Source organism: Hydra viridissima, unplaced genomic scaffold (genome assembly GCF_058129835.1).
Source record: "Hydra viridissima isolate aposymbiotic clone 2 unplaced genomic scaffold, HvirCarnegie_v1 scaffold_11, whole genome shotgun sequence".
Lineage (NCBI taxonomy): Eukaryota > Metazoa > Cnidaria > Hydrozoa > Anthoathecata > Hydridae > Hydra > Hydra viridissima.
Window position 1 is genome coordinate 8,139,389 of NW_028324310.1, and position 144,179 is coordinate 8,283,567.

Sequence of the window (144,179 nt, forward strand, 5' to 3'; positions counted from 1 at the left end):
ATTGTCCATACCTTTAGATGATAGTAGACACAAGAAACAAAGTTGGTATCATTAGCATTAAATAATTTTTAAAAACTTCTATAATCTCTCATGTAATTTTTCATATAGTTCTTGCTCTTGCTTTCTGCCATATTTAACTCAAATTTTGTATTATTGATCACATGAAACAATCACCATTAAATGTGTACTGATTCATCTCTGACAAAATCTTATCTAAATGTTTGAATTTTATGTATTCGCAGCAATTGAGTGGTGAGTGAGTGGCAATTGTCAATTCGCAGCAATTAAGTGGTGACTGAGTAGTGATTGTCACTCAATTACTGAGTAGTACTAAATCACAAGTAATATGCATATAGGAAACATGCATACATGCATTATAGTTTATTTCAGGAATTTTCTTCAATTAATTCCACTATTTAAAGTAGTAAGTCAATTAAGTAGTTTTAAAAGAAACCTTTGTTTAAGAATCAGTAATCATTGAAAACCATAATTTCAGTTTTTGTTATAATCTTTACCATGGCATAATGAATATTTTCAGGTCTTAAGCAAAGTATGTTTTAAATGTTCTGCTTCATAATACATATCACATTGTTAAATAGGAGAATTTTTAGTCAAATGATAGTGGAAAAAAAGACTAAGAGGGTCATGCAGCTAAGATGATGTCTTTACTTTAAACCATGCTAGTGCATAAACCTGAACAATAAGAGACCTATTTTGATTCAAGATTGGTTTGGTTAATTACCTCTTGTAACATGAGAATGCAAAAATTTAGCCATCTTGCATAGTTGAGTCAGCCAGTTTTACAAACAGTCTATTTATCAGTGACTTTACCAGACCCTATTTGTTTGCAATATTTGTTAAAAATACAATGAAGTAAAGTGATAGGTAGAAATGATAACATTATTGCTGTTTGTTTGATGTGGTCAAAAGTGATTTCAGGTTTGGAGAGAAACTACATATTTATACTTTGTTTGAAGCTATTGTGGAGATCATCTACCATAATTGTCAAGATAAAGTAGTAAGGTGTGATGGATTATATTACCCTTGAGTAATCACTAAACAAAAATTAATAAAAATTGATCCAGAAGATGTCTCAAATGGTTTTCCATCTTCAATCATGACTTTTAGCACTGCACAATCATTAATTCTTTTAATAGCTGCATCAATTGGAGTTTGAATAAAATTTGTGGTTAATGTAGAAGCTGATGTTTTTCTCTAGGTTTTATTAGTGCTTTAGATCTCTTTTTTACTTCTATATTTAATTATTTAAGATCCAGAAATGAGATGAAGTTCCAGTTTTCTGAACAGAATATTTTTTAATGCAATTTTTCATAAAAGTTTGCATTTTGAAGTTGTTTTTTTTTTCTTAAAATATTCCCTAACTATTAATTCTTTAGAGAACATTCATAATAGGGAGTGATTAGTATGAAGTAATAAAATATGGATGATGTAATATGGAGTGATGTAATTTGGAGTGATGTAGTATGGAGTGAAACCATTGCGTACCTTATAATGTCCTATTCACCATGTGGATGATGTCAAAAATTTACTGGATTAAGTAGAGAGAGGCGAACATTTTTTATTTCCATATTCTGATACTTGTGAAGTGTTGAAGGTTTTGCTAAAGATTTAATCAAAATTTTTAAGTGTTTAATAATATTTACAATAAACATGGGTCATAAAAATGCTGTGTCACAAATTGCAATAGAATTTATGATAAATGTTCCAAAGAAAAAACTTTTCATGTTCCTTGACTGCCATACCAAGAGACAAAAATACCAGATAAGAAAGACACTGTTGTTTGTAAAAGGTACTGGCCTGTTGAATATGTGCCAACAAAAGAAAGACCTTATAATCCCCCATCTGTGCTTATGTGTGTAAAACCAAGTTTAAATCCTAAGCTATCTTCTTTTCCCAGAACTACTTCAAGAACTCATTCAGAAAATAAAAATTTTCAACCTGATGAGTTAATCTTCAACCTGATCTGAAAATAAATACAGGAAACTTCAACTTTAATGGAGTTGATGTACTATTTAATACTAAAACTGAGAATCAAATATTGATTCAGTCATTAGAGTTCTTTCATAACTCAGGTATGGCATTGTTTTTCTGAAAGTAAATAATAATTTTCATAATAAATCATTTGATTGAGTTAATTGTATAATAAAGAGTTAATTGTATAATAAAAACTTTCTCACAAATCAAACCTACCGTATTGAATTGATGGTCCCATATTGCAGATGCATGATTTCAAAATACTTATGAGATAAATGCACATTTGAGTTTTTTACAATGTCATGTACTACATGTAGTGAAGACTTTGACTCAGACCCAGAGAAGACTTTGAACTTCCTACCATTATGAGATTAACAAGGCTAACATCAAAAGTCAAATCTATTCTTGAGGATATTTATCTACAAAAGGTTTTTTCATGCTTAACAAACAGTAGACATTAAAACTGTATTCTTTTATTAGATGGAGTTTATGTTATGACTATGTTACGGTACCATGTACTATCTTGCAGTAGCATGTCATCCAGAGTTTAAAGATGTTGATGATACTATTTCTTTTCAATAATAATTGATTTTTGAAGAATTATTATTGTTTTTCTATCCTTATGCAGATATTATTGTTCTTCTATCCTTATGTATGTATATGTGATGCAAAGTGAGCTACTATTTTCTCTTCTGGTGATTTTTATCTTCAAAAGTTGTCAGAGTTTGGAAGCATGGCTAAACAAATGTGCTCTTCTCAAGAAGTTCGCTTTAAATATTTCTTAAAAGATACTTTTAAAAGTCTTTATCATACTTGTAATAGTCAATGGTGGTGTTTTCAAAGTTCCTCTTGTCTACAAATCATAAATATGTTTTGCTTGGAACATTCACAATTGATCCTTTAGAGAAGGGTTAAGCTTTTACCATTTTTTTACCATTTTTTTACCATTTTACCGGTAAATTTTTTTTACCAATTTACCGGTAAGAAAGTGTTAGTATTTCTTTTTTTTTTCATTTTTTATTCAATTTTATTAAATTATTTTTATTCAATACTATTATTTATTAAGTCAAGTAGTACTTTAGTCAGTCAACTGACACACATAAAATAATTACAGTTTTAATAAAAAAATGTCTGGAGTCTGGAAACATGAAAAAGATCGTTCTGAAAGTGTTTGCAAGATATGTGGGAACAAAACTCAGTTTACAGGATCTACAACAGGAATGTGGTACCATCTTGGTCAAAAACATGGGATAAAAAAGCCCCAGGACAAGAAAGAAACAAGAAAACCTGCAGCCAAAACAGCCCCCAAAATCTCAACATTTTTTCAGAAGGAATCAATTGATGAAGTTCTTTCAAAACTGGCAGCCTTAGATGGATTTAGTTTTAATGCTTTAACTAAAAGCACATTCATTCGGTCGGCAATGACAGAAAAAGGCTACGATTTCCCAAAAAACCACAAACAAGCCATTCAGCTAGTGAAAAACTATTCTGCCAGTGTTAAAGCTAAGTTGAAAAATCAACTAAACTAATTGTTGTTGACCGGAGAACGTTTTTTCATCACTCTGGATGAATACACATCCCTGAAAAACCGAAGATTTCTCAACATCAACATTCACCAGAAGAACAAACACTGGAACCTTGGACTCACACGTGTTTCCGGATCTTTCCCTGCAGAAAAAGCAGCAGAAATTGTCTCAGAGAGAGTGGAAGAATTTAGACTGAACTTGGCTGATTGCATTGTTTGTTCTGTCACTGACGGGGCTTCAATGATGGTCAAGTTAGGGAAAATTGTTCCTACAGAACATCAAACTTGCTACACTCACGGGTTTCATCTGGCCGTTCAGGAAGTTTTGTACGAAAAAAATCAGAGCAACTATTTGGACGAGGAAAAAGTTGAGAGCGACAATGACGAGGAGGAATATTCAAATTCGGACAACGAAGAAAATTCCAGATTCATTGATGACAAAATCAATGAAAGCATTTCTCTCCCAAAGGTCAAAGTTCATTTCCAGTCTGTCATCATCAAATTTCGGAAGATTGTCAAGTTGTTCAGGTAATCTCCAGTCAAAAATGATGTGCTCCAAGAAGAAGTTAAAAAAAACCACGACCGAGAAGTTGCTCTTATTTTGGACTGTCGAACAAGATGGAACAGCCTCTTGGCAATGGTTTAACAGTTTCTAAAAATCAATGAACAAATTGGAGTTGTTCTTGCAGATATTTCTCCAAGTCTCATTTGCACAGAGCAAGAGTTAGACATCTTGACCGACATTGTTGATGCCCTTGAACCAGTCAAATTGGCAGCTGAAGCTCTTTGCAGGAAAAATGCCACCCTGTTGACAGCAGAGGGAATCTTCTAGTTTCTGATCAATAAATTGAATCAGAAAAAATCCAGCCTTTGCATTTGAATGAAAGATGCTGTCTTAAGGCGATTTACAAAGAGTAGACAAAGCAACTTGGTCAGTCTATACAAATATTTGTCCAACCCAGACTGCCTTCACGAAATTGAAGAGCATAAAATTTTCAACATGCCTTCTAAGACTGTTCTTCAGAAAACTGCAAGGTCGTTGCTTTCAAGGCTTTTCCCCACAAAAGACATCGAAATACTGGATCAAGTAGAGAGAGGCAAAGGACGAAAAGAAGCTGAAGAACAACTTTCTCTCCAGGAAGAGTTGGAAGAAGCCATCGAGCATTCAGCCAAAAAGCAGAGACATAACTCAAATGACGAGTTTAAGACCGTTTCAAAAGAAATGATGGTCTTTGAAGCCACCAACAAAAGAACTTCAAATCTTGAGCTGTTATTCAATGCTCTGGAAACTATCTCTCCCACAAGTGTTGAATCGGAGAGAGCATTTTCTGCTGCTTGACTATTTGTCACAAAAATTCTATCCAGAATGAGTGATGACCTACTTGACACTTTGTGCTTCCTTAAAGCCCATTTTTTGTTGAAAAATACATCCTAAAAGTTGCAGTTTTTGTGTTTCATTCATAGCTATTTCTAAATTATGTTAAGGAGTCAAAAAAGCATGTTATTTCATAAGAATTTCTATTTTTTAAAATTTACCATTTTTTTACCATTTACCGGTAAATTCCTTTATTTTTACCAATTTACCGGTAAATTTAAAACCCGGTAAAAGCTCAACCCTACTTTAGAGAAGCAGTTTGGAAAACTCAGACAATGATCAGGTGGTACATATTTTATTACTGTACAACAAATACTTGAGAAAGTTGGTATTATAAAAACAATGATGGTGTTAGTCATGATTTTACTACAACAGGGGATTCTTGTGATGTGGTTTTTACTTGAATGAAGAAAAATGTTTGATATTTAACAACTTACCAGAATTAGAAAGTGTATTATCTATAGATGTTAAAATGGCTCTGATTTACATAGCCGGTATTTTGTTCGAAATGATAAAGATTCAGATGATTCGTATTTTTATTATAAGAAAATCAGAGGTTTTACACAGGAAATCAACTGTGGGGAATTAAATGTGCCTGGTCATTTTGAATGTCAATGGGTAATATTTTACTATTTTTCTTTATATTTTGTAAAGAAGCAAGTTTACACGAGCATTTCCTTATTTGTGATATCTAATGATGTTTATTTTTGAATGTAAACAGAAACCATGGGGCTTTATTTTCAAAAATATTCTTAAAAAAAAAAAGAACAAAAAAATTAATTTTTGAGTATTTAATATAATAACTCAGTATTATTTTTTTAACTCAGTATTATTTTTTTAACTCAGTATTTATTAACACAGGCAAATAAAAAAAAAAATCTTTTTTTCTGGGGCCTGGGATATTTAAATTGTTTATTATATTTGATTGCTTATCATATTATAAAAAAAAGTATTTCTTAATTTTTTTCTGTTCAAAAAAACTCGCCTCTAGTTTAATGCGTCATCCGATCAGTGAAAAGGCCTGTTATAAAGTACGCCATCAGTAAAACAAATAACACAGTAATATACTTACATTTTAATTTACAGCCATTAAATAGTTTAAATTATTATTCTCACAAAAAGCTGTGCGACTTTTCTTGCGCTGTTTCCATGTGTGTGTTTCCATGTGTGTGTTTCCATGTGTGTGTTTCCATGTGTGTGTTTCCATGTGTGTGTTTCCATGTGTGTGTTTCCATGTGTTTTTTTTGTTCAACTTTAGCTCAACTTTTTCTTTTGTTTTCATTTTGCACTTTTTTATTGGCTTTTAAAAAGTTGTTGTATTTGACGGCTATAAACCTTGTGATTCATCACCTTAAGGTTTTTTTTTCTTCAAAAAACAACAGTTTCAATAACAATTTTTGATGTTTTGAATCTGCTAAAATTACAGATACTGAATAATAAAGAGAAACGAAAAATTATTGGGTTGGTTTTAAAGATATTTCCAGCACCGTAGTTTTCAAAGGAGTATTTTTATTTTACTTTTGAATTGCTTACATTTTTAGTTGTTTCAACAAGCATAGTTTCCATTCCTGTTGCAACAAGTTCTACAATAGCAATACCACCGCTAAATATCGTCTCAATTTCTTTGCTATCGCCAACTAAAAGTTCCACGCTTCCAAATTCCACTGTAACGAAATCAACCACAATAGCAATTAAATATACAGTATTAACTGCTTCATCATCTGAGATTTATTCTGATCCAGCCTTGTCATCATTTGCTAAATCAATAGAGACAACATCATCTTTATTGTTCACAAAAGTTTTAGCAGCCAATTCATCACTACTACTTCCGAATGAAGATGCAATCACGACGTCATTGATATTTGAAACTTCACGTTTAACTGAAACGTCTTTAGTAACTAAAAATAACTCTACGATGACCTCATCAATTGCTAGTTCAATAGACGTTATTTCAACTTGGAGTTGGTCACCATCATCGCAAACTAAAAAATCCACATTGTCAAATCCATCAGGACCAACTATTCAAAACCAATATACAACTGACAAAGAAACTACATCATCGAATCTGACTGAGAGTTTAACATTTGTGCCACCCGAGCAAATCGTGCGTTCAAGTTTATCGCCAGGGATTGTAATAGGAATTGTTATTGCAATTTGTCTTGGGTTATTGCTAATCACTGTACCCATTGTTATTTATATACGGCATAAGAAAAATCAGTTGCAATAATGTCGGCCTGCGTTAAGTTACATGAGGTTAAATTTTAAATTTTATATATAGATTTTTGTTAAAAGTTGTATTTAAAAAAAGTAAAAGTTTTTACTACTTATATATATATATAGGGGGTTTCGATATCGTGCAGTAACTTAATGCCTCGAATCTTAAATGCCTCAGTTTTTTATATAACTGTATTTTAATATGATTTTTGGGACAAGTTTTTTTGTGTGTTGCTATTTTCTTTTAGAAAAATTCAGTATTAAATTTACGTGATTTAAAGTAAAAACCATACGGCGCAAAATTTAGATTTTTGCTTCCTGCAGTCAAGAGATTGTTTATTGAGAATGTAGTTTTCCTGCTACAATTCGTTAAATTTATCGAACTTATTTTACTTAAAGAGGTGTGAACAGGGTCGCAGAGAGTTTTATTAATGCCCCGGTCCGAAAATTTAATGGATGCCCTCTTTTACTCCAAGCCTTTTGCAAATAAAAAGCGAACAATCATTTTACGCCTAATTTATTTCCTTTATTTTTATAGAAAAACACAATTCAAGTCTATTTAACCTTAACTCGTAAAAAAAAAATCGTATTAACGTTATATCAGAAGTGAAACACACACTTTGGGGAAAATTGAATGCACCAAAAACTTGGCTTAGAAATTTGTGCGAAAAGAAAATGACTTTAAAATTAAGTTCCGTAATGCGCAAAAAAAAAAACAAAAAAAAACTCGAGTAGTTTAGAAACATATCCCACAAATCCCCTGAAAAGATGTTTAGGTTGTTTGTCACCACTAGGGAAAGGCTTACCTAATAAATGCAAATCCACTTCTTTGAATTTAAACCTTAGAGAAATTTCAACAGAAAACAAAAAAGTTTTTGAACAGATAGCCTCTGCAACTATCAATGGTCAAGAATCATCACCAGGTAGGACAGTTAAGTTATCAGTGACTGAGGGAGGTCGTCCATTACCACTTACCCTAGGTAACTTAAATTTTGTACCTTTCCTGTTTTAATGATCCTATTTTGTCTGTTCTAAGATTACATTTCATAACAAGGTATATCAAAATTTGTCTTAAGGAGCATCATGTTCAAAATCAACAACTACAGAAAAGTATAAGTAAAGTGCCCAAGACCTGGTGCAAGTTCAGCAAACTACAGGCATGTCTAATATTGGAGTCAAAAACCTTGCAACAACACAAAATTTGGTTTCCAAATCGCCTCTTTTTGAGCCAAACTATTAAGCAAATTTTCGTAAAGCAGGGTTGCAACTTGCAAATTTTTTTACAAAAACCACACTTGCATCATCAGGCAAAAAAATGTCATACAAAGAGTACACAGCTGTTCACTGCTCTCTGACTTTCCGGCAGAAATTTCACTTAAGAGACAACTTCAAGCAGGTTATCTTATAAAGGTTGGGATTGATGGAGGTCGAGGCTTCTTAAAGCTTACAATATGTCTTCAAAGAATGAATGATGAAGAAGATTAAAGCAGTTCACCTTCAAAAAAGTTGTCACCTCTCAAGCTATAAAAGACAGCGGAGTTAAAAAGCAATTTCTAATTGCAGTTGCAGAGGATCTACATGACAATTACGGCAACATCAAAAACTTTATTGAGCTTGTTAAACCTAGACTTTGTGGTCTCTTGCGACTTGAAAGTTGCTAACATTTTATGTAGTTTGAAATGTCACTCTAGCTCACATCCATGCCTATACTGTGATAGTGAAGCAAAGAACTCAGCTGAAAAAGGTGTGCTCAGGACGCTGTCTGATCTTCAAAATTGTTACACAGACTTTCTTTCAAAAGGTGGTGACATTAGGAGGGCAAAGTTTTTCAACAATGTTGTCCATGAACCACTTCTAAAATCTGATCCAAGCAAATTCATTTTCGAACTAATTCCACCAATGGAACTTCATCTGCTTCTTGGGATAGTAAATCACTTTTTCAAAGCACTAAAAGAAGCATTGCCAGAAGCAGATGAGTAGCCAAAGAGGCTCAACATCATTGAATTTTGATGTTGAGTCTTTTTGGCTACTCATCTGCTTCTGGCAATGCTTCTTTTTCTAGTAAGTCATCTTTTTCAATCTGAAGCCATTACAATCAAAGACGAGCTACTTTTGATTGGACAGCTGCTGGAAAATCTTAAACGGATTAGGAGCTCTTGATCGCAGTTTTTCAAGAGGCTGTAGCTGTAGGATTCGAAACTGAACTCGGTACTAAAAGAAAGCGTAAACCGAAGTGCTTTCACGTTGAGGGATCAAACGCAGCCCATTTCCATGACAATAAAAGAAAGAACTCGAATTTAACATTTTTAATATTGGTTTGGATAGTCTGATTCAGCAGATTAATTCAAGATTTATGGCGAGTAGGATGGTTGGCAATATATTTTCATTCATCTGGTTGGATAATGATGATCTTTCCATTCAAGAAATCAAAGCTCGCGAGCTTGCACGGTTTTATCCGAGAGATGTGAACGAAGAGGATCTCATTGAAGAAGTTCGCTGCTTTAACACTGCCCAAAAAAAAGATTTCAGGCAAGAAAATCCAATGCAGCTGCTCAACCAAATCTTCGAGAAGAAGCTTGAACGCCTTTTTCGTACTTTTGCATCATGCTCCGAATTTTCAACACTATTCATGTGACAGTTGCTGAAGATGAACGATCGTTCAGTTGAAGATTGTAAAAAACTCTCTTCGTTCGACCATTTCGATTGAAGAAGATTTGGTGAAAGAGGTGAGCTACGACAATGTCATCAATAATTGGGTGGCCAGAAAAGCTCGAAAAATTCATCTTTAAGCACCTTATTCACCTTTTCGTTGATTGTCCTTTCATTTATTGGTTTAAAACTAATATGTTGATTCAAATATCAGTTTTGATTAGAGGTTGCGATTTCCCGGACTTTATTTATTCCCGGGATAGCGGGAATTATTCACATTGTTCCCGGGATCCCGGGAAAATCTTCATCAGGGAAAATAAAAATAGCTAAATTCACTCTTTTATTTTTCTATTTATTTTTTGTAACTGTTTACGATTTTAAAGTGACTACTGAGAAAAACCAGTGCATAGAGATGGCTGTCTGTCAATCTAGTTCTATAGTTGGTAAAAAAAATCCAGTTGAACTAAACACCCTTTCAGCCTCTACACTGGAAGGACGAATTGTTAAAAGCGCATTATAAAGCATATCTAAGTTATGCGATCTTTTATTAGTAGCTTCTAACAGATTGAATTCTTGATGCATAGTTGATTTATTGCACTTGACTTCAAAAGTATCTTCTTTTTTTTTTACAAATTTTTCTAATCTGGCAGCCATAGATTCAAATAACTGATTTATATTAACAATACTTTTGCTAAGTTTTCTACCGCTATCTTCTTCTTTTGCTATTTTTTCAATTATGGGAAAAGTCCACCAGTTATTTCAATCGCTAAATTTATCATAACTGCTTTAGATGGTATGCTAAATAAGTCATCATCGATAACACTTTTTAAAGATTGTGGGTTATCTAAAAATCTTAGTAAACCAACAAGATCTTTTTTTCTTCTTTGACATATTCTTTAAATTAAAGTATTTTAAAGATTTTTTGCTAGGCAATCTTGAACATCAAGTTCTTTAACCATAAATTTTAACTACTAGAAAAGGAGAGTTCTGGGACAAAACCATTTTTGATGCCCGTTTTGAGTTTTTTGCTGATTGAGGGGTGTGAAAATGTTTTGATGCCCGTTTTGAGTTTTTTGCTGATTGAGGGGTGTGAAAATGTTTTGGTGCCCGTTTTGAGTTTTTTTTTGCGAATTTAGGGGTGTGAAAATGTTTTGGGTGTGTGAGTGTTTGTAAAAGGTTTTTTCATGAGAAAAGGATCCATGAAAAAATTAATGGGTGTAAAGGTGTTGAAATCGTTCGCGAAGTTATGCGTAATAATAGGCTTGACCGAGAAGAAGGTAAAAGCTTCCGGATTGTCCGACTTGCGCGTCGCCGGAGTTGAGAGTGACGACGAGTCTTCTTCCGGATGCGACGCTTGGCATGGAATCTGCTTCTCCGAAATTTCTGTAAAAGGAAATGGTGGTGGTGGAACCGATGGATGCAGTGGATTGATACAGCAGCCCCGTCGATGTGTTGTTAAACGAGGATATGTTTGATCCGTTCCACGACGACAAGTAAAAATCTTCCAGTCCTGAAGAGGAAAAGAAGCATGTGCTGTCACCGTCGTAACCAGGAAAGTAGGTGTAATTGTTGGTGTTGTATGGAGTCCAAGGAGTGAGAACGGTTCCGTTTCCGGGAGGGAAATTTCCGTCGTACATTCTGACTCTGGATTCCCACCAGTTTCCAGAAGCGCCGATGATGTGCACTCTGATGTATTTGAGAAAGACTCCGTTTCCTTTCCCGTTGGTGTTCATCAAAACATATTCGCTGCCATACGTTGTGTTCAAATATCGAAACGATTTGCAGTAAAGTTTGAAAAGAGGGATGGAGGCAGGAATGGAAGCAAGAGTGGAAATGAATGGTTGAATCCAGTAAGTGATGGCTGTGGCATTTCTGTTGACCAGTTGAATGGAGACGTCGTTTCTGAAAGGCATTTCCAACGTGAAATATCCTCCCAAGGAAGTGGTGTTAAACATGTTGCATCCCTGCAAAGAATTAGTGTAAAACGATCCTCCGAGAGGGGAAAAAAGCAAATTGGTGGCAAGACCGGTCGCGTCCACTCCAATTCCTTCCGTTGTTTCTTCATAATTCCCCACATTGATTTCTCCGTCTGTAAAGATTCGAATGAAAACTTGACCAGGAATATTGGTTCCAGAGGTGCTGTATAAAGCCAGCCACAGCCTTCTCAACACTCCAGATTTTCCGGAAAACGCGAACACAGGAGAAGTGGTTAGCGCCGCTACCGTCTGAGACTTAAACCCCAAACTGGTGAAACTGGATCCTGGAACGACACTGGTCAAGCTCGATTTTTGCAACAACAAGTCGACGTAACTTTTTGTCGCTCCATCTTGCGCGTTTGACGGATCGAGCATATTGATCAGTTTGTGCGAATTCAAATCCAAGTCCGCGGTTCCCACAGTAGTCCCTCCACCTGATGCATGCGTGTCCACGTAATTTTTGGTGGCTGAATCCGAAGCAGAAACGGGTTCCGACAGATTGGTCAATTTGTGTTGCGTCATGTTGACGTCTGTGTATAAAATATTGGAATAAGCCACTTTGGTGTCGACGTACCCTTTTGTCGCGGCATCGTGAGAAGTGGTTGGATCTTTCACATTGAGTAATTTGTGGTTGTTTAAATCCATGTCAGCAGTGATGGTGCTGGATCCGTCCGTTTTGATGAGCATGCTTGAGCTGACGTCGACGTAATTTTTTGTGGCGGCGTCGTGAAGATTGGTTGGTTCGTTCAAGTTGATGGCTTTGTGAAAATTCAAATCCAAGTCTGCAGCTCCAATCACCGTTCCTCCTCCTCCTCCTGTTGAATGCGTGTCGACGTAATTTTTTGAGGCGGCGTCGTGAGAGTTGGTTGGTTCTGCCAGGTTGATGATTTTTTGAGAGTTAAAATCAATGTCAGCAGTGATGGTGCTGGATCCGTCCGTTTTGTTATAAACGTTGCTTGCAGAGTCTGTTGCAAGATTGTCGAGATAAACGCTGAACTCGTTTCTGTTGAATTTGTCAATCATTTTTTTAAAGGGTGAAAATTTTTTTCAGATCCTTCGGATCCGTGATCACCAAAGGGTGTTAACAACGTCTTGAAAGCTGTTTCCCTCTTCACATTTTTTCAAGACGTAAAGACACAAGTGGCCACAATAAGACGTGTTTCCAAATTGGACCCTTTCGCTGTTGTGAAAGACAGGGCTTTTCAGATATTGAACCAATTCAACGAGAGGGGGTTGAGCGTAAGAGTCAAAGCTGAACTTTTCGTCTCCGTCTTTGAACCAGCACACCCAATGAAACCCTCCGGTGCTCGAATCCCCCGTGTTGATGATCCTGCATTCTTTTTCTCTCGGTTTTTTCGGCAGTATGTCTCTGACAAAAACTCCCCGGAAGCTTTTTATTTTCAGTTTTTTTGCTGCTTCCATCAATTAAAAGTCGGACAAAGCCTTGTTCGGCAAAACAATTCCTTCGACATCGATCATTTTTAATTTGTTCATTTTTTTTCCTCATTTTTGTCTTTTGGTCTCCTCGATTATTCCTCTGCACTCTGAGATCAACATTTTTGACCTATTCGAGAGTTCTTTGTGCTCTGCGATTATCCTTCTGCACTCTGCGATCAACCTTTTTGCCTCTGGCTCTTGCTCTGGCTCTGACTCTTGCTCTTGCTCTGACTCTTGCTCTGGCTCTGACTCTTGATCTGGCTCTGACTCTTGCTCTGGCTCTGGCTCTGACTCTGGCTCTGACTCTGGCTCTGGCTCTTATTCTTGCTCTTGCTCTTGCTCTGGCTCTTGCTCTGGCTTTGGTCTTTTTTTGTAATGCCCATAAGCCAACGTGTGAATCCCATCATCCAAAATGATTCTTTTGTCGTCGTCGGAGCTGAGAGAGCTTTTGTTGATTTCCTCCGTGTAAACGTCATGCAAATGGGATCGGATGACATTCATTTTGTTTATTTTTTCTTTTTTGGTTTCGAGACATTTTTTGTAATCGTCGTGTGTGATGTATTTTTGGACGACATATTTTTTGACTCCTTTGCATTTTTTGTGCTCTTCTTGATGTATTTTGTAAGAGTACAATTTTGACCTGAGACCGACAAACTCTTCAATCTGTTTTCCTCCGGTTTCGTCTTTGAACATCCCAATGACCTTTTTGTTTAAACCAACTTTGAACCCGACGCTTTGAATGGCTGGATGGCTTTTGACGAAATCGCTCGTGTCGAATTTTTTTTTCACATCGTCGGCAATGTCCTTGTAAAAATCGTCCGTTTTTATTTCATAAACCAGTGAGTCCGTGTCTGTCATCAACAGCTTTGCGTCACCAGGATATTTTTTTTTGATGAAATCATAATGGAAGTTGAACATCAAGGTTTTGCTCAAATCGAGGATGCTCATTCCCAAGTAAACAGGTTTGTTGTAAAGAATTGATGTCCTTTTCATGTGAACGGCAATCAAGTTTTCGTCGAAAATCGTGTGCCGGTCATAATTTGGTTTGGCCGACAACTTGATTGCCTTTTCCTTTTCTGTCACCAGTCTCACGTCCACTCGCTTTTCAATGTTCTCCATGGTTTTTCCAAACACCGAATTGTTCATAAGCTTGAAAAATTCCTTCTCAAATTCGCTGGTTGCTTTTGTTCTCAATTCTGTGTTGAGGTCAATGTAAGGTTTCAACCAATCCCGTTGCTCAAATTTTATTCCTCGATGCACCTTTGAAATTTTCATTCCCAATCGTTCATACAATGTCAGGTTTTCACAGTGAAGGACATATTTTTTTTTGTCGTTTAAATTGGGAACGAGCTTATCCACTTTTCCGATTTTCATTCTCTCGGGGGCCAACGGATAATCGTTGTGTTCATCGTGAAGGCTTTCCGGATAATCCAAATCAACCTCCAAAACGCACGGAACCGTTCTCCAATCGGACAGTTCGTCTTCTGTCATCCATTCGAATCCTCCAACGGGAAGAGGTTTGCACATGGCCCATCCGTACAGGTTGTTGGCGTCCAAGTATTGAATGAATTTTGATGGTTGGCTTGGATCGAACGAGTCGCCCATGTATTTGTTGTTCGATTTTCCATGTCGATTGGAGATCATGCTGATCCCTCCGCGGGTTCCTTTTTGGATCATTCGAAGCATGTCAGGGTCGCTCAACAATTCCAATTTTATTTTTGTCAGTTTCAAACAAGCGTCCCATGCCAACCCGGGAGATGTGAAATACCAAGCGGGATCGAGCCTGTAATGTTTCATGCAAACGTCCCTGAAATTTTCGAAGACGTCGGCCAGAATCAAAACGTCCGACACGTTGTACAAATCGTGATAATCTCTGAACGTTTCGCATTGAAACACGTTCCAAACCGTTTGCGCATGCGCGTAATCTTCGTCGCTTATTTGATTGTGGTTGAGTTCTGAGAAAAACGCTTCTTTTGGAGGCAATTGCGTTTCTTGAAATTTTTCGAATCCATCCACCCAACCGTAAGGGTAAACGCCTTTTTTTCGAAGCAAATCGAATTTTTCTCCTTCAAAATATTTCGAGAGGTTTTTGAACTCTTCCGGCTTTAAATTTTTCGATAAAGTGTCCAAACTGGAGGCCATGAATTTAAAACTGTCGATGAACCTCAATTCAATTTTTTTTTCTTTGGGTTTTCCGTTTTTCCCAGTGTACTCTCCCACTTTGATTTTTTTCGAGAAGCTGATGTATTTTTCCTCGTTGCATGGGATGCAGGTTATTTCTCCACACAATTTTTTGATGAACAAATGGCTGTCGTAACCTGACAGATTGTGAAAAACGACAGGAATGAATTTTGGGACTTTGCATTTTAAATTGCATTCGTTGTGTGCCGCTCCCCGATATTTTCCAGTAAAATGACAGTGATCGCGCACCTTTTCTGCATCGAGAATTTTTTCTTCGCAAATGTGACAAACCGTCGCTGATTTGAAATCATTTTCATCCTCCTTTGTGAAGACCATATTTTTTTTCAAGTTTTTTCCGAAAATTTATTTTATTTCTTTTTCCAAACTTTCGACAAAAAATTGAGCCACGTCTTGGTTTTCGTTTGACGATTCGGAAATGGATGGTTCACCATCATAAACGGTTTCGTCAAAACATTTGATGTGAAAGGCAAAGGAGCTCGGAATGTGACTTTGAAACTTTTTGGTGTAAGACTGGTCTGGGTTTTGTTCACACGAGTCCATCGGTTTGACAAAGCTTTCAAAATCCGCGTAAACGATGAATGGAACCCTCATCGACCTTTCCATGTGTCCAAATTTCATGAACGAATTTTCTGGAGGAAGATCCATTCGTGTCGCGCTGTGCTCTCTGCAATAGGTCGAATGTTTTGAAAGATCCTCCTCGCTTTTCATCCCCTGCAAGCAATTTCTGCAAAAATATTTTCTCCCGTTTCTGTTGGATGCTTGCGATGAAATGAGTCGACTCAGATTTTTGATCAGACAATAATGATTTGTTTTTTCGTCTGAAATAAGCAGCAAATCGATTTCATTTTTTCTGTTCAAACATTTCGATATTCGCAAAGGGTGAATGGATTTTTTTTCATAACCGAAAACGTTGACGCTGATGTCTGGATTGTTTTTTTCGAATTTTTTGATTTGATCGAGTTTGACGGGAAATTCAATCCCTTCCCAATTCAACGTTTTTGATTGTTCAATCAAGTCTTTGTCAATTCTTTCTCCATGTTTTTCTTTCATGTTCAACGCCCTGGTGACGCTCCACTTGAAGCATTCATTGTCTTCGTTCACCATGTTGATGATTGCTTTTTTGCTCGACAGAAAATCGTCGAGAGGGATGTACGACCGACCACCGATGGGTCTGTAGTCAATTAAACTGATGTCCATTTTCAAGATGGCGGACACTGTGCAATTCGATCCCATTTTGTTGTATTTTTCCATGTTTTCCAGGATCTCCTCTTTTGCTTTTTCATAAAACTCTCCCAAATCCGTCGACTCCAAAATGATTCCCGCTTTTGACAAAAAAGGAACGATTCGATGCTCCTCCTCTCCAGTTGTAAGGTTGACGCTCTCCATATCGATTGTCAAAACGAGGCTCGCTTTTTTGTTTTTATTCTCTTGAAGAATCTTGATCGCTCCGTCTTTCGCCAAATTCAAAAAGGCAGAAGCATCCTTTTGGTTTCCTTTGACCTGATGCGAAAATTGTTTGGCAACACGACTCAGCGCGTGATCAGTCAATTGAAAATGAATGAGGGGTTTGTAAACTGCATTGCGCACAACTGATTTGAGGACTGTTGTTTTGAGAGAGTCGACTTTTTTTTTCACTTCGTTCCCCACATTGCTCAATGTTCTTTTCACCGCCTCTGGAACGTAAGGATCGACAAGCACAAGCAAGCTGTTGAAACTGTCGACGACTGCATTTGTCACAGACGTTGTAAGCCTTGAAAAAACTCCAGGAACCATCACAGGAGACGAATCCGGAACAGGAGCGTCAAGCAAATATTGCGATGACGGTTTTTGAGGAAGAGCTGGTTTCGGAGCGATGACAGGTTTTTGAGGAAGAGCTGGTTTCGGAGCGATGACAGTCTTTTGAGGAAGAGCTGGTTTCGGAGCGATGACAGGCTTTTGAGGAAGAGCTGGTTTCGGAGCAGTCCTCACATCTGCCGTTCGTCTGTGAGGATGACCAATGACAGGTCTTGTTGTTTTTATGGCTTCAACGAGTTGTTCCCTCGTCATTTTTGAAAATCCTTTTATCGCTCTGTCTCGAGCTTGATTTTTCAATGCCGCCATCGAAACTTTTTTTCTTTGGCGATTTTGCTTTCCATTTTTTTATTGCCAAGAAAATTATTTAACTCAAATTCAATTTTTTTGGTTTTTCCGATTTTTCGCATTTTGCTTTCCATTTTTATTATGCCAAGAAAATTTTTTTTCGGTTTTTTTCAATTCTTTTTTTCCGAGAATTGAAAATTTTTTTTCGGACTTTTCATTTTTTCGGACTTTTTCATTTTTTCGGACTTGGAGTTTTTTTTCTGTTTTCGAGTTTTTCAGAATTGAAGATCTCAATCTTGATTCCATTATCCACTTTTCCGTCACGACGCTCCAAATATCTCCAGCCATGACCCGTCTTTTTCATCGCTTCGTAAAGGGATCCGTATTCAACCACATCCCCTGTTTCGATGTTGGTCGTTTTCACAGACACAGGTTTTTTTCGAATCGAACCAAGCCTCTCGTATTTTGGGTCGATCGGTTTTTTCACATTTTCCGTTTTCACATTTTCTTTTTTCGGTCGACCCACATGTCTGCATTCTTTCGCACCTTCCAAAAGCGACTCTTTGCTTACGAGATTGTTCTCAACCGCAATCATCATCAAAGTCAACAAATTGTTTGAGGTTTTTGTGACACCATTTTCTCTCAGCAAATTTTTCAGATAATTTTTCGTCAGTCTCATGTTTTATTTTTGAAAAGAAAAAATTTTTTTTTAAATCAATTTTTTTGTTAAGAATCCTCAATAAACAGCATTCATGTTGTTTCCGTCTGAAGAAAATTGGATCAATTTGTCGGAAATAATCACTGCGAAAATAACGGTGTTGTCTGGCACAGCCGTTCTGAATTTCAGGTTGACAACCAATTCAGCCGTTTTAGAAACAACTCTTTCCTTTTGCTTGCTGATGTCGACAAAAAACAACGGAAACAAATTTTTGTATTCAAGCAGAGTCAAACCTGATTGACAAACAAGCTCGTTTGTGCCATAATATTTTTCGTCAAAAGTGAACGCATCGGAATGAGCCATGACCATTTTCTTTTCTCCAAAATTCAAGTCGTAATTGTAGTTCGGATATTTGATCCCATTGACGGTCACGAAAAAATTGTTGACGTCACAATGATCGAACACGGCTGAATTTGCGGTTTGACTGGAACCTCTGTTTGTCTGAAGACCAAACACGATAAATCTCGGAACGCTTTTGTCTGTGATCCTTCCAAGGGTCCAAGTGAATTCTGTGAGACCCGCTGGAATGGCTTGCCTTTCGACTTTGTTTGCTTTGTAAGCAACAGGAACGGTGATTTTCTTTGACATCAGGTTCAAAAATTCGGATTTTTTCAAAACATCAAGCTCAATCCTTGGCATGAAAAGTCGGAATTTTTTGATGTCGATCATTCCTGCAGCAACAGTTCCGGCTCTGTAAATGGCGTCATCGTATTCTTTTTTTGTAAAGGTGATCGTGTGTCTGAATCCGTAAACGACTTTGTCGTAAGTTTCGCAAAAACCAAAACTGTGCTTTAAAGGGATCCTGAACGAAAATGCGCCAATGGATGTGGTGTCTGCAAACAAGTGGTCTCGCCTGACGTTGAATCCTGTGGTTCCAGTTGCGTTTGAAGTATCTTTGTACCACATTTGCTTCAAACCATCGGCAAGCTGAAAACCGAAAGGATATTTCAACAATCCAAGCATGGTTGTTCCCTGACCTGGATACATGACTCTTTCCACTTGCTGTCCCGATAAGTCGTAAGTGACGTCACTGAACAAATACATGATGGCGTTGTTCACCAAAGCAATGTTGTCTGCTGCTGCGTAAGCTGTCCCGTCTTGTTTTTTCAGAACCCCTTCGACGAGGATGTAAGCCTCAGACGGAAGTGTCTGCACAGACTGGCAATCAATCTCAAAAACGATTGATCCTGAAGAATTCAAATCGAGATTCGTCGGAAGGTACTCGAAAAAATCGACTTTTTCAATGCCTGTGTCGTAGACAGGCTTTTCGTCAATTATTAATCTGTCGGTGTTGATCATTTTTTTAAAATGAGAAAAAAAAAATCACGCAATCAAAAGACCACTCCCCATTTTGACCAGATCTTGGATTCTTACTGCGTTCTTTTTTGTCATTTTCTTTTTAATGGACGAACCAAACATTTTTTTGTGCAGCTCTTCCATCGGATTAACAGACTCATATTGCTTTGCCGCCTCGTTCAAAATCATGCTTGGGTTTGGCGTTCCTGTCTTGGCGTAAACTTTTTCAATCGCTTTTTTTCCTTTGTCGATGGCAACGTCTCTGGCGGTGGATATGGCCGAAGAGGCTAATTCTTTTCCGGCAGATCTGGCGGCTGTGATCGCTTCTCTTCCAATTTCGCTTGCTGCTGCTTTCCTCAATAAATGAAGAGACGACTTTGATGCGTTTGAAGCGATCATTCTCCTCAAAAAGTTTTTAAACGTGTCAACGATCCCTCCTCCTCCGATGACGTTCTTTTTTAAATATCTTCTGTTGTTCACAATGAGCTTTTTTTTTTAAAGAAATTTTTTTTTTCGTGTTTCACGACGAAATGTATTTTTGGATCGATCGATATTCCTCTTTGTTGATTTCCCCCTGCCTCAAAAGCTCATCACAAATGGCAACAGCTTCGTTTCTCGATGCGATATTTCCAGCATGACCAGCGGCGATGCTCAAACTGAGTCGTTGAACAAGAGCATTTGGATCGCTCGGAAGAATGATCACTCCATAACCTTTTTTTCCCCTCGTTTTTTTGTAATTTTTTTCCCAAATTTTCGAAAGAATCTTTTCCCACTTTTTGCTTCTCGAAGCTTTTGGTACGGTCGGTCTCCCTTCTCTCTCCATTGCATGCGTTTCAACCAGTATTTTTTCATAATTTTTCAAGTCCTCGTCTGTCACCTTTGTCATATCAGGTCTCGATCTTGTGATCAACTCCCAAAAACCTAAAGTCCCCTCGAACTTTTCTCCGTCAATAATGACGTCGTTTTCATCGATGGTGATTTCTTTGTTCCCAATAAACATTTTTCCTCGTTCTTTTGCGTGAATTCCAAAAACTCTGTCTACAGAAAATTTATTGGTGGCGTATTTTGACAAATATTCCAATGCTATGTTTCCAACATTCATTTTTCCAAACGTTTTTTCGGCACTGTTTGAACTTTCAAAAGACCTCTCGCTTTCTGGAAAAGTCAAAGCCAGTGGACTTCTGTCAAACTCTTTGTATGCGATGCTTTTCATCTCGTTTTTCACTTTTTCGTTGCTCTCGATCAACGGTTGAAAAAACTTTGACAGATCAGTCTGATAATTCGCATCTGAAACGTTCCGGTTGATGCTCTCATTTAAAAGCTTCTCCCTGTTGGCCATGTAATTTTTCACAACCTCATCTCTCTTTTTCGGGTCTTGAATTTTGAAGAATTCCATTTTTGAAATGCGCAGAAAAAAACTTAAACACAGACGAGTTTGCGTTTGCGTTTTGCGTTCATTTTCCCTTTTTGAAAATGTTGTTAAACGCTTGAATGGCTTCTTCTCTTCCTTTTTGGATCAACGTCTCTTTGGTCAATTCGTCAATGCTGCTTTTTGCTTTTGTTCGGATTTCTTCGGCCATGACCTTAAATTTTTGAAGCTCGCTGAGAACTAATTCGTACTCGGAATCGCTCACAAATCCGTCCATGAGCGATTTTGAAATGTGATCGCCAATCGTGTTCAATTTTGACTCGGAAAGAACCTTTAATTTTTCGTGCTTTTCAGCCTTCAACATCATTTTTTTGTTTTGATGGTTTCCGAAAATGGACAAAGCACCCATCCCAACCGCAATCCCCTCGCACGCAATCGAAACTGGGGTGGCAACGACGGTTGACAAAAGGGCAATACCAGTAATCCCCAAAGCAATGCACACCGTTTGCAGACCATCGTCAGCGAAACGAATGATTTTCGAAACTCGATGGTACTTTTTGCTCAAAGCCATTCTCTTCACTTTTTCATCCTCCATTTCTTTTTGGATCTCGCTTATTTTTTGAAGCCTGTAAATGTGACCTCCATCCGTCGGAGCTGTTGGAAGAGTCGGATAAATTTTTTCGGTGTTTTTGATTATCTCCATCTTTTTAACAAAGACAGATTTTTTTTAATTCGAATCGATGTGATTTATTTTGCAAAGCTTTTCGCCTTTTTTGACAATGACGTCATTGCCGCTGTTGTTGGTTATGTCCAAAATGACGTCATCCACAGACTCAGAAAAAATGACATCGTTTTTGTTGAAGTTTAATTTGTCGCTTATTTTGTTCATCAAAGTGACGACTGCGATTCCTCTGTCAAAACTCAACCCAACGGACAACGATATTGACGTGTGAGCAAGAGCAGCAAATTTAATGTCTTTCTGAGCAAAAATCTCATGATGACCGTTTATGTTGAAACAGTTTGGGTGAACCAAATCTTTTTTTGTCACAATAATATCTTGAGATGTCTTTTTTTGCAGGTTTTTGATTGTCTCCACCAGGTTTTCAAGCTCTTTGATCCTTTCCACCAAATTTTCCAAATTTTTTGTCCGGTCCGACTCTTTGAATCGCTCCAACTCTTTGATCCTGCCATCCATGTGCTCCAAATACATTTTCGAGATGTCCAGGTTCGAGTCAACGTGCTTCTCTGCTGAGGCGGCATTCTTGTACATCTTGTGAGGGGCATGCATTTTTAATATGAAAAGAAAATGTTTTAACTCATTTTTTTTTCTTTTTTTTTTCGTGTTTTCACATTTCTTCGTGTTTTCACATTTCTTCGTCAGATTCCATTTCCCCCAAATCCAAATCAACGCCCATGATGCTTTGAACTGAAGACGCATTTTTTGCAATGACCACTTCTGGAACTTTAACCTGAATGGACTCGATCTGCGCTCCAACAAAAACACCTTCAATTCTCAAAGAGGCAACGACGTTGCACTTTTTCCGAACATATTCCAAAGGACTCACCTTAACCAGCTCTTTCTTTTTGAAAAACAAAGAAGACACTTCAATTCCTTTCTCGTTTTTCTTTGTGAGCAATTTTCCGAAAAAAATGGGCGATGCATTCGGATTATCGGATTTCTTTTTGAAAATGGACAAGTCCTCTGTCATTATTTTCTTTGTTCTCCCTCCCTTTTTCAAAGTGGGAGTCATTTCCTTGACTTTTTCGCGAAGAAATTTTGATACCTTTTCGGTCACCTCGATAAACTTTTTTTCTTTTTCGCTCATTCCTTTTTTCTCGTCGAAACCGAGAAAGGACATCGAATATCCCTCCAGCTCTTTCGTTCCAAAATTGCGGTTCTCAAACACACCCAGAGAAAACAAAACGGGTGTCCTCAAAATGAAAGGTGCTTTCCCAAAGGGGTACTCATAAAAGAGCGGAATCTTTTGGTATTGAACGGGCCTGGTTGCGGAACAAATCTCTCCAACTGACAATTTGCTGTCATCAAAATTCTCAATCGTCACGAAATTCATCATCTTTTTTATATGAAAAGAAAATTTTTTTAACTCATTTTTTTTTCCGACGGATCAATTCATTATTCTCAACCCATGAGTTGAACGAGTCTGGATATCCTTTCCATTTGACCAGTGATTTGCTTTTTGTTCTGCGAACGATTTTTTCAATCCTGAATATTTCTTGATGCGTCTTTTGCATCTCCTGCTCATAAAAAGTGCCTTGAATGTCTTCACCGTTGGCGTCTGTGACTTTGTACGTGGGCGGATCCGTTCGCTGAACTTTGGACACTGTGAAAACCTCCTCGGTCCATCTCGGCGTGTATCCTTTTTCAAAATGAGGCTTCTTTTTTGTGATCCTCACTTTGTCTCCCATTAAAAATTTCGGCTCTGGTCTTTCTTTTGGCATCTTTCCATTCAGGTTCATCCAGACCATATTTTTGTTCTTTTCCTCGCTGGCTTCAATTGGTGTCATTTTGATGGACGAGTGCTTTGTGCTGTTGTAATTTTTCACCATTTCGTCCAAAACGTCAATGTATCGATTGGTGCTGTTGGCTGAAAAATATTTGAACATTTTTTCTTTCATCGTTCTGTTCCATCGCTCGACGACACAGCTTTTTTCCTCGTTTTCAGTGGAATATAATTGAACACCCAACGATCTCACGTGCTTGTTGTGAAATTCTTTTCCTTTGTCCACCCACATTTTGACACATTTTCTCTCATCAAAAATCTTTTTCAACGCTTCAGACACTTCAAGTCCGGTTTTGCTTTTCAACGGAACGATCCATCCATACTTTGAAAACACGTCGATCAACATGAGCAAATATTTGACCCCATTGTTGAACTTTGAAAACGATTTCATGTCAACCAAATCGGCAGCCCATATTTCGTCGATGTCGTTCACAAACACTTTTCTTTTTTTAAAATGACGAATGACCGGTTTGTGAAGCTCCTCTGCAAGCTGATCCGTCCATTTCAGGGGAATTTTTTTTTTTTTTTTGCAGAGACACCCAATCCGAATTTGGCTTTGGCTTTGATGATGGGCGCGATAAGCTTTCTTTCGTTTATTTCTTTTTGAGTGGGGTTTGGAATGGAGTTCATTTCTTCAAGCATCATTTGATCCGCCAAATTTCTGCTTTGAACGTCAGTCAAATATTTATATGCCAAATCGTGATGATATGCCGCATTGTCCACTCTGTCCACCGGTTTGCTCCACTCCCTATACATGTCGGTGGATGTGAGCCTTTTGTCCAGTTTTGTGCCAGGCCCTGCAAAATTCATTCCTGGAACATGCATCTCTCCTGGAAAATTTGCCCACGGAAGCTTTATTTTTTTTGAAAAATTGTTGATCGATTCGACCAAGTCACCCCCTTTTGCCGTCGAAGAAACAAACTGGCATTTGGTCGTTCCACAAGAATCACATGTTCCTTTGATCATGTTTCTGTTGTTTTTTGAGACCTCGTTTCTCAAATGGATCGTTTCTGTTTTCCTTTTGCATTTGACACAATACATTTTTTTTTTCAAACAAAAAAAAAAATGGAAGTGACCGATTTGTCATGGAATATTGGGAAAAGCAAAAGAGACAACAACCCGCTTTTGCCGAGAAGCATTCGAGGAATCATCGTTGGAAAGTCCGGTTGCGGAAAAACAACGCTGCTTCTCAATTTGCTGCTCAAACCTGAATGGTTGGATTATAACCACTTGCAGGTCTTTGGGAAATCTCTTTTCCAGCCCGAGTACAAAATACTCAAAAGCTCGTTCGAAAAAAATTTGCCAAAAAAGATCATCCTCGATTTGTTCAAGGTGCAAAACGAAATGGAAAAATTGAATTTAAACCCAGAATGCGTCATCAACGACCTTTCAAAAAATTTTTCCGAAACCGAGGACATGAATTGCCAATTTTTCGAAACGGCTGACGATGTTCCTGAACCTGAAGATCTTGATTCGTCCAAAAACAATTTGATGATCTTTGACGACCTTCAATTGACCAAACAAAACAAGTGCGAAAAATATTACATCCGAGGAAGACACTCCAACGTCGACTGCTTCTACCTCGCTCAAAATTATTTCATGCTCCCACGACAAACGATCAGAGAAAACACCAACTTTATTTGCCTCTTTCCTCAAGACTCAAAAAACGTTGATCACATTTATCGAGACCACGTTTCGAGCGACATGAAAAAAGATGAGTTTAAAAAGTTTTGCAGACATTGCTGGTCTGAACCTCACGGATTTGCGGTGATTGATTTGTCGTCAAAAAAGCACAATGGAAAATATCGAAGCGGATTTGACAATTTTTGTTTTCCAAAAGAAGCCATATGAAAAATTTTTTCGCCCATTAAAAAAATGTCAGGCATCATCATCGATGTGGATGGAACATCCAACATAATTCAAACAGAATTTTTGGACAAAATCGTCTTTGAAAAAGAAAAAAAATATGAGATGGCTTTTCTCGGTCTTGAGACGTACAACAGCTTTCCAAACATCACCAGCAAAAACAATTCTTTCAGGTACAGCATGACCAACGGTGCCCATTGGGAAAACGTCGTCATTCCAGAAGGAAGCTACGACATCATCGACATCAACAATTATTTGCAAAAAACCGTCTCAAACACAATCAAAAATTATGCGTCTCAGAGCTCAAGTTACGTCACCACAAACAAAATCAGTTACTCCCCCGAAAACATCAAAATCGGATCCAATTCAAACACTTTGAAATCAACCGTCAAACTCGGAGTAAATTATTTGATGGACCTGAACGTCGAAAACAGCATCGCCTCTCTTTTGGGCTTCACAAAAAGACAATTGGACTCCAATTCCGAATACGAGTCCGACGACATTGTCAGAATCACAAACGTCAACACGATCAGAATCGTCAACAACGTCATCGGGTCAGCATACATCAATGGCTCACAACTCAATTGCATTTACTCCTTTTACCCCTCTGTTGGTCCTGGATTCAAAATCATCGAAAGACCCACCCATTTGGTCTACCTCCCTGTCAAAGTACCAGAAATTTCCACGATGATCACACGCGTTGTCGATCAAGACGGAAATCTAATCGACTTTCGCGGAGAGGACATCACGATCCGTTATCACATTCGAGAAGTGAAATAATTTTTTCCGGCATTAAAAAATGAGCAATTACATTCGCGTCAGATTAAATGTGTCTCAGGGACAGATCGACAAAATAAAAAAATCAGTCATTGAAGGAAAACCCGCGAGCATCCGCATTTTAAATGAAAATCTTCACGGAAACGACATTTTGCTTTTAACAGAAAGACAACACCAAAAAATTTTTGACGCTCTCAATCGAGGAGTTGGAGTCACCATAAAAATGAGCAAAACTCAATTGGAACACAACGCAAAAGTTGAAGGAGGATTTCTTGGTGCTCTTTTGCCTTTATTGGGAAGGGTTGCAGCCAAAGCCGTCCCAGTTTTTGGAAAGGCCGCTTTGGGCGGTGTCGCCTCTTCTCTCGGTTCCAATATGATCGACAAAATTTTGGGAAGTGGAATAAAATCAGAAGGAGGGTTTCTTCCTTTTCTTTTGCCTTTATTGGGAGCTCTTGCGTCCACTTTGGTCGAAAAAATTGTCGGAAATGGTATTGGTTACCTCAAAAGCAATGGAAAAGGAATGAAAATTGCCACATACAAAGGAGACGGACTGTTTTTAACACCCTGGGTCACAGGAAGCTCAATCAAAGATGGATTATACTTCAAAAGAGACAGAAAATATGTGCCCATCTTATCTTAATTTCTTCCAGACCCATTCTCAAAAATCATTCAAAAAAATTTTTTTTTTTCTTGACATAATAAAATGAACGGAAAAACGAGAATCTTGAGACATGACGACGGAAAAATCAGAAGCATAAAAACACTTGACCCCATTGAACACTTAAGGAGCAAAGGAGTTGGATGGCGCGAAATTGAAATTTGCAGATCAATTCTCGAAGAAAAACAAGAACAAGAGCATGAACAAAGAAAAAAAGAAATTTTTCGCGAACGATTTCAACACCTTTACACCCATTAATTTTTTCATGGATCCTTTTCTCATGAAAAAACCTTTTACAAACACTCACACACCCAAAACATTTTCACACCCCTAAATTCGCAAAAAAAAACTCAAAACGGGCACCAAAACATTTTCACACCCCTCAATCAGCAAAAAACTCAAAACGGGCATCAAAACATTTTCACACCCCTCAATCAGCAAAAAACTCAAAACGGGCATCAAAAATGGTTTTGTCCCAGAACTCTCCTTTTCTAGTAGTATTTTAATGTGTCGTCAGCTGTTAATAAAATTTCTTCCCTTCTGCAAATCATTTCAGAACCTAAAATAATAGGTTCCAGACTTTTTGCTAAATTTTCAATTACTGTAAGTTCATCATCAGACAACATTAGGTTTTCTAACCTGAAATCCACCAGAGATCTAAAAACTGATTTTTGAACTTTAATAAATCTTTAAACCAAAATCCCGGGATCTCGGAAAAAATTTCCCGGCATTCGCATAACTAAATTTTGAGATTTCTTGGCTTGAAAAAGGGCGCCATTCTCCACTTTTGACCCGGGTGCCTTTAACGCTCTCGAAGGCCCTGGTTAGAGTCTTGTTTGGAAACGTCCTTGACAAGGAATATGAAAAAAAAACTGAAGAATTTTGTACATCTTTTTTAAGTCTAGGATTTGTAAGTGTGACCCCAAAAGTTAACATCGTTTTTTTTTTATATTGATGATTTTATCTGAATGAAGAAAAAATCCCTTGGTCCTTTCAATGAAAAATCTTTGGAAGCATCACGATTTTCATCACAATTTTTCTGTTCAGTGGCAAAAATACAATCATTCAAAATCAACAATATGGAACTTGGCTTGAAAGATGTGTGGTTGAATACAATAGCAAGCACATATAGGTGAAATATGCCTGTTGCATCTTTAATGAACATTGAAACCTTGCTACTTTAGAATAAGTGTTTGTGACAAAAAAAATTAACCGAGAAAATACCTATGGATTTATTTAAACTGATTCAAAAATTTATTTATTAGATAATATCTTTTAAATATTTATTTATTTAACCTGTGTGTAATCGTAATTTGTAAAAAACCAACAGTGAATAAAACCTATAAAATATTTAGAATTTTGAAACAGCCTTTGCCAAAGCTTATATATAGACACTAATTTAATAGTTTTTTTTTATTTCGCAACAGTGTTTTAAGTTTAGAAATGATTCAAATTAAAAAAAAAATGGTGGTTAAAGAAATGTTTTCCAGGAGAAGTAAGGTCAAAATGACAAGTTCAAAGTAACAAAGATTTCCTACACATTGACAGATGGCTTAATTTTTAAAGCCTCTCTATATATAGACGATGCATATCAATAATAGTGATATCACTTATTATTTATTTCTTATTTTTGAGTGTGTCTTTTGGGGTTTGAGGCTCTCCTGGCGATAATGCAAGGAGACAAAAAAATCAAAGTCATTTTTTTTCCTTGGATGTAGGCAGATGATTTCAATTTTTTTATTTTTTGAAACATGGATGTATGGGCTACCAAACCCAATTGGTTTTATTTTTTGAGCATGACTTTTATGTATTGAAGCTCTCCAGACAGGAGTAATATTATAAAAAAATAAATGTATAAAGATATAAAATTTTTATTCACCATTACTGCATTTCTAATGCATTCAATAACTAAATAAATTTAAAATTAACAAAAATTTCAGCGGCAAGTATAAAAATAAATTAATATATATATTTATATACATAAACAAATTATTTCTCCTAACAACACATAAAAAAAGTCAATTATGTTTTTACGACATTTCAACGTCGTCATCAGGATTGTTTATGATTCCTTTACCGGATTTTGATCTTTTGTACAAATATGCGCCAACTGCAACGAGAACACCAACTATAATGATTATTCCCATACTAAAAGCTGCTTTTTGAGGGCGAGTCCATCCAGACTTTGTAAAATCCGAGTCTCCCACATTAAAGGTTGAATTGTAAGAGTAATTTTGCGGTAAAGTGAAATTTGTTGTAAAAATTGTTGTATTGATTGAAACTAATAGAGATAAAAAGAATAGAAATAAAAACCAGTGAGGAAATTTCAGTTGTTAGACACAGAAAGAATTTCTTGTTATAACAAAAAAAAAAAAAAAATCCTCATGCAAACTTACATCCTGTGATTATTTTAACAAACTTACATCCTGTGATTATTTTAACAAACTTACCATTTAACAAACATCCTGTGATTATTTTAACAAACTTACATCCTGTGATTATTTTAACAAACTTACATCCTGTGATTATTTTAACAAACTTACCATTTAACAAACATCCTGTGATTATTTTAACATACTTACATCCTGTGATTATTTTAACAAACTTACATCCTGTGATTATTTTAACAAACTTACATCCTGTGGTCGTCAAGTTCAATAGGATGGACCATTTACTGTATCCAGAAAGATTCCTTGAACGCACTCGGAAAGAATAAAATGTCGCAGAACTTAAGTTGTTGAACGAAACAAGAATGGGTGGATAATACGCTTTCAACTCTTGGTAGACAGTTTTAACGTCATTGTTAACTAGATTCTCCACTTCGTACGACAAGACTCTTTCTTGCGGTTGAATGATTGCGTCAAACTGAACTGTAACAGAACTATCGTTTTTCTCACTCATTTTGAAGCCAGTTATTTCAGAAGGAAGACCTATATAAAAAAATAATATAATAAAATATAAAAACCTAATGCCTCTTTAAACTTTTCTACAAATTCTTTGAGCCAATGTGAGTTGGCATTAAAATCGGTGACACGCGGGTTTGTTGCGACATTCTGCGCTGTACTTGACACGTAAAAATATAACATTTTAAAAACATTTCAGCGCAAAACGTAAAGTAGAAGGTTTCCTCACTGCAGTTGGCGTCGATTTTCTCGTCGCTACCGTCCACACAATCTACAATGTTGTTGCAGCAAAGACTTAACAGGACACACCCAGGAGAAGAAGTGCAGGCAAAATATTGAGGGGGACAGGAGTCTAAAAAGAATTTCGAAACGATGAGCTTACACTTTATGCAAATCAAACGATGTCTGACGACGTGCAGTTACAAACAAATACCTTTTTGCAATGTTTTGAATGCAGAAGAGGAAGCCAGAGAAGCGTTTGTTTCATCGTTTTCGTTGTATACGAAAATGGTGTACTGATACAAAAAATTGGGCGTCAGCCCACTAAAGCTAATATTAGCGTTCGTTGTTCTCGAAGAAAGGTTTTCACACGGAATGTTCAAGCTGCAAAGGAGCACACGATAGTATACCGCTTTGTTCCTCCCAAGGTTCAAAGGTGGTTTCCAAAACACCATGAAGCTGGTCGACTCCATATACTCCACCGGCTTTGCACTGTATTCTTGCACTGGACCAATTAACTCCACATCTAAAGGAGAATTCGAAGCAATTTTACAGCTCATTTGTAAATTCACATTGAGGTCATGTAACAGACAATAAATACCAATTATTATTCAAATTAACATTGTTTTCATGTAACATACAATAAATATCAACAGCATCAGTAAACAACTTCTTGCAGCATTTTTTTCATACTAACTAAACATTTTTCTTGTTAACAAAATTTTGTATTTTGGCTCACAAAAAACTTGTTGATACTTTTACAGTATAAAACAATCCAAGGAAAAATTTATCTTTCATCTGCAAAAAAAAAAAAAAAAAAAAAAAAACTCACCAACTCTAACTGTTGTAATATTCAAAGAGTCTGACCATGGCCCAAATCCTGACGGGTTAATAGCTCTTACTCTGACAAAAAACATTTGGTTAGGACTAACACCAATGAATGTTGCATTAAGACTTTTGGTTGATGGAGCAAGCTGAGAAACATTAATAGCTTGGCTGCTAAAGCCAACAATTTCAACTTCATAACTCTGTATGCGCTCTTTTGGTGACTCAATGAGATTCCAAGTAACTTTTAATACCAAAGGAGTCTCTTCAACAAATGTTCCAATGGAAGGCTTGGAAACAGGAAGAGCTAAATCAATAAGCATAAAGTTTCTAACATATTGGCTCTTAGTTTCAAACCAATTTAACAGATTGATTGGTTAACTTACAGCACATAGCAGAACTAGTTTCATCTGATTCATCTTCACAATCAAATACACCATCACACAAACTAGCTTTTAACACACACCCTTTGTCTTTAACACAAGTAAAGTAAAGATCAGAATTGCATGTATCTAAACAAGTAACAAGACATACAAAAATTACATCATTTTGCATCCTCTTCTTAAATCTCATTAGATTGTAAAGTTTTCTCTGACCAATGTAGGAAAAATATTGTATAAATAATAAAAGTAAATCTCTTACTTTTTAGAAGAGTCTTAAAAGTGTCATTATTAGCATCACCAGAAATCATCTTGGAATCAAAAGGAGTGATGGTGTACATATATGAGGTGTTGGGTAACAAATTTTCAACAACAGCAAAAAGATCTCTAGTTAAGGTTGTATTTTTACAAGTTTGTGGTAAATTAAGTTCACAATATGTAACCAGGTACTTGAAATCCAATACATTATCCCCGTTGTCATTGATCGGAGCTTTCCAACTGAATTTGACAGACGAGCTTTCAAAATAGAGAACTGGTACAGCAGTCATGCTACTAACCACACCAATATGTGCTATACAAATTTAAATTTAAATTCTGAATCATTTTATTATTTTAAATTGTTTTAAACATATTTCTGCTGCTGCTGCTTTGTCAGCCCATTCAAAAATATCAATATCCAAAAAACATTTATTAAATAACTTAGAAAAATTTAAAACAAAATAATACAATGTTAAAAGACATTATACCAGCTTTTATTGTTTTTCCAAAATACAAAGATGACCAAGGACCTGGCCCTGATGGATTTTGAACTCTTACTCTGAACAAATATACTCTGTTTGATAATAAACCATTAAAAATAAACTTTAAAGAAGAGGAGTTTTGTATTGGGGAATCATTTTCAATTTTTAATGACGTGTTCACATTTTCAACAATATAAAAATTGATTCTTTGAGATGTATCATTAATAACATTTACAACTACAGAAAGACTTTCTTCATCAATAGCATTTACAGATGCAATCATAGCATTTACAGTTGGCAAAGCTAAAAAGTAAAACAACTCATTAAAACCAAAGATTAAGGCTTTTGTCATATTTCAGCAGTCCAAAAAAAACAAATCATATCTTTAGTAAGCAGTAGATTTTAAATCTTACGGCACATTGCAGCTGCTGTTTCATCAGATTGATCAATACAATCAAAATTGCCATCACACAATTTCTCTTTAAGAACGCATCCTCTATCTTGAACACATGTGAACTGTATTTGAGAATTACAAATAGCTGAAATAAAGCAGTAACAACATAAACAGATTTAGCATAACAGTTCAAACTCTTAAAAGTAACAAACAAGTGAAAGCAGCATTTTCATTGAAGAAAAAAAAAACAAAAAAAAAAAACAAACCTCTTAAAGCTGTCTTAAAATTTCCTGCACTAATTTTTCCAACTTTCATTGTTGTAACTGCTACAGGTGTTAACGAATATGTGTAAGTAGTATCTGGCATTAAACCAGACAACTCAGTCTTTAATGTACTGCTGTTTGTGGAAATATTTTTGCAGGTATTTTCCCTGATTTGCTCACAATATGTCACTAAATAAAATAGGTTGCTAGTTTCATACCCCACTAGCTCTTGAGGAGAATTCCATTCCATAAGAACAGCAGAGTCTTCAAAGTAAGGTTTTAGTGTTAAAGCAACATTAGTAACTATGCCAATTGTACCTAAAAAGAAAATAAATAAATGACAACAAAGAAAACTTTTAAGGAGAACAAAAGATAAAAAGGTAAAAATTCCACAAAATGTAAATATGCCTGATAAAATGGAATTAAACAAATGGTTCATTAAACAATTTTCAAAATGTACCTGAATTTGTGTAAGCAACAATATTACTTGACCATGTTCCAGAACCGCTTGGGTTAACTGCCCTTACTCGGAATGTATAAAAGGAATCAGGCAAAAGACCAAAGAACTGAATACTAACAGTACCATTTACAGCTAAATTTTGAGCAACATTCTGCAAAAACCCTGACTCTAACAACTGACATTGATAACCAGTGATTCGTTCTTTTAAAAAGTCTTTAACAACATCCCACCCCATAACTATATAATTAAGTGTAGCACCCTTTGAATGCAGATTAGATGGAACTGATGAAGGTACAGCTAAAAACATAAAAAAGCTAATGAACAAAAATAGAAAACAAAAGGAAAAAACAACAACAACAAAAACAACAATATATATATATATATATATATATATATATATATATATATATATATATATATATATATATATATATATATATATATATATATATATATATATATATATATAGATATATAGAGAGAGAGAGAGAGAGAGAGAGAGAGTAAAAAACATGAATAGAAGAATGTAAAAAAAATAAATAGAACAATTCATTAAAAACAAAAAAATTTGAAAAAAACTGAGAAAACAAATAAACAAAAAAAAACAAAAATTCCGTAAGAGATCTTACAACAACCAGCGACCAGTTTTTCATCTGAATAATCTGCACAATCTTGAATTAAGTTACAAGTTCGGTTTTTTAAAATACATTGGCCATTTGATACACAGGCAAAGAAACCTTCTAAACAGGTATCTATAATTCAAATAAAAAGAAAGATAATTATAAAGACTAAAAATGAAATAAGAAAAGAAAAATTAAATAATTAAAAACAAAAAAACGAAGTAACAAAGAAAAGAGATTTGATAATAAACAACTAAAGATTAACAAACCCCGATCAGCCGTTTTAAAAACATATGTATTGTATTGTCCAAAAACCATTTGAGAAGAAAAAACATACACAGAGAACTGGTAAAAACTCGAACTTTTCAAACCAGAAATTACAACAAAGAGCCCTGATAAAGAAGAGGTGTTCAAACAACTTGCATATACGTTTAACTCACAATAAGACACAAGATAATGGAGGGTGGAGGGATCCTCACCACCTGTTGATTGTGGAAGCGACCAAGATATTTTAACTGAATTGCTTTCCGAGTACTTTGTCACAACATATGTCACATTAAAAACAGCACCTATTGAGCCTAAGTATAAACAATTCAAAAAAATTGAAACTCAATGGTTTCAACAAAACGCAGTCTAAAATACACAAGCCAGAATATAAAAAGTAACGTAAAGCAAGAGAAGCTAGCAAAACACGCTCCCAAGACAAAATAAGCAAAGCTATGGAAAATAGCGAAAAACAAAAGCCCATAAACAACACCGAAATAAATGTCTTGAAAAAAGATGACAAAAGAGAAGATGTTAAAAACAGGCAGGAGAGCTACATAAAAAATTAACAAATGTTAAGATTTCATCATAAAAAGAAGTCAAACAATAACTAAGCAGAGGAATGAGACAAAGAAGACGCAAGTAGCTAAACAAAGAAAGCATTTTGTCACTTTCTGGAACTGGCGCTCGCCGTTTTGCTAACGCGCACCAGTCAAAAGAGAAAGCTTTCTCCTATGCAGCCGCTAGCTGAAAAAGCCAAACTTAGCGATTACACTGTTTAAACAGAACTTAGGGGAAAAAAAAACAAACCTTGAGAAGCTGTCCTAAACACGCCGTCTTTCAATGTACCCAACTTCGACGTTGACGAGGCAACAGCTCGCAATGAATACTGGTACAAACTGTTTGCCTTCAAGCCTGACAGCCGGACTCGCAGCACGCTGCTGTTCGTTGTTAGATTTAGGCAAGTAGTGAGAACGTTCAATTCGCAATACGTCACAACGTATGCCAAACTGCTTGCATTGTAACCAACAAGTGCACTAGGAGGGCCCCATTGCAGCAACACTGATGTTTGCTCAGAGTAAAGCGTTGGCGTAACTACTACATCGGATACCTCTCCTACGACACCTAAAGAGTCAAGCGAAATACAGCTGAGTACCGCCTTCGACTATGTAATGTCCTCGACTTCAAGAAATAATCAGACACAGAACAATGAGACGACGTGCGTCTAACTGCGCACTTTTAAGCAGCCAAAAACCTATAAAAGCATTAAACAAACAGCATTCAGAAATACCTGCGCTTGTGTTCACTGTCACATTACTCGACCATGGTCCGGCGCCGCTAGGATTTACTGCTCTTACTCTGAACACGTACACGGAATCCGGGCTAAGTCCCCCGAAAATAACACTTTTAGGCCCATTTTGGCCAACGTCTTGATTAACCCTTAGAATAACCTCCGTCCCCACCAGTTGACACTCGTAGCTAGTTAGCCTATCTTGCGGAACGCCATTGATTGCGTCCCATCCCATTGTTATGCTCGTCGCAGTGACATTTGTTACGCGCAGACCTGATGGAGTACTTACAGGAACAGCTAAACAAAACAATCACTACAAACATTCAAAATGTTCAAAGCGGCACCCCTAGTTTGAATTAACCCTCAGAGTCAGCCAATAGATCGGCGAAGATAGATGAAGAAAACGCATCAATTAAACAACGACTCCTTTGATAGAATAAGATCTACATACAAAAAAATGCAAGTCGTTATTACCGCAACCGGCTGCTGCCAGCTCATCTGAGTTATCTGAGCAGTCTCGAGCCAAATCGCAAGTTCTGTTTTTTGAGATGCACTGACCGCTTTCAACACATGTAAAGTCACTATCTTGACAAGTAACTAAAAAGAAAGAAACGTAAAAATAGAAAAAGAGCATTACAAAGGCTACACTGCACAGTTTGCAAATCAATCCAGGCTCAATTGAGCAGTTTCTGTGTGCACTGTCAGCTCGGGGCGACACCAACATTGCAGTAGGGCTTTAGAGGCGCATCTCTGACTGCGAAACCAAAAAGAAAACGGGGACTTTATGAAAACGTGAAAAGCTGCGTCAGAATTCGGTGCCTCTGCAGACTCTTCTGCCGTGTAAAATGAATGGTCTTTACCACTCATTTTACACGGCATGCAAAAGCAGCGCCTGCGCAGGTCGTAGCAACGCTTTAAACCTGCAGCGCTGAAGGTAAAGACTTCTGCTTGCAATGTAACAAAATGCATTGACGCTCTGAAACTCACCCCTATCCGCTGTTCTGAACACGTTTGTGATTAGCTGTCCCAAAGTCATTTGAGAATCATAAACATAGACGGTGTATCGGTAAGAAGTGGCGGCCTTCAAGTTTGTAAGAGTTACAGACAGCTCTGATGACAAAGTAGAATTCACACAACTTGTGAGCCCATCCAGATCGCAATAAGATACAATGTATTGGAAAGTGGATGGCTCCTCGCCATCTGTAGGTGGTGGAGGCGACCAAGATATTCTAACTGAAGTGGTTTCAAAGTACTTTACCGGAACGATTGTCACATTGCGAACAGCGCCGATCGAGCCTAGAAACAAACGTTTTAAAAAGAAATCAAACTCATCGCTCTCTACAAAACGCGCCCTTTGCTTGGCGCTATCCCTGACAAGCGAAAAGAACTTGTCTACGCTCAACCTAGCTTTTTAAAAAAGACCAACTTGCAACGCATGCTTGCGACACGCTGCCAAGTGTTGATTAGCAACGCTTAGTAAAATACAAAGGACGCTTAGTAAAATACAAAGGACGTTGGCAGCCTTATTCATATGTAAACAAGCGTCTGGACAGGTTTTCTGTTACTGACAAAAGAGCAGTTATTAAAACCTTGGGTGGTTCGAGAAGTTCATAGCAGCGCTTTGCTGCAAAACAACGAACCACCTCCGTGCAGGTGAGCTACGTCTCATGCTGCATTACGTTAGCAATGCATCACGAAATGTAGCTCACCTATGCTTAAACGTTAGGAGATGTTAACTCCTCTTCAAGCCACGGCCATTCCAGAACTGCTCGAAGTCGTTATTAATGAAGCATCTAGCAAAAAAAAAACTCATTCAACAATTTGCGGCACTTCACGAAACATCCGCCCCAGAACAAAACAACATAGCATAAACACCTGAAGTCTGCAGCATTACACCGTAAGAACCGCTGTAAGGACCATCTCCTGACGGGTTGACCGCTTTTCCTTTGAAAAAGTAAAAGACACCAGTAGACAAACCCGTAAAGTTAACACTCAGTGTACTGACAGAAGGCTGTAAATTTATGTTGTCCACCCTTTGCTCAACGCTGGTGTTCGTGTTGATAAACGAGTAGTACTGCACTCTCTCCGACGGATCCTTTATCACTGAGAAGAAAATGGCAATGGAGCTGGAGTCTAAAGCTACTATCGAATCAATTAACGGTGCTGACGTGGGCAACGCTAAAGAAAACAAGCAACAGCACATCAGATTATTGCCTGCAAATGCATCACCGCTTAATCAACGAGATCTTGCAGAAACTTAAACACTTAAATTTCAACTTACAGCAAGACGCTGAAAGCGTTTCGTCTGACTTATCCGCACAATCAAATATTCCGTTGCACAACCGTTCGTTCATCACGCAACTCTTGTCTTGAACACAAGTGAACTGTGTAGCCGGATCGCAAGTAGCTAAACAAAGAAAGCATTTTGTCACTTTCTGGAACTGGCGCTCGCCGTTTTGCTAACGCGCACCAGTCAAAAGAGAAAGCTTTCTCCTATGCAGCCGCTAGCTGAAAAAGCCAAACTTAGCGATTACACTGTTTAAACAGAACTTAGGGGAAAAAAAAACAAACCTTGAGAAGCTGTCCTAAACACGCCGTCTTTCAATGTACCCAACTTCGACGTTGACGAGGCAACAGCTCGCAATGAATACTGGTACAAACTGTTTGCCTTCAAGCCTGACAGCCGGACTCGCAGCACGCTGCTGTTCGTTGTTAGATTTAGGCAAGTAGTGAGAACGTTCAATTCGCAATACGTCACAACGTATGCCAAACTGCTTGCATTGTAACCAACAAGTGCACTAGGAGGGCCCCATTGCAGCAACACTGATGTTTGCTCAGAGTAAAGCGTTGGCGTAACTACTACATCGGATACCTCTCCTACGACACCTAAAGAGTCAAGCGAAATACAGCTGAGTACCGCCTTCGACTATGTAATGTCCTCGACTTCAAGAAATAATCAGACACAGAACAATGAGACGACGTGCGTCTAACTGCGCACTTTTAAGCAGCCAAAAACCTATAAAAGCATTAAACAAACAGCATTCAGAAATACCTGCGCTTGTGTTCACTGTCACATTACTCGACCATGGTCCGGCGCCGCTAGGATTTACTGCTCTTACTCTGAACACGTACACGGAATCCGGGCTAAGTCCCCCGAAAATAACACTTTTAGGCCCATTTTGGCCAACGTCTTGATTAACCCTTAGAATAACCTCCGTCCCCACCAGTTGACACTCGTAGCTAGTTAGCCTATCTTGCGGAACGCCATTGATTGCGTCCCATCCCATTGTTATGCTCGTCGCAGTGACATTTGTTACGCGCAGACCTGATGGAGTACTTACAGGAACAGCTAAACAAAACAATCACTACAAACATTCAAAATGTTCAAAGCGGCACCCCTAGTTTGAATTAACCCTCAGAGTCAGCCAATAGATCGGCGAAGATAGATGAAGAAAACGCATCAATTAAACAACGACTCCTTTGATAGAATAAGATCTACATACAAAAAAATGCAAGTCGTTATTACCGCAACCGGCTGCTGCCAGCTCATCTGAGTTATCTGAGCAGTCTCGAGCCAAATCGCAAGTTCTGTTTTTTGAGATGCACTGACCGCTTTCAACACATGTAAAGTCACTATCTTGACAAGTAACTAAAAAGAAAGAAACGTAAAAATAGAAAAAGAGCATTACAAAGGCTACACTGCACAGTTTGCAAATCAATCCAGGCTCAATTGAGCAGTTTCTGTGTGCACTGTCAGCTCGGGGCGACACCAACATTGCAGTAGGGCTTTAGAGGCGCATCTCTGACTGCGAAACCAAAAAGAAAACGGGGACTTTATGAAAACGTGAAAAGCTGCGTCAGAATTCGGTGCCTCTGCAGACTCTTCTGCCGTGTAAAATGAATGGTCTTTACCACTCATTTTACACGGCATGCAAAAGCAGCGCCTGCGCAGGTCGTAGCAACGCTTTAAACCTGCAGCGCTGAAGGTAAAGACTTCTGCTTGCAATGTAACAAAATGCATTGACGCTCTGAAACTCACCCCTATCCGCTGTTCTGAACACGTTTGTGATTAGCTGTCCCAAAGTCATTTGAGAATCATAAACATAGACGGTGTATCGGTAAGAAGTGGCGGCCTTCAAGTTTGTAAGAGTTACAGACAGCTCTGATGACAAAGTAGAATTCACACAACTTGTGAGCCCATCCAGATCGCAATAAGATACAATGTATTGGAAAGTGGATGGCTCCTCGCCATCTGTAGGTGGTGGAGGCGACCAAGATATTCTAACTGAAGTGGTTTCAAAGTACTTTACCGGAACGATTGTCACATTGCGAACAGCGCCGATCGAGCCTAGAAACAAACGTTTTAAAAAGAAATCAAACTCATCGCTCTCTACAAAACGCGCCCTTTGCTTGGCGCTATCCCTGACAAGCGAAAAGAACTTGTCTACGCTCAACCTAGCTTTTTAAAAAAGACCAACTTGCAACGCATGCTTGCGACACGCTGCCAAGTGTTGATTAGCAACGCTTAGTAAAATACAAAGGACGCTTAGTAAAATACAAAGGACGTTGGCAGCCTTATTCATATGTAAACAAGCGTCTGGACAGGTTTTCTGTTACTGACAAAAGAGCAGTTATTAAAACCTTGGGTGGTTCGAGAAGTTCATAGCAGCGCTTTGCTGCAAAACAACGAACCACCTCCGTGCAGGTGAGCTACGTCTCATGCTGCATTACGTTAGCAATGCATCACGAAATGTAGCTCACCTATGCTTAAACGTTAGGAGATGTTAACTCCTCTTCAAGCCACGGCCATTCCAGAACTGCTCGAAGTCGTTATTAATGAAGCATCTAGCAAAAAAAAAACTCATTCAACAATTTGCGGCACTTCACGAAACATCCGCCCCAGAACAAAACAACATAGCATAAACACCTGAAGTCTGCAGCATTACACCGTAAGAACCGCTGTAAGGACCATCTCCTGACGGGTTGACCGCTTTTCCTTTGAAAAAGTAAAAGACACCAGTAGACAAACCCGTAAAGTTAACACTCAGTGTACTGACAGAAGGCTGTAAATTTATGTTGTCCACCCTTTGCTCAACGCTGGTGTTCGTGTTGATAAACGAGTAGTACTGCACTCTCTCCGACGGATCCTTTATCACTGAGAAGAAAATGGCAATGGAGCTGGAGTCTAAAGCTACTATCGAATCAATTAACGGTGCTGACGTGGGCAACGCTAAAGAAAACAAGCAACAGCACATCAGATTATTGCCTGCAAATGCATCACCGCTTAATCAACGAGATCTTGCAGAAACTTAAACACTTAAATTTCAACTTACAGCAAGACGCTGAAAGCGTTTCGTCTGACTTATCCGCACAATCAAATATTCCGTTGCACAACCGTTCGTTCATCACGCAACTCTTGTCTTGAACACAAGTGAACTGTGTAGCCGGATCGCAAGTAGCTAAACAAAGAAAGCATTTTGTCACTTTCTGGAACTGGCGCTCGCCGTTTTGCTAACGCGCACCAGTCAAAAGAGAAAGCTTTCTCCTATGCAGCCGCTAGCTGAAAAAGCCAAACTTAGCGATTACACTGTTTAAACAGAACTTAGGGGAAAAAAAAACAAACCTTGAGAAGCTGTCCTAAACACGCCGTCTTTCAATGTACCCAACTTCGACGTTGACGAGGCAACAGCTCGCAATGAATACTGGTACAAACTGTTTGCCTTCAAGCCTGACAGCCGGACTCGCAGCACGCTGCTGTTCGTTGTTAGATTTAGGCAAGTAGTGAGAACGTTCAATTCGCAATACGTCACAACGTATGCCAAACTGCTTGCATTGTAACCAACAAGTGCACTAGGAGGGCCCCATTGCAGCAACACTGATGTTTGCTCAGAGTAAAGCGTTGGCGTAACTACTACATCGGATACCTCTCCTACGACACCTAAAGAGTCAAGCGAAATACAGCTGAGTACCGCCTTCGACTATGTAATGTCCTCGACTTCAAGAAATAATCAGACACAGAACAATGAGACGACGTGCGTCTAACTGCGCACTTTTAAGCAGCCAAAAACCTATAAAAGCATTAAACAAACAGCATTCAGAAATACCTGCGCTTGTGTTCACTGTCACATTACTCGACCATGGTCCGGCGCCGCTAGGATTTACTGCTCTTACTCTGAACACGTACACGGAATCCGGGCTAAGTCCCCCGAAAATAACACTTTTAGGCCCATTTTGGCCAACGTCTTGATTAACCCTTAGAATAACCTCCGTCCCCACCAGTTGACACTCGTAGCTAGTTAGCCTATCTTGCGGAACGCCATTGATTGCGTCCCATCCCATTGTTATGCTCGTCGCAGTGACATTTGTTACGCGCAGACCTGATGGAGTACTTACAGGAACAGCTAAACAAAACAATCACTACAAACATTCAAAATGTTCAAAGCGGCACCCCTAGTTTGAATTAACCCTCAGAGTCAGCCAATAGATCGGCGAAGATAGATGAAGAAAACGCATCAATTAAACAACGACTCCTTTGATAGAATAAGATCTACATACAAAAAAATGCAAGTCGTTATTACCGCAACCGGCTGCTGCCAGCTCATCTGAGTTATCTGAGCAGTCTCGAGCCAAATCGCAAGTTCTGTTTTTTGAGATGCACTGACCGCTTTCAACACATGTAAAGTCACTATCTTGACAAGTAACTAAAAAGAAAGAAACGTAAAAATAGAAAAAGAGCATTACAAAGGCTACACTGCACAGTTTGCAAATCAATCCAGGCTCAATTGAGCAGTTTCTGTGTGCACTGTCAGCTCGGGGCGACACCAACATTGCAGTAGGGCTTTAGAGGCGCATCTCTGACTGCGAAACCAAAAAGAAAACGGGGACTTTATGAAAACGTGAAAAGCTGCGTCAGAATTCGGTGCCTCTGCAGACTCTTCTGCCGTGTAAAATGAATGGTCTTTACCACTCATTTTACACGGCATGCAAAAGCAGCGCCTGCGCAGGTCGTAGCAACGCTTTAAACCTGCAGCGCTGAAGGTAAAGACTTCTGCTTGCAATGTAACAAAATGCATTGACGCTCTGAAACTCACCCCTATCCGCTGTTCTGAACACGTTTGTGATTAGCTGTCCCAAAGTCATTTGAGAATCATAAACATAGACGGTGTATCGGTAAGAAGTGGCGGCCTTCAAGTTTGTAAGAGTTACAGACAGCTCTGATGACAAAGTAGAATTCACACAACTTGTGAGCCCATCCAGATCGCAATAAGATACAATGTATTGGAAAGTGGATGGCTCCTCGCCATCTGTAGGTGGTGGAGGCGACCAAGATATTCTAACTGAAGTGGTTTCAAAGTACTTTACCGGAACGATTGTCACATTGCGAACAGCGCCGATCGAGCCTAGAAACAAACGTTTTAAAAAGAAATCAAACTCATCGCTCTCTACAAAACGCGCCCTTTGCTTGGCGCTATCCCTGACAAGCGAAAAGAACTTGTCTACGCTCAACCTAGCTTTTTAAAAAAGACCAACTTGCAACGCATGCTTGCGACACGCTGCCAAGTGTTGATTAGCAACGCTTAGTAAAATACAAAGGACGCTTAGTAAAATACAAAGGACGTTGGCAGCCTTATTCATATGTAAACAAGCGTCTGGACAGGTTTTCTGTTACTGACAAAAGAGCAGTTATTAAAACCTTGGGTGGTTCGAGAAGTTCATAGCAGCGCTTTGCTGCAAAACAACGAACCACCTCCGTGCAGGTGAGCTACGTCTCATGCTGCATTACGTTAGCAATGCATCACGAAATGTAGCTCACCTATGCTTAAACGTTAGGAGATGTTAACTCCTCTTCAAGCCACGGCCATTCCAGAACTGCTCGAAGTCGTTATTAATGAAGCATCTAGCAAAAAAAAAACTCATTCAACAATTTGCGGCACTTCACGAAACATCCGCCCCAGAACAAAACAACATAGCATAAACACCTGAAGTCTGCAGCATTACACCGTAAGAACCGCTGTAAGGACCATCTCCTGACGGGTTGACCGCTTTTCCTTTGAAAAAGTAAAAGACACCAGTAGACAAACCCGTAAAGTTAACACTCAGTGTACTGACAGAAGGCTGTAAATTTATGTTGTCCACCCTTTGCTCAACGCTGGTGTTCGTGTTGATAAACGAGTAGTACTGCACTCTCTCCGACGGATCCTTTATCACTGAGAAGAAAATGGCAATGGAGCTGGAGTCTAAAGCTACTATCGAATCAATTAACGGTGCTGACGTGGGCAACGCTAAAGAAAACAAGCAACAGCACATCAGATTATTGCCTGCAAATGCATCACCGCTTAATCAACGAGATCTTGCAGAAACTTAAACACTTAAATTTCAACTTACAGCAAGACGCTGAAAGCGTTTCGTCTGACTTATCCGCACAATCAAATATTCCGTTGCACAACCGTTCGTTCATCACGCAACTCTTGTCTTGAACACAAGTGAACTGTGTAGCCGGATCGCAAGTAGCTAAACAAAGAAAGCATTTTGTCACTTTCTGGAACTGGCGCTCGCCGTTTTGCTAACGCGCACCAGTCAAAAGAGAAAGCTTTCTCCTATGCAGCCGCTAGCTGAAAAAGCCAAACTTAGCGATTACACTGTTTAAACAGAACTTAGGGGAAAAAAAAACAAACCTTGAGAAGCTGTCCTAAACACGCCGTCTTTCAATGTACCCAACTTCGACGTTGACGAGGCAACAGCTCGCAATGAATACTGGTACAAACTGTTTGCCTTCAAGCCTGACAGCCGGACTCGCAGCACGCTGCTGTTCGTTGTTAGATTTAGGCAAGTAGTGAGAACGTTCAATTCGCAATACGTCACAACGTATGCCAAACTGCTTGCATTGTAACCAACAAGTGCACTAGGAGGGCCCCATTGCAGCAACACTGATGTTTGCTCAGAGTAAAGCGTTGGCGTAACTACTACATCGGATACCTCTCCTACGACACCTAAAGAGTCAAGCGAAATACAGCTGAGTACCGCCTTCGACTATGTAATGTCCTCGACTTCAAGAAATAATCAGACACAGAACAATGAGACGACGTGCGTCTAACTGCGCACTTTTAAGCAGCCAAAAACCTATAAAAGCATTAAACAAACAGCATTCAGAAATACCTGCGCTTGTGTTCACTGTCACATTACTCGACCATGGTCCGGCGCCGCTAGGATTTACTGCTCTTACTCTGAACACGTACACGGAATCCGGGCTAAGTCCCCCGAAAATAACACTTTTAGGCCCATTTTGGCCAACGTCTTGATTAACCCTTAGAATAACCTCCGTCCCCACCAGTTGACACTCGTAGCTAGTTAGCCTATCTTGCGGAACGCCATTGATTGCGTCCCATCCCATTGTTATGCTCGTCGCAGTGACATTTGTTACGCGCAGACCTGATGGAGTACTTACAGGAACAGCTAAACAAAACAATCACTACAAACATTCAAAATGTTCAAAGCGGCACCCCTAGTTTGAATTAACCCTCAGAGTCAGCCAATAGATCGGCGAAGATAGATGAAGAAAACGCATCAATTAAACAACGACTCCTTTGATAGAATAAGATCTACATACAAAAAAATGCAAGTCGTTATTACCGCAACCGGCTGCTGCCAGCTCATCTGAGTTATCTGAGCAGTCTCGAGCCAAATCGCAAGTTCTGTTTTTTGAGATGCACTGACCGCTTTCAACACATGTAAAGTCACTATCTTGACAAGTAACTAAAAAGAAAGAAACGTAAAAATAGAAAAAGAGCATTACAAAGGCTACACTGCACAGTTTGCAAATCAATCCAGGCTCAATTGAGCAGTTTCTGTGTGCACTGTCAGCTCGGGGCGACACCAACATTGCAGTAGGGCTTTAGAGGCGCATCTCTGACTGCGAAACCAAAAAGAAAACGGGGACTTTATGAAAACGTGAAAAGCTGCGTCAGAATTCGGTGCCTCTGCAGACTCTTCTGCCGTGTAAAATGAATGGTCTTTACCACTCATTTTACACGGCATGCAAAAGCAGCGCCTGCGCAGGTCGTAGCAACGCTTTAAACCTGCAGCGCTGAAGGTAAAGACTTCTGCTTGCAATGTAACAAAATGCATTGACGCTCTGAAACTCACCCCTATCCGCTGTTCTGAACACGTTTGTGATTAGCTGTCCCAAAGTCATTTGAGAATCATAAACATAGACGGTGTATCGGTAAGAAGTGGCGGCCTTCAAGTTTGTAAGAGTTACAGACAGCTCTGATGACAAAGTAGAATTCACACAACTTGTGAGCCCATCCAGATCGCAATAAGATACAATGTATTGGAAAGTGGATGGCTCCTCGCCATCTGTAGGTGGTGGAGGCGACCAAGATATTCTAACTGAAGTGGTTTCAAAGTACTTTACCGGAACGATTGTCACATTGCGAACAGCGCCGATCGAGCCTAGAAACAAACGTTTTAAAAAGAAATCAAACTCATCGCTCTCTACAAAACGCGCCCTTTGCTTGGCGCTATCCCTGACAAGCGAAAAGAACTTGTCTACGCTCAACCTAGCTTTTTAAAAAAGACCAACTTGCAACGCATGCTTGCGACACGCTGCCAAGTGTTGATTAGCAACGCTTAGTAAAATACAAAGGACGCTTAGTAAAATACAAAGGACGTTGGCAGCCTTATTCATATGTAAACAAGCGTCTGGACAGGTTTTCTGTTACTGACAAAAGAGCAGTTATTAAAACCTTGGGTGGTTCGAGAAGTTCATAGCAGCGCTTTGCTGCAAAACAACGAACCACCTCCGTGCAGGTGAGCTACGTCTCATGCTGCATTACGTTAGCAATGCATCACGAAATGTAGCTCACCTATGCTTAAACGTTAGGAGATGTTAACTCCTCTTCAAGCCACGGCCATTCCAGAACTGCTCGAAGTCGTTATTAATGAAGCATCTAGCAAAAAAAAAACTCATTCAACAATTTGCGGCACTTCACGAAACATCCGCCCCAGAACAAAACAACATAGCATAAACACCTGAAGTCTGCAGCATTACACCGTAAGAACCGCTGTAAGGACCATCTCCTGACGGGTTGACCGCTTTTCCTTTGAAAAAGTAAAAGACACCAGTAGACAAACCCGTAAAGTTAACACTCAGTGTACTGACAGAAGGCTGTAAATTTATGTTGTCCACCCTTTGCTCAACGCTGGTGTTCGTGTTGATAAACGAGTAGTACTGCACTCTCTCCGACGGATCCTTTATCACTGAGAAGAAAATGGCAATGGAGCTGGAGTCTAAAGCTACTATCGAATCAATTAACGGTGCTGACGTGGGCAACGCTAAAGAAAACAAGCAACAGCACATCAGATTATTGCCTGCAAATGCATCACCGCTTAATCAACGAGATCTTGCAGAAACTTAAACACTTAAATTTCAACTTACAGCAAGACGCTGAAAGCGTTTCGTCTGACTTATCCGCACAATCAAATATTCCGTTGCACAACCGTTCGTTCATCACGCAACTCTTGTCTTGAACACAAGTGAACTGTGTAGCCGGATCGCAAGTAGCTAAACAAAGAAAGCATTTTGTCACTTTCTGGAACTGGCGCTCGCCGTTTTGCTAACGCGCACCAGTCAAAAGAGAAAGCTTTCTCCTATGCAGCCGCTAGCTGAAAAAGCCAAACTTAGCGATTACACTGTTTAAACAGAACTTAGGGGAAAAAAAAACAAACCTTGAGAAGCTGTCCTAAACACGCCGTCTTTCAATGTACCCAACTTCGACGTTGACGAGGCAACAGCTCGCAATGAATACTGGTACAAACTGTTTGCCTTCAAGCCTGACAGCCGGACTCGCAGCACGCTGCTGTTCGTTGTTAGATTTAGGCAAGTAGTGAGAACGTTCAATTCGCAATACGTCACAACGTATGCCAAACTGCTTGCATTGTAACCAACAAGTGCACTAGGAGGGCCCCATTGCAGCAACACTGATGTTTGCTCAGAGTAAAGCGTTGGCGTAACTACTACATCGGATACCTCTCCTACGACACCTAAAGAGTCAAGCGAAATACAGCTGAGTACCGCCTTCGACTATGTAATGTCCTCGACTTCAAGAAATAATCAGACACAGAACAATGAGACGACGTGCGTCTAACTGCGCACTTTTAAGCAGCCAAAAACCTATAAAAGCATTAAACAAACAGCATTCAGAAATACCTGCGCTTGTGTTCACTGTCACATTACTCGACCATGGTCCGGCGCCGCTAGGATTTACTGCTCTTACTCTGAACACGTACACGGAATCCGGGCTAAGTCCCCCGAAAATAACACTTTTAGGCCCATTTTGGCCAACGTCTTGATTAACCCTTAGAATAACCTCCGTCCCCACCAGTTGACACTCGTAGCTAGTTAGCCTATCTTGCGGAACGCCATTGATTGCGTCCCATCCCATTGTTATGCTCGTCGCAGTGACATTTGTTACGCGCAGACCTGATGGAGTACTTACAGGAACAGCTAAACAAAACAATCACTACAAACATTCAAAATGTTCAAAGCGGCACCCCTAGTTTGAATTAACCCTCAGAGTCAGCCAATAGATCGGCGAAGATAGATGAAGAAAACGCATCAATTAAACAACGACTCCTTTGATAGAATAAGATCTACATACAAAAAAATGCAAGTCGTTATTACCGCAACCGGCTGCTGCCAGCTCATCTGAGTTATCTGAGCAGTCTCGAGCCAAATCGCAAGTTCTGTTTTTTGAGATGCACTGACCGCTTTCAACACATGTAAAGTCACTATCTTGACAAGTAACTAAAAAGAAAGAAACGTAAAAATAGAAAAAGAGCATTACAAAGGCTACACTGCACAGTTTGCAAATCAATCCAGGCTCAATTGAGCAGTTTCTGTGTGCACTGTCAGCTCGGGGCGACACCAACATTGCAGTAGGGCTTTAGAGGCGCATCTCTGACTGCGAAACCAAAAAGAAAACGGGGACTTTATGAAAACGTGAAAAGCTGCGTCAGAATTCGGTGCCTCTGCAGACTCTTCTGCCGTGTAAAATGAATGGTCTTTACCACTCATTTTACACGGCATGCAAAAGCAGCGCCTGCGCAGGTCGTAGCAACGCTTTAAACCTGCAGCGCTGAAGGTAAAGACTTCTGCTTGCAATGTAACAAAATGCATTGACGCTCTGAAACTCACCCCTATCCGCTGTTCTGAACACGTTTGTGATTAGCTGTCCCAAAGTCATTTGAGAATCATAAACATAGACGGTGTATCGGTAAGAAGTGGCGGCCTTCAAGTTTGTAAGAGTTACAGACAGCTCTGATGACAAAGTAGAATTCACACAACTTGTGAGCCCATCCAGATCGCAATAAGATACAATGTATTGGAAAGTGGATGGCTCCTCGCCATCTGTAGGTGGTGGAGGCGACCAAGATATTCTAACTGAAGTGGTTTCAAAGTACTTTACCGGAACGATTGTCACATTGCGAACAGCGCCGATCGAGCCTAGAAACAAACGTTTTAAAAAGAAATCAAACTCATCGCTCTCTACAAAACGCGCCCTTTGCTTGGCGCTATCCCTGACAAGCGAAAAGAACTTGTCTACGCTCAACCTAGCTTTTTAAAAAAGACCAACTTGCAACGCATGCTTGCGACACGCTGCCAAGTGTTGATTAGCAACGCTTAGTAAAATACAAAGGACGCTTAGTAAAATACAAAGGACGTTGGCAGCCTTATTCATATGTAAACAAGCGTCTGGACAGGTTTTCTGTTACTGACAAAAGAGCAGTTATTAAAACCTTGGGTGGTTCGAGAAGTTCATAGCAGCGCTTTGCTGCAAAACAACGAACCACCTCCGTGCAGGTGAGCTACGTCTCATGCTGCATTACGTTAGCAATGCATCACGAAATGTAGCTCACCTATGCTTAAACGTTAGGAGATGTTAACTCCTCTTCAAGCCACGGCCATTCCAGAACTGCTCGAAGTCGTTATTAATGAAGCATCTAGCAAAAAAAAAACTCATTCAACAATTTGCGGCACTTCACGAAACATCCGCCCCAGAACAAAACAACATAGCATAAACACCTGAAGTCTGCAGCATTACACCGTAAGAACCGCTGTAAGGACCATCTCCTGACGGGTTGACCGCTTTTCCTTTGAAAAAGTAAAAGACACCAGTAGACAAACCCGTAAAGTTAACACTCAGTGTACTGACAGAAGGCTGTAAATTTATGTTGTCCACCCTTTGCTCAACGCTGGTGTTCGTGTTGATAAACGAGTAGTACTGCACTCTCTCCGACGGATCCTTTATCACTGAGAAGAAAATGGCAATGGAGCTGGAGTCTAAAGCTACTATCGAATCAATTAACGGTGCTGACGTGGGCAACGCTAAAGAAAACAAGCAACAGCACATCAGATTATTGCCTGCAAATGCATCACCGCTTAATCAACGAGATCTTGCAGAAACTTAAACACTTAAATTTCAACTTACAGCAAGACGCTGAAAGCGTTTCGTCTGACTTATCCGCACAATCAAATATTCCGTTGCACAACCGTTCGTTCATCACGCAACTCTTGTCTTGAACACAAGTGAACTGTGTAGCCGGATCGCAAGTAGCTAAACAAAGAAAGCATTTTGTCACTTTCTGGAACTGGCGCTCGCCGTTTTGCTAACGCGCACCAGTCAAAAGAGAAAGCTTTCTCCTATGCAGCCGCTAGCTGAAAAAGCCAAACTTAGCGATTACACTGTTTAAACAGAACTTAGGGGAAAAAAAAACAAACCTTGAGAAGCTGTCCTAAACACGCCGTCTTTCAATGTACCCAACTTCGACGTTGACGAGGCAACAGCTCGCAATGAATACTGGTACAAACTGTTTGCCTTCAAGCCTGACAGCCGGACTCGCAGCACGCTGCTGTTCGTTGTTAGATTTAGGCAAGTAGTGAGAACGTTCAATTCGCAATACGTCACAACGTATGCCAAACTGCTTGCATTGTAACCAACAAGTGCACTAGGAGGGCCCCATTGCAGCAACACTGATGTTTGCTCAGAGTAAAGCGTTGGCGTAACTACTACATCGGATACCTCTCCTACGACACCTAAAGAGTCAAGCGAAATACAGCTGAGTACCGCCTTCGACTATGTAATGTCCTCGACTTCAAGAAATAATCAGACACAGAACAATGAGACGACGTGCGTCTAACTGCGCACTTTTAAGCAGCCAAAAACCTATAAAAGCATTAAACAAACAGCATTCAGAAATACCTGCGCTTGTGTTCACTGTCACATTACTCGACCATGGTCCGGCGCCGCTAGGATTTACTGCTCTTACTCTGAACACGTACACGGAATCCGGGCTAAGTCCCCCGAAAATAACACTTTTAGGCCCATTTTGGCCAACGTCTTGATTAACCCTTAGAATAACCTCCGTCCCCACCAGTTGACACTCGTAGCTAGTTAGCCTATCTTGCGGAACGCCATTGATTGCGTCCCATCCCATTGTTATGCTCGTCGCAGTGACATTTGTTACGCGCAGACCTGATGGAGTACTTACAGGAACAGCTAAACAAAACAATCACTACAAACATTCAAAATGTTCAAAGCGGCACCCCTAGTTTGAATTAACCCTCAGAGTCAGCCAATAGATCGGCGAAGATAGATGAAGAAAACGCATCAATTAAACAACGACTCCTTTGATAGAATAAGATCTACATACAAAAAAATGCAAGTCGTTATTACCGCAACCGGCTGCTGCCAGCTCATCTGAGTTATCTGAGCAGTCTCGAGCCAAATCGCAAGTTCTGTTTTTTGAGATGCACTGACCGCTTTCAACACATGTAAAGTCACTATCTTGACAAGTAACTAAAAAGAAAGAAACGTAAAAATAGAAAAAGAGCATTACAAAGGCTACACTGCACAGTTTGCAAATCAATCCAGGCTCAATTGAGCAGTTTCTGTGTGCACTGTCAGCTCGGGGCGACACCAACATTGCAGTAGGGCTTTAGAGGCGCATCTCTGACTGCGAAACCAAAAAGAAAACGGGGACTTTATGAAAACGTGAAAAGCTGCGTCAGAATTCGGTGCCTCTGCAGACTCTTCTGCCGTGTAAAATGAATGGTCTTTACCACTCATTTTACACGGCATGCAAAAGCAGCGCCTGCGCAGGTCGTAGCAACGCTTTAAACCTGCAGCGCTGAAGGTAAAGACTTCTGCTTGCAATGTAACAAAATGCATTGACGCTCTGAAACTCACCCCTATCCGCTGTTCTGAACACGTTTGTGATTAGCTGTCCCAAAGTCATTTGAGAATCATAAACATAGACGGTGTATCGGTAAGAAGTGGCGGCCTTCAAGTTTGTAAGAGTTACAGACAGCTCTGATGACAAAGTAGAATTCACACAACTTGTGAGCCCATCCAGATCGCAATAAGATACAATGTATTGGAAAGTGGATGGCTCCTCGCCATCTGTAGGTGGTGGAGGCGACCAAGATATTCTAACTGAAGTGGTTTCAAAGTACTTTACCGGAACGATTGTCACATTGCGAACAGCGCCGATCGAGCCTAGAAACAAACGTTTTAAAAAGAAATCAAACTCATCGCTCTCTACAAAACGCGCCCTTTGCTTGGCGCTATCCCTGACAAGCGAAAAGAACTTGTCTACGCTCAACCTAGCTTTTTAAAAAAGACCAACTTGCAACGCATGCTTGCGACACGCTGCCAAGTGTTGATTAGCAACGCTTAGTAAAATACAAAGGACGCTTAGTAAAATACAAAGGACGTTGGCAGCCTTATTCATATGTAAACAAGCGTCTGGACAGGTTTTCTGTTACTGACAAAAGAGCAGTTATTAAAACCTTGGGTGGTTCGAGAAGTTCATAGCAGCGCTTTGCTGCAAAACAACGAACCACCTCCGTGCAGGTGAGCTACGTCTCATGCTGCATTACGTTAGCAATGCATCACGAAATGTAGCTCACCTATGCTTAAACGTTAGGAGATGTTAACTCCTCTTCAAGCCACGGCCATTCCAGAACTGCTCGAAGTCGTTATTAATGAAGCATCTAGCAAAAAAAAAACTCATTCAACAATTTGCGGCACTTCACGAAACATCCGCCCCAGAACAAAACAACATAGCATAAACACCTGAAGTCTGCAGCATTACACCGTAAGAACCGCTGTAAGGACCATCTCCTGACGGGTTGACCGCTTTTCCTTTGAAAAAGTAAAAGACACCAGTAGACAAACCCGTAAAGTTAACACTCAGTGTACTGACAGAAGGCTGTAAATTTATGTTGTCCACCCTTTGCTCAACGCTGGTGTTCGTGTTGATAAACGAGTAGTACTGCACTCTCTCCGACGGATCCTTTATCACTGAGAAGAAAATGGCAATGGAGCTGGAGTCTAAAGCTACTATCGAATCAATTAACGGTGCTGACGTGGGCAACGCTAAAGAAAACAAGCAACAGCACATCAGATTATTGCCTGCAAATGCATCACCGCTTAATCAACGAGATCTTGCAGAAACTTAAACACTTAAATTTCAACTTACAGCAAGACGCTGAAAGCGTTTCGTCTGACTTATCCGCACAATCAAATATTCCGTTGCACAACCGTTCGTTCATCACGCAACTCTTGTCTTGAACACAAGTGAACTGTGTAGCCGGATCGCAAGTAGCTAAACAAAGAAAGCATTTTGTCACTTTCTGGAACTGGCGCTCGCCGTTTTGCTAACGCGCACCAGTCAAAAGAGAAAGCTTTCTCCTATGCAGCCGCTAGCTGAAAAAGCCAAACTTAGCGATTACACTGTTTAAACAGAACTTAGGGGAAAAAAAAACAAACCTTGAGAAGCTGTCCTAAACACGCCGTCTTTCAATGTACCCAACTTCGACGTTGACGAGGCAACAGCTCGCAATGAATACTGGTACAAACTGTTTGCCTTCAAGCCTGACAGCCGGACTCGCAGCACGCTGCTGTTCGTTGTTAGATTTAGGCAAGTAGTGAGAACGTTCAATTCGCAATACGTCACAACGTATGCCAAACTGCTTGCATTGTAACCAACAAGTGCACTAGGAGGGCCCCATTGCAGCAACACTGATGTTTGCTCAGAGTAAAGCGTTGGCGTAACTACTACATCGGATACCTCTCCTACGACACCTAAAGAGTCAAGCGAAATACAGCTGAGTACCGCCTTCGACTATGTAATGTCCTCGACTTCAAGAAATAATCAGACACAGAACAATGAGACGACGTGCGTCTAACTGCGCACTTTTAAGCAGCCAAAAACCTATAAAAGCATTAAACAAACAGCATTCAGAAATACCTGCGCTTGTGTTCACTGTCACATTACTCGACCATGGTCCGGCGCCGCTAGGATTTACTGCTCTTACTCTGAACACGTACACGGAATCCGGGCTAAGTCCCCCGAAAATAACACTTTTAGGCCCATTTTGGCCAACGTCTTGATTAACCCTTAGAATAACCTCCGTCCCCACCAGTTGACACTCGTAGCTAGTTAGCCTATCTTGCGGAACGCCATTGATTGCGTCCCATCCCATTGTTATGCTCGTCGCAGTGACATTTGTTACGCGCAGACCTGATGGAGTACTTACAGGAACAGCTAAACAAAACAATCACTACAAACATTCAAAATGTTCAAAGCGGCACCCCTAGTTTGAATTAACCCTCAGAGTCAGCCAATAGATCGGCGAAGATAGATGAAGAAAACGCATCAATTAAACAACGACTCCTTTGATAGAATAAGATCTACATACAAAAAAATGCAAGTCGTTATTACCGCAACCGGCTGCTGCCAGCTCATCTGAGTTATCTGAGCAGTCTCGAGCCAAATCGCAAGTTCTGTTTTTTGAGATGCACTGACCGCTTTCAACACATGTAAAGTCACTATCTTGACAAGTAACTAAAAAGAAAGAAACGTAAAAATAGAAAAAGAGCATTACAAAGGCTACACTGCACAGTTTGCAAATCAATCCAGGCTCAATTGAGCAGTTTCTGTGTGCACTGTCAGCTCGGGGCGACACCAACATTGCAGTAGGGCTTTAGAGGCGCATCTCTGACTGCGAAACCAAAAAGAAAACGGGGACTTTATGAAAACGTGAAAAGCTGCGTCAGAATTCGGTGCCTCTGCAGACTCTTCTGCCGTGTAAAATGAATGGTCTTTACCACTCATTTTACACGGCATGCAAAAGCAGCGCCTGCGCAGGTCGTAGCAACGCTTTAAACCTGCAGCGCTGAAGGTAAAGACTTCTGCTTGCAATGTAACAAAATGCATTGACGCTCTGAAACTCACCCCTATCCGCTGTTCTGAACACGTTTGTGATTAGCTGTCCCAAAGTCATTTGAGAATCATAAACATAGACGGTGTATCGGTAAGAAGTGGCGGCCTTCAAGTTTGTAAGAGTTACAGACAGCTCTGATGACAAAGTAGAATTCACACAACTTGTGAGCCCATCCAGATCGCAATAAGATACAATGTATTGGAAAGTGGATGGCTCCTCGCCATCTGTAGGTGGTGGAGGCGACCAAGATATTCTAACTGAAGTGGTTTCAAAGTACTTTACCGGAACGATTGTCACATTGCGAACAGCGCCGATCGAGCCTAGAAACAAACGTTTTAAAAAGAAATCAAACTCATCGCTCTCTACAAAACGCGCCCTTTGCTTGGCGCTATCCCTGACAAGCGAAAAGAACTTGTCTACGCTCAACCTAGCTTTTTAAAAAAGACCAACTTGCAACGCATGCTTGCGACACGCTGCCAAGTGTTGATTAGCAACGCTTAGTAAAATACAAAGGACGCTTAGTAAAATACAAAGGACGTTGGCAGCCTTATTCATATGTAAACAAGCGTCTGGACAGGTTTTCTGTTACTGACAAAAGAGCAGTTATTAAAACCTTGGGTGGTTCGAGAAGTTCATAGCAGCGCTTTGCTGCAAAACAACGAACCACCTCCGTGCAGGTGAGCTACGTCTCATGCTGCATTACGTTAGCAATGCATCACGAAATGTAGCTCACCTATGCTTAAACGTTAGGAGATGTTAACTCCTCTTCAAGCCACGGCCATTCCAGAACTGCTCGAAGTCGTTATTAATGAAGCATCTAGCAAAAAAAAAACTCATTCAACAATTTGCGGCACTTCACGAAACATCCGCCCCAGAACAAAACAACATAGCATAAACACCTGAAGTCTGCAGCATTACACCGTAAGAACCGCTGTAAGGACCATCTCCTGACGGGTTGACCGCTTTTCCTTTGAAAAAGTAAAAGACACCAGTAGACAAACCCGTAAAGTTAACACTCAGTGTACTGACAGAAGGCTGTAAATTTATGTTGTCCACCCTTTGCTCAACGCTGGTGTTCGTGTTGATAAACGAGTAGTACTGCACTCTCTCCGACGGATCCTTTATCACTGAGAAGAAAATGGCAATGGAGCTGGAGTCTAAAGCTACTATCGAATCAATTAACGGTGCTGACGTGGGCAACGCTAAAGAAAACAAGCAACAGCACATCAGATTATTGCCTGCAAATGCATCACCGCTTAATCAACGAGATCTTGCAGAAACTTAAACACTTAAATTTCAACTTACAGCAAGACGCTGAAAGCGTTTCGTCTGACTTATCCGCACAATCAAATATTCCGTTGCACAACCGTTCGTTCATCACGCAACTCTTGTCTTGAACACAAGTGAACTGTGTAGCCGGATCGCAAGTAGCTAAACAAAGAAAGCATTTTGTCACTTTCTGGAACTGGCGCTCGCCGTTTTGCTAACGCGCACCAGTCAAAAGAGAAAGCTTTCTCCTATGCAGCCGCTAGCTGAAAAAGCCAAACTTAGCGATTACACTGTTTAAACAGAACTTAGGGGAAAAAAAAACAAACCTTGAGAAGCTGTCCTAAACACGCCGTCTTTCAATGTACCCAACTTCGACGTTGACGAGGCAACAGCTCGCAATGAATACTGGTACAAACTGTTTGCCTTCAAGCCTGACAGCCGGACTCGCAGCACGCTGCTGTTCGTTGTTAGATTTAGGCAAGTAGTGAGAACGTTCAATTCGCAATACGTCACAACGTATGCCAAACTGCTTGCATTGTAACCAACAAGTGCACTAGGAGGGCCCCATTGCAGCAACACTGATGTTTGCTCAGAGTAAAGCGTTGGCGTAACTACTACATCGGATACCTCTCCTACGACACCTAAAGAGTCAAGCGAAATACAGCTGAGTACCGCCTTCGACTATGTAATGTCCTCGACTTCAAGAAATAATCAGACACAGAACAATGAGACGACGTGCGTCTAACTGCGCACTTTTAAGCAGCCAAAAACCTATAAAAGCATTAAACAAACAGCATTCAGAAATACCTGCGCTTGTGTTCACTGTCACATTACTCGACCATGGTCCGGCGCCGCTAGGATTTACTGCTCTTACTCTGAACACGTACACGGAATCCGGGCTAAGTCCCCCGAAAATAACACTTTTAGGCCCATTTTGGCCAACGTCTTGATTAACCCTTAGAATAACCTCCGTCCCCACCAGTTGACACTCGTAGCTAGTTAGCCTATCTTGCGGAACGCCATTGATTGCGTCCCATCCCATTGTTATGCTCGTCGCAGTGACATTTGTTACGCGCAGACCTGATGGAGTACTTACAGGAACAGCTAAACAAAACAATCACTACAAACATTCAAAATGTTCAAAGCGGCACCCCTAGTTTGAATTAACCCTCAGAGTCAGCCAATAGATCGGCGAAGATAGATGAAGAAAACGCATCAATTAAACAACGACTCCTTTGATAGAATAAGATCTACATACAAAAAAATGCAAGTCGTTATTACCGCAACCGGCTGCTGCCAGCTCATCTGAGTTATCTGAGCAGTCTCGAGCCAAATCGCAAGTTCTGTTTTTTGAGATGCACTGACCGCTTTCAACACATGTAAAGTCACTATCTTGACAAGTAACTAAAAAGAAAGAAACGTAAAAATAGAAAAAGAGCATTACAAAGGCTACACTGCACAGTTTGCAAATCAATCCAGGCTCAATTGAGCAGTTTCTGTGTGCACTGTCAGCTCGGGGCGACACCAACATTGCAGTAGGGCTTTAGAGGCGCATCTCTGACTGCGAAACCAAAAAGAAAACGGGGACTTTATGAAAACGTGAAAAGCTGCGTCAGAATTCGGTGCCTCTGCAGACTCTTCTGCCGTGTAAAATGAATGGTCTTTACCACTCATTTTACACGGCATGCAAAAGCAGCGCCTGCGCAGGTCGTAGCAACGCTTTAAACCTGCAGCGCTGAAGGTAAAGACTTCTGCTTGCAATGTAACAAAATGCATTGACGCTCTGAAACTCACCCCTATCCGCTGTTCTGAACACGTTTGTGATTAGCTGTCCCAAAGTCATTTGAGAATCATAAACATAGACGGTGTATCGGTAAGAAGTGGCGGCCTTCAAGTTTGTAAGAGTTACAGACAGCTCTGATGACAAAGTAGAATTCACACAACTTGTGAGCCCATCCAGATCGCAATAAGATACAATGTATTGGAAAGTGGATGGCTCCTCGCCATCTGTAGGTGGTGGAGGCGACCAAGATATTCTAACTGAAGTGGTTTCAAAGTACTTTACCGGAACGATTGTCACATTGCGAACAGCGCCGATCGAGCCTAGAAACAAACGTTTTAAAAAGAAATCAAACTCATCGCTCTCTACAAAACGCGCCCTTTGCTTGGCGCTATCCCTGACAAGCGAAAAGAACTTGTCTACGCTCAACCTAGCTTTTTAAAAAAGACCAACTTGCAACGCATGCTTGCGACACGCTGCCAAGTGTTGATTAGCAACGCTTAGTAAAATACAAAGGACGCTTAGTAAAATACAAAGGACGTTGGCAGCCTTATTCATATGTAAACAAGCGTCTGGACAGGTTTTCTGTTACTGACAAAAGAGCAGTTATTAAAACCTTGGGTGGTTCGAGAAGTTCATAGCAGCGCTTTGCTGCAAAACAACGAACCACCTCCGTGCAGGTGAGCTACGTCTCATGCTGCATTACGTTAGCAATGCATCACGAAATGTAGCTCACCTATGCTTAAACGTTAGGAGATGTTAACTCCTCTTCAAGCCACGGCCATTCCAGAACTGCTCGAAGTCGTTATTAATGAAGCATCTAGCAAAAAAAAAACTCATTCAACAATTTGCGGCACTTCACGAAACATCCGCCCCAGAACAAAACAACATAGCATAAACACCTGAAGTCTGCAGCATTACACCGTAAGAACCGCTGTAAGGACCATCTCCTGACGGGTTGACCGCTTTTCCTTTGAAAAAGTAAAAGACACCAGTAGACAAACCCGTAAAGTTAACACTCAGTGTACTGACAGAAGGCTGTAAATTTATGTTGTCCACCCTTTGCTCAACGCTGGTGTTCGTGTTGATAAACGAGTAGTACTGCACTCTCTCCGACGGATCCTTTATCACTGAGAAGAAAATGGCAATGGAGCTGGAGTCTAAAGCTACTATCGAATCAATTAACGGTGCTGACGTGGGCAACGCTAAAGAAAACAAGCAACAGCACATCAGATTATTGCCTGCAAATGCATCACCGCTTAATCAACGAGATCTTGCAGAAACTTAAACACTTAAATTTCAACTTACAGCAAGACGCTGAAAGCGTTTCGTCTGACTTATCCGCACAATCAAATATTCCGTTGCACAACCGTTCGTTCATCACGCAACTCTTGTCTTGAACACAAGTGAACTGTGTAGCCGGATCGCAAGTAGCTAAACAAAGAAAGCATTTTGTCACTTTCTGGAACTGGCGCTCGCCGTTTTGCTAACGCGCACCAGTCAAAAGAGAAAGCTTTCTCCTATGCAGCCGCTAGCTGAAAAAGCCAAACTTAGCGATTACACTGTTTAAACAGAACTTAGGGGAAAAAAAAACAAACCTTGAGAAGCTGTCCTAAACACGCCGTCTTTCAATGTACCCAACTTCGACGTTGACGAGGCAACAGCTCGCAATGAATACTGGTACAAACTGTTTGCCTTCAAGCCTGACAGCCGGACTCGCAGCACGCTGCTGTTCGTTGTTAGATTTAGGCAAGTAGTGAGAACGTTCAATTCGCAATACGTCACAACGTATGCCAAACTGCTTGCATTGTAACCAACAAGTGCACTAGGAGGGCCCCATTGCAGCAACACTGATGTTTGCTCAGAGTAAAGCGTTGGCGTAACTACTACATCGGATACCTCTCCTACGACACCTAAAGAGTCAAGCGAAATACAGCTGAGTACCGCCTTCGACTATGTAATGTCCTCGACTTCAAGAAATAATCAGACACAGAACAATGAGACGACGTGCGTCTAACTGCGCACTTTTAAGCAGCCAAAAACCTATAAAAGCATTAAACAAACAGCATTCAGAAATACCTGCGCTTGTGTTCACTGTCACATTACTCGACCATGGTCCGGCGCCGCTAGGATTTACTGCTCTTACTCTGAACACGTACACGGAATCCGGGCTAAGTCCCCCGAAAATAACACTTTTAGGCCCATTTTGGCCAACGTCTTGATTAACCCTTAGAATAACCTCCGTCCCCACCAGTTGACACTCGTAGCTAGTTAGCCTATCTTGCGGAACGCCATTGATTGCGTCCCATCCCATTGTTATGCTCGTCGCAGTGACATTTGTTACGCGCAGACCTGATGGAGTACTTACAGGAACAGCTAAACAAAACAATCACTACAAACATTCAAAATGTTCAAAGCGGCACCCCTAGTTTGAATTAACCCTCAGAGTCAGCCAATAGATCGGCGAAGATAGATGAAGAAAACGCATCAATTAAACAACGACTCCTTTGATAGAATAAGATCTACATACAAAAAAATGCAAGTCGTTATTACCGCAACCGGCTGCTGCCAGCTCATCTGAGTTATCTGAGCAGTCTCGAGCCAAATCGCAAGTTCTGTTTTTTGAGATGCACTGACCGCTTTCAACACATGTAAAGTCACTATCTTGACAAGTAACTAAAAAGAAAGAAACGTAAAAATAGAAAAAGAGCATTACAAAGGCTACACTGCACAGTTTGCAAATCAATCCAGGCTCAATTGAGCAGTTTCTGTGTGCACTGTCAGCTCGGGGCGACACCAACATTGCAGTAGGGCTTTAGAGGCGCATCTCTGACTGCGAAACCAAAAAGAAAACGGGGACTTTATGAAAACGTGAAAAGCTGCGTCAGAATTCGGTGCCTCTGCAGACTCTTCTGCCGTGTAAAATGAATGGTCTTTACCACTCATTTTACACGGCATGCAAAAGCAGCGCCTGCGCAGGTCGTAGCAACGCTTTAAACCTGCAGCGCTGAAGGTAAAGACTTCTGCTTGCAATGTAACAAAATGCATTGACGCTCTGAAACTCACCCCTATCCGCTGTTCTGAACACGTTTGTGATTAGCTGTCCCAAAGTCATTTGAGAATCATAAACATAGACGGTGTATCGGTAAGAAGTGGCGGCCTTCAAGTTTGTAAGAGTTACAGACAGCTCTGATGACAAAGTAGAATTCACACAACTTGTGAGCCCATCCAGATCGCAATAAGATACAATGTATTGGAAAGTGGATGGCTCCTCGCCATCTGTAGGTGGTGGAGGCGACCAAGATATTCTAACTGAAGTGGTTTCAAAGTACTTTACCGGAACGATTGTCACATTGCGAACAGCGCCGATCGAGCCTAGAAACAAACGTTTTAAAAAGAAATCAAACTCATCGCTCTCTACAAAACGCGCCCTTTGCTTGGCGCTATCCCTGACAAGCGAAAAGAACTTGTCTACGCTCAACCTAGCTTTTTAAAAAAGACCAACTTGCAACGCATGCTTGCGACACGCTGCCAAGTGTTGATTAGCAACGCTTAGTAAAATACAAAGGACGCTTAGTAAAATACAAAGGACGTTGGCAGCCTTATTCATATGTAAACAAGCGTCTGGACAGGTTTTCTGTTACTGACAAAAGAGCAGTTATTAAAACCTTGGGTGGTTCGAGAAGTTCATAGCAGCGCTTTGCTGCAAAACAACGAACCACCTCCGTGCAGGTGAGCTACGTCTCATGCTGCATTACGTTAGCAATGCATCACGAAATGTAGCTCACCTATGCTTAAACGTTAGGAGATGTTAACTCCTCTTCAAGCCACGGCCATTCCAGAACTGCTCGAAGTCGTTATTAATGAAGCATCTAGCAAAAAAAAAACTCATTCAACAATTTGCGGCACTTCACGAAACATCCGCCCCAGAACAAAACAACATAGCATAAACACCTGAAGTCTGCAGCATTACACCGTAAGAACCGCTGTAAGGACCATCTCCTGACGGGTTGACCGCTTTTCCTTTGAAAAAGTAAAAGACACCAGTAGACAAACCCGTAAAGTTAACACTCAGTGTACTGACAGAAGGCTGTAAATTTATGTTGTCCACCCTTTGCTCAACGCTGGTGTTCGTGTTGATAAACGAGTAGTACTGCACTCTCTCCGACGGATCCTTTATCACTGAGAAGAAAATGGCAATGGAGCTGGAGTCTAAAGCTACTATCGAATCAATTAACGGTGCTGACGTGGGCAACGCTAAAGAAAACAAGCAACAGCACATCAGATTATTGCCTGCAAATGCATCACCGCTTAATCAACGAGATCTTGCAGAAACTTAAACACTTAAATTTCAACTTACAGCAAGACGCTGAAAGCGTTTCGTCTGACTTATCCGCACAATCAAATATTCCGTTGCACAACCGTTCGTTCATCACGCAACTCTTGTCTTGAACACAAGTGAACTGTGTAGCCGGATCGCAAGTAGCTAAACAAAGAAAGCATTTTGTCACTTTCTGGAACTGGCGCTCGCCGTTTTGCTAACGCGCACCAGTCAAAAGAGAAAGCTTTCTCCTATGCAGCCGCTAGCTGAAAAAGCCAAACTTAGCGATTACACTGTTTAAACAGAACTTAGGGGAAAAAAAAACAAACCTTGAGAAGCTGTCCTAAACACGCCGTCTTTCAATGTACCCAACTTCGACGTTGACGAGGCAACAGCTCGCAATGAATACTGGTACAAACTGTTTGCCTTCAAGCCTGACAGCCGGACTCGCAGCACGCTGCTGTTCGTTGTTAGATTTAGGCAAGTAGTGAGAACGTTCAATTCGCAATACGTCACAACGTATGCCAAACTGCTTGCATTGTAACCAACAAGTGCACTAGGAGGGCCCCATTGCAGCAACACTGATGTTTGCTCAGAGTAAAGCGTTGGCGTAACTACTACATCGGATACCTCTCCTACGACACCTAAAGAGTCAAGCGAAATACAGCTGAGTACCGCCTTCGACTATGTAATGTCCTCGACTTCAAGAAATAATCAGACACAGAACAATGAGACGACGTGCGTCTAACTGCGCACTTTTAAGCAGCCAAAAACCTATAAAAGCATTAAACAAACAGCATTCAGAAATACCTGCGCTTGTGTTCACTGTCACATTACTCGACCATGGTCCGGCGCCGCTAGGATTTACTGCTCTTACTCTGAACACGTACACGGAATCCGGGCTAAGTCCCCCGAAAATAACACTTTTAGGCCCATTTTGGCCAACGTCTTGATTAACCCTTAGAATAACCTCCGTCCCCACCAGTTGACACTCGTAGCTAGTTAGCCTATCTTGCGGAACGCCATTGATTGCGTCCCATCCCATTGTTATGCTCGTCGCAGTGACATTTGTTACGCGCAGACCTGATGGAGTACTTACAGGAACAGCTAAACAAAACAATCACTACAAACATTCAAAATGTTCAAAGCGGCACCCCTAGTTTGAATTAACCCTCAGAGTCAGCCAATAGATCGGCGAAGATAGATGAAGAAAACGCATCAATTAAACAACGACTCCTTTGATAGAATAAGATCTACATACAAAAAAATGCAAGTCGTTATTACCGCAACCGGCTGCTGCCAGCTCATCTGAGTTATCTGAGCAGTCTCGAGCCAAATCGCAAGTTCTGTTTTTTGAGATGCACTGACCGCTTTCAACACATGTAAAGTCACTATCTTGACAAGTAACTAAAAAGAAAGAAACGTAAAAATAGAAAAAGAGCATTACAAAGGCTACACTGCACAGTTTGCAAATCAATCCAGGCTCAATTGAGCAGTTTCTGTGTGCACTGTCAGCTCGGGGCGACACCAACATTGCAGTAGGGCTTTAGAGGCGCATCTCTGACTGCGAAACCAAAAAGAAAACGGGGACTTTATGAAAACGTGAAAAGCTGCGTCAGAATTCGGTGCCTCTGCAGACTCTTCTGCCGTGTAAAATGAATGGTCTTTACCACTCATTTTACACGGCATGCAAAAGCAGCGCCTGCGCAGGTCGTAGCAACGCTTTAAACCTGCAGCGCTGAAGGTAAAGACTTCTGCTTGCAATGTAACAAAATGCATTGACGCTCTGAAACTCACCCCTATCCGCTGTTCTGAACACGTTTGTGATTAGCTGTCCCAAAGTCATTTGAGAATCATAAACATAGACGGTGTATCGGTAAGAAGTGGCGGCCTTCAAGTTTGTAAGAGTTACAGACAGCTCTGATGACAAAGTAGAATTCACACAACTTGTGAGCCCATCCAGATCGCAATAAGATACAATGTATTGGAAAGTGGATGGCTCCTCGCCATCTGTAGGTGGTGGAGGCGACCAAGATATTCTAACTGAAGTGGTTTCAAAGTACTTTACCGGAACGATTGTCACATTGCGAACAGCGCCGATCGAGCCTAGAAACAAACGTTTTAAAAAGAAATCAAACTCATCGCTCTCTACAAAACGCGCCCTTTGCTTGGCGCTATCCCTGACAAGCGAAAAGAACTTGTCTACGCTCAACCTAGCTTTTTAAAAAAGACCAACTTGCAACGCATGCTTGCGACACGCTGCCAAGTGTTGATTAGCAACGCTTAGTAAAATACAAAGGACGCTTAGTAAAATACAAAGGACGTTGGCAGCCTTATTCATATGTAAACAAGCGTCTGGACAGGTTTTCTGTTACTGACAAAAGAGCAGTTATTAAAACCTTGGGTGGTTCGAGAAGTTCATAGCAGCGCTTTGCTGCAAAACAACGAACCACCTCCGTGCAGGTGAGCTACGTCTCATGCTGCATTACGTTAGCAATGCATCACGAAATGTAGCTCACCTATGCTTAAACGTTAGGAGATGTTAACTCCTCTTCAAGCCACGGCCATTCCAGAACTGCTCGAAGTCGTTATTAATGAAGCATCTAGCAAAAAAAAAACTCATTCAACAATTTGCGGCACTTCACGAAACATCCGCCCCAGAACAAAACAACATAGCATAAACACCTGAAGTCTGCAGCATTACACCGTAAGAACCGCTGTAAGGACCATCTCCTGACGGGTTGACCGCTTTTCCTTTGAAAAAGTAAAAGACACCAGTAGACAAACCCGTAAAGTTAACACTCAGTGTACTGACAGAAGGCTGTAAATTTATGTTGTCCACCCTTTGCTCAACGCTGGTGTTCGTGTTGATAAACGAGTAGTACTGCACTCTCTCCGACGGATCCTTTATCACTGAGAAGAAAATGGCAATGGAGCTGGAGTCTAAAGCTACTATCGAATCAATTAACGGTGCTGACGTGGGCAACGCTAAAGAAAACAAGCAACAGCACATCAGATTATTGGCTGTTTTATATATACAATATTAGGAAGTAGTTTTAGCAACATATATACAAATTGATGTTATTATGTATTCTTTTTATTCGTTAATTATTCAACGGTATTGATTGTTTTATTTTTGTTATGTTATGTTCATCTTAAGATTCTTTTCCGTATTTGAATTCCTTGTGATAATATTTTTCCAGCTAACTTATTTTTCGCTGAAATTTATTTTTTTGTTAGTCAATTTGAAAAAGGTAATCTGCTATTGATAATTCTTTTGAAGATTATTTACGAGAGAGAACTTTTTATATAGATTGCGAAATTTTATTTTTTTATTTGAAACTAAGACAATAATGTTTTGATAACGTTTTTAGTTTCTAAAGCCGTCGACGGACTGGTGCTTCTATAGCCGTCAAAGCGTACTTCACTTATTAGAATTACAGCAATAGCCACAACCTATTTAAAAGTGCTGAATCAATCAAAGTTAAGTTTATTTAAGCAGAAAAAGTAAAACTATACTTCTTATATTCTAGAAATTACAAAAACATATGATGTAAGTTTTCAAACTTCGCTTGTTCCTACTGTCCGTCAATGTACTATTATTCTAAAAATTACAAAAGCATATGGTGTTAATTTTCGAACTTTACTTGTTCCTGTCCGTCAATTTTTTTAAAAGTAATCAGTTTGTCGTGAAATTTTGTCTTCATTTATTTGGAATGTAATTTTTTACTATAATTGAAAACTTTGAGATATTACGACACTAAAAAAATCAAATCTCTTCGTTTGAAACGAAATTAAAATCTTTTTGAAGTTTTTATTGGAATGTAATTTTTTACTATAATTGAAAACTTTGAGATATTACGACACTAAAAAAATCAAATCTCTTCGTTTGAAACGAAATTAAAATCTTTTGGAAGTTTTTTCTAATAATCTTACAACATGATGCAGCAGCAGTTTCATCTGATTTATCAGCACAATCAAACACACCATTGCATATACTTGATTTTAACACACATGATTGGTCTTGAACACATGTGTAATAAGTATCAGGATTGCATGAAGCTATATTTATAGAAAGTAAGAATTATTACAAATATAAAAGTTTTATAAGCAAAATAAGCTCAAATTATTTGATGATTTTTTTCATATGGGAAAATAAAGTAATCAGAATATAATTGATGGGTATTTTCTTAATTTTATATTTGAAAAATCTTAAATCTAAAAGAATGCTTTTCAAAAAATACTCACATCTTTTGCTTGCACTTTATACATCAGAGTAAAATTAATTCATATAACTAGGTATAACTTTATATTTTGAATCAAAGATGGATTTTTTTTTCTTTTAAGCAGAAAAAAGTAGGTAAAAAATTACATTCGAAGCTTTTATAACACTTTTTTACGTATAAATTGTGTTAATACATTTCATATTTTTAAAAATAAATTTATAAACTTTTATCAAAATTAACAGCAATAAAAATTAATTTTTTTAGTTTGTATAACCAATACTTTTTATTAAAAAACAAAATGAAATTAAAATACCTCTCAAAGCAGTTTGAAAAATATTTCCTGTGGGTACTCCAACTTTTACCCCGACTACATTTTTTGCAATAGGAGTTATAGTGAAGTTATAAATATAATTTGATTTCAGATTTGATAACTCAATTCTTAATGTACTGCTATTCATGGATAAGTTTGTACATGCTGTTAATGCATTTAGTTCGCAATATGTCAAAAAGTATGTTAAACTATTTATTGTATACCCAACAATATCAATAGGAGGACTCCATTCTAGCAGAACAGATGAGTTTTCAAAGAAAGGTTTCGGTGAAGCTTTTATACTTGTAACTTTACCAAGAACTCCTATGTATAAAAATAAAAGAAATATTATAAGCACAAATTTTATTTAAATCACATAATACAAAAATAAAAGTAAACATCAATAACATAGATAATCAAAGCCATTATAAGTAAAATTCATAATGGCTTTAATTATTTTTATTTGAAAACAACATTTACCTGAACTGGTAAAGGCAGTTACAAAACTTGAATATTGTCCAGGACCACTGAGGTTAATTGCTCGCACTCGAAATTTATATAAAGATTCAGGGAAAAGGCCAGTAAATGTGACGCTTACAAGACCATCACTCTGACCAATAGTTATTATGTACCCATACCCACCAACTGCTGCTAATAACTGACATTGGTAACCTGTTATACGATCTTCTGGTTTATCATTAATAGCATCCCATTCTATAGTAACATTTGATGATGTTATACTCTTTACATGCAAGTTGGAAGGAATACTTGTAGGAGACTCTACGTGTTGAAACAATAAAAAAGATTTTGTTACATTTACTATAACTCAAATATAAAATATCATTTGTATATGAAAAGAGCTGCAATAAATTAATTTTTAAAAAAATGCAACAAAATATTATCAAAATAAAACTTTATTCAACCTAAAATAAGGAAAAAAATCAAATGAAATTGTAACAGAAATCTGGTTTTTAACATTGCTAAATCATATAATATTAAATTTAAACAAAAAAGGAAACAAAAACAAAAAAACAAAAAAATATTAAAATATTATAAATTTACAAATATAAATTGGAAATCTTGTTATAGCTAAATAAAAACAATTTTACTAACTTTATTTTCAATTACTTTACTTTTTATTATTTTGAAAAAACACTTTTTATAAAAGAAGTGATTTTTCTGCAACTTTTACAACTTTATAACTAATTTATGAAAAAGTTATTTTATTAAAAGGACTATAATGCTATCTCAGAAAAAGGTAAAAGAATGCATATTAATTGCTAATAGCCTACAAAGAATGACATATAACTACATAAATTGATTTAATAAATGTTGCATTTATCCTACCACATCCTGCGTTCAAACTTTCATCAGAGCCATCAGAACAATCTTGAAAAAAATCGCAAGTTTTACTTCTACTGATGCAAACTTGACTCTGTATACATTGATAGTCTGTATCAGGACATATTGCTGTAAGATATATTTATGTATGTATGTATGTGTGTGTATATATATATATATATATATATATATATATATATATATATATATATATATATATATATATATATATATATATATATATATATATATATATATATATGTATATATATATATATATATGTATATATATACACACACACACACACACACACACACACACACACACACACACACACACACACACATACATACTTATATGTAGTAATTATATTACATTCACAACGTTGTACCTTTAGACTAGTTACAGACTGCTTCGCGTATGTTAAAGAGAAGTAGAATGGAGCAAATGAAACGGGTTAAAAGGAAAGGTGGGAGGAGGGGGAGAGGGGAGGAGGGGGAGGAAGGGGAGGAGGGAAGGAGGGGGAGAATGGGGAGGGGGAAGAGGGTGTTTAGTGAAAGCTTCTTTATTCACCCCACCCCTTCTCTCTTTACATAAAAGATTAGAACTTTGATTATCAACTTTGGTAAAAAGTGAAAATAAGATACATATGAACACAAATTCTTTGTGGTAATCTCTGCGAATTTACTATATTGAACACAAAACTTAAAATACTCTTTTTTTTAACCGTTATGGGCTAACATCAATCTTTCACTTAGATGTTATCAATTGTTTAAATTTAAAATAAGACTAGTTACCAAGGATTAGCCACACTGTTAGCGTCATTATTGTCTGTTTTCGTAAATAATGAAAGTTGCATTACTGGAAGTCAATCTTATCAGTTTGTTCGATAGGGAAGTTTCTAATTTTTACAGAAAAAAAGGTTAAAAGAAACTTCGAAACTCACCCTGTGTAGTATATACCACATACCAAACAATGGCAACTGACAAAAAAATTTTCTCTTTCATGCCACTTTATACTTAAAACTAAAAGAAAGACGGTTTTTTATATTAAAATTAGATTGATGAATTTTCACGAACTGATTATACTGCGCTTTCTTCTATTGAAAGCTACTATCAACATCTCGGCTATTTTTAATGCTAAACCAAAAAGCTGGACACTTTCTAAACCAAATTTTGTTCGTTCTTTGAGTGGTTTTTAAGATAGAGAACACATACTAAAAAGTTTACGTTATAAAACAAGTTTATGGACTATCACAACATTTACACGCTTTAAAAATATCTGTATTGGAGATGTTAGCTACTATTGAAAAGTAATGATTGGTTTAGAAATTTTCTGATCTTCACTACTGCTTGTCATCAAATTAAAAAATAACAAAAAAAAGTTCTTATTTTCTCCCATTTTATTATCAAATATTCTCCTTCAAATTATATTTGAATTTCAATTATATCAGTTCAACCTGATCAAAAACAAACTATTACCTTCTATTTCCAAATATACGACAATGTGATCGTTTTGGTTGAATCACAAAACGAATTGTTTGATCGGGTTATGCAACGCTTCTTACGTATTCATCACGATTAGTGATTCTAAATCAATCTCATTATGTAAGTCTAATTAGTAATCAATATAAGGCCTGGCCATAACAGAAGCTGAGATCATTGGTGTTATTCTTTTCACTAATAGATATAATAAAAAATCCTAAATAACTAAAATACTTATCAGTATTCTTGATATCGCTTTTATAACAAAAATGTTGACATAAACTTTTCGGAATTTACTCCGTTATAAAATGATTATATCGTTGATCATATAAATGTTATAAAAAAATTTTCTTACCTTAATATTGAGCTAATTAACAATAAATATTGGCTATAGTTTTTTAGGTTTAATTGGTTCCTTTTGAATGACTCTTATTTCAAGGAATTAGTTAGCACAATTGACAGAATGTTATTGTTGTTCTCATGTTGCTGTTGGAGTACAGAATCACCATGGTTAAAAAGGAAAAATGGCTCTTGTTTTCGTGACACCTGAGCGTGTGTAAGAATACACCTAAAAAATATTTTTTTCGCTTCTTAAAAAATAAGTTCATTTAAATGAAAGGAAACTGATATGATCTACGTTTTTTAAAAATGGAAAATTTTTTTATTTTGCGAAGTTATTTTTTGATTTTTGCTTTCTTTTTATCTGCAGCTTCATTACAATAGATTTGATTTAAATCATGCAATAAAGCTTACTCTATATCTTCTGTTAAAGCTTTATGTTCAAAATTTTTCTTTTAAGCAGAGTAAAGTAAACCTGTTTTACCATTTTCTAGTGTTATTTACTACCTTTCGTTTGACTTTTCTTAAAATTTAGTATAACCTGATTTATTTTTTTGGAAAACGTTTTATGCTCTTTGTGGTCACACTGCTAACCCTAACGGACTTCCCTAGTTGACTGATCTTATAGATCCTACAAGAATCCTATGGGTTGAGTTGCACAAGTCCCTGCAAGACCTATAAGCATCCTTTTGAAGGATCTTGTAGGATTTAAAGGAATTCTTATAGGATAAGGTAAGATCTAAAAGAATATTTTAAAAGATCTTGAAGGATCAAAATAGGATTCTCATAGGATGCTGTAGGCTATTTAATTTTAGATTCGTAATAGGTAAGTTTAAGTTGGAATTAATATTTTCTTATTGAAATAAAATTTCATTCTGTGTAAAATAAATTTTGCACATTAAAAACTAAATAAATAGTATAGCAGACATTGTTTTTTTTTAGTACGTGTACTAAACATGTACATGTACCAAACAAAATGTAAACGTTTTTATAGATTAAACAGGATATACCTTGTTATAACAAATGAAAATGAAATTTTTATAACGAAATTGTTAAAAAAGCGCGTTTCTTAATTTCTCCTTTAATTATCTGAGTGAAGTTAAGAAACGCGCTTTTTTTTCATTTGTGAAAAAAAGTATATTTTACAGAATTAACATTAACAAAACAACTTTTCTGTTTTTACTTACGATCTTACGAATCCTTTAGGATATCCTAAAGGATAATATAAGAATATTGCCATCCTACAAGACTTATAAGTTTTCTGTAAGATAGTCAACTAGGGTTTAAACTACTAGTTGAACTTGAAAAATTACAATTTTGGCGCTTGGATTAATCGTTACCAAAAAAAATCTTCTGATTGAAAATTTATGACTACGTAGATTTCTCAGGAAATTAAAAATTGCCTGCATCATCATCAAAACACATCTTATGACACGCTTTATGAAGTACATATTTCCGAACTCCTACTCATTCCTTCTTTTACAATCTTGAACTACTGCTAGAATCTTATTTTTCGAACAACAAAATCATTAACAAAAAAAAAATAATCGATAAAAAAAAAAAAAATTAAAATTCCCTTCGTCTCAGTTTAAATAGTAGTCGAGTTAATCTCGCTGGGTCCAAATAAATTGGAATTCATTAAGTTTTGAATAGTACTTCTGAACAAATTTTTTATTGAAATTCTTTACTTTCTAAACTTATATCAGAAGATATATACTTTTACTGTTAAATTTACTCAAAATTAAACAGTGAAAATATACACCTAGGTATATAAAAAAAAAAACTTTATATTTAAATATTTCTATGAATGATAATCTGAACATCGAATAAATGCAGTCACTCTGGTAATTTCTATGAATGATAATCTGAACATCGAATAAATGCAGTCACTCTGGTCATTTCTTTTCCCGCCAGTTTTCTTTACGGACATACCTTTGATACCGGAGTAGGAAAATGAAACCAATTGAAACAAAATGTATGAATCCAGTTTGGAGTACGGTAATAAACTCTTTAAAACAATTTTTGTTTTCCGAAAACATAAATGATTTTTTGACTCACATTTTTAAAAATTCATTAACTTGATATAAAATAAGTAGTTTTTAATTATCGGATTTATTTTCATTTTGCATATTGTTAAGCTTCCGACAAAGATGGTATTGAGTACCCGTTTAGATATAATAAAACATGTATGAAGTCATTGCTTGAAAAGTGTAGCGACACTTAAATATGGAGGTTTAATTATTGAATCCATTTTACATATTAGTGTATCAATACCACTGACTTTCGCCGGTAAGCTAAGTTAGTTTAAACCTGAAGATTAAATTGTCACTCGTAATATGTTGAGCATTTTTCAGTCATATTTTTGTTCCTATCATAAAGTTTTGTATTAAACTCGGTCAATTTTACAAGTTTATGATAAACTTACTAAGCTTTTCACACGACTAATAACCTATTACCTTAATTTAAACAATTCCTTTTCTTTCATAAGGCCACTATAACATTATGGAACCATAGAGCACGTTTCTAAAACTTTTATCGAATCTTTGCAAATTAAATACTACTTACATAGTAAAAATTAAATACTACTTACATAGTAGACAATAAAAAGTTCCTTTTAAGGATAATTTAGAAAAAAAAAAAAAAAAAAGAAAAGAAAAGAAATGCTATTTCTTTAATAAATAATTTTCTCAAACGTACATTTGACACAAGTTTCACTAAGACAACTCAATAATATCACCGTCTTCGTTATTTACGACTCCTTTTTTAGAAGACAGTGATCTTCTGTAAAGCAAAGTACCTCCAACTCCTACAAGACTAGCTATTACAAAGAATCCAAAACTTAGACCCGCTTTCTGAGCTGAATTCCATCCAGACTTCATATTATCAAAACTACCAAAATAACTAAAGGTTAAATTTTCGTGTTGCATCGTAAAGTTTGATGCACTTGTAATGTTTTGTACAGGTATTGCCACACTTATTGCATATATTGTAGCTGCACCTAAAAAAAATGAGAAAAAAATATTCGCTGACAAGATATAAAAGATTTTTTTAAATCTTGAAACTTAATATATGACAAATAGAACGAATTCGAAAAGTGCTTACAAAATATTTTTGTCGGTTGGCGGAGCAAAACGAAACAGTTAAAAATAAACACTTCTCTTATTCCGTAATATGAATAAAAAAAGGAAGAATCAACAATAGTGTAAGTTATATATAATTTGTATACATGCTTGTTAAAAACAAGTTGCATTTTATTAAATGTTCGAGAATGCGAGAGTTTGTATAAAAGTAAAAAGTGTTCAAATCGATAAGAGAAAATGACGAGAAAAAAAAAAGTGTATCATATTATACACAAAAACCTACCCTTGATTTTTCTTTGATTCTCCCTTGATTTAGGAAATATCTGCGGATATATATAAAAAGATCGGTTGAGAAAATCTAGCAGAGATACTTTTTCGAGATTTTTATGAGCAGAGATCTTTAGAGAGAACTTTAGGGGAAGATTTTATGAGAAAATCTAAAAGAATTTCGGGAGAGACTTTTAAGAGAAAATCAAAAAGAGGTTTTTATTTGAAGATTTTTAAGGAAGAATTGGTAAGAGGTTTTTTTTTTGAAATTTTTAAAAAGAGATTTTTCAGAAAAGAGAAAAAGTTGATTAGTTAATTAAAAAGTGAGAAAAGTTTTAAAATAGAAAGACATTTTAGCCAAATGAGTCCAAAGATAAGAGAAAATTTTGAGTGACTATTAATCACATATTATCTGTTTTAATATAATATCTGTATTTATAAATATTCAGAAAAAAATCCGAGTTAAATATTTGAGAGCATTAAGTAAAACGAGAAGAACCATTAAAAAATATTATCATTTCATTTAGTTTTCGATTGAGGAATAACTATGTTGTTATTAAATAAATTAAGATTTTGTTTTTCAGCCTTACGTAACTCAAAAATGTTAGAAGTCTAAGAGTCTAACGTTACACGAACTGTATACAAACACGCACCCAAACAAGACTGAGGGCAACCCAAAACCCAAAAACCCTAAAGTAACAAAACAAAACAAACACAATCTCAAAAGACTATACACCATCAACCGCGCTATTTATATAAGGAATCTCCACCTTCACACGTCTCCACGCTAAACAAACAATTGCGCATGTAATCATCGCACTCAATAACAAAATTCTACGCTCTCAAAATATGAGAAAAGTCCTGTCAAAAACTTCCGCATTTTTCGTAAAAATAGTAAATTTCGTTACGTTTCGTTTTGTTAAGATGCTTCACGCAAACGATTACATCCGATATGATTCTATACTTACATCCTGTGGTCGTCAAGTTCAATAGGATGGACCATTTACTGTATCCAGAAAGATTCCTTGAACGCACTCGGAAAGAATAAAATGTCGCAGAACTTAAGTTGTTGAACGAAACAAGAATGGGTGGATAATACGCTTTCAACTCTTGGTAGACAGTTTTAACGTCATTGTTAACTAGATTCTCCACTTCGTACGACAAGACTCTTTCTTGCGGTTGAATGATTGCGTCAAACTGAACTGTAACAGAACTATCGTTTTTCTCACTCATTTTGAAGCCAGTTATTTCAGAAGGAAGACCTATATAAAAAAATAATATAATAAAATATAAAAACCTAATGCCTCTTTAAACTTTTCTACAAATTCTTTGAGCCAATGTGAGTTGGCATTAAAATCGGTGACACGCGGGTTTGTTGCGACATTCTGCGCTGTACTTGACACGTAAAAATATAACATTTTAAAAACATTTCAGCGCAAAACGTAAAGTAGAAGGTTTCCTCACTGCAGTTGGCGTCGATTTTCTCGTCGCTACCGTCCACACAATCTACAATGTTGTTGCAGCAAAGACTTAACAGGACACACCCAGGAGAAGAAGTGCAGGCAAAATATTGAGGGGGACAGGAGTCTAAAAAGAATTTCGAAACGATGAGCTTACACTTTATGCAAATCAAACGATGTCTGACGACGTGCAGTTACAAACAAATACCTTTTTGCAATGTTTTGAATGCAGAAGAGGAAGCCAGAGAAGCGTTTGTTTCATCGTTTTCGTTGTATACGAAAATGGTGTACTGATACAAAAAATTGGGCGTCAGCCCACTAAAGCTAATATTAGCGTTCGTTGTTCTCGAAGAAAGGTTTTCACACGGAATGTTCAAGCTGCAAAGGAGCACACGATAGTATACCGCTTTGTTCCTCCCAAGGTTCAAAGGTGGTTTCCAAAACACCATGAAGCTGGTCGACTCCATATACTCCACCGGCTTTGCACTGTATTCTTGCACTGGACCAATTAACTCCACATCTAAAGGAGAATTCGAAGCAATTTTACAGCTCATTTGTAAATTCACATTGAGGTCATGTAACAGACAATAAATACCAATTATTATTCAAATTAACATTGTTTTCATGTAACATACAATAAATATCAACAGCATCAGTAAACAACTTCTTGCAGCATTTTTTTCATACTAACTAAACATTTTTCTTGTTAACAAAATTTTGTATTTTGGCTCACAAAAAACTTGTTGATACTTTTACAGTATAAAACAATCCAAGGAAAAATAACGACGAATTATCTTTCATCTGCAAAAAAAAAAAAAAAACTCACCAACTCTAACTGTTGTAATATTCAAAGAGTCTGACCATGGCCCAAATCCTGACGGGTTAATAGCTCTTACTCTGACAAAAAACATTTGGTTAGGACTAACACCAATGAATGTTGCATTAAGACTTTTGGTTGATGGAGCAAGCTGAGAAACATTAATAGCTTGGCTGCTAAAGCCAACAATTTCAACTTCATAACTCTGTATGCGCTCTTTTGGTGACTCAATGAGATTCCAAGTAACTTTTAATACCAAAGGAGTCTCTTCAACAAATGTTCCAATGGAAGGCTTGGAAACAGGAAGAGCTAAATCAATAAGCATAAAGTTTCTAACATATTGGCTCTTAGTTTCAAACCAATTTAACAGATTGATTGGTTAACTTACAGCACATAGCAGAACTAGTTTCATCTGATTCATCTTCACAATCAAATACACCATCACACAAACTAGCTTTTAACACACACCCTTTGTCTTTAACACAAGTAAAGTAAAGATCAGAATTGCATGTATCTAAACAAGTAACAAGACATACAAAAATTACATCATTTTGCATCCTCTTCTTAAATCTCATTAGATTGTAAAGTTTTCTCTAACCAATGTAGGAAAAATATTGTATAAATAATAAAAGTAAATCTCTTACTTTTTAGAAGAGTCTTAAAAGTGTCATTATTAGCATCACCAGAAATCATCTTGGAATCAAAAGGAGTGATGGTGTACATATATGAGGTGTTGGGTAACAAATTTTCAACAACAGCAAAAAGATCTCTAGTTAAGGTTGTATTTTTACAAGTTTGTGGTAAATTAAGTTCACAATATGTAACCAGGTACTTGAAATCCAATACATTATCCCCGTTGTCATTGATCGGAGCTTTCCAACTGAATTTGACAGACGAGCTTTCAAAATAGAGAACTGGCACAGCAGTCATGCTTCTAACCACACCAATGTGTACTAAAATTAAGAGTAAAAAAACATTCTGTAATAAATATATGAACTAATATTTTGTACTTAACTATAACAACAATTAGAATAACTTCTAATTGTAGTTATTGTTAAATGCAAAATATTAGTTAATTTCTAATATTACTACTAATAATTATAATAATAGTAGTTACCATATAACAATACTATTAAATATATTATATGTTATATGCTTTTTTTTTTAACATAAATTTATGACCAAGGACCAGGTCCTGCTGAATTGTGAGCTTGTGCTCTGAAGGAATATTGTTTGTTTTATAATAAAACCATTAAATATAAAATTCAAAGTAGGTGTATTTAAAGAAGATATATTTAAAGAAGATGCATTCAAAGAAGATGCATTTGAAAAAATGAAACAGCATTTTCCAATCATGGGGATTGTGTTAAAATTTTCCATGATGTAGCAAATGATTCTTTGAGGAAGATCATTAAGAACATTTACAGCTACTACAAGACTTTTATCATCGACATGTGTTATCCATGCAAATGTAGCTGTTGTAGTTGGTAAAGCAGGGCATATCATCAGTTCTTAATGATAAATACTTGAAAATCAAAAAAATATGATATAAGAAAAAGTATATACATCTATCAACAACTGCTTTTTAACCAATATAATTTTTATGTAATAGATATATTTAAGTAAAATTAAATTAAAAATCATACTGCACATTGCAGCAGCAGTTTCATCAGATTGATCAGCACAATCAAAACTACCATCACACATTTTCTCTATAAGCACACATCTTTTATCTTGAACACATGTGAACTGTGTTTGAGAATTACAAGCAGCTAAAAAAACAAACAACAATAACAACAAGTTTGTCAGAGACTTGGGAAACAGAGTATTAGCATAGCAAGAGCCTTCAGTATGAGTAAACTTTTGAATGCTGTTCTAAAAACTAAAGTTTCAAAAACAGTATTCCAACACTTTGATTTCAGTAGAATAGCAAAATCTTCTAAAAAATTCTACTGTTCTACTAATCTAATGTCACAGTCGGATTGCTGCTCATCCGAATTACACTTATAAATTACAATTTAGTTACATAAATGTTCTAGATAAAATAGTCATTATGTTCATAAAGAGTCACTTTAGATTATGCTAATTTTTTTTTAAATTTATCTTTACTTGTGTAAGCAATAACATCATTTGACCATGGTCCAGAACCACTAGGATTAATAGCTCTTACTCGAAATGTATAGGTAGTGTTTGGAATAAGTCCTGAAAAATCAGCACTTTTTGCTCCATTTTGACCAAAACTTTGTTCAACATATTGAGATAATTGAGATTCTATCAACTGACATTGGTAATTTGTTAAACGGTCTTTTGGAGCATCATTAATAGCATTCCACTCAAGTGTAATACTGTAGAGAGTTGCAAATTTTACATGCAAATTTGTTGGAATGCTCACAGGAACAGCTACAAATAAATAAATGAGAAACTAAAGAGTCAAGTTTAACATTGAACTTTTTACAAAAATACTTTAAAATGTCTTTTCATCAAAACATTACATTTTAAATACTTATCTTTAAAAATCATAGAAAAACAGAAACATTTACAAAAAAACTTTGGTTTCAAAAGCATAGTCTGAAGAACTATGTGGAAGAACTTTTGACATTAACACATTTTGAGGTGGTTTTCATTTGATGTCCTTCCCTGTAAAAAATTTAATCTTTGGGCTGTCCTTTGTATGATAATGTACCTTAACATCTCAACTCTTCTAAAGGTAAAGGAAACTTCTTAATTGCCTGTCTGAAGCCTATCAGAAATGACTTATCAATAACCTTATTCTCTTCCCAATAACCTTACAGTTTTAGTTACAAAGACACTCATCATTATTTTAATGTTCCACCTTCAGTTGCACAGAGTGAGTGATAGGGAGAGACACATTGCAGATAGAATTATATAAAGAAACAAAACAATTCACACTAGTTAATATTGTGTAATACTTTAGTAGAGTATAAAGATTCTTTCCTAAAGCTATGTAAATTGTGAACATTTTCTTGATTCTAACAAAATTATATAAAACAAAAGATTGGCTTCTAAATGAGCAGTAATTGTGTTGATCAACTTCTTTTTAGGAGTTCCTATGGAAATTTCATATGTAAAAATGAAGTGCCAGGGGCTTACCTTGATCCCTGAAAGACATCTTAAAATATATTTCTAATCCTTACATATCATCACATGCCTTCAAGGAATACTTGTTCAATCTTTTCTTGATAAATTATCCTCAGAAGTAGCAAAATACATTTGTTGAGTGCAACCTTGATGACATTTAATTTGATAGTCTTATGCACCTACTATTCACTATATCCCTGCTCAGCAATAAAACACTGAAATTTTGGTTTAAAATACCAATACTTATATAGCCATTTAGGGATTGTGGGACATTTTCAAAAAATTCTGAAAGATCATTGGAAACTTCTGGAATTTTCTAAAAGCTTTTGGAGAGTTTTTAAAGGTCTAAAATAATTTGGAAGTTTACTTAGCACTGCATGTAAATTATAAGCATTTTATAAAATAGACAAATGTCTTGTACTGACTACAAAACCAAAATATTTTGAACAGTAAGTGATAACAACCATGATCTTGATGATATAGATGGAGAAGTTGCATTCTCTGAACCTATTGCTTAATTGAAGCCCTTAACAAGCATAATTTTATGAACATGGTCTCAAGAGAGAATTAAATATATATATATATATATATATATATATATATATATATATATATATATATATATATATATATATATATATATATATATATACATATATATATATATATATACATATATATATATACATATATATATACATATATATATAAGGGCAATTCCACGCAAGTGACAGTCATAACATTTAATGCTCTTTTAGCGATTAAAAATTAACCAAGAATGCTATTTACATGAAAATTTCTAGAAATCTTAAATACTATTGTATAATTTAGTATGCAAAAGTTAAATCATTCAAGTGTTAAACTTATTTGAAAAATCAACTTAATGTAGCATGACGGTCATAACGCTTACTTTTTGACAAATCTAAACAAACAAACTTTGTCAATCTTTATGCAGCCATCTACACAGTGAAAAAAAAAATCCTTTGCTCTGTTCTTTAACTCCACATTGAACTTACAATATCGTGAGTTTCATAGTTTTTGCTTAAAGTTTTCTGAAAATTCTATTAAGTTTTATGTCGTGATGGTCGTAACAAAAGAGCCAAAAATAAAAAACAGCAAATAATGCAATGAATGACAATAAAAGATGAATGATTATAAAAACCTATTAAATTATGTTAAAAAATATGAATTTTATAACATTATCAAAGTTATCCATGATGTTTCTTCAATACTGGGATCGTTTTATTTGGAGTAGGCAACAAACGCTTAATGCTATTTATGCTCCCTGTTTTTTTTGTTTTCTTAGCTCTATTTAATACAACTCAATATCTAGAAGTATGTACTTTCATATGTCTCACAAATGTTTTGATTTTAAAAAAATATCTTAGAATAGTAAATTTTTTTTACTAATATATAAATTTTAAAATTGTTCCGCAACCCAATTATAAAATATTAGAGAATTTAGAAACCAAAAACTTTTCATTTTTTACTTACCAGAAATGCATTTTGGTAATATTTGTAACAGCTTTCACTTCTTCTATTTTATCACCTATTAAGGCCCATTTTAGATTAATATCATCTGTGTTGATAAGTCTAACATAAGTTTTGCACCCATTTGATGCTAAGAGAAAGTCTTTAGCGTTTAAGATGACCACTTCACGAGATTTTATGCTGTTCCAAACAAATCGCATTAATGACCCTCCTACTCCATCAACTGTTTCTTTACGGTGAGAAGTAGCAAAAAAGTTTCATTCTATACTTTGAAAATGATATTTCACAGACAAATGTTGTATGAATTTGGCCATGTATCTATTTTTGAATTGAGTGCATGGACCATCACTCCATAATATAACTTTTTTTTATATAATCAATGCCATAGAGGTTAAATATTTCACTTAAATATGTAGTAGTTTTACATATTGTTACAACTGATTTTGGCTCTAATTGGTAACAAAAGATAAGAACTGTAAGCAAGGTAATAGTTGACTGCAACCAATAAGCAGCTTGAACAGCATCCTGATAACCACATGTATAGTTTTGTGAATAATCAAAGTGTATCAAAATTTGGTCTGGTTCGAGATTTTCTTTTTGACTGCAATATTGCTCAGACTGGTGCTTTTTAGTGAGATGATGCTCAGTAAACTCTAGTAAATTGTCGCGGAAATCTTTAAAAATACCTTTTTATGTTTTTTTTTTATGTTGACTGAGTACACAGCGCTGATCTTCTTTAATCCACCAACTATAGGTGATTAAGGTATTCATGTCTCTGTTTTCAGGAAAAGAAACTCTCAATAGTTTACTATTATAGTTTTATTAGTTACTCATAGTTTCAAAAAAAACTTTAACAAGTTTAGTAGTAAGATGAATAAACAAACTGCAAATTAAACAATAAACAAAACTGGTTTATATTATAGCTTGGTTTAAATGATATAAATCGTTTGAAATGAATTAAATTGTTTATGGTTAATTTTTTTTTAAGTCAAGAAGCCACGATGGGAAAACAAACATGTCGTGATGGTCGTAAAGTAATTAGTAACATGCTGAAATGGTAATCTAAAACACTTTAATGTTTTTTTTTTTAAATGATGATATAATATGTATAAGTATCTTTACTTTTACCATGGTTCTAGTTTGATACGAAGCATAGAAAAAACTTTCCAACTTTATTTTGTGACGGTTGTAACGTCTTGTTTTCATTAATATGCTCTTCTTATAGACCTAGTTAGAGTTCATTTTTATAAAAAATATTATGCATAATGTTTAATTTTGCCTTTTAGTCAAACTTAGAAGTAAAAGTTATTTAAAAAAACAATACTGAAACTTTTTTCAACGCTTCACAACATGACTATATATAAACATCAAAAAATGCTCATATAACTTTAAAAGTATGTTATAGAATGATAAAATGATTTTTTTAATAAATTTTTTTCTTAATAGTATTCTTAAATAGTTGGAAAATAAATTTAATCAAGTTATTATGTCGCCGTGAAATTTATATATATATATATATATATATATATATATATATATATATATATATATATATATATATATATATATATATATATATATATATATTTGCCAACATTTTATCTGTTTCAGCTGTAGAAGCCTTTTACACTGTACTGATAGTAAGCAAATAGTCATCTGAATCTTTAATGATAGTCATGGTAACAGTTATTTAATTCTGTCTTAAAAGTAGTTTTATTCCTTTTTTAATTTTAAATAAGTTTCCTTAAGAATACTTTTTCTCTATGGAACATTTGCTTCAACTTTGCTGTATTTCTTTCAATTACTATGATAAGAGAATATAAAGAACAATAAGTAAACATTTAGGGTACTTTGTGGACTGTCCTACTAAATCTATATACATATGCTACTAAATAATTTTTGTGTTTGTATATAATTAGCCATATTATGATTAATGGTCCATTCTTTTAATAAACTAACTATTAAAATAAATTTTTAAAAACACATTCTTCCTTGATAATTTATCGTAATAGTTAAAATATTAATATATTTTGAAAAATATTTTTTATAAATTTGAAATAATTATTTCATAATTCCAATTGCTAAGTAATAAACAATTTTAAAACTATTAAAGAGTAAAAATCCTGCCAAATTTTTTATTCTTAACCTCATATGTAATATAGAAATGATAGAAATCAGAACCAAAGGTATACTTTTAAAGAATATATTATACAAAGAATAAAGCATAAAAATTACTCAATAACTATGCTCACCACAACCAGCCTCAATTTTTTCATCAGAATTATCTGAGCAATCCTGAAGCAAATTGCAAGTTCGATTTTTAAAAACACACTGAGGAATGACAACACATGAAAAGTAATCTTCTGTGCATGTTGCTAAAATAATAGATTTTACAGAAGTATGGTGTGTACAAACAAAACCAATGTGTAAATTTTTGCTATATTTACTAACATTAGACAGTCAATCTTAACCATATTGTTGAGATTGACTTTCCCATGAGATTGCAATTACTTTAACAGATTGGATTATCCAGCTCTTTTAAATAAAAATATTGATAAAAATTTATAACAAATAATGGTTTTATAATGTAATGGTAAGAAAAATTTAACTAGATATTACTGTTATTTTTATTAAAGTCATTTTTTAAGTTAAGCTTATTTAAGTCAGTTCTTACACCAGTTACACAAATTTATTCTAAATGAAAAAAAAAATTCAATTATTTCACTTTCAAAAATAATGGGGTACAAAATTGAGCTAAGATTGAGTACTGTTAAAAACCTGGTGATTAGATTGGTTACTGTTAAAAACCTGAAAAATGAATGATTTGAGTAATATCTAAATTTTATTTAACTTTAAGTTGATGAAAAAGAAAATTCAAATTGTTATATTGTAAGAAAAATAATTATTTTCCAAAACTAATACTGTTTACACATTGCACATGATGCATAAATGAATTTTAACTTTGTAGTCTAAATTCTTTTATGCTTCAACTCACCTATTTCTGATGTTTTAAATATATTTGTAATATGTTGCACCAAATTCATATGAGAATCGAAAACATAAATTGTGTACTGGTAAAGGTTGGCAGCCTTCAAATTTGTAAGAGTTACAGAGAGCTCTGAAAACAATGTAGTATTTACACATGTTTTAAGTTTATTCAATTCACAATAAGAAATAAGGTACTGGCAGATAGGCAGATTTTGATCTTTTGTAAGTTGTGGAGGTGACCAAGATATTTTAATTGAAGTCGTTTCAAAGTATTTGACTGGAAGGGTTGTTACATTGAATACTTCACCAATCAAGCCTAGAAAACAATTTAAAAAAAAAAAATGAAAACAAAAAAAAAAATTCTTTTAACAAAATCAGAAACTTTATCCAAGATATTTAATTCAACAATTAATATGGCATTACTTACATTAGTACCGAACATTTTTAGAAGCTGTTTCCAAAGAGATCTGTCTACTCATTATTTATTCCTTACATACTTTATTAAGTGCTCAATCATTAAAACAATAGCGCTGTCATGGTTTAGCATTCTCACAAGACAGATATTGATATTAATACATTTACATATAATACATATTTATAGCTGATCAATAACTTAATATTTGATCAAATAACAGAATTTCAAACTGTTTGCAAAGCGATAAAGTATTTGGAATTTTGTGCGTTTATTCGACGTTTGGCAATTTATGTTTTGTTTTGCAAAATTTGGGTAACCTTATACCATTCCAATGGCTTTCTTTCAATAGGAGTATTCAATTGAGAACCTGATATAATAGGTTTGATGCATTATTATTGCGGGTTAGTTCGCGCCTTTTTTTCATAGAAAAATTTGGTATTTTACTGCAGTGTGACCTAACAGAGCCCTATGCTGTAAGAAAGTCCTAGTAAAACAAACTATAAATTTTGTACATTAAGGAAATATGGAGTCCTGCAGTTTAGCCGCGTAAAAAATTTCATTATTTAATATATAGCGCTCTCGTTTGTGAGACTTAAAAGTTCTTAAAATAGTTTTAAAAACCAAAGTAGATAAATTTCAAAGCAGTTATTTGCTTGTTTTTTTTTTAAATACGTTTTTGTTTAGTATCTTTATTATTTGTTTTTGTTGTTAACATGTAACTATTTTACCATTTACATTGTTACTATTTATTGTGTTGAATAACTTTGAGAAAGGTTGGAAGGTGGTTGAGTCGTTTTGTAATCTCAACAAACTTTTTGTTAAGGAAACATGAGCAAAAGACTAGTTGAAAGATGATTTAAAAGGTTCAAAATGGATACAATAGAACTTGAAGATGAAGAAGGAAGATAACGACCATTGGGTTTTGACAACCAAGTTCTTCAGCGGCCTTGGAAGAGGACAAAAGCCTGAAAACACGAAACCAGCCCACAATTTCAATGTCAACCATTGTTTCACGATTGTTCGTTGATTCACGATTGTTCGTTGTTTTAAAAAGCTCGGAAAGGTTTGAAAATTGGTTCGATGGGTTCCTCATGAACTCTCTAACAACAACGAAGTCGGACGACTCCACATTTTTACCGATTTGTTGCAAAATGAGAAAGCTCTGTTTTTTTTATAAAGTTATTAAAAAATTAGAAGTTTAATATTCAAAAGAAAAGTTAAAAATTAGAAATTTCACTTTCACTCGGCGGAAAAATTACTTTTACGAAAGTTTATTGTAAGTGGCTAACTTGTCCATTTTTTATTGCAGAGTTTTTTGTGCCTCCTGTCGACATTTTTAACAATTTGTCGAAAGGCTAACTATTTTGGGAGACGCCTGCCAACGGCTGCGGAAGAAAAGTGGAGGCGAGAAGATTTTCGCTCTTTATCAATAGCAGCTAATGCTACGTTCGTGTTGCAGAAAGATAGGGTTGGCGATTAAATCTCATGATGAGGATTTGTAAATTGACTCTCTCGGTCATATGGTTAGATAGCACTAGATTGTTTTCTTTGGGGCTAGGTAAAACCAAAAGTCTGTGTTTTCAGTTTACAAACTTTGTATCATTTGCATATATCCGCAAATGTTGGACAGGATCATCAAAAATAAGTGCGCCAGTGTAAATAAAGCTACGGCACATTTCAACACTATCTTGTTCCAAACATAACAGAATTATACAAGCTTTAAAATATAGCGAAAACTACATTGAAGTGAAACCGTTTCAAGCTTGAATTCCTTCAAACAAGATCTTGATTTGAACAACTTCAAATAACAACATCGATGATATAGGACTTAAAGTGGACGTCAACTTGTGGCTTCCGAATTCAACTTAGTTGGTACATTGACGCTAGTGCCCGGATGGTGGGTGAAAAAGGTTAACAAAAGGTCTGAATTAGGAAGTTAAATTCTGTACTTTAAAACAAAACTAAGTAGAATACGGTACGGTACTTGTAAAGGTTCAGCCCCAGGCTCTCAGCTTTAAATTTTTATTAACTTCTGACTATGAATCATGCATAATAACTAAAAATGTATTTTATTTGTTTTTTATTTCATATAGGGAACTTGCTAATAACAAAGCAACTGTAGAGACTGATTAGGACTTAACTAATCACTAAATTAATACTCTGGAATCTTCAAAACTAATCTTCTTGTCTCAAAGTGATGCTTAATTTTCATGACTCTGTCAATTTTACTTTTTGAAAGAATTGTTACGCGATAGGAATCTCAAATAAGTATTTAAATAGCCATCGGAATGGAGGAAAACTGGTCGAATATGTCATCTAGTTTGAATAAGTAATTTCCTTAAAATTTTTTGTAAGTTCCAACAAAATTGTGAAAAATTTTGTTCGCAATCAGTGCTGGCCCTAAACCAGTTTGTTCCACTCCTTCCCCCTCCCTCCGCCCAAAAAAAGTCAATGAGGTCTGTATGCTGTGTGTAAAGTTTTCTTCAACCTAGAATTTAGAATAACTACAATTCTATAAAATGATGTTCTTCACGCGGACTGTATGATAATGAAACCCTTTGTGTTTGAAAATTTTGCGTTGAAAATTATATAATATAACTATATAGATATAAAAAAAAAAAAAAAACAACAAACAAACGAAAATTTGAATTTATATAATAATTTAATTAAAAGGGGACCGGTTTGACTATATAATTATGTCACTGACAATGTTCGTAATTATTTCGCTTTTGGTCAATTGGTAATTTGATAATAGGCCGGGTGAATAAAAATGAGCAATTGCTTTTACTCAGTAATTGGTCAGCTTTACGTGAATAAAAACTTCAACCACTTTTTTTAAGTTTTTATTCACGTAAAATTGAGCAATTACTGAGTAAATTGCTTACATTTACATGAATAAAACTATCAGAAAAACTGCTGAAGTTTTTGTTCACGTAAAGCTGACCAATTACTGAGTAAAAGCAATTGCTCATTCCAACAGTATGAAAAGATTTTTTATGAAGAAAGCTTTTTAAATAAAGGTACCTAAAGATATAGGTCTTCTTAAAGTTGCAAAAATGGAAAATTCAATTTTAAAGATTAAAAGAACATTTAAGGGAACAGTTAAAAGAAAATAACGGAAATAATAAAAAAGATTAAAACTCACCGAAAGTTGTGCGCAAAAAGAACCATTTAACGAAAATGGATGCAAGGATACATTTACACTTCATAATTTCCTTGTTAAACTAAAAATGAAAGCAATGTGGATTTATGACGAAATATTCGCAAAACTCAGTGGTTCCGTTGTTCTTTTTCCTTAGTGGAACTCGTTAGTTGAGTTTTAAAATATATAATGGTCAGTAAGAACTTTCTTGTGCTTTTAATCAAATTATTGATATTTATTTTATGTGTCTAATGTGTCTGTATTTATTTACGGCTCTCAAATTTACTCGCCATAGTTTAATCAATCTGTTTATAACAGCTGCAAAAAGGGAACAACACTGAGTTAAAAAAAACATTAACAGTATTACCACCCTAACAACCGGTAACATTTTACATTACCACTCTATCACGCAGTATAACATCAAATAAATGAACAGTAAATACAAAATACCAACATGATATAATCTATAAAAAGAGAGTTTTTAAGTCCAATAGTTTAAAAAAAGCCAAATAATGCTCATTTAAAAGGCATCACAAAGTGATCTGAGTTTTTTAGGTTGAATGTTTAGTTAAATGACAAAATTGCCCTTGTTATGTAACATAGATTATCAGAATGACAGAAATGTCGTGCAATTTAATTACCCATTAGTAATTACTTTAATTAGCAGACAACCGTCTATCGGCTATGTTTTTCGATTTAAATGGTTTTTCGGCGATTGTAACAGAAAAGACCTTTTTTAGGCTCTAAGAGATTCATAACCGATAATGGGACAGAAAAAACTCTCGAGCGATTTCAGTGATAAAACCGAAAGTTTAATTTAAAAGATATTTTTAAAAAAAGCCGAAATGTCGCAACATCCATTTTAAATCATAAAAAAATAATCATAAAAAAAAAAAAAAAAAAAATACTAAGATTAAAGAGAATTTTATTTGATGCTGATAAAAATTTACAAGGGTAATTAAAATTCTTTTAAAATGTATTGAACGCATCGTCTTCATCTAGCCTTGGACGAATCATCCTTTTGTTGTTCCGGTGGCGTTAGAGAAAAATCTAAAGTGCAGGAATCTGAGAAGCGGATTCTGTTAAGGCGCTTTCTAAATCTTGTCATCTTCATCATTAAGGGATGCGGTCTGATTTTTGACAAACCGACAATAAATCATAATTTGTAACTAGAATGACCAATATTTTTGCTATATGATTGTCAAAATTTTCTCTTCTAAATAAATAACTTACCAGTGTAAGTGTCAAATGCATCAGACAAAAATGCATAATTTAATTTGAGGCAGAAAGAGCATTTGAGGTATGTTTAAGGGAGGGAATGTTCTCCTCCCGTGTCATTAGCTAAAGATGTTATTAGTCTAGCTGCTAATTTGCTAAATGAGCAGTATTTTTCTACCTCAAGAGTTAGAGAAGGATTACTTAAAGTTTGAGAAAATGATGTAAAATGAGCATTTATATCACAAATAACTCTAATAGTTTGTTACATAAATTGATTCACTGCATTTGCTTTTAAATTTCGTCCTCTTCTAGGAAATATTTGGTCTTTTGCGTTTGGTTTTTTTCTCCATTTCGTCAGCTCGGAATACAAGTGTCGTATACGACACTGTGTTTAAATTGAGAATTTTGCATTTAAAGTTTAAAGTACAAAATCTCTTTATGTAAATTTAATTACAAGTTGAAATTTAATAAAGTTGACTAAAATCAATATAAGTTTTTGTTTAAATTGTCAAAAAAATAAACAAAAAAAAACTTCCCTTGTAACTTTGAGCACGATTTTTCAAATACGACAAATGTATTTCGAAATCAGAACATTTTTTCGGAATACAATTGTCATAGATGCAATTAATTTGATAGTAGGTGAATTAAGGTTAAATTTACTTATGTTGTAACTAACAATGACTTATAGCATTAATATAATTTTAGTTTGACTGTCTCTCGCATTTTTTTTCTTTAATTCATTCCTGGTAACCAATTTATCGGCATTATATACAGAAATATACAGTTTTCAATCTTCAAGCTTCTTATATAAAAGTTAATAAGCTTCTTATACAAATATACTTATTGATAAATTGAGTATGATGTAAGGTTTCACTTACTCAATTTATAAATAACTAAATATTCACAATTTTTTCTTTTTTTACATTAAGTAATTTTCATTAACATTATTTATTTTTGAATAATTAAAAATAAAATAACGAATTTATCACACATATCTTTTAATTTGTTTGTGAAAAATGATATAAATAAGTTAAACCTTAAATATAAAAAACAACCATTTTTCATTATTGTACCTTTTTTATAATAAAGAAATAAATATAAAGAATGTTTATTAAAACATTTTACAAAGTGATATATTTAAATGTTCAGGCTTTGTGACTTAAAAAGAGTATTATAAAATTCAAGATCATCGCTAACAAAATATTTTACCATTGACTCAAGGTCATTAATTTTTTTATCTGAGAGCAAAAAACGTGTTGAATCATTTTTTAATGGAGGAAATTCTTTCAGAACTTTAACTTTCTGCTTATTTTTTCTCTGAGGGGTACCTTTTACCAATCTTTCTTCAATTAACGGACCAAAGAACGATTTTTTGAATTTAATATGAAAAGGTAGACGTTTTTCATGACACATTAGTTTTACCTTTGCAAAAGGCACTTTATGGAAATATAAAGACTTTGAAGCAAGTTTAAATTTTTTAAAGTCATCTTTGTACATTTGTATGACTTTCAATTCTACTCCAGAAATTTTTTCAATAGATGACAGTAACTTGAATAAGGTAGGAGGGCTGTAAATCTATTGTAATGGAAACTAGTTATCAAACTGCTTATTAAAAATAGAAAAATTATTGTTATTAAAACAGTAACTTAGAGTATTATAAAAAAAACAATGCATAAATACAGTTGATGTAAAAATAAATAAAAGGTAATAGTAATGAAAGAAATTTCAAAGAGCCTATTTAGAATGTAAAAATAATGATCTCTTTAAAATTATTTGAACACAAGACGTATTGTAATGAAATATTTGTACACAAGAACTTTATATTTGCTTTTCATTGCTAGGAGAAATTGTAGTAGAAGAAAAAAATGAATAAGTAGGACCTTCCACTACATATCCAGGAGTTTCTTCCTCCATTTGCTGGTTTAGCTCCAATACTATTGGTATCGGATTATCAGCATCAGAAGCCATAAAATACTCCAAACTTGTTATGAAATATTCCATATTTGTTACTTATCTTTACAAACAAACGATATATTTTTAAATACTGTTTAGTTCTTTTAATTACGAGTAATAATTTTTATTTACTGAACATTTCGATTCAATTCAAAGAAAAAAAAAACAATTCAATATTAAAAAACAAATGGGATGTATTGGTTTTTATTTACAAAAAACACATGTTAAAAGTAAACAAATGAACGGAATATACGTAGTTAAATTTAAAGTCACGTGAGCAAATAGAACGCTACTATTGGTCTACGCTAAGTACAACAAATGTACCTCGAGCGTCTCGTATAAAAAGTTCATTTGCGACAAATGATCTACTGAACTATATTGGAAAAAAATTTAAATGAGCTATCGGATAATTTTTTGTAAAATAAGTCCACAAAAAATAGATAGTTCGCATATGTAAGTCATTTATTTCAAAAATGTCGAATACGACACTTGTATTCCGAGCTGACGATTTGTAAAATCGAGTAGTGAGGGCTGTTACTTTACAAAATGCTTCCTTAAGTTTCCTATACCCTTAACTCGTTTCTGTAAGGCCGTAATCAACATGTGGTCAGCACACGTTACAGACTCTTTATCTTTTAAAGAGATTTATAGTTTTTTTTATCAGAGCACTTGTCATGTTTGCCGCCTATCTAAAATGATCTAACTTCAGACGCAAGCTACTTCAGTTAATACATCTGAGGCAGCTTGTACCTAAAATGAAATCCGAAAAATGATTTTAAATTGTTTATCTTAAAATTTTTCATATTTTATTGCCAGTAGTTGTAGGTAAACACTTTAAAACGTTTTTTAGGGTGATTTTAACCGTAGGATAGGGTGGGGCTAGTTGAGCAGAGGGGTAAGTTGGGCAACTAAAATATCTCAAAAACTACTCATCAAATGACAAAACATCTAATGAATGAAATATAGGTATATGTAATGGTAATACAATGCGTATTAAATGGTTGTTGGACCGCTTCAAGTGAGATGCACGGGCACTTTTTCGAATTCGGACTAAAATAGTAAAAAAATTTTTTACCCATTTATTTGACTTTCGCTTATACTTCGCCATCTTTCCCTAAGTATTATAGCTCTTTTTGTAACCTAACTTTTGTGTCACCTAGTCTAGTCGAGGTAAATTGAGCAGGTTTGAAATAAATTAATAAAACGGCATTATCGGATACGGAGAAACAAATCTTGTAAGGTAAACATTTTAAGGTCGATAAGCACTTTTAAATTAATCATTATTAAATACTCTTAACGATTTAAAGCAATATCTGAAATAATATCTCAAATCTTTATTTTTAAAGATATGTTAAGGTGATTTAAAACTATCAAACTTTTTGCTTCTTTTAAAGATATTTTTACTTAAATGTTACTTAGTCAATAAAATATATAAGTCAAAAGTTCAGACATAAAAGTTCTTACTAAATTTATTTTTAACTTGCACCGTTGATGAGATCTATTAGATTTAGTAAAAATTGCTCAACTAGCCCCGCCCAACCCTATTTATCGGTTTTTAAATACCAGACTTAAAACAAGCCGGTCGATTTTTTTCTCTGTTTACGGGTTGTTGTAAAAACCCAAAAGTTTTTCGAAGACTTTTAATCAAAAAACCGATGCGAGATCTGATGCCTTATTTAAATACACATTTACTACAATGTAAAATAAGAATGATAAGAATGATTACAATGTAAAATAAGAATGATAAGATGGTCTTAAATATGGCTTACAGTATAAAAATATAGAAAAGGTATTTTTAACTCAGTTTTCCTGAATTATTTTAGTAAACTCATAGAATATTTAAATAAAATATTGATATGCATCAAGTTATGATTTTCCCATTTAAATCGTGGAAAAATATAAAGATGTTCGCTTCGAAATATCAACCCCGCTACCAGGGCGTATCGGTTTTTTAAAGGGTGCAAAAAGTTATATTATAGAAAGTTGTATTAAAGTTGGCTGATTTAAAAGGCAGATGATTAGTTCTGGGTGATTTGAGTAATCCTAGTAAATGAAAGGAAAAAATTGCCCACCTACCGCCTTTGTGACCCAAGCAATTGCGGTGTTAAAAGAGATCATTCAAAACCGCATTAATAAATTTAAATGTTGAAGCTCAATGTTTTACACAAAGTATTAAAAAAAAAAAATCTCTTTTAGAGCATTTGCTGTTAAGATGTTGGAAGATATAAAGAAACATTCTCTTCAAACATTTTCTCACTTTTTTCTTAGTTCAAGAACTGTTTTCATTAAGAAATAGTGAATGCTAATTTAGTAGAAAAAGTTGTCTTTTCGTTTTTTCTTTTTAATGATACCTCTTACAAGAAACATTTCTGTTTTTACTTCAGCCTATTTTTATATAATTTGTCCCTTTTATAGAGCTTCAAAAGTGAATTTTTGGAACATTTTTATATCAATCATTTTAATTGAGAGAATATCTCTACATTGTTTAATGTTTCAAGTGGTGCACCCACTTCAATACTTTTTTCAATTTGTATCAATGATCTTTCTGATTATTTCAAAAAGGAACTGCAAAAGGTATAGATATTATTTTTGAGCGATGTAATGACTGGAGTATGCAACTAAATATTGATAAATTATGTATGCCATTAAAAGAAAAAATATATAAATATATATTATTAAAATATAAAAATAGTATTAGTTATCATATTGCTGATTATCAATTGACATCTTAGCGTAGTGTTAAAAACGAACTGAAACATTATTTTCATATTAACACAATAGCTTCATAAGCAAAAAGAGCTCTAGGTCTAATCAGACGTACATTTTTGTTTATGAATTCTGATATAGTAAACTAATCATACGTTTTACTAGTACGTCTCCATATCGATCATATTGAAAGAGTACAGCATTGAGCAACAAGACATATTCCAAGATGTTCAAAGTTAAGTTATAAAGAAAGATCTAAAGAATCAATTTAACCACCTCTATCTAAGTGGTTATCTAACTTGTTAAAATGTGTTTATATAGATTTGTCTGTTAAATAGATGTCTCCCTTAAAGGACTTTTGTTGACCAAAAGGACCATCTGAAAAAAAAAAAAATTGTACGAATCAGTGACCAACTTCCAAGGAGATCTTAATGATTTTTATAAAATTTTATATTGTAATTTGCTGCAAAAGTGGTTATCATTTAGTGAACTTTTGACCACCGCAACTGAATAAATAAATAGTAAAAAAACCAAACTTAGTTTCAGCAACTGTGGCAGTAAATATAACGAACAAAAACAACAAGAAAATTTCTTTGAATATATTTTAATTGATAAATTAATTATAAAGAGGTTTTATTTAAGTTTGTGTACCCAACGCCCATACACGATATGATGTATTTTTCACTAGAACCTCTCCCTTCCTCAAAGTCTCCTCGCAACGGGTCAATTTTGTACATAATATTAAAAAAATCTCTCATGTGTCGTAAAAATTGTACTGTGTAATGAGTAAGAGGGCCTAGCATAATTTTTGAAATGTCCATTTGACCAAGTGCCATATATGTCAAAGCTAAACTTTGATGTTGCGAGTCAACACACCCTCCTGCATATATTTCTTGCAGTAAATCAAATGCAGCAGCCTTTCCAAGATCCTCAGGTGTAACAGCTTCTTCTTTACCTTTCTCATTTGAACAAGCATCAACACTTAGCATAACACCAGTTGTTGATTCCACCATTAATGAAATTCCAAATCCAGGTGAATTACCTGAATGGACACCTTTTGCATGATCTGTATATATGTAAATATCAGGAAGAAATTTATTGAGAACACTGCGAGAAGAATCCACTAAACGATTGACAAAAGCAGGTGCTACTTTCATGCAATATGCTGTTCCACGTATACGCTTAAATTTTCCCTGATCAACAAAAAGAAATGGTTGCAATTTCCGACGAACAGGACATTTAAACTGAATTTCCCCTCCACCATCTGGTTTTGCTCCCCGCTTTCGAATATCCAACTCCAGTCCTTCATCTATACCAAACTTTTTCATAAGCGCAAGAGTGACAAACTTTATGTTGTCTACTGAAATGTCGGTTTTGTCATTAGTGACACCTTTAAAAGTTATGTTCAAGGGGTTCTTGCAAAATGGTGCTAAGGGTAAAATTCCTTCCAAATAATAGCCAATTGAACGTTCACAACTGCATTTATGTTCAAAATTACCACCTATAAGCAATCCAGGAATATATAAGATACTAGTACCACTTTCACTGACTTCAATTTTTGATCCGTTAGTCAATTTATCAAGAAGACGCAAAAAACTTGCTTCAAACTCCTTAATGCCAGGCTCATCAGAATTTACTCGTATGTCAGTTATGCGAACAGCCACACCAGCTAAAGTAGCCAAAGTTAGACGTTGTCTGTAGAAATTACATCCTTCATAGCATTTCACTGTTGATGCCTTCAGTTTGGTCATGATAAAATGAACTTAGACTAAAAGATAATATGTAAGTAAATATAAAACAAGAGTATGAAATAAAGATCCTGTAATCAAAAAAATAACTACCAACAAACAAGAATAAACAAAATGATGACTTTTTTTTTTTTGTTATGAAAAAAAAAATTAATAACTGAAATCAATATATAGTCAACTAAACTTAAGTAAAAGGAGGATTGCAGAAAATACACACAAAATAATCAAAAGAAAACATTTAATAGTATATATTTAAACATAAATATTATAATTAAATTATAACTGGTGTAATTTATTGTCAGTAAAGAAATTTTAATAGACATTTGACTTTGGGAGACATAAAACACATTACTAAACCAAAACTTAAACTCAAGAGAATATACTAAAAGTATATTCATCACTGTTAAATTATCACAGAACTCTTCATCCAATTTAGAACTATAATAGCAAATGTCTATTTTAATTTACTTATCTCTTCACAGAGATCTTGTGGTTTAAACACACCATACTCTGTTATTATTCCGCCAGTAATAAGGTTTGCTGGAGTGAGATCAAAAGCAGGATTCCAACACTTTATACCTTCAGCGGCAATTCGTTCACCATGGAAATGTGTAACTTCATTGTGGTTTCTTTCTTCAATCATTATACTCCTAGCATCCTTACTATTGATACATATTGATGTTGTTGGTGCAGCCACATAAAAAGGAATATCATTAAATTTGGCCAATATTGCAATTTGGTATGTACCAATTTTATTAGCAGTATCACCATTCATTGCAATACGATCAGCTCCAACTACCACTGCAGAAATACTCTTCTGTTTCATTGCAAAGGCAACTGCACTATCAACAATCAATGTAGCATTAATGCTTTCATGAGTCAACTCAAATGCTGTTAGCCGTGAACCTTGATTAAATGGTCGAGTCTCTGTGCAATATACATGTTTCAAAACTTTTTTATTATGAAGTGATCGAATAACACCAAGCGCTGTTCCATAACCAACTGTAGCTAGTGACCCTGTATTGCAATGTGTTAATATAACAAGTTCAGATGACCCAATATTTTCACAAATATGTTTTGCACCATGATCACTAATTGCCATATTACATTTAACATCATCTTCCATTAAACTTTCAATGTAACTTATAATACTTTCTACAATTTCATTAACAGTAATACAATTTACTTCAACTGATTTGATATGTCTTTTTATATCATTGGCCGCTCTGAAAATATTAACAGCTGTAGGGCGAGCTTTTATTAGAGTAGCCAAACTGTTATTAACAAAATCTTTCACATCTGCAGTACTTTCAAAACTTTTCCTACCAATTTCAACTGCTAATGATAATGCTGCAATAATTGCTATGGCAGGAGCACCTAAATTATTAAAAAAGTTCTTTAAAGAACCTGTTTATTTTAGTAATGGCAAGGAAGATATATTAAAATACATTACATAACAATTAAAGTAAATAGTAATATACTTTAGTACAATCAACTGGGTAAATTGGGACAAAAATGTTAATTTAGTTTTAGCAAGTGACGGCTCTGGCCTCTAAATTGGCAGGTTTTTAGTGTTAATAATTTAACATTTTAATTTAAACAATTATTACATGCCAGATCTATGAAATTTGCTATAACTAAATTAATATTTTTGCTCCAAGTTACTCCTGTTATCCCAAGTATATATACCCAGTTGAAGATATACTAAATACTATAGTAAAAAGTAGTATTTTAATTTTTTACTATAGGACTTCAACAAAGAGAGATGAATACCTCTGACTTGCATATTCTTTATAGCATGATAAGCATCTTCTACTGATGCTATGTCGATGTAATTAACTTCCAACGGTAGTTTAAGCTGATCAATAATTTGAAGGGAACCACGACTGTATTTAATTGGCTGCAACATTGTTAATTTGCTACCAATTTAATAAACCTAATACTCAAAACGAATACTTTACATTACTTAACAGTTTAAATCCAAACAGCTTAAGTAAAAATCCAAATATTAATATTGCAATCTTTTTGTATTACTTTTATCTTCAAAGTAATACCATGTACACATGCGTCTGATTGCTGTTTTTAGGTATGTTGAGAACAGCATTTCGAGGGGAGACTGCGGCTGACAGAATGTAACATAATGAAAAGTTTTGACTTTACTAAAGGCAGCAGAAACTGTTTAAAAGTAGAGAGATATAATCAATTTGAAAACGAATTATTTTTAATTTTGGAAATGATTGACAAATTATTGTTGAGTAATATATTAACAATTAGCAAAAAGGTATTCTGACGTATTTCAAAATAACCGCATGGTTATAAAAATCCAGTTGAAACAGAAAGTTTGATATTTCAATTCCGAAAAATATTCATTTTTTTTAAAGTTGTTTTTTTTAAAAAACTGTGCGAGAATTTTTATAAAGAATATGTCGTCGGTATCGTCATAATTCAAAAACAAAAACAAGTATGGCTAAAACTAAAACTGAAGTAGACTGGATAAATGGAGTTTTTAAGCCAAAGTATTGTATAGATGATTTCGTATCTTGTGATTTTTCGGATAAAAAGTCAGAAATTGGTTTACCTTGTGACTTTTATTCAAAAATATATTCTAGTGTTGTTGCTGATGAATTTATTTCTGATAAAACTAAAGCGAAGTTAAAAGCTAGAAAATCAACTTCACAAATTCAAGAAAGCCCACCAAAAAAAGAAATTAAAAATTCAAATTCTGGTACCACTAATTGGAGTAATCATAATGACTGGAAAACTTTGTGTGATTCCTACAATAAACTTCAGAGACGAGCAGTGATACTTTTGCAAATATTAGATCTTAAAAACGAGAGAATATCTGAATTAAAAAAAGAAAACAAAATCTATAAGCAAGAACTTATTTTAAGCAAACAGCTGGTATCAAAATTGAATAAAGATAAAGCAAAATCATTGGCTCTTTCTGAAACATACAAAAATATTTCTAATAGTCTTGAAAAAAAACTCCAGTTTTATGAATATTCTAATGTTTATTTAGCAGAAAAGATTTATAGCGCTCAACAACAGCTGAGACTATTGGAAACAGAATGCAATTGTAAGAAATTTTTTACATAAACTACAAACTTTGAAGATAAATTATCAATATTGGAGTTCTGATGACTTTTAATTTAAAAAAAGTTGATCACAAGTTGTAGTCGAAAAAAAAAACTTTATGATTATTTCTAAAAACTGTGAATTAGGAATATTCCAGAACATTTTGCCCAAATATACCCCTTGTTTTTCCAAAATCAATTTTGCTACTCATTTGTAAATACGAACCTCATCTGGTTAGTGTTTTGATATATCATCAGTATTAAGGTTCCTATCAGTAGACTAAGCACTTCATTATAAAAAAAGTTTAACTTATGTATGTATTTTGCTACATACGTATAAGTTAAACTTTTAGTTGGCATAATTGATCGGAAATACTCAGACAAATTAAGTAAATAGCCTAGTGAATTCCGTTTTCGAAATAGTCGACTTTCATATAAGCCTCCACTCCTAAAGCTCAAGCCTCCATTCTGAACAACCCCCTAAGAAGTTTATATAAAACAGGGATTTTGCCCGAAGAAACGTCAGTCTTGTAAAATAGGTAACTAAATGCTAAGGACAACAAATGTTACCAATAAGCAAGGTTAGAAAAAAGTCTGCTTGTGGTTGATGAAGAGAGATTCTTTATACCACTTCTTCAAATATGGTTATTGATGACAAACATAAAGAAATATAATTTATGACTTATACAGAGAATTTATATTGCATTCAACTTATACCCTTTTTAAACAATCTATAGAGATAATGTCCTGGTTTATGTAAAATTCTCCAGTCCTAAAACTGAAGTTGTTACATAATGGGGGCTAACTCATTTACGGTATTTACTAACGCGGAGAATTATAGGCTTAAAGTTAACTTTTTTTAATAGTAATTTTAACTAATCATTGGAGTATATTGAGTGTCAAACAATATTTTTAAAAATGTGACCAAAAAGGCCTCCAAAAAAGAAAAAAATATATATTCGCATTGTCTATACTTGCAGGGTAAATTTGCGCACCATATAAAAAAGAAAAAAGCAATATTAAGCATCTTTTTCAAGTGTATTTTTTAAGAAAATATTGATAATTTTTATCGAGCAAAATTTTTTACCTTAACCTTTTTTGCTCCTTAAGCCTATATAATATTTAGAACAAAAGAATAAATATAAAAAAAAAAAGTTAAAAATAAAACTAAACTTTAAAGTTAATTAAATGTATTGTTATATTATATGAATAGTAATAATCATACTACTAATTATCATCATTACAGTTGTCATTTTTAATTACGCATGACTCATGAGCTCAAAGACGACATTTAATGCACTGAACCCAGATTTCCTCAAGTTTATTTTTAGAAAAAGTTTCAACACAAACCAAACAAAAACATTCCTCATCATCAAAGTTATTTTCATGATTCGGACTTTTTTCCATTAGGTATATACTTTTACTTATTGGCTTTTTATTGATCTCAATATGAAAGTTATTGATTTTTTTTTCTTTTCTTTTTCGAAAATTTTCTTCTCATTTGGTATTTATTTACTTCTTATCTGTTTATATTTTTACTTCCTTTTTTCTTGCCATTTTTATTAAAAAAATTTTTTTTCTTACTTCAGCTTTATTTAACGTTTTCATTTTTTCAGGAGTTAAAATTGCAGTGGACTTGTCTGCATTCAGTACATTATTGTCTGAAGATGAAATCTGGCAAAATGGTTCTAAATCTTTATAGCAATTAGTTTCTTACTTGTCTTTTTCTGATATTGTTACGTTAATATCAGTAACCTTATATACATTTAACATTAAACTTTCAACATCATGGGCCTGGTTCTGGATTTGGTCTATTGGTAGTGTATGCTGGCGTAATGTTCACTGAAAATGTTAACATATAGAAGAAAAATACCTGATTTTTAAATCTAATTGCAATATTATTTGGGTATATGACAGTAAAAATGAATTACTCACAATGTCTGTTATATTGTAAATTTTCATTGCTAAATCAGGGTGCATTATCATTCATGCATTGCAAGCTGTGTTTGTGTACGTTTGCAAAAAGACCAAATACACTGCGATCTAAGGGTTTCAGTTTGTGGCTGCAATGAGTTGCAAATGAAAAAACTAAAACACCATTTTCTCTGAAGCTTTCATTGAGAGATGGGAGTTATGATTGTCTAGTAGTAGCTAGACAGGTCTTTCTTTTGAGCTTCTAGTATACTTAACTAAATGATGGGAAAGTTATAAAAACTGAACTCCAATCATCAAACCAGAAGGGTTTTAAGCGCCTGTGCTTCCATTGGGAACACCATTTAAAAAATACTCTCTAAACTTCACTCGTATAAATATAAAAAAAAAAAAAGGAACAGAGTTCCTACTGGCACAGACACCACCTGGAACAGTGATTAAATTGCCTCTTTCAGCAGAAGGAATAAACTTCTTTAAAATTTTTTTGAGCTACAACAAAAGTTTTGATGAATTTTTCAATTGAGCAACTTTTGTCATTATCTTCACAAATATGATAATTTCAATTAGTATTTAAAATATCTTGAACATGTTCAGTTTTCTTATAGTATTTATACCTTATTAATGGTTCCGGTAATGTCCGTCTTTTGGTATGTGAAATAATATAATTTTACATAACAAAAGACAGTAATGTAATAAACTAAGCGTCACAAGTAAGCACATCGGGTTAAATATAGTACAGGGCTGGCTACCGATTGCAAGCTATGGGGTTTCAAAGATTCACCATTTACAAATGCTTACAGGTTTACAATAGATTCACCAGAGCAGAATCAGTAACAGGCCACAAACAGAAAATTGCTGTTATTTCAACGCTCCTCTTCTTCAGTTATATTTATTGTCTTCAGTTATATTTATTGTCACTCAAAAATCGAAGCATGCTGTCTGTTTATATACATATATGTATATCGGCCCATTATTAGATCTTCGGACTGCATTGTCGCATAAGGACCACATAACAGTTGCTATCTGGCAAACCAGCTCTGGGGAATCATTTACGATACAGCAATCGTTCATATTGTGAGGGCGGTGCTTTTTTTTTTAATTATTATTATTGTTATTATGTTTTCTTCTTTTGCAGTAAAGGCGAAGGGGAATGGGAAGTTTGGGTTTGGTGTTACACGGCGATCTTTCGTTTATGGATTTTCCTAATATCCGTGGATCTGGAAATTACGAAAAAGTGAAACAACTCCGTGTAACCTATTTAAAATGTTTTATACTATGCGAATTCACCTTACTTTGTAAACAAAAACTTGTGCGTTATACAGTCAGAACGTTGTTCTTTTGTTTTCAAAAAAAAAAAATGTTTTTTTGACGAAACCATGCAAATAAAATTCACTTTTAAGATTATCGACGTTCGGGGGCAGATTACCGACGTTCGGGGGCATTTAAAAATACACACGAAGGAACAAAAGAATTTTGATTTTTTTTTTGACAATTAGGAAATATAAGACCTGTTTTATTAAGAAAAGTAGAAAGAGAAAGGTTTGTTATTTTTATTATGTAGAATTTACTATTTAAAAAATCACTCTTTTTTTAGAACTTTTAGCCGAATACGTCACGAGATTCCAGGTCTGCAAAATTATTTAACTTTAAAGAAATAATTGCGTGTCTGTATTTTGTTCAAATAAATAAAGACATAATTTCTTTCTGTATTTTGTTTCGTTATAAAATACTTGGTGTTTTTACTGTGGACCAGTACCTAAGTTTTCAATATATATAACTTTAGAAGATTCTGGAGATATTTATTTTCTTTTTTAAACAAAGGAATTATTAAATATTATTCTCAACTGGAGAATGCTTTTAGCTATGTTATTAATAATGAAACAGATTCTAAGCGAGCAAGTTATATTAGGCATCAAGTCACCAAAACCAATTGAACGACAAAATTATGGATTAGCTCTCAAAGTTTTTTGTGATGAAACAGTTGCAGCATTATGTGTAAAAATTCCTGAAGCTAAAGATACTGCACTTTTTATTGAAACAGTTGTCAAGTGATAGCTTATTGTCAACAGTAAAGCAAAAGGTCTATATATTAGATTAAATGATATTCAAAGAAAGCCTATTACTTCAGTCAATGATTAGCAAATAGATTTCTTAGAGAACTATATTTCTTATTTTGCTTAAAATTTGAAATGCGTAAATTCAAAATTAAGAGAGAAAAAGTTAACAATGGATACTGTGAGTGCTTTGCAAAAAACTTTTAAAAGATTAGCAAGCTGTGCCAAGTATTTGTTGAATTGCGGTGTATCTTATGTATTGCTAGGACAAATGCAATCAGATGCACTAGAAAAAGAGTTTAGGAAATATCAGCAAGGGTCAGGTGGCACATATCTGATAACTGTGCAAAAATGTTATTCAAAAATTTAGAATCGACAAAACTTGTAATTTGATAGACGAACAAGCAGATTTTACAATATTTCCTCCTGCTCACCACCATTGTGATAACTGTGAACTTGATGTGTAGTTTATTTTGTCAATATGTGAAAATTTTGAGGTTCAGTTGCCAAATGAATGCAAAAAAGGGCTTTTATATATTGCAGGTTTTATTGCTTACAAACTTCCGGAATTACATTCAATTTTAGAAGAAACAGACACCTTTGATATGTTTCAAGAAAATGGAACTTTGATTAGTTCTTTGAACAGGGGAAGACTAAGAGAACCTTCTGACAATTTAGTCTACTTTGTTATTTTTTTTTTATATTTGAAGTGACACTTGTGAATAAAGTTTCACCATTGTTGTGCAAGAGAGGATTAATTGACATTTTTATTAACTGCGATAGTAAATTTCAATTGCTTGTTTGAAGTGTTAAAAAAGTTTGCTGCATTTTAGCAAACATTTCTTTAAACAATTATTGTAAAAAACACTCTGAAGATTTTGTGAAGGAATGTTTAATAAAACAAGTAAAACTTTCAACTTCAAAATAAAATACTTTGAGTTAAAAAAAGTTGAAATAATTTTAATAAAATAAAGTTAGCATATTTGATTGTTTTTATCAAAAAGTTTATTATTTGTATTACAAGTGTTAAACAGCTACAATAAACATATAGTTATAAAAATGAGATTTAGTCATTTTTAGCTAAATTCTTTAAATTTTTATTGTAATTAACTTATTTATAAACGTAAAAAAAATTTCTACAATATTTGCTTCCGAAATTTAATCAAAATGTTTTGCTCTAATGAAGCTCTTTATTTGTTTCTGAAGTTTGTTTACAAAAGCAAGGATAAAAAATAATTTTAACCGTAAAAAAGTTGGCCTTCGCTATTTTTACGGAAAATGAGCTGTTGTAGCCTGTTTGAGAAGGCCTTGAAATTACGGAATGAAAAATCTTATAAAAATAAGACCGAATGATAAAACACGGACGATCTCGAAAAATTTATTAGTAAGTCAAAAAGAAGATCGCCGTGTTATGGTTATGTTAGGTATATGGAGGTTGGGAACGAAGTTAGTGGTCTGGGGAGTACTTGGTTAGAAAAGGGCTAGGTTTGGGAATAGTTTGGTTAGGAATGGGCAAGGTCTAATCAAAAAAGGCTTAACTTAAATTCGCCGTCCTCAGTATATTCAATAATATAAAACTCAACAATTGTTCTATTAATGTGTAATGGTAAGCACTCTTATATTTGTGTGACGTAAGTGTATAGCGCGGATATGCTAAGGTGCGCGGTAAAGCATCAAACTTTTCAATAACAATATTTAACGCATATAGTAATAACAACAATAATATTAGTAATCGAAATGCAAACAAAAGTACTTACTACTGTTCTTCCTCTCTTACTTATTTTTCTTAATAAATATTCTCAAATATTCTCATCAATATATATTCTCTTAAAATTAACTCATGCAAATATCAATAAATCAATACAGATAATAACGCTTATTTAAAGTTACTCAAATATCTTTTCTTACCAATTCTTCTCGTAAGTTTCTCTTTAAAATCTTCGTAAATACTTATAAAATTCTCTTTAAATCTTTAAAAATCCTTTTTTCATAAATTCCTCTTTTAAATCTCTTAAAACTCTTTTCTCATAAAATCTTCTTTTAAATCTCTTTTCTCATAAAATTCTCTTTTAAATCTCTTTTCTCATAAAATTCTCTTTTAAATCTCTTTTCTCATAAAATTCTCTTTTAAATCTCTTTTCTCATAAAATTCTCTTTTAAATCTCTTTTCTCATAAAACTCTCTTTTAAATCTCTTACTCTTCTTAACTCTTACTTTGCCATTTTAAAACCTCTTCAAAAACTCTTAAAAACTCTCTTCAGAAACTGTCCTCCCAAAAACTGTCTTCCCAAAAGCTGTCTTCTTTTTGAGCTTTTTTTAGTTTTCGGTTGTTTACCGTTTTGCTACTTATTCATCATTTATTTATATGACAGGTTGAATAAGTTTCCGTGCATACATCTTTTCTTGGTTGTTGTTATTTTTTTCTTTTTCTTTTCGCTTTATCGTTTATTCATATGACAAATCATAGTCATAAGAAATAGATAGTCTGGTCACTTGGGCCGTAATATCTGGATTTTTCTTATAATCATACGAAACACTTGAAATTTGTCGGGCGGCCAGGAACTGAGTGCACAAAAAATGGAAACGCAGAAAGAACTCTATGGTGAATTTGATAAAGAAGCATTATTTTTTTCTTTGGAGAATGATATTCTTTTTGAAGACGAAAATTTTGTTAAAGATTTAGATGCTTTGGTGTTGGAGTTATCTAGTGAACAAGTTGATTGCATATTTTCTTGCACAATTTGTTCTAAGAAGTGCATATCTCAAAGAGGACTTACAAGGCATACAAATTCAAAGCATCAAAGTATTCCTTTAGATTTAACGATACAAAGTCCTAAACCACCTATTCTTCTTGATGAATTTAAAAATCTGCTTGATAAAAGTATTACTACCTTAATCAACGATGAATGCTATCCTGATTTGTATAGAGATGAGTTAAGGATTAATCATGCAATAATTTTAGATACTTCACAACAAACTCTATCTCTATTAGAGACAGTAATAGCTGGTTTTAAAGCTGATGGTGATGCTGAAAGATTTTATCCTAAATTTTACAAAACTGTTAATCAAGGAATTTTATTTAGCAATCTGACTAAAAAATCGACTAGACTTCTTGGCTATGAACTATGCAATCATGTTTTAGCATTTCTTACAAACTCACTTTACAATACTTCTTTTTTAAATTTAAATGGTTTATCACCTGTTGAATTTTCTGATAGAGACAAAGAAATTATCTTTTATCTAAGTGGTTATGTATTTAGCACATTTTATTGCAGAATTCGCAGTTCTCGATTATGGCAGCAAAAGTTAAGCACAGACTGCCTTTCACTTCTTAATGCTGGTAAAACAGAACAATTATTTGAGAGTCTAGAAACATGCACTGAAGCTTATGATAAATTTGTGAATGCTAAAAATCGTGGTGGTTTGTGGAAAGTGTCTCCTCCAGTTTTAGAAATTTTTACAAAAGTTGAGTTTCTCTTTCGCCATCAAAGTAAAAGTTTTGTAAAAAAAATTGATTCAGAGTTAATTGTAGCTGAAACCTTAAAAAACAGTGGAGTTTTGGCTAACATATCTGAACTTCGTAGTCTTTGCACAAATCGAGTTTCCAAAGAACTGTCTTTAAACTTATTTTATCATCTGATTACACTTTATGTCAGAGTAAGATCTTTTTCGTATGCAAAAGAAAAACTAAGTATCCACAAAATCAAAGAGAATCAAACAAAGTCAAAATCCCTCCGCTCAAAAATGAAAAAAACATCAATTGGATTATAGAAGTTTAGTAGAATATTACACTTAAAAACGGTTATTTTCATAGCCACAAATCTCATGAAAGCATGCTTGGCATAGTAACTTTAGCAACTATTTGTCATTAAAAAGATTAGTTTTTAAAATTTTTGTTATTTGTTTATAGAAATAAAAGCTAGGTAAGAGACCCTCCCTTATCTAAAAGAAAACAAAGAATAGTTAAAAATGAAGTCCAAAATTAACTATGCACACTAGTTTTATATTTATAATAAACAACTAATAACTCATAGATCAAAAACAACTCAAAGATCAATTCTACCCCTAATATATATATATATATATATATATATATATATATATATATATATATATATATATATATATATATATATGCATACATCAACTAATCTTAACTTAGATCTGCCTGTGAAATCACTAGTTTTTTTGGGGGAAGTGGATACCTGTGGAGGTTTTATAAAAAGAATAATAGGTGCCTGTTTATATTGTAACAAAAGTAAATGTAAGGAAATGTCTACAAAATTAACTGAAATTTAGTTTATTACAAATATAAAAAAAATTCTAATGTAACTAATCAATATTTTATGCCATTTAACATTTTTAATAAGATTTGTGGCTATGAAAATAGCCGTTTTTATGTATGTTCTTTTTCTTTGTTTTCAGCAGTACAAGGAGACATAAGGGAAATTTTTATTGAATCACTTGAAAAGTCAACTTTTCATATTAATACATTTTCCAGAGTTGGTCCATTTTCTGCGTGGTATACGTGTTGTACTCTCCCTTGATATTTTGTTTGATTCATTGACATTTTGACAGTTACCTGCAATTGGGTGAAATATAAGTTGATTTCGAAAGGTATTATCATTGAAACCAAAATCAAACAAGGAAGGATTATCTTTTCTTCTACCAATTGACCGTTGTTGTCCAAAGTAATTTTCTAAAGGATCCTGACAAAACCTTTCAGTTAATACATAACTTACATTGTTGTTAATTAAAAATTTGACAAGTTCAATAACAGAATTAACTGTGATTTTTAAACCTTCATGAGTTTGCCAAGTAATAAACATATTACTTCTCTCACTTTTTGAAAAATTTCCAGATCTTGATTCAATAGAAAAAAGCCAATCAGAAAGATACTTTAAAAATGTTTCTCTAAGCCATGTAAATCGAACATCATTTGTGTCAGAAAATGGTTTCAAAAAAGAGTTGCATTTTAATATACAATCATTTGTATTCCGAACATTTAAGCAATCAAAAAAATCATTAAAATATTTGCAAAATTGTGCTGTCCCAGCTGTATCTGATGGTGCATAGATTTTTAATGCAGTACTACATGAATCACTTAAAACTTGTGCAGCTAAACGAACATTCATAGCTGAAAATGGAGTTATTTTAATGTGCTCAACAGTTAGCTTTGGACATGCATGTAGTTGACATTTTAAATCTTCATAAAATAAATCAGAAATATGGGACCATAAAATATGTTGACCCTGATTCCACATATAACGATTGCTTTTACCAGCTCCAGAATGGTAAAGGTTGTTCCTTGCTGTTTTAATTAAATGAGGAACATCAGAAATAAAATATATAAATCTTTTATCATCATCATCAGCAAATAGATTATCAGTGCGGTAAGTCACATCAACATTACCATTAATATCTTCTTCTTCAGTCAGATTAAAATGCATTTTAAAAAATTTTCTATTCGATGATGCTCCATCACAAGTAACAGCAACTACTTTTAAACCAACAGAGATTTCTAAAATTCCTACAGCTTTCCAAAATAGAGAAAATAATTGCACTGATGTAATATTTGTAGTAGCAAAATTTGCAAAACTGTATTTAAAAGGATTTACAATACTTCTAATTAAAAAAACTAAAACATGAGAAGCAAGCTTATCAGCTTGTTGTAACGTTGCAAAATTAACACTAGGATCACCCAAATCAACATAACCAATTAATTCTCCAGAATGTTTGTCCCAAACAAGATTTTCTTGAATTTTCATTTCATCAAGAACTAGGACTATAAATTTCTCTTGAACTGAAAAATTAATGACTTTATCTTTTAATTCTTCTATTATGTTTTTATTGAATCCCAACTTGGGCTTTACATAGTTTTTATAGTCACGCAATCGCCTACGACTTGGTAAAATTAAAAAACCAGAATGAGTTTTCTCATTTAACCTTATTGCTTCATAAGCAGCTGGTGATTTTGCAGCTAATCCCAAACAGTAACGTATTATTGCTGGATGATAACGAATCCCTTGCTTTGAGCATTTTAAATATTTTTGCTGCTCCTCCCAAAACAGGTTCATAAATGGAGAAATCTGACTTTTATCAGCTTCTGCCATTATTTGAACTAAATCACTTTCAATATTTTTACTAATAGCTAGTGATGAATTTTCAATCTCTTGCTTCATCAAAGCTAATTCTTTTTTTAATTCTTTATTTTCTAGACGAACACTCTGTAATGTAAGCTTCAGACGATCTGGAGATGTAAATGTAATTGGTGCATTTAATTTAGCAGGGATACTAGAAGTAGCTAATCTTTTTTTCAAACATTTAATTTCACTTTTTTCAATACTTTTACATTGTGAACAGCATAACATCCACTCAATCAGCATAATACATGACTGAGATCGAAAATACTCTGTCTGGTTTAAGGGAAACTCACTCCTAGATGAAAATAAATCAAATTTTTTTGAAATACAATGTTTAATATAAAGATTTGATTTTAATGCAAAGACATCAGTTATTCCAGAACAAAGGTTAAAAGAAGTAACAATAGATAAAAGATTAGATGCTGAAATATGTCGCATAGATCTTCTGTATTTTGTATATATTAAATGATCATCTGGAATGAGCCAAGAATATACACGAATGGTGAAAGCAAGACTATCATCAACATATATTTCATATCGAGGACATGTGTGGATTGTATCATAAAGTTTAAACTCTGCCACAACAGGACTCACACTCATGGTCCAGTCACTAATTTTTAACTTGCTAATACGATTTAAGAACTCTTCAAATGATTTATATATAGGCTTAAAGGCAGTAATATTATTTGAAGTCGTTAAAGCATCTTTTTTAGCAATGATGGCAGAGGCAGATTTTCTTTGTATAGGAATTGATGGTGTGAAAGATTTTTTTGGTAAGCACAGAGTCGGCAATGATCCAGGTTTTAATGTCTTTTTTTTATCATTATAAAGTATCATTTCTGGAAGATAATGCTTTTCACAAATAAACAGACGCTTATTTTCTATTTGAGTCTTCAAACTTAAATCTTCATAACGATCTTTGAGAATAATGGCAATCAGACTTTCCCTCCAAGACGTATTAAAACTGTCGTTAGAAGCAGGAACTTTAAATATTGAGACTCCCTTATGCCTCCTAGAAGTACTGCATCCATAAATAGAACAATTAGCACCAGGCATTCAAAATATTGGATGAAAAAGATGTAATTTAAACAAGCAGTTCGTAGATAAACAATCGATGAAAACAAATTTTGTGCACTCTGAAGCGGACTGGACACGAAAAAAATGCGAACAAAGAGTTGATCAAAGGAATACCGCAAGTGGCCAGACTATCTATTTCTTATGACTATGGACAAATTCAATAAGTCTCTGTGCGTACATCTTTTCTTGGTTGTTGTTGCTTTTTACTTTTCTTTTCGCTTTATCATCTTATTCATATGACAAATTCAATAAGTTTCTGTGTGTACGTCTTTTCTTGGTTGTTGTTATTTTTACTTTTCTTTTCGGTATATCGTCTATTCATTTGACAAATTCAATAATTCTCTGCGTGTACGTCTTTTCTTGGTTGTTGTTACATTTTACTCTTCTTTTCGCTTTATCATCTTATTCATATGACAAATTCAATAAGTCTCCGTGCGTACTTTTTGTTGGTTGACTCACTCTTTTTGTCGAATATTATATGCTTGAGTCGGGTAAAACTTAAAGATAATGTTTACAATTTTATCATTTTCCCTCCTCACAATATTGGATCATGAATGCCTTTCATAGAGTTTTAATGTCCCGTAAATTAATCGCCAGAACTGGCGTAACCTGAACAGGCCCAAACGAGCGCTTTTATTTGGGGAGATGAGATAATATTTTGAAAAGATATTGTTTATTGAAACAGTTAGGTTAACATGAAATATTCACAAAAACGTAGAATGAAAGGATATGTGTCAAACGATATTAAAAACTGAGCCTCTCATTAGCCGTTCAAAAAATTCAAGTATCAGTATTTCGAGATCTATCTCATCAAGATTTACCAAATACAGACCAGAAATAAAAGCTTGAATGGTGTTATTTGGAAAATGTTCCCAAAGATGTAGCTAAAAAGTCACACAATTTATCATGCGTATTAAAAGCAATTTAGAACCTTTAAAAAAGGATTGATAAGAACTAAAAAAGGGTTCTTTAATAAAAAAGCAAAAAAAGAAACTCGCCCTCTTTTATCTAACTGGAGCATTTTAGATGACATTTAATTTTTATTTTCCAATTCTCTCTTTTACAACATGTTAAGCCTTTAGTGAACTGAACCAAAATAAAACAGGATATCTCTGGATTAGTTTATTCTTTTTTTTCTTGTTGCAGAATCATTTTTTTACTTTTTGTAAATTCATATTTTGAATATTACCAATCAAAACTTATTCAATAAAACTAAAAACTATTTATTATAACAATGTTTATAGCTTTTGAATAAAGATAAATTAATAAATCTGCCAAGGTACCTAAGTTGACTTATTTTTAGCTGAAATACCGAAGGGTATTAAAAATGGTTAAATATATTAAGAGATATTTTCTCCTAAAGTAACACCTTAAAACTAGAAAAAAAATCGAAATTTGAAGCAAATTTTTATTTTATTTTATTTTTTTAAAATATTAGTTTGAAATCAATTACGACATAAATAGACTAAATTTATTCATATAAATGCTTTATTGAAGAAATTCATTTGAATTTTTGGTTCTGATCAACAAATTTCTGATCAATACATTGGTGGATGACGATTAAATAAGGTGTGGTTGTCTGGCAACTTCATAAACAAACGGGGCAAACGAGTTCGTCGAAAGGGCAATAAATCAAAGCTGTTGCTTTGCAATTTTTAAAAATGAGCAATCGCGGCTATGCGTGATATACCTAGAATAATAAATATTAAGTACAATTCAACTATTTATTTTAACATGAGTCACACACACACACACACACACACACACACACACACACACACACACACACACACACACACACACACACACACACACACACACACACACACACACACACACACACACACACACACACGCATGCACAGATATATAATATAATACAATATAATATATGTCTGTGTATGTGTGTAGGTACATCTGTGTGTATACCTTTACTTTATCTATATATGTAGCTATACAAATGAAAATGACGGCTGAAGCTCAACTTATTAAGCTTGTAGATTTGGCTTTATGTGGTCCAGACGTCGGAGCAGTAAACTTTAGGCATCTTCGAACTTTATTGCTTGAAATTTTAAAAATAAGTTTCATTAATGGCAAAATTAGTGATCCAACAGTTCATGCACAGAAGTTTAACGTGGAATCTGAAAATAGATGTGCAGAGGAAAATACATTGTTTCATGATATTGCCACAGTAAATACTGTGTAACTCATATATATATATATATATATATATATATATATATATATATATATATATATATATATATATATATATATATATATATATATATATATATATATATATATGTATGTATATATATTTATATACATATATATACATATATATACATAAATATACATAAATATACATATATTTATGTAAATATATGAAAAATAGTTATGGTAGTTATTGTAAAATTACATGCATATACACTCATCTATACAGCTGTTATTGACTTATTAACATATAATTTTTTTATAAATTTAGGAATCTGCAGATTTAGAAAGTTTTCAAGAATGCTTTGAGCAACAAATCAGTAGCAACAACATAAAGAGGTTATATATATATATATATACACATATGTATGGAGTTTTTTTTTTCACATCTTCAACAAAAATTATACATAACACATAGTTGACACATGTAAAACCCCTTTTTTTTTTGTATAATTTAAATGTCTGATGTTTAGATTATTAGAAAATCAGAAATCACTGGAGTATCGCATATCCATACTAGAAAAAGATGCAAACATTTTTGAATCTTTCCCATTGAATAACATAATTTTTAAAAATAAAGAAGATAGTAGTCTGATAACTATCAGTCATAATTTAAGTTGTCAAAATTCAATCCACAGTGAAAGTTTAAATTCTCCACAAGATTCAAATAATGGTAGTGGTATGTTAGGATCAGCTTGGAAACTTATAAAGGTAAGTAGAAGGCTGCAAGTAGCTGAGGAAGGCATTGATAAGCTATTTTCTTTAATGAATGAGATTCTAGAGCAACATAAATTTACTAAAGATATTTTGGATTCTACAAATGGACTTCACAATCAAATAAACCAAATAAGTGGCAATATAGAGTTGAAGATAAAGCAACTTGAAAATGTGATTGAAGAAAGACATGACAATGAGAACTGGATGAAGTTTACAAAAGAGTTGGACTTGATTGATAACAGGTTTAACTTGATTGATAACACATTTAACAATGAGTTGTCGAAAATACAAGAAGAAATCAAGTCTAATCATAAGTCTTGTTTTGGTAATTTAAATAAAAGTGAAATACAGTTTTTAACTGAAAATATGCAGCAATTTCATAAAGCATCTGCAGTGTTTGATGACATTACAAAAATAAACAATGATCTCAAGAAAGCAAGTGAAAAATTGGATGATATAGAAATTTTAAAAAGTGACATAAATGAAATAAAAAGTGTTATAAAATGTGGTAATATTATTGAAAGTGAAGCTGCTGAGCAACTAAAGCAGTCAGAATTTATAAAGCAGGCCAGTAGTATCAATCAAAAACTGGTAAATGAAAATAAATATACTTTTCTTCTGCTCCCTTTTATTTTTTTTTAAATGCCTAAAAGTAATAAGAAAACTTTTAAATTTTCGTTCAAATTTTAACTCTGGTTGCCTAAATTTTGCATTAATTTATACTTTTATTTGTATACTTTTATTTGTATACTTTTATTTCCAACAGCATCTAAATATTACATATTAACTGACACCCTAGATAATAGTTCTCTGTTATCTTTAAATATAATGGAAATGTACTTTTCTTAAAAACCAATAAAATTTTCTTTAAATAACTGTGTATATATATATATAAGTATGCTAAATCATATATTGATTTGTATTTTTTTAGGAGTTTCAGAAATCAAGTTGTTTACTTGATGCGGAAGCCAAGCTTGATGATATGAAAGTTGAGGAGTCTATTTTGAATAGCAATAGTAAATAAGTAGCTATTAATTCTGGCTCTTGTGTTAAAAGGAGTTTTTGAAACCAAGTTTCTTCTAATTGCTTTAAAAGAATCTTCACTCTTCCACATTTTAATTATTAAAATTTCTCATAATTTTAGTTTTTTACTTATGTTTTGATAAACATTTTAGGTAATGATATTTTGGTTGCTATTCAAACCCAGATACAGAAAAATTGCTCAGATATTTTATCATTACAAGAAAGTCTTAAAGTAATACAAAAGGTTTATTCTTCTCAGGATTTTAGTCTGAATAATCTTGAAGAAATTAATTCAGACAATTCAAATCAATTACATAGAATATTAAAAAGTAATTTCCTTTTATTCCAAGAAGAGCAAAACAAGCTGTTTGTTAACACTGAAAATTTCTACAAAGAGGTTAGAGAAGAGTTAATGCATAAACAAGTATTGAAATTTTTTCATTGTTATTTGTTTCTTTTTTTTTACTAATAAAATATTTTGTAATGAAGTTACAAAATGCTATTTTTTTAAACTTGAATTTGATAACAAAGTACTATTTTAAAGTTAAAGTCAGTTTTTAAAAACAGATCTACTGTTAAAAATAAATAGCTTTTAGTACACTAGCTACCTTGAACTTAGTAAAAGATTTAATTACAATCTTCCATGTTTTAATTATTTATAATTATTTACTTCTTATTAATTTACAGTCTATATTAATTGTTTAACATTGACACACACACAAACAGAGAAATGTTAAATGTCTTGGCTATTTATTAAAATACACTTCCAAACTTTGATAACACTACTTGACTCTATATTTTCATGTCATGGTAAAGTTACATACTTAACTGAATTGAATTGATGAAGTGTAAATATCCCTTTAAATATATCATTAGTTTTATTTTTAGAAAGAAATTAATGCATTACATGAGCAAATTCATAAATTGCAGAATACAAGTTTTCCAAATGAAAATACAAATAGTAGAAGTAACAACCAATATATTGAAAGTCAAGCTGAAAATGAAAACAGAAGATCTGGAATGTCTAATGGAACTGTTCCCAATGATAAGGTTTTCTTAACTAATTTATGATCTTGTTAAGTAACTGTAAAGATATTTTAGTATTTTTTTGTTTGTTTGTTTTAAATATTTTAAGTAAAAACTTAAAAAAAATGTGGTTGTTAATAAAAATATTTTTTGTCTTTAACTTAAGCTTACTGAACTATGTTTTACAAATATCTACTAAATTTTAGTAACAAGTATTGAGAAAACGAGAACAGTTTAAAATTTACTACTTAAAAAAAAGGTGTTGGTTAAGAATAATTTTATTGAAAAAAAAGTGTTCTTATTCATAAAGAAGTTTAGTAAGATCTTTTTTAAAATTTAATTTTATCATTTTTTGTTTTTCAGTCTGATTTTCATATAATTGAAGAACGCTATCAGATACTTGATGGTGTTTTGCAAGATGCTTTACAAAGAATTGATACTTATGCTGAGCATGAAGCAACTTTGGAGGAAGCATTGAATAAATTAACTGAAGATCTTAACTGTAAAATGGATTCAGGCACAGAAAAAAAGTTAAGAAAGTTCTTAGGTGCTTTACTTTTTAAGCTTTATTTATTTGTATTTTTAAAACAAAGTTTTTTTCTCTTTTATTATAAATAAACAACTGTATTTATTGGTGTTTTTTTAAGAAATTATTGGTGTTTTTTTATTTTATTAATTTCTTGTTTTTTTTAGAGGAACGTCTTAAAGAAATTCAAAAAACTTGTATTTCTTTTCTGGATGAGTCAGGCTCAGATATGCGTAATGCTGCAGGCTTGAGGAAACCAATTGGATCTTATCATTGTATTTCTTGTGATCGATCAATTGATGTCTCTACATCTGGTTTTATGCCCACTATACCTCAGAAGTTTCCCTCTAAGAAAACGCTGGCGCCATATACCTCTTATGAACTTGATCATGTAATCATTTATTTTTAATTCTAAAACAAAAATGTGAGTCAATTAAGATTAGAAAAATTTTTTAAACTGTTTTCTCATTGTCTTGATTGCTAGCTTCGTCAACAAAAGTTTAGTACAAACCAATTTTCATATGACATGTGTAATCGTTCTTGTGGTGGTCAACATACAATTGTCAATTCTTCAATATATCGAACTCAAAAAGGGTTACCTGTTTTAACAGCAGACGGTAACTAAGTTGCTTTTTCTCAAAAATCCCTAAAATGATAATAGATTTACTGTATGAACAAATTTCCTTTGTATTCTTTAGAAGTCCTCTCAAGAGATATAATAGTGGATTCCAAGGAATACTCTATTGGTGATTGTGTTGTTGGGACTGATGGCCATATTTACAGGGGAAAATATCAGCAGGTAGTATGGTTTTTTCGCTATTGTTACAGCTGTTAAAAAATAAAGATAGTCAAAATTATTTTGATACCTGATTTTTATGAAACTTAAAGCATTTTGCAAGCAATCTTTGCCTAACTAATTAAGGTTAGTATTAAACATGCTCTCTCAATACATATAGGTCACATTTCCACCTACATATCCAAAAAAAATACCTTACAGCCGCAGTAAGCACGGAAGTCCACCTCAACGTATGTCATATTCAGCAACTGCCTTCAATCAAAAGGTAAATATAAACATAGAATTTTAACCTAAACAATCGCTTAAGAATGACAAATACTGTATCGTTTTTCTCTTTTTATTTGTATGATTAGGCAAATAAACTTTTTTCTGTTTGTGCAGCTTGGTGCAGTACCGAAAATTGATGAAGCAATACGTCCGCATTCTGCTGATTTTGCAAAATCGCAAACTATTAGTCCTGTACTTCCTCCTATCATTCGAGATCACAGCCCGACAGAAGATTGCAATACTGAAGTTTTTTAAATCTTACTTCTAGTTTAGTTTTTAGAATAATTTTATATTAAATTTTTAAGGATGAAACAGCATTTCTTTGATTCTTAATTTTGATATAGTTTTTTTTCAGTTTTTAGCCTTAAACTATGAAAATTTGAATGAAACTTTGGTTTTCATATTTTATTGATTAAACAACTTTTATATTCTGTAATATAAGATATAGAATACGTATTCTTTAGTTCATAGGTTTATCTTGAAATTTACAAGGTTTTTTCTTTTTTAAACTTTTAACCTGTTCAACATATATACTTGAAACTTTTTTTTAAACTTATTCATAAAAATACTAAATTGTAACATCAGTACAAACCAATTAGAGATGGTATTTGTAGAAAACTAAAACTGAAACAATCATATATACATGCAACAAATTTTGATTTGGAAAAAAATTTATATTTTCTATCATAAAACAAAAAAATAAAAGAACGGTATTTCAACCTCTTCTTGTGCAACTTTTTAAATGTAAGTTTGTTAACTAGTAGAAAATGATAAAAGATCCTGTTAACAGAATGTGGATTTTTAAATGGTTTCTAGTTATTGAGATTTGATGTTTAAAAAACGTCTTTTTTTGAGGTTAGGAATTCAAACTAATACAATTCATTCACAGTGAAGATGCAGTTATTATTTGGATTTTCAACTGACCCTTGAAACAGTATCGCCAATACCATGTCAAGGTTTTCCCACAACACCTAGATAAAAATGTTCATTCAGTTGATTAAAATCTTCATTATTGGTTGGGTAAATTTCTGAAACTGTATTTGTTATTATTGACCGGCACACAGTGAGTCAGAACCCAAAAAACCCCAAAGAAAAACATTTGCTAGGAACTAACCCAGCAAGCACACAACGTTGAAACAACGTTGAAATAACGTTGATCAACGTTATTTCAACGTTGTTTCAACGTTGTGTGCTTGCTGGGAATATATTAAGTTATGCAGCTATGCACAAAAGTTTAATCGAGATAGAGTTTTTCATGAAAACGTGCGAGTTTTTCTAACATTAACCCAGCAGGCACACAACGTTGATCGACTTTGATCAACGCTATTTCAACGTTTTTTCAACGTTGTGTGCTTGCTGGGAAGTTTATCGGATATAGATTTTAAGTTTATTTTTTTTGTTTTTTGCTATTTATGTTTGTATTGATAAAACAGACGAAAAAAAATATTCACACATTAATACACTACTTCCTTAAAATTTATTGAACGCTAGATGATGTATTTTACTGATGACAAAAGTTTCATCGAGTTATTTAATTATAGATTTTTCACACTTCATAACTAATTATTATACTTAATTACCGCTTTAAATGATAAATGTAGTGAGTACTCATGATTCTTAAATAAAAAAGTAATTTTAAAATTACAAAAAAATATTTTTATTGCTAAAAATTATCTAAAGAATAACTGCAATATTTTAAATTTTAATTCGCTTACAAACGGGTAGAAAAGCAGTGTCAGAGAGCATCAAAAGGCAAATTATAGGAACGGTCAAATCAAAGAATCATAACAACGTTGAAATTTGTAAACTTGTGGGTGTTTCTGAATTTAGCGTTAGAAAAACCGTGAAAATCTGGGAGCTGACAGGTAAGGTTGTTGACATGCCTCGTTCTGGAAGACCATGACAAAAGTAGCATATTCAGAACCAGTAGAGAAAATCCTAGGCTCAGCAATAAAAAGCTAGCTCAAATATTCAACCAATTCTTTTTTAATCGAAATGTCAGCGGAGAACTTGTTAGAAAAACTTTAGCAAAAAAAGGAAGAATATACGTTAAAAGATTTGAAACTGAGAAATATTGTGAGCACTATTTATGAGCAAGACGACAAGGTGGTGGAGGCTCAGTAGGCATATGGGGATGTTTTTCCCACAAATGCTTTGGTATTTGTAAGCTGTATAATGTATCAATTAATATACCTGCAAAAACACACTTTGAAACACATTAGGTTCCATTTTTTGCCAGAAGGAAGCAATACATCTTCTAGCAAGACGGGGCTCCAGCACACACAGCACATAGTATAACACACTGGTTTAACACAAAGAAGATCAACTTATTGCCTTGGTACCCTGGATCACCAGGTATCAACACAGTAGAAAATATTTGGTCATAAATCAATGCTCAATTAGTAAACCATCAAATTCAATCAAACAAGCATTTGAGGCAGCTTTTGAACGAGAATTGTTTAAAAGTGTCACATGAGATGTACATGAAATTGGTCGAATCAATGCAGAGACGAGTTCTTGTTTGCCATCGAGGCAAAGGAGGACACTTTAAACATTAAATTTGTATTTTTTTAAATTTTTTATGTTCTACACCTTAACTCGATTAAACTTTTATGCAACTCATTTTTTGATTATATAATTAATCATTTGATTTTTTTTTGTTGATCTTATCTTATCAATGTTAATTGTATAGCTAATTGGTTGTTCTTTTAAAAATAAAAATAAAAATTAATTAAGCTCAGTTTTCTGATTTTTTATAGTTGAAAAAAAACCCTGAAAAGTTTGATTGAAATTAGCATCTCGATAAAACTTTTGTGCTGTAACAAAAACCAGCTGAAAACTGGAATTAATTGCTTTTTAGTTAGTTTTTAAGAATTAACCAATTTTTTCACCTTTTTCTGAGACATTATTTTATTTATTTTTTATTGCGAAACTCGCACACAAAATATTCGCTTTAGTGTCTTTAAGATTGATAGGGGCAAAAGCAGTTTAAAATTTAATTTGAAATGTTTAAGAGATTTGGTAACTATTAACTATATTTTAAGAGATTTGGTAACTATTAACTATTATTTTAAGGGATTTGGTAACTATTAACGATATTTTAAGAGATTTGGTAACTATTAACTATTATTTTAAGAGACTTGGTAACTATTAACTATTATTTTAAGAGATTTTGTAACTATTAACGATATTTTAAGAGATTTGGTAACTATTAACTATTATTTTAAGAGATTTGGTAACTATTAACGATATTTTAAGAGATTTGGTAACTATTAACTATATTTTTGACACTGCACTTTGATTTTAGATAATCATTCCTAAGATCTCAAAAAAAGGTGCCCCAATAGTGATTTTTTTTAAAATTTTTTAATCATAAGTTTGGTTAAAAAACTAAGAGATCCCACCAGATTTCATGTCAGTTTTAACTTTTTCCAAATGATAGGTAGGGTCATGGCACCCCTTACCGTGAAGAAGCACCTACCGTGGTTTTTTAAAAAATTAGTAAATTTTTTATGTTTTTTTTTAAATTTATTTTTTTAGAATTGTTTTATACAAAACTAACTTATTTCACTAATAATAGATTTTTAAAAAGATTTTTAAACATTTGAGATGTTTTTTTACCCGTAAATGATTTTTTATTGCTTTCTTAAGAAAATCTTTAACAGTAAAAAAAAGTTTGTCTAGTTTTTTTTATGGCTTAAAATTTATATGATTTTTTCGATAAAAGTTTAAAATAGTTGTAAAAACATTGAACATTTTAAATCTTATCAAAAAGTATAAGAATTTTTTGTATAACATTGTTTAATCATTTACACGGTAGGTGATTGCGAAAATTATAATACTTTGCACTTACCGTTTATAAAAATATTTTTTCGGACGTGTTTTAATTTGTGAAGTTCTCTCTCTAAAAAACCATTTAAGTTAATTTAAGTTACCAATTAAAGGTCATTTAACCCCTGGGGAGTATTTATTTGATATGTTTTTTATACTGTTTATTTATTATGTGAAATGAATTCGATTAGAAAGATGCAAGGTTCAAAAAAGAATAAAAATATTCGAAAAAAGACTTTTATATTCAGAAGAACAACTGCATGCAGCACTTTGAGCTTTAAATAAAGCTGAAAAAATTTTATGTGTCAGCAAAAAGTTTAATGTTCCTGAAAGTACCTTACGCGACAAATTATCTGGTAAAACCCAACCCAAACGGCAAAACTCTGGCATTAAATAATATTTTGGAGAACGAATTGGTTGCTTGGTTAATGCAGTGCGCTAACATGGGATTGGCCATAACAAAAAAAGTTATTAATTAAGGCAGTACAAAAAATAGTTAAAGGGCGAGGTATAAAAACACCATTTAAAGATGATATCCCAAGTAAAAACTGGTTTTACAAATTTATGAGCCGTCATAAGGAAATATTGCAAAAACGAGCAGAGCATATTAGTAGAGCTAGAGGTCTTATAACTGAAGCATCGATAAGAAAATGGTTTAATGAGGTGTATGAATTATTAGGTGATGATGCGCAATACCTTAATGATCCATCTCGTGCTTTTAACTTAGAAGAAACTGGTTTTGAGTTAGCACCAAACACTGGAAAAGTAATTGGATTAGAGGAAGAAATGTTGATAAAGAATACAAGAACAGCAATAAGGAAAACCTTACAACTCTATTTTGTATAAATGCAAATGGTGAATTTGCACCATCATTAACATTGTACAAGTATGCTCGAATGCCAAAAAATATTGCTGCTGCTGCACCACCAGGTTGGGGTCTCGGTAAAAGTGACAGCGGCTGGATGACTGCCGAATGCTTTTATGAGTACTTCACAAATGTGTTAGTAACATATTTGAAATCTATTAATACACAATTACCAATATATATGTTCATGGCTGGACATCGCTCGCATCTGTCTAAAGAGCTCAGCATGTATTGCTCTTTGGAAAGAATTCATTTGATTTCGTTGTTTCCTAATGCTACACACATCTTACAACCATTAGATGTGTCAGTTTTCGGACCAATGAAGAAAAAATGGCAGAACATTTGTTGGCAATTTAAATTGGATAACGGTTTTAATGAAATTCGCAGAGAAAATGTACCAATGTTGTTGCCCTTACAAAAAAACCCAGTGAACTTCCAGTGAAAAATTGTTCCAAAACCCAGCGAACTTCCAGTGATCTTTTCCAGCGAACTTCCAGTGATCTTGTTCCAAAACCCAGTGAACTCCCAGTGAACTTTTCTAGTGAACTTCCAGTGATCTTTCATAGCTAATTAGCTATGAGAGTTAACTTTCATGTTTTTATATATAAAAAATGGAAGTTTAGCGAATTCGCTGGAATTTTATTTTTTAGGATATATATTTTTTTAAAACGTTCATAAACATTTTAAATATTTAAAACCGTTAAGCGCGAAAAAAGACAAATTAAGCATAAGAAAAAAAAAAGTTTAATATAACATTTATTTAAAAATATCGATATTTAGAATAAAAATACAATGTATAAATAATAAACTACCTTAAGTATGAATACAAACTTTCATAAATTTTTAACAAGAAAATAAAAAGTAAATTCACTAATATAAAGTAAGTGTTTTTTTTTATTGACCTTATTTATGGCTCAGATTTTGTAAATCTGAGCCATAAATACGGGAACTCCATCAGTATTAACAACAAGTCTAATTGTTGCTTGCCCATTTTCTTCAAGATCTGCTAAATGTATCCAATTGTTATCGCAAGTATTTTTAAGCTGTGTGTTTATGTTTAAAATATGAAAAAAATTGCATTTCTTATGAAGATAGGATGATGTAAAATATTTTAAAACATTTTGGACACTGCTTATTAAGACTTAAAGCAACTTCACAAACATCACAAAAAAAAACTTTTTCATATAACTCTTTTTCTTTCTTAAAAAACTTTAAAAACAAATATTTAGATGTAGGCAAAACACTGTGTGGCAATAAAATAGTTAAGAGAGTTAACAACGCCTCTAAGGCTTCGTAGGACAAATTAAAGCGCAAAACAAAAGTCATTATGCATAAACATGCATTAGAGACATTTATCTTTGCCCCAGGATACAGAGGTGGACTCTCTGAACTTTCATTTTCATCAAACTCATTATTGGTTGTTTCATTTTTTGGTTCATCTAAGTCAGATAGATGATCCATAAATTCATTGTCAATAGAATGATTGTCATCAGAGGTACTCTCATTCTGTTGTTGAGCACAGTTAACTTTTGACATCCTCCAACGTGTTGTTCTTGGAATAATTACTTCCCCTGATTGCCATTTCTTGTAGCAACCAATTCTAGGCATCTAAAATAAAAGAGGCAAGCAGGTAAAATTAAATTTTAGTTAAACAAGATTAACATCAGAAAGAGAACAAGAGAAACTATTGTGCTTAACCTAATTGTGCTTAAATAACAATGATGCTTATTTTACAGCTAGGTCTTTAGTATATACAATACAAACTATACTTTTATTTGATGAAAAATTTTTTATCAAGTGTATGATGTATATGTAAATATCAAATGCACATATATGTTAAATGAAGGTGTTTAAGCGGAATAAAATTTTATAACTTTATTTAAATTTTATAACTATTCAGAAAATTTAATATTCTTTTGAAAATTATAAAACTTACAAAATATCTATTCCGATGAGTCTTAATTGATGAAATTTTCTGATGTCTTAATTGATGAAACACAGTGTAAAATGAAATAAATTTGATAAATGATTTTTACTAATTTGCTATGTTCTTTTAAGAACATTGAGCACTCTATTTTAAGAATACATTTAAAATTATTTGGATATATACGTGTATATATATATATATATATATATATATATATATATATATATATATATATATATATATATATATATATATATGTATGAATATATATACATAATTGGCCATAAATTAGAGCTCACTATTTTTTTTTTTTTTTAAATCCTGTTTGATTGAAATTATTTTAAAAACTATTATACTTTTTCAATATTTTATTAGTATTAAATAACTAGTATCATGTTTACTGTTTAATTAACATGTGGTTTCCTTAAAATTTATTTTGTACTCCTAATTATAAATAATTTGATAACAACTACTATAAAAATTTTATTTTTTAACTTGGTCAAAAGTTAAGGCTCACTGCTTTATTTTTAAAATTTAGGTAATATATTTATGATTTTTTTCAATAATTTTGATTTTATTATCATCTGCATTTATTATTTCTGATACTTTTTTGCTTTTTGTTTTAAGTAGTACTAATAAAAACACGAATAAATTAAATAATAAAAAAGTTACAAAATGAGCGAAGAAATACAGCATGAAACTCCAAAATCACGGTCGAGAATCTCTGAAAAAACACATTATGAATCAATTTTTCTTCGAAACCAAGGACTCATCGTCAAATCTCATCGTCAAATAGCAAATAAGTTAAATATTGCATATTCAATTGTTGCACCTATTTTAAAACGTTTAACTGAAACAGGTGACATTAAGGATCGGCAACGATCTGGTTGGCCACCTGTAACAACACAAAGAGATGAACGCTTATTAATTCGTTTAATGAAACATGACAGAAAATTATCGTCAAGCGCTCTCTGCCATAAACTAAAAAATACATCTGGAATAAAAGTGAGTTCAAGAACTGTTAGAAGAATTCTTCATAGAAATAATTATATGTGGCGATCTGCATGCAAGAAGCCAAGACTTTCAAAGAAACAGCAAAAAGCAAGGATTGCATGGTGCAATCAGCATAAAAATTGGCCTGATTGCAAGTGGCAAAATGTTATATTCTCTGACTAAATGAATGTTGAGGTAGATATGCGAAAATGCTGTGTTATGCTAAGGCGATCACCTAAAGAGAGATTTGATTCGAATTGTACATTAAAACGAACAAAGCAAGGTAGTGGGAGTATAGGCATTTGGGCCTGCATGAATTATGCAGGACTTGGATGCTATCAATTATTTGAAGGTAGACTTAATGCTGATAGATATATTGAAATTTTAGATAATTGCCTTCTTCTCTCAATTGATATATTTAAAGAAGAAAACAGTAATATCATATATCAACAAGATGGTGCGCCATTCCATACAGCAAAAATATGCAAACAATGGTTTGTCGACAACCAAATATCGATAATGTCTTGGCCTGCTAACAGCCCTGACTTAAATTATATAGAAAATTTATGGTCATGGTTAGATCATCATCTTGGAAAAATCAAAATTTCAAATGTTGAGCAATTAAAAATTGAAATATAGAAACTGCTTGACAATGTGCCTAAAGAAATAACTCAAAATCTTGTAAATTCGATGCCAAAGAGAGTAAACCAATGCTTACATGAGAAAGGAGGTTCTACAAAATATTAAAATGCTTTTTTTTATGGTTTTCCATTTGTAAATTGTTGTTCTTATATATTATTTGAAATATAACCTTAACTTTTGTCCAAACTTTTTTTCAAAATAATATAACATGTTTCATTATTTTTCAGTTTTTGGTATCACGACCATTATGTTTAAATTTATTTTTTTGATTTCCATAATGTATATAGATTTTACTTATAATGTTAAAAAACAAAATATAAAAAATGAGTTTTGTTCTCAATTCATTTTATTTTGAATTAATGTTTTATAAAAAAAAAAAAGTGAGCTCTAATTTATGGCCAATGATGTGTATATATATATATATATATATATATATATATATATATATATATATATATACATATATATATATATATATACATATATATATATATATATATATACATATATATATATATATATATATATATATATATATATATATATATATATATATATATATATATATATATATATATATATATATAGGCGCTACTGCAGTTTCTCCCCCCCCCCCCCCTTTTTTTTTATGATTGATTATGATAGAGAATTTTATGCTGATTCAGAAAAACATAAAAACATAGGCCTGAAAATTAACGGAAAGTGCTCTAATTCGAAGTCAAAGTGCTCTAATTCGAAGTCAAAGTTGTAAAAAATCCCACTAAAAACCCTAATATTCGCCATTTTTTTTCAAAACGCTTTCATTTTTAACGAAAACTAATTACCGTTACATTGCGCAATAAACAGACCTGGTTTCCATCAGCCTTTACATTACTGTTTTAAAGTATTATAACGAAATTGTTATAACGAAATGAAATTAATGGAAGATTTCAAATAAAGGTTGAACGTAGGATTTGAGAATGCAGACAAACTGATGAATAATTATCATTGTATCGTACGCTGGTTTTTTTATTAAAAAAAAATGGTTTAAAGGTTACTATTTCTAAATTTTACATGTGATAAAACAACAATGAACTAAGTTTCAAAAGTTCTTCTTTTAGGAAAAAAAACTGTTGATTTCTTTTTTAAAATTTATTACAAAAGTACATTACTTGCAATATAGTTTATTCTCTAATAAATCAAAAAACGGCTATTTTCATTACCACAAAAACTTGCGCAAGATAAACATACTTTAACAACTTTTTTAACGTAAAAACCATGCTATTAATGAATTGCTTTTGTCAGCAAAAAGATCATTAACTTATTATTTTCAAAATGGCGAATATTAGGGTTTTTAGTGGGATTTTTTACAACTTTGACTTCGAATTAGAGCACTTTCCGTTGATTTTCAACTCTATGTTTTTATATTTTTCTGAATCAGCATAAAATTCTCTATCATAATCAATCATAAAAAAAGGGGGGGGGGGGAGAAACTGCAGTAGCGCCTATATATATATATATATTTGACATATTTTTGAAAAACTTTTTTTTTGTAATTATAAGGACTCCTTAAAATATTTTTTATTCCAAAAAAATTTTAAACCTAGTGTTTTTGTATTAGATAGAACACATTTAGGGGGTGGGAACAAATTATTTTCAAAAATGCTGTTTTTGGGACACCCCAATATATATATATATATATATATATATATATATATATATATATATATATATATATATATATATATATATAAATCAATCGTTATCTATTATGTTCAATAATCTACAATAAAGAAATTTATAATAATAAATTTTAGTGAAATTATAAAGTTGAATATGTATTCGCTTTAATAAAAATGAACATACTGAACAACATACCTGTGGTTTTGGAAATTGAATAGAACTTAAAATAATAGAACTGAAACTGTAGATATAAAAAAACAACGTTTACTTTATTACAGAGACTGGAAAAAAATTTTCAAGATGTTATATCTGTCAAATTTCAAAAAAGTTATGTTAGCTAAAGTTATATCAATATTGAGTTATGAAACCCGCGGCGTTTTCGATTATTGAAAATCAGCGCTATATTTCCACTAAGGTTTTAGATCACTGGAAATAAAATGACGTTTTTCGTTAAACTTCCAGCGATAGCTCCAAACAAACCATAAATTTAATAGAAGCCAACAATAATGTATCAAATAATTAAATCGATAAAGAATTGTATTTAGATATTTGCAGTACGCAAAATGAAATCGTATCTAGTAATGTTAGCGAATTCGGAAAAAGCGAAATTATTGATGAATCAGTTGAAAGTAAATCAGCAACAGATCCAACAGATTCAAATAAACAAATAATAAAAGATGTAAATCCATTACACGACTTTCTTTTATGGCCAAAACAACCAATCACGAAAAAAAGGCTTAAACAAGTTGAACGATTACCGAGCGTTGTAACTTCATCCAAATGGTTAGAGATTCAAATAACTAAAGAAAATGCAAAGGAAGAAGAAGATATAAAAAAAATTGAACGTAAAAATAAAGCTGCTAAAAAAAAAGAATTGAAAGAAAAAAAAAAACAAGAAAAATCTAAAAGATAACAAGCTGTAACAAAAGAAAATAAAAATAAAAGACAAAAAAAAAAACATTTAAAAAAAGAATTTAAAAAGAAAAAAGGTTTAAATTCAGAAAATAGCTTTGGTGGATAATTTTATAACCGATGTCTTCTTTGTTTTGTAATCATAATAAGATTATATATTTGTTTCTCGATTTAAATATATAAAACTAAAATTAAAATATACGATTTTTTTCATACACTGTAGGTGGAGAATCGATTACGGTAGGTGGTGCTTCATCACGGTAGGTGAAGAAACGTACTAGCTCTTACAAAAAATTAAAAACAACATTAAAAAAATAACTTTACTCCAATTCGAATTATATAATTTAGTTAATAATTGAGTATACAATGTTAATTCGAAAACCCTAAATAAAAATCTGTTTCTGGTTTTGGTTTAAAGTTAAAAGTTTTCTTAAAGTCGCGGTGGGGGGGTGGGGGGTGGGGTGCCAAGACCCTATATATGAAAGCAGGAAAAATAAAATTAGTTGCCCGAACTTGCCCCAATTCTATATACAACCTTTTGAAAAAAGTCAAATGTAAAATTTCATGTTAATCATTTTTCACACATTTTTCACTCTATATTAGCACTACTGAGTTAATTTGTAATAACTCAAAAGCCAACATTCAAAAACTGATGCTCAAACAAATCATGCTAAATTTCAAAACTCAAAAATCAAAAATTCCATGATTTGACTGCCTACTACCTGAATTAAACGTTTAAAAATAAAACTTGCGTAAAAAATAACGAATAGTAGTTTATTGCTCACGTTCATCATGAATATACTTTTAGATTTATTTTCTATCATTCAAGAGTTTGGAATTAATCATGATAATTTATTTGAGGCTCTTCTACTTGAGTTTTGTAGATTGAAGGGTCTAGACCATGGAAGTATTGATGAAACTGAAATGATAAATCTCAAATCTAATTGTAAATTCAAATCTAAATTACTGAACCTTCTCAAGACTTCTGGAACATGAGCAAACCTGGCTGGATAAAGAAATAACAGTGAACAGAAAAGACGTTCCTGCAAGTCCAAGTGGAAAGAACAAGGACTGGGAAGATCATAGTGAGAGAAGCAAAAGGTCAGTGTAGTAATAAATCAATTGAATTCAAACCAATTCAAAAAGTAGTTTACTCACTTATATATTAAAAAAAGGTTACCAAATTGGCTGAACAACCTACTTAAGCATTAGCATTAGCTTCAATAAGAAAAGACTCTGGAGATCCTGCCATGAAAGATTTTATTTTTGTTACAAATCCTGGAAAAGTTAAAAGCATGAAAGTTAGTTATCCGATAAAAATGAAAATTAAAGATGCCTTGAGCTTTAAATTCAGTGTGATCTTTCAGATGAACAGTATCAAATTATCAGAAATTCATCCATAATACAGAATACAGATATTTATCCTTTATTTCAAATTAAGAATGAAAGGCAGAAATATTATCCTGAGGGTGTAGTTCTAACAGAAATATCTGCTTCAACTCCTCCTCAGAGTTTGTTTAACCATACTCTGACTAGGATAATAACTTTTACTGAATGACAAAACTCTATGAGAATATTTTCTCAGAGTAGGGGGGTGGGGGGTGGGGGATGGGGCTTAAGGGTGGGGAGGTTAAAGGTGTAATTCATATTAAAGGGGCTTTTGATGGTGTTTCCAAAATGTCTATAAACAAAAATATACTGATAAAAATATTGGAAAGACCCAAGTTAACGAGCAAAGTCTTTTTCGGACAGCTATTGTTCCACTTAAATTAACCATCATAAAGGAAACAGTATGGTTGAATAAGAAGCCCTCTAGTACACATCGTTATTATACACACCTCCAATATCAAAAAGAAACGAAAGAGTTGATCAGAAATGAAGATGAACATCTTAAAGCTGAAATGAATTGACTGATCGAGTTTGAGGTAAAGTTAGAAGTAGCAGAAGGCAACCCCTGAAAAAAGTAGTTTCATTAACCGCACTAATTTCAAAAACCACAAGTCTGAAAATGGAAAACCACTTCCCCGTGATGTTTCATCTTTTTTAATGAGGTAATAACAAAATAAAGCTGTTTTTGCTAATAATACTTCTTTCTTTTTTTATTTTGGTCATAGAATAGTAAGATAAGATAATACGGCATTTTTGTTGTTAGAATCTTTTTTATTTTAATTTGTATATGTGTGTTTTGGTTTGAGGAACCCAAATTTTTTTATTTAAATTAATCTTTGTAAACGTAAAAGACTCCATGAAGCATACGCGTGTATTGTATGCCTATAAATAGCTAGATAAATGTAAAGTTTATTTCAAAAATATATGGTTCATATTTTATAAATGGTATCATATGATATTTGGGATCGAGGGATCCAAATTTTTTATTTAAATCATTATTTGCGCACGTAAATGACACTGAGACGCCTACGCGTGCGTTATACGGTCTCGGGTACGCATAAAATTAATTCTATGAACAAATTTAAATGTTCTGACCCAAAAAACACAAGTATTTCTGTATCACATGTTTACGCTTGATGGTTATATAATTTTTGCCATTTTTTCACCTTTCTGACTCACTGTGCTGCGCAAATAGCCATAAAATAGTGTATGTGAATGATTTGTGACATTTCTCCACTTCATGTAGACGTTGAACTTTGTAAGCCGTTTAAACATCATATATCATATTATCAGATTAAAAGCTAAATAAACTGTGTTTTAAATCATCCTCACTTTATTATAATCTATAAACGGATCGAGGTTTTATTGTAAATTATTCTAACAGAAGTCTGAGATTTTATCTCGAATGACGAAGTTTTCTGCAAAATCTCTCAACATAACAGCCTTTTTTTTTCCCCATATGAAGTTTATGTTCTAAAGTATATTTGCTCCGTAACTTTGATAAAGAAAGTTTGAGGTCTCTAACTTATCCTATATATTCTTCAATCGTTGCACAAACGATCTTTAGATTCCATATGTTTGCGAATGTTTGAAGATTACCTCTGAACTGCCGAGATTTTCAATCACCGTTTGTAATAATCCTGCTGGGACATAACTGACACTTGTGAATCGTACATCCTCTGCTTTCAAAAAAAAGGTAGGCAGGCCTTTATAACTATCGTCTATTGGAAAAGCTTCAACTAAAAATTTGATTTTAAGGAAATGAGCAAACATATGCACTATGTCTACCAGTCGTATCAGCTAAACGCACCATTTTGGTCTCAGTGTAAAAAACTTAAAAATCAAATGTAAGCGCCATTTTATAATAACTTGAACTAAGTTCAGCATTAAGTTTTTTTTATCTTTCCACGAATAAACTACTTCGTTAAATCATTTTAAAAAAAAAAGGGAGTTTTTAAACATTCAAAGTTAAAAGAATTTAGAAAAAAAAACGGTGCGTCTTATTCCTTTGATATAAACGCATGCTTGTTTCAGTTCTTCAAGACGCATGCGCAGAATTGCTAATCCACTAAACCCTTTAAACTTATTTTTATAGCAAGTTTTAGATAACAAATATATGTATGTATAAGAACCTTTAACTCCAGAAACTATGCTGTTTTAATGTAGAGTTAAGAGTACGAGTTTAATAAACTTCGGAAAATTCAATTTATCTTAAAAGATTGATATAGAAATTGGTTATTATTCGTTGACAAAAAAAGCTTAAAACTAACGAATTCGTTGGCCTCGTAAGCTTAAAACTAACGAATTATCCTTCTTAGGAAATCAGCCAATAAAACTTTAATAATTTAATTTCACTTTAGTATTCTCTAGTAACAAAATATTCAGGTGTTAATTCATCCACCAAGCTTCCCATTACCATTTCAAAAGCTTCCCATTACCATTTCAAAAGCTTCCCATTACCATTTCAAAAGCTTCCCATTACCATTTCAAAAGCTTCCCATTACCATTTCAAAAGCTTCCCATTACCATTTCAAAAGCTTCCCATCACCATTTCAAAAGTAATTCAAACTGTCAACAGGTGCTTTTATACCAACCAATCTTAAAATACGTTAAGAGAAATTTTATGACCAAATTACGAACAAATTATTTATAGCCCTCCTTGCACTTCTTTAATTCAAAACTTGGATTCCAAGAAAAATTTAGAAGTTGTATATTTATTCACTTTTATTTTTTATTTTTGTGTGGGCAGAAAACAATAATTACCATTCAAATACAATGAAAACAGGGCTGACGATAGCAAAGAAAAAAGCTTTTTTTATCTAAAACGTTTTGTTTGTTATTGTCAGCCATTCGTTGTACAGAAAGAAATTATGCCTTGGAGCATCAAGATATGGTAAACTAGTTATTCACCATTCATAGTAAAACAAAGTTCATAAAGTTACTTAATTTCAGCGGTTGTTGTAAGCAGTTATGGTTCATTTAAATAAAAAAAACTGATCACTCTGGTCTCGATTGATCTGGTTTTGTAAAAGAAGAACTTCAATTACATACAAAATTTAAGAAATCAAACGTGCTTTGTAAACCGTGCGCAGCTGCCGAAAATGGAATTGTGAAGGTGGTATTTAAAATGTCCCTCAGTGTGTGTTTATTTATTTTTGCAGTTTAACACCTGATTCATTTAAACATTTTTCTCTGGTCTCGACTCGTTAGTAAAAACGTTTGCCTCGGTTTGTTAACAAAAATCATAATTTTTTTACAATATTAACGTCTTATAACTGAGTTAGTGTCATTTTCTTTAATTTTATTTTTAGTTATTTCAAAGCCAAATTTCATCTTCAGTTGTGTAATTGATTGATTTTTTATTCAGTTGCACGGGTGCGTCAACCTTGTTTCTCAATTGCCTCGCACTTTTCTTAATTGGATGAGTAATACGTTTATATCGAAACAAAATTATAAACTTATGTTAATGATTTATTTCTTATCCGTTCTACGCATACAACACAGCTCAGTGAATTCCTCGTAACTTTAGTATTGATGTTGTACTGCATAATCAGTGATCTTTTCTATGCAAAAATGTAACCAAACAAAGGGTTTTATGGATTACTAGCGACTGAGTTTTTTTTAAATGAAATAGGTTTATGACTGGAATATTTGCAGCCTGTTGAGTCTGAGTAAGTCTAATTCGTGTGGTTAAAAACAGCAAATTTTATGATTTTGAGATGTGGTTAAGTATTAAAGCTGTGGCATCTGAAGTATTTTATTTGTCTGCTTGCCTATTAGCTGCTACTTTTAAATCTTACAAGATAATATCACTTATTTGATGCTACTCTTTTTTTCACTGCTAAATATTTCCTCGATGCAATTGATTAATGTTGTTAAAGGAAAATCCTGGTCAACAACCTGGTTTCTTCTGATGAGCCAACAGCCTGGTTTCTTCTGATAAGCCAACTGTCTAGTTTCTTCTTACTTACAATTTCCTCGGGAGCTAAATTTTTTAAGTCTCTGAATTCTATGGCTTTAATGCCGGCTTTATGGTTTAAATGCTTTAATATAAAATGGATTGTTTAAGATTTCCAGAAAGTATGTACTGGGTTGTAGGAAGTTATAAAGCTTGAAGGTCACGAGAAAATTAGTTTTGAAAATATAGGTTTATAGGAAAATATAGGAAAATATAGGTATAAAGTAAGCAAAAAGTCTACTTTTACCAACTGTCAAATTTTTTAAAAGACTATATCGTTGTAACAGAGATTTTGAGTTAAATTTTCAAAAGTTACTCACTATGAGTGTAAAAATTACAACAAGCTTTTGTAATTGTCATACAAAAGCTTGTTGAAATTTTTATCATTCATACATACATATATACATACATGCATGCATACATACATACATACATACATACATACATACATACATACATACATACATACATACATACATACATACATACATACATACATACATACATACATACATACATACATACATACATACATACATACATACATACATACATACATACATACATACATACATACATACATACATACATACATACATACATACATACATACATACATACATACATACATACATACATACATACATACATACATACATACATACATACATACATACATACATACATACATACATACATACATACATACATACATACATACATACATACATACATACATACATACATACATACATACATACATACATACATGCATGCATACATACAATGATTGCAGGGAAGTTGTCGATTAAAACTGTCTAGCTTGAAATGTATAATTAAAAGATAGACAGTTGCCTAATAAGGAATCATTGCTGGTTCCTTATTAGTCAACTGTCTATCTTTTAATTATACATTTCAAGCTAGACAGTTTTAATCGCGTATTAAGAGATTTAAAGTGTCAAGTTGCTTTCTCTATTGCAAATATTTTTGTTTTTACATGGACAATTGTCTATACCTGTTTGTCTAATGACATTTTAGAAAGGTTTTTAAACAGATTTATTTTATATTTTTTGTTTGCTCTAAAAATGACATGTTGATCCGGCAGGATATTATAACATGACTTGATCATAAACATCGCAAATTTTAGGAGAGTAAAAAGAACCAGATGATATTTAGTTTTCTTTCGACTTGATGGAAAGCCTTACATTTCTAAGATGAAAGATTTTAGAAATGTAAGGCAACGATCCTCGAAAATCATCGAATAGACCTGTAAAATTTACTCTCATTTTGTATGCATAAAAAAGCTTGAAAACATTTCTGACCAACCAAAACTTTATATTAAAAAAAAATATTTTTCAAGAAAAAAGAAAAAGAAAATTCCGCATTTAATTATCAACTTTTTAATTCAATGTCACTGCATACGTCATTGCACATAGCACTGCACAATTTTATTTACAACCGTCTATACAAAACACGTTGTGTGGCTCATGAGCAGTGAACGTGAACAGTGTTACATAATTTTCATTCAGTTTATGGGTAAATTTGAATCCGCCATGCTCTCAAATACGGCGAAATAATAAACCCCTGAAACGCTCAAAAACTTTTATAAATTTGTTTTTCAAATATGACCAACATTTACGTATACTTTATTTTAAAAATTTCATAGAAAAAATAATCAAGGAAGAGCTTATGTTTATAAGGTGTTTTATAGGCATGGTTTAACTGCGTACGTGTGTATTTCCATGTTCTAAACAAACAATGCTCACGGTGTTACAGCAACTGGTATTCAGTTGCAAAAAGGAAATGTTTTTTGAATGCTCCCTGGATAATATGAAATGACATTTGAATTGTAATTACTTTAAAAATGATAATATTCTACTACAAGTATCAGTTTCTTTGCTTTTTGATTGACTCATGGAAAATGTTAACTTTTTTATTCGAGAAATTATATTGGGTTGAGCGATTCACTAACACCACTAGGTTTATATTGCGATGCCTTATTAAAAATGCTGAAAAATAATGGCAACCTATGATAATGGTAACGTACTTTGTTCTATAATTGTACAATCTTTTATATCATAAGCATTCTACATTGCACAATATTATTTAATATTCTATAACTGTAAATACTTTATTTTGCTGTTTATCATGTACTGACCATTTTTTAACCAAACAAAAACTTATGAAATTCGATGATAACCCAAAAGTTGATAAGTTTAATTGTTTAGTTTTTTTTATCTAAATGCAGCAACGACTGTTCTTTTTAATATTGTGTTTATGAAAGAAATTCACGAAGATGTTATAACAACGTTACCAACAACAATAACAAAAAGAATAAAAGTAACTAAAATTAAGTAAGGAATATTGAAAAAAAAAAGTATTTGATTCAAAAAATTATCAGAAGCTTTACATTTGAGAACCGAAACTCTCTAGTAAATGTAAATTCTGGTATTTGTAAAAACAATTTATCATCTATAAATATATTACATTTGTACTAAATTTTAGCCGATCTTTAAAGAAAATTAAAATTGACCAAACGGACGTCACTCAGCAGTTCATAGGGCTTAAATGGCGCTCAAAAGACGCTAAGGGTTTAAAATGTCAGCACGGCATGGTTTTCAGCAGAGCTAAGCTAAAACGTAAATTTATTAAAGAGTGCATCAAAAGTATCTCTAAATATTTGAATTAAGTTTAGTTCATAATGAATGTTCGAAAAACAGTTAGGATGTGTACTTTATTAATCCCCACTCTATTTTCAACGGAAACAATCTAGCAGGCTATAAAAATAAAACACCGACCTTAGGGAGCATCAACATCACACAGCTGGTTAAACAACAACTCCTTTTGATGATAAAACGAACAAAAAAGTTTTTACTTCTACCTTTAAACACTTAAGTATGTAAAATATTATATAAAAGTTGCGCTACATAAAATATATTTTAAAAAATATATTAACAAACTGTAAAACTAATGAAAGATACCCGAAAAAAAATTTAGTATCAAAAATTCAAAAAGTTTCGATAAAAATGAAGTCAAAATTTAAACTAACTTAAAGTAAAAGAGAAAAAAGTGAAGCGGTGTAAAAATTTAAAAGAATTATTTAAGAATTCGAAGGCTGACAAATAATTTTTAAAGTGTACTTTTTTAATTAATTTAATTGTAATTTAAAAAAGTTAAGCCATCAACTGGTGGCATTATTTTTATCGTGCTCTTCCCATAGTATTCTGAGAAAATGTCATATTAATCTCTTCTAATGCTGATGAGCTTTATTGTAAGATTAGATTTTTTTGATCACGTATAAATTTAGTTTTTATAATCTGAAAATTTTTTAGAAAACGAGAAATATATTGGTGAATTTTCAAAAGCTGTCTTTAGCAAGTTTTCGTTTTTATTGTTTTATCCATCATATGTTCTATATATTTTATATTTCATCTATTACATTTATAATTTGATTAATTTGTTTTTTAAAAGTATCGCTAATTAACTATTTAACAATAAGATTAATTTTTTTTCATCACAAGAAGAAGATGAATGATGATATTAAATATCTTTCACTAAGAATATGAACTCTTCATTTTGTTTTTAAGTAAAAAAAAGATTTTGGAAGTTGTAAAAAAATTAGAAATGTGCTCTTCAAAGAAAAGTGATTGTAAAACACATCCCGACGGTGGTTGGGGTTGGTGTGTAGTGGTTGCAGCATTCATAACGCAATTCGTGGTGGTTGGCCTGCAGAATTCTTCTGGAGTTATATTTAATGAGCTTGTTCAAAAGTTCAACAAACCGCGTGGCGAAACAGGTAAACATCTAGATTTCTTACTTTGATGTTAACATTTGAGCTAATACTTTTCATAAATATTTTTCCTTAATCTTTCCCCTGATTTGCAGGTTTTCTTCGAGCAGAAAGAATGTCATTAAAGAGTTTAATTTTTTCCATTTTTAGGATTTGTGAGCTCTATTTCCGTAGGTATGATGTTTTTATTGGGACCATTTACAACGTCTTTATGCCAGAGATTCACGTGCCGTAGAATTTCTGCTTTGGGAGGTTTTCTATGTACTTTGGGTATGATAGCTTCAGCTTATGCTCACACCCTGGAGTTAATGTACATTTCGTTTGGAATAGTATGGGGATTAGGGACAAGTTTTTGTTACTTCCCTGCAATGATTGTATTGGTTCCATACTTTGAAAAGCGTCTCCCATTGGTCACCGGAATTGTATCATCAGGTAGCGGGTTTGGAACTTTAGTTCTCAGTCCTTTTATACAATGGTTTGCCCACCAATACGGTGTCAAAAATGCTTTTTTAATGTTGGCTAGTCTACATGGTATAGTCTTCTTTGCAGGATTAGTATATCGACCTGTAGGTAAAAAATATAAAATTCGACAGGAGGTTAAATATATTGACAACAATTTTGAAGAAGAAAAAGATGACATCGCTTTATCTTCACATAGTGATGAATGTCAAGCTGAAGATCTCAGATGCTTAAAACCAATAGAAAAGAAAACAAAAATGAGAAGAAAAAAAAATAAATGTGGAGATTCTGAAATTGGAACTTTGTTTCGAAATAAGGCTTATGTTGCCTGGTGCTTCGGCTTATCGGTGTTTATTCTGGGATACTTTGTACCGTTTGTACATTTGGTAAGTAAAAACTGGTTAGATAAAATGTTTGTGATCTACTAATTTGTGTTGAGTTCAGTAATCCAGTTCATATTTGAAATATTTTAAAATATGCTTGACGAATATTTCCACAAAGGCTCTATATTTCCATACAGGCTCCACACAATCATCAGTGAAAGGCAGTTATTTATTGCATGTTATTGCTTCTAGGTTCGTTATGCAGTTTTAATTGGAATTCCTGAAGTAAAATCAGCTTTTCTAATTAGCACGTTGTCAATTTCAGCGACAATTTTCAAATTGGTTAGTGGAAAGGTGGCAGGCTTGAAGGGGGTTAATAAAATGAAAATTTACCAGATTGGTCTGCTTTTAATGGGAATTGGCACAACACTAATTCCAATATCCCATTCATTTTTTGGTCTTATGGTTTATTGCGTTGTTTATGGGTTTGGTGAATCAATATTTATTGTGATGATTCCTCTAATTACTAAAGAAATTGTTGGTGTCAATCATCTTCCTTTAGCTCTCGGCTGCGTTTTTATGATCATGGGGATTCCAACAACAGTGGGTGCTCCGATTGCTGGTATAGGTCTAAGTTTCCTTTGAATTACTCTTTAAAAAAAAGTTTTTTTAGCTTTTTTTTAAAATGGTTTTTGTAGCAAAAATCCTTTTTCTTAGGTTGGATCTACGACTACTTCAATGATTATTCTTATGCGTTTTTCGTGGCCGGATGCATGAATGTTGTAGGAGTTTTAGTCATGTTTCTGGTGGAATATTTTAAAGAAAATGATGCTGCCAAAATGTTTATTCCGGAAAAAACGTCAAAAAGTTCTGAAGAAGATGAAAAACTTTATACAAATGCAAAGACAAATAATGGCGATCCTTTTCTGACGAAACATAAATGTTTTGGATCCAGTCAACAGATATTTTACGCAGATAATGACATAGATAAATTCAATAGAATGTTATGTGCTGAGTGCGAAAAAAATTGCATGAAAGAACTGAGTACAAGTATGTTAGAAGAAGGTGAAGATAACCGAATTCAACAAAATGTCACAACAAAACAACCAAAGTATTATAACAAACCTATATATCAACGACACTTGTTAAAAAAACTAAACGAAAGTAAAACAACTTTGTACACAGACTCCTCCGGCAAAATACCAATGTTTCTTTCAGAAAATCAAACTTTTATTAAAGAAGACCATCCTATTATACAAATTGCTTCTAATAAAAATAGTACCGATAATTTAAAAATGCTTTCCGAATGTCGAAATAACCTTGCAAAAAATACGAGTACTTTTCAGCATGTACCCAATAAAATGTCATTGACTTTTCTTGATAATTTCGAAGAAGATCAAGCTGACAAGTTTATTCAAGTTTATAATGATGAAAAAACTGGCAAGTTAATTGTTGAGTCAATCATGACTGCAGTTTAGCATGCAACTGAATTTTAAATCAATAATCAATATAATTTCCCAGATATTTAAAATCAACATTTTGAAAACTCTGTGATTTTGTTATACCAATGATTACAGTTTGTTTGGTAAAAAAAAAACTGGGGCAGTGTAATTAGAAACCTTTTAACAATAAATGGAGTAGCACGCCATTTTATGTAAATTTAAAACGTATTTGTAGATAAGATTATTTAACAGCCTTTAATGGCACTTGTTGTAAATAACTATATAATTATTTAAACAAACTAAATGCAATCTTTTGTGATCATAATTTCTCAACTTCAAAGAATATTTAATTTTCAAACCTATATCTTTTTCATGTTTTTTAAAAAATTTGTTTGTTTCTTTTCCTGTTCAAAGAGGTAACATTCCTGTTCAAAGAGGTAGCATCCTGTTCAAAGGTAGCATTCGAACTGCTGCTCTAAAGGTGATCGTCTGCTAAAATATCTGTGGGTTAAGTTTCATTTCTAAGTTGTAATTTGTTTTTTCGTTTTATTTTGCCGTTAAATAATATTTACAAAACAACATATTTGTAATGAATAAAATGTTAGCTGGAATAAGAAGAAAACACAAGTTTGTCTTCTTACCAAACATCATTTACAGTTAACGTTTTATGGTCAGTGTATGTAAGGTTAACGTAAAAAATTTATGATTAACGTGTTTTTATGGTTAAGGATTCATAGTTTTACTACCAAATGGACTTGTCAAGATTCCGGCTTCCGACTTTGAATTTAAAAAGGCACAGACAAAAAGTCAGAAAATTGTTTTAGAGCAATAAGAAAATAAACGCATTCAAAACTTTTATTCCATCTTGAGATTCGTACTGTTTCACCTTAGTTGCTTGAGATCGAATGGTTAGGTGATCATGATCATATGGTGCTTTTTAAAAGCTTATTTTACAAATTTGTTAATTTGATAATACATAAATATGGATATAGAGATATGGATTTTTTGATGTTGGTAGATCTTTTTTTCGGATTTGATTCTTAAAAAAAAACACTATGTAGGTTTACGTAAAATTTCTCCTCAACCGTCGCGCTTTTTAATAATAGCTGTCGCAGTTAAAATATATATTTTTTTAAAACACGCGCAACAAATAATACATTTTTTCGACCTCTTAGAGAAACATTTTGATATTTTTAATTTTATAATTTAATAAGAAATATTAAAATTTTATCAAATTAATGAGAAAAATTAAAAACCACTGAAGTTGGAATATAGATTGCCGTTAGGCTCGAGAACCATACTTGAGAACGTCAGACGAGCAATATAGTTACTTCAAACACTGTTACTTAATTGACAAAAGCGATTAACTTATTCTGTTGTATAAGCATTCTGTTAATAACTTCCTCGCTCATTATAACATAAATTCTTAAACTTTGTTTTCTAAAACAAAGCTTGAAGAATTCAATCTAACTCTGTGATGCAAATGCATCTTGGAAATTATCTTCTTAGAACTTTAAAATATTTTTTAACCGGTATTACAACCTATCATCTTAGTAGACGTAACTAACGCGGTTATAAATTTTACTAATATTATATTATTTTAAATACAAAAAATTTGTTTCTTGAGCAAACTTCTCAGTTGAAATGTATTTTTGACTTACAGCACAGGTGGATAAGATTTCGCGACGAGTTTTTTCTGAAATGATATGTATCAGAGGTGAAACCATACTAAAAATGAATTTCTGCGACTAAAATTTTAAAAGAACGCATCAAAAAAAGTAGAAATCTATGTTTCACCTATTTAAATTAGCATATATCAAGCCGTGTGTATATATACTAGGCCATGTTGATGGTCAGAAGTAAAAATGCAACAGTTAATAATCTAATTATTCAGGGAAAAACCTTTCTCTGTAAAAGCTTTTTGAAGACTTTGTTCATTTAAAGAGTTGGATTGCACAACTTCAACACCTCTTTTAATTACTGAAGAAAGATTGTATCTTGCTGAGTGAACTGACAGGAGACGGAGCACTCCTGAAATAACTGTATCCTGGAAAAAAACTGTTTCTTTATTAGCTAGACATTAAAAGATAATTTCAATATAGGTAGATTTTAGATATTTTATCTAATGTGCCATAAACTTTTACATTCACAAAAATAAAGCCGCATTGTCGAAAAAAAAACGTATCACTTGGATGATAGCGAGGTGTGTTTTACATGAAAAGATTCTACTGATTGTCATTTTAAGCTGAAAACGTATTTTATTTCAAGAACTAAGTTATGTAATATAATGCACACACATATAAAAAGTTGGAGTAATAGTGATCTTTTTAAAGATTGGATTCAAGAAGAAGATTACAATTTTGAACGCGATGACAGGAAGATTGCCCTGAAAGAAATTTAGACTGAATGATTACCTAATCAATCTTAACATTAAAATCACCTACGCAGCTGATAGAAATTGGGTCATTGAAATTAGCGCTAACTATTTAAAAAAAAAAAAAATCAATTTTAATATTCTTGATCATTAATTCTTCATATCTAAATAAGCTCTACGTCAAACTTTAAAAAGTGATTACTTTTATTTAACGTGTCCAAAATATATTTTAGATTTAAGTTTCATTGCCGCGCAAATGGAACTTTTAAGATTTCCCATAAATTGGAGGATTTTCTCTTTGATCCTAATTATTCGGATTAAATAAGGCGGATTCAAGTGATTCTTTTCTAAAAGTTTATCAAAATCATGAAAGTTAGTAAAACAAGTTTAATCCATTTTCCAAAGTAAGTTTATCCAAGGCACGAAAGTTAATGAATTAGATGGAGTTGGAAGCTCTTTTAGAAAACTTTGAGTAAAGGAATTAGGCTTAGGCCTTGAGTAACTATAACATGTACAAAAAAAACCATAAAATTTTTTTTAACAGTGCACGCATTTACAGTTGCAACTTGTTATGTTTGCAACTCTTTACAGATTTATAAATTTTTAACCCATTTCGTACAAAGTGTTCCTCACTAGCAGTCCGTAAAGAATAGACAATAGCAACCTATGATTACTAAGTATCCAAGTTAAAAATATGGTCTTGGGAATAATAATCCAGTTTTTGACTTTAATAAATAATTATGTTGGAGTTATATTAGAAAATATATTTTTATTAACAAGTGGATTATTTTTGAAGGTTTGTACACTATACTTATATATGAATATATCATATCATCATATTCTTAATTCCTTTAATAAACTTTGTTAATTTAAAGAATTGATTCTAATTGTTTTTGGTTTATGTATAAATATATGATTGATTTATAGGTTGATAGAGACTCTAAGCGTCATGGTGGAGAGCTTGTTGCCCAAGTTTTGCAGGTAACAATAATACAGCATAATAAAATCGTTCTTTTTGCATTAAAGAGTGATAAACCAATTACATTTATAATATCAGAAAAAATGAACAAATACATTACACTCAAAGGTTAAGAAAACGTGGCTCCATTTAACTATGCAATATCAGCAGTAAAATAAATAAACATTTAAAAGATTTTATGCAGGTCTTAAGGATTTTTTATTTTTTAATTTTATTGTTTACTCTTAAATCATATATATATCAAAATTAATTAAATGCCAGTTCTTAGGCAACAACAGTCTAAAAAATTAGCAGTTGACATATATTTATTATTAGCTTAATAAAAGTTTCAAAAAGTTTGTTTAATGAATATGATTATAAAATAAACAATAAAAGTAGTAAGTTTTAAGTAAAATTGACTTAAAGTGGTTTTGAGAATTTAACTTATACGGTGAACAACAAAAAGTAAAAACCTATCAAAGCTGTAATATTTCTTTACTTGGTAAACTTCTTTATGTTAAGACTCCTGGAGATGATTGGGCATGACAGGAAACATGAGTTTATCAACAAATTGTTCTTAAGATTTTTTTTTCTGTTTTTCTTTTTACATCAAATTACTTTATTAATGGATTAATTATCAGTTTAACAAATAAATTGTAAGATAAACATTTAATATACTGTTAATAATACTGTTAAGATAAACATTTAAAAACCTTCACTTTTTTTTGTTGATTTAGGGGCAAGAATATTTGTAATTACAAATTGCTTATGACCTATTATAGCTTGGGTTATATTTATATTAGTATGTGTCATTTGCCCAGAATATGTTTTTTCGTTTTTTTTTGTTTTTTTTTCTACTTTAATCAATTAGGGTAATAATACTTGACTTACTCATTTGATGCCAGCTTAAAAAATTGTTTTTTATACCTAGAAAATTGAAAAAATAGCTTTGATAAAATAGCACTTAAATTTTAATAATAATCAATATTTTATACTTAAAATGTATAAATTAAATTAATTGTAGTTTATATATTTTGAATGTAAATTAAAATTAATTTTAAGACAAAAACAAACTGTTTTGACCAGACTCTCCTCTAATCAAATTATTAGGATGAGATTTCTTTTTTCAAATATTACCAGTAATTGCTCAGATGCACTTCACTTGTTACCAGTATTTTAGACAAATAAGAATTTTAAAATATTGTAAATACTCATAAATTCAAAATGTGGCACACCCTAATTTTCAAAAAAACTTTTTATATGTTGCTATTACTGTTAACTATGTAGAGTCATAATGTCTCTATAAAACTAGTTAGCATAGTTGAATAAATTTGTGATTTTTAGAGTCATGGTATAAAATATCTTTTCACGCTTTGTGGTGGTCATATTTCACCAATTCTTGTAGGATGTGAAGATATAGGGATCAAAGTTATTGATACACGCCACGAGGTGATAAAAGTTTTGTGCTGATTTTTAATCAGAAAAAAGACTCCAGTTCATTTTATGAAAAATTTTATTTTCAGGTAAATGCAGTGTTTGCTGCAGATGCAGTTGCACGTTTATCAGGAACTGTTGGTGTTGCTGCTGTAACTGCTGGTCCTGGTATATATTTTAATTAACAGTTTATGAAAAGTTTGTAATGCAGCTCTAATTTAAATAGTAATCTTTTAGATTATTTAACATTTTGTTGAGTTTAGGTGTTACCAATACAATTACAGCAATCAAAAATGCTCAAATGGCAGAATCTCCTATACTCTTGCTTGGTGGAGCAGCTGCAACTTTGTTAAAAGTATTTTTTTTTTTTTTTTTTTTTTTCTCTTTTTTTTTTTTACTTATAAACTTATTTAAAGATTTGCTGTTGTTTAAAAGAGTTAAGTATTTTTACCAATATGAAAATTTTTTCTCTAAAATCATTTTAACAAAACTTGATTTTTCTGTTGTTTATTTATCTGGTTTGCCTGTGAATTAGGTATTCTTTTTTTATTCTGTAAATAAAAATAACAAATTTTGACAACCAAACTTAAAATTTCTGGTCATGAGTGATAATAACTGTGACAATTTCTTTTGTAAGTCAAATGATGTTTAATGCTTTGATTGTGTTTATGGGAATCACTACTATTTTATTATAATTAGGCTTCAGTTAATGCTGTTGTGAATGTTATACAGCTAAAGTGATTGTAGATATTGATACCCACAGCAATTGATATTGAAAAAGGCAGAAAAAAGTTTAACTTTTACTAAACAGTTTAATAACACCAGCTGCAACTGATCTTATCAGTGTTAGTTATAGGTTTACTGTAATTTTCTGTTAGACATAATCCAAAATTACAAACTGATTTACTTTTAATTCTTTGGCAAATCTAAAGTTGTTTACAAACAAATTTAGTGACTATGTCTCTAAATTTGTTTTTAAACAACTTTAGATTTTATCAAAGCAGGTTATGTTTTTTGTTTTTTGTGTTTTTTTTGTCAACACTGAATACAAATTTTAAAAATACAAGTCTGCTGACAGCAACTTTGTTAAGTTTTTCTAAGTGTTGCTTCTTGCTTTAGTACAATTTTGTGCCACTAGTTTTTTGGTCAATTACCAGTCACTTTTTTTGTTTTTAGGGAAGAGGCTCTCTACAGGATATTGACCAGATGGCTTTGTTAAAACCTTTATGCAAGTACACTGCCACCATTAAAAGGTTGAGGTTTGCTTATGGATTTTTTATATATATATATTAATTTTAGTATTTATTTATTAGTGGTATGTAAACATAAGCTATTTTTTACACATTAAAAATATCTTGTGAAGTGATATCAAATTATATATAGCTCATTAAAATACTTCTAAATTGTTTTTGCTTTGGCTTTTCAGGGTTCGTGACATCATACCAACCTTAAAAACAGCCTTACAAGAAGCTCAGTCAGGAACTCCTGGTATGTCTTTTACATAGACTTAAAAGTACCAAATTAGTACTGCTGATGTCAACATAAAATGATACCTAGATTAAATTTTTTTGAGCCTTCTTTTTTCCTCAGTTTCCTTTTGTTTTCTACAAAATTTTCCTTGTATCATTCTTATCTTGCACTCCCAAGTAATTGTTGACTATCACTTTGTAACAAGATAGGATCAAGCAATGTCAACTCAATAGCTTGCATCTCTGCAACCACTTTGATTCTTTGCAGCTAAATTGTGCCATTTTTTAAAATTCAAGTGTAGCTACTTGTGAAACTGGTAATACCACAGGTAACTCAATTAGTATGCCATGTTTTAAATGAAGAATTCTATAAAAAATGTTTTGGAAAGTAACAGTTAAAAAAAAACCTACTCAATTTTTATTGAACTGTTTTTGATTGTCACATATATTGAGTTGCAATTGTTTGCACATTTATCTCCATAGTTCCTTAAAAATCAAATGGTATGATTTATGCACTGGAAAATTTTAGCAACCATAACCTATTTAATAAATGTTAATTTTAAAAAATGATAAATGAAATCTGTATTTTTTGTTAGGTCCTGTTTTTGTGGAACTCCCTATTGATGTTTTGTATCCATACAAGCTGATCCAGAAGGAGGCTGGCATCAAGGTGAACAAAGTACTTTAGTTAAGTGTTGATTAAATTCCAGGCTCACAATTTTCATGTTTTTAAGAAAGTTCTGTGTCTAGATCTTCAAACTTTGTGATTTTTTACAAATTTATTTCTCAGCATGAAATTTAATCATTTTAATTTTTGTTAACTTTACAGCAGTTGTTTCATCATACTGTAATTGAAAAATGTTTGAGTTAATGGGGGTCATTAATACTTATCATTTCATCAACCAAGCAGTTTTTTTTTTTTTTTTTTTTTTTATAGATGTCTAAGTTCATGCTAACAAGTTGTATTAAATTTCACTTATTTCTGTTGGCTTTTTGATTTTATTTCTTTAAAAAGGAATGGTCCTTGGTAAAACCAAATCTCTCTTAATGTTGGATGGTTTGTTTTTGCTGATGCTTAATATTGTAACTATTTTTTCTTTTTGCATGTAAGATTTGTAAGTATTTTCTTTCTAAATAAT

General features: G+C 33.9%; 9 protein-coding genes and 1 pseudogene across 16 annotated transcripts in view; 6 read left to right on the forward strand and 4 right to left on the reverse strand.

Annotated features, from left to right (window-relative positions):
• LOC145191194 (hemicentin-1-like) overlaps nucleotides 1-7,408 on the forward strand; it is a 16,445-nt gene extending 9,037 nt beyond the window's left edge. For all 4 annotated transcript variants that reach the window (XM_090066996.1, XM_090066997.1, XM_090066999.1 and 1 more), the window contains one exon: nucleotides 6,437-7,408. In XM_090066996.1, the coding sequence (XP_089923122.1) occupies nucleotides 6,437-7,122 (686 nt within the window). In that variant the 3' untranslated portion in view covers nucleotides 7,123-7,408. The remainder of the gene's footprint in view (nucleotides 1-6,436) is intronic.
• A 21,133-nt stretch (nucleotides 7,409-28,541) lies between these two features.
• LOC145197032 (uncharacterized) lies at nucleotides 28,542-89,376 on the reverse strand. Its single transcript, XM_090065879.1, has 91 exons — nucleotides 89,234-89,376; nucleotides 86,139-86,217; nucleotides 82,586-82,894; nucleotides 81,843-81,965; nucleotides 77,110-77,400; nucleotides 76,537-76,772; nucleotides 76,118-76,129; nucleotides 75,645-75,996; nucleotides 75,389-75,514; nucleotides 75,010-75,309; nucleotides 74,392-74,703; nucleotides 74,188-74,310; nucleotides 73,692-73,985; nucleotides 72,092-72,374; nucleotides 68,500-68,564; nucleotides 67,559-67,681; nucleotides 66,692-66,991; nucleotides 66,215-66,535; nucleotides 65,612-65,737; nucleotides 64,361-64,663; nucleotides 63,473-63,781; nucleotides 62,960-63,082; nucleotides 62,486-62,782; nucleotides 62,005-62,319; nucleotides 61,715-61,840; nucleotides 61,309-61,611; nucleotides 60,421-60,729; nucleotides 59,908-60,030; nucleotides 59,434-59,730; nucleotides 58,953-59,267; nucleotides 58,663-58,788; nucleotides 58,257-58,559; nucleotides 57,369-57,677; nucleotides 56,856-56,978; nucleotides 56,382-56,678; nucleotides 55,901-56,215; nucleotides 55,611-55,736; nucleotides 55,205-55,507; nucleotides 54,317-54,625; nucleotides 53,804-53,926; nucleotides 53,330-53,626; nucleotides 52,849-53,163; nucleotides 52,559-52,684; nucleotides 52,153-52,455; nucleotides 51,265-51,573; nucleotides 50,752-50,874; nucleotides 50,278-50,574; nucleotides 49,797-50,111; nucleotides 49,507-49,632; nucleotides 49,101-49,403; nucleotides 48,213-48,521; nucleotides 47,700-47,822; nucleotides 47,226-47,522; nucleotides 46,745-47,059; nucleotides 46,455-46,580; nucleotides 46,049-46,351; nucleotides 45,161-45,469; nucleotides 44,648-44,770; nucleotides 44,174-44,470; nucleotides 43,693-44,007; nucleotides 43,403-43,528; nucleotides 42,997-43,299; nucleotides 42,109-42,417; nucleotides 41,596-41,718; nucleotides 41,122-41,418; nucleotides 40,641-40,955; nucleotides 40,351-40,476; nucleotides 39,945-40,247; nucleotides 39,057-39,365; nucleotides 38,544-38,666; nucleotides 38,070-38,366; nucleotides 37,589-37,903; nucleotides 37,299-37,424; nucleotides 36,893-37,195; nucleotides 36,005-36,313; nucleotides 35,492-35,614; nucleotides 35,018-35,314; nucleotides 34,537-34,851; nucleotides 33,732-34,040; nucleotides 33,472-33,594; nucleotides 32,843-33,139; nucleotides 32,386-32,700; nucleotides 32,139-32,264; nucleotides 31,732-32,028; nucleotides 31,248-31,556; nucleotides 30,992-31,117; nucleotides 30,613-30,912; nucleotides 29,995-30,306; nucleotides 29,791-29,913; nucleotides 29,295-29,588; nucleotides 28,542-28,939 (listed from the first exon to the last, which is right to left on the reverse strand). Exons 2-91 carry the CDS (start codon nucleotides 86,200-86,202, stop codon nucleotides 28,689-28,691), a joined length of 21,546 nt encoding a protein of 7,181 aa, XP_089922005.1. The 5' UTR covers nucleotides 86,203-86,217; nucleotides 89,234-89,376; the 3' UTR covers nucleotides 28,542-28,688.
• Nucleotides 89,377-92,600: 3,224 nt separating this feature from the next.
• On the reverse strand, nucleotides 92,601-93,888 carry LOC145191492 (RNA 3'-terminal phosphate cyclase-like protein). The gene has a single exon (XM_080068598.2). It carries the CDS (start codon nucleotides 93,761-93,763, stop codon nucleotides 92,633-92,635), a length of 1,131 nt encoding a protein of 376 aa, XP_079924724.2. The 5' UTR covers nucleotides 93,764-93,888; the 3' UTR covers nucleotides 92,601-92,632.
• Nucleotides 93,889-93,981: 93 nt separating this feature from the next.
• On the reverse strand, nucleotides 93,982-95,878 carry LOC145191589 (methylthioribose-1-phosphate isomerase-like). Its single transcript, XM_090067018.1, has 2 exons — nucleotides 95,534-95,878; nucleotides 93,982-95,137 (listed from the first exon to the last, which is right to left on the reverse strand). The coding sequence occupies exons 1-2, from the start codon at nucleotides 95,667-95,669 to the stop codon at nucleotides 94,215-94,217; spliced, it is 1,059 nt and encodes a 352-aa protein (XP_089923144.1). The 5' UTR covers nucleotides 95,670-95,878; the 3' UTR covers nucleotides 93,982-94,214.
• Nucleotides 95,879-103,191: 7,313 nt separating this feature from the next.
• On the forward strand, nucleotides 103,192-104,640 carry LOC149882014 (uncharacterized). The gene has a single exon (XM_090067605.1). The coding sequence runs from the start codon at nucleotides 103,398-103,400 to the stop codon at nucleotides 104,589-104,591; it is 1,194 nt and encodes a 397-aa protein (XP_089923731.1). The 5' UTR covers nucleotides 103,192-103,397; the 3' UTR covers nucleotides 104,592-104,640.
• Nucleotides 104,641-109,636: 4,996 nt separating this feature from the next.
• On the forward strand, nucleotides 109,637-115,399 carry LOC145191554 (uncharacterized protein C16orf96-like). Of its 5 annotated transcripts, XM_090067302.1 has the most exons (14): nucleotides 109,650-109,749; nucleotides 109,993-110,231; nucleotides 110,529-110,596; nucleotides 110,731-111,565; nucleotides 111,906-111,990; nucleotides 112,150-112,229; nucleotides 112,348-112,421; nucleotides 112,886-113,047; nucleotides 113,387-113,570; nucleotides 113,717-113,940; nucleotides 114,034-114,166; nucleotides 114,248-114,348; nucleotides 114,506-114,610; nucleotides 114,727-115,399. In XM_090067302.1, the coding sequence occupies exons 7-14, from the start codon at nucleotides 112,410-112,412 to the stop codon at nucleotides 114,865-114,867; spliced, it is 1,062 nt and encodes a 353-aa protein (XP_089923428.1). In that variant the 5' UTR covers nucleotides 109,650-109,749; nucleotides 109,993-110,231; nucleotides 110,529-110,596; nucleotides 110,731-111,565; nucleotides 111,906-111,990; nucleotides 112,150-112,229; nucleotides 112,348-112,409; the 3' UTR covers nucleotides 114,868-115,399. The 5 variants fall into 5 exon arrangements, with proteins under 5 accessions (XP_089923426.1, XP_089923428.1, XP_089923427.1 ...); XM_090067300.1 differs by having other exon boundaries at nucleotides 109,637-109,749; nucleotides 112,150-112,421; XM_090067301.1 differs by having other exon boundaries at nucleotides 109,675-109,749; nucleotides 112,150-112,394.
• Nucleotides 115,400-117,089: 1,690 nt separating this feature from the next.
• On the forward strand, nucleotides 117,090-119,750 carry LOC149882015 (uncharacterized; annotated as a pseudogene).
• Nucleotides 119,751-120,391: 641 nt separating this feature from the next.
• LOC149882016 (uncharacterized) lies at nucleotides 120,392-124,935 on the reverse strand. The gene is made up of 2 exons (XM_090065880.1): nucleotides 124,728-124,935; nucleotides 120,392-120,916 (listed from the first exon to the last, which is right to left on the reverse strand). Exon 2 carries the CDS (start codon nucleotides 120,914-120,916, stop codon nucleotides 120,392-120,394), a length of 525 nt encoding a protein of 174 aa, XP_089922006.1. The 5' UTR covers nucleotides 124,728-124,935.
• A 7,633-nt stretch (nucleotides 124,936-132,568) lies between these two features.
• Nucleotides 132,569-137,163, forward strand: LOC145191451 (monocarboxylate transporter 14-like). Its single transcript, XM_080068558.2, has 4 exons — nucleotides 132,569-134,587; nucleotides 134,732-135,426; nucleotides 135,616-135,985; nucleotides 136,081-137,163. Exons 1-4 carry the CDS (start codon nucleotides 134,416-134,418, stop codon nucleotides 136,839-136,841), a joined length of 1,998 nt encoding a protein of 665 aa, XP_079924684.2. The 5' UTR covers nucleotides 132,569-134,415; the 3' UTR covers nucleotides 136,842-137,163.
• A 2,435-nt stretch (nucleotides 137,164-139,598) lies between these two features.
• The window catches only part of LOC145191149 (2-hydroxyacyl-CoA lyase 2-like), a 6,758-nt gene continuing 2,177 nt past the window's right edge, over nucleotides 139,599-144,179 (forward strand). The window contains exons 1-9 of the mRNA XM_090066750.1: nucleotides 139,599-139,658; nucleotides 139,759-139,975; nucleotides 140,107-140,160; nucleotides 141,482-141,586; nucleotides 141,661-141,739; nucleotides 141,835-141,926; nucleotides 142,748-142,824; nucleotides 142,998-143,059; nucleotides 143,637-143,710. Of these exons, the coding sequence (XP_089922876.1) occupies nucleotides 139,874-139,975; nucleotides 140,107-140,160; nucleotides 141,482-141,586; nucleotides 141,661-141,739; nucleotides 141,835-141,926; nucleotides 142,748-142,824; nucleotides 142,998-143,059; nucleotides 143,637-143,710 (645 nt within the window). The 5' untranslated portion in view covers nucleotides 139,599-139,658; nucleotides 139,759-139,873. The remainder of the gene's footprint in view (nucleotides 139,659-139,758; nucleotides 139,976-140,106; nucleotides 140,161-141,481; nucleotides 141,587-141,660; nucleotides 141,740-141,834; nucleotides 141,927-142,747; nucleotides 142,825-142,997; nucleotides 143,060-143,636; nucleotides 143,711-144,179) is intronic.

Bases quoted from the DNA above. Each gene is read 5' to 3' on its own strand.
- LOC145197032 (XM_090065879.1), bottom strand. From the start codon at position 86,202: ATGAAGTGTAAATGTATCCTTGCATCCATTTTCGTTAAATGGTTCTTT. The intron at 62,783-62,959 runs GTAATAACGACT...TGTTTTGTTTAG, and splicing joins GCTGGCAGCAGCCGGTTGCG to CTGTTCCTGTAAGTACTCCA. The intron at 46,581-46,744 runs GTTTGTTTTTTT...TTCTTTGTTTAG, and splicing joins GTTTAGGACAGCTTCTCAAG to CTACTTGCGATCCGGCTACA.
- LOC145191492 (XM_080068598.2), bottom strand. From the start codon at position 93,763: ATGACCAAACTGAAGGCATCAACAGTGAAATGCTATGAAGGATGTAAT.
- LOC145191589 (XM_090067018.1), bottom strand. From the start codon at position 95,669: ATGTTGCAGCCAATTAAATACAGTCGTGGTTCCCTTCAAATTATTGAT. The intron at 95,138-95,533 runs GTATTCATCTCT...TTAATAATTTAG, and splicing joins AAAGAATATGCAAGTCAGAG to GTGCTCCTGCCATAGCAATT.
- LOC149882014 (XM_090067605.1), top strand. From the start codon at position 103,398: ATGGAAACGCAGAAAGAACTCTATGGTGAATTTGATAAAGAAGCATTA.
- LOC145191554 (XM_090067297.1), top strand. From the start codon at position 109,932: ATGTCTGTGTATGTGTGTAGGTACATCTGTGTGTATACCTTTACTTTA. The intron at 112,422-112,885 runs GTATTGAAATTT...TTTTATTTTTAG, and splicing joins AAGAGTTAATGCATAAACAA to AAAGAAATTAATGCATTACA. The intron at 113,941-114,033 runs GTAATCATTTAT...CTTGATTGCTAG, and splicing joins CCTCTTATGAACTTGATCAT to CTTCGTCAACAAAAGTTTAG.
- LOC149882016 (XM_090065880.1), bottom strand. From the start codon at position 120,916: ATGCCTAGAATTGGTTGCTACAAGAAATGGCAATCAGGGGAAGTAATT.
- LOC145191451 (XM_080068558.2), top strand. From the start codon at position 134,416: ATGTGCTCTTCAAAGAAAAGTGATTGTAAAACACATCCCGACGGTGGT. The intron at 134,588-134,731 runs GTAAACATCTAG...TTCCATTTTTAG, and splicing joins CAAACCGCGTGGCGAAACAG to GATTTGTGAGCTCTATTTCC. The intron at 135,986-136,080 runs GTATAGGTCTAA...CCTTTTTCTTAG, and splicing joins AGTGGGTGCTCCGATTGCTG to GTTGGATCTACGACTACTTC.